The 144,179-nt window shown below is 36.9% G+C and overlaps 1 protein-coding gene across 3 annotated transcripts; it reads left to right on the forward strand.

The window, feature by feature from the left end:
* Positions 1 to 1,806: 1,806 nt before the first annotated feature.
* Positions 1,807 to 85,521, forward strand: fign (fidgetin). 3 transcript variants are annotated; one of them, XM_082174679.1, is made up of 3 exons: positions 1,816 to 1,948; positions 2,635 to 2,746; positions 78,914 to 85,521. In XM_082174679.1, exons 2-3 carry the CDS (start codon positions 2,722 to 2,724, stop codon positions 81,133 to 81,135), a joined length of 2,247 nt encoding a protein of 748 aa, XP_082030805.1. In that variant the 5' UTR covers positions 1,816 to 1,948; positions 2,635 to 2,721; the 3' UTR covers positions 81,136 to 85,521. The 3 variants fall into 3 exon arrangements, with proteins under 3 accessions (XP_082030804.1, XP_082030806.1, XP_082030805.1); XM_082174678.1 differs by having other exon boundaries at positions 1,807 to 2,746; XM_082174680.1 differs by lacking the exon at positions 2,635 to 2,746 and having other exon boundaries at positions 1,813 to 1,948.
* Positions 85,522 to 144,179: the final 58,658 nt, after the last annotated feature.

The following is a 144,179-nucleotide window of genomic DNA, read 5'->3' on the forward strand; positions in this document are numbered from 1 at the left end:
TCTTGCTTTCTTTGTTCTTTCTTGTCTGGTCCAGTTTACCATTTGTGTCTGCAGCATTTAATCGGATGCCCCCCCCCCCCCCCCCCCCCCCCCCTCCCTTAACTGCACGCTTCCTCTACCCTCATCACATACATATTGTTCAGACATAATGAGGGCTGCAAGGTGTGGTGGGACTCAATCAAATCAAAATTTGAGATGCAACAATAGAAAAGAGGGACTCAATCGGTATCCACCGATCAGAGTCTGAAGTAGTACAGTAATTATTACCTTAGATTGCGGCAAGCAGTCGTTTGTTAGGAAAGGCTGAATGGAGTGGTGCTGACTGCCGACGGGCAGACATTCTCCAAAGGCTTTGGGGCCGTACTGGAAATGGCCTGCAAACTCATCGGGGAACGCTCAGGGCCAGATCGATGCATCAACCCAAGGCCCCAGCGCACGAATGCGAGAGGCCATGCTGGGACTGTGGGCTCCACAGTACACATCATGTGTCTAAACTCCAGGTCCTCAGCCAGGTCCCTCTGGGTTGTCAAAAGAGCACTGGGAGACGACAGAGAAGAGGTGTGGAGTGGTTTTGTCATGGTGTGATATACGACAGGATGTCAAACTCAGATACAAGAAGACACATCAAGATTTGCCCTTCATTTTTTTTTTTTTTTTTTTTTAAACCCCAGATAGATATACACCATAAAGGTATGATATCTACAGTTTTGTCCACAAATAAATATAAAATAATAAATAATGTAATTGTTTTAATGGTTTATTTGTAATTAAATCCCGCAATAAATAATAGCACTTAAGCATTAAAACATGCAGAATTGCTTTTATTACACTAATGGAGAATATTGAAATCATCATAATAGCCTATCATTCAATAAAGGGCATTTTTACTTCTTTCTTTTTTTAAAGAAAATGTGACTGGTGCTTGCTCGTGTAAATGCTAGGTTGTTGTGGGTGTAAAGTTAGTTGTGATATTGAAAAATGTATAGCCTTAAGGATGAGGAATAGTAAAACGCCCATTAAATCACTTAATTTCTTAATTTTATGTAGTGCTGTCAAACTGATTAATCATGATTAATTGCATCCAACATAAATGTTTATGTTTATATAATATGTGTGTGTGTGTGTGTGTGTGTATATATATATATTCTATACTTGTGTGTATACAATATACAGTAGCCTACACATACATTTTATGTTAGATGGGATAAATCGATTTGACAGCACTAATATTTAGATATTGAGGTACAAGAAGCTGTGCTATATCCATTTACAATATGACACACTTTTTAAAAACTTTTTAATTAAAACGTAATGTTCATGAATTATAGCCACTGACACAATAGAAATAACGATGGCTACATGGGAATCTTTACCTTTATTTCTATAATTAGCAGCCTACCCCCTGACTGTGTGTTTTATATTAATGTAGTTCTGAATGTTATTTGACTCTGTCAGTTCATTGAAAATAGATTTTTTTTTAAATATCGATCGCTGCGCAGTGATTTAGTGAACGTTTTTCGCTCTTACGACGTGGATTTTACAATATATCAATAATATTAAATATTATACTCACTTATTTTACTTCTTGTGTTATATATATACATCGCGTATAGAGACAAAAAGTCCATATACAGCTCATTGATTAATAATTTCTGTCTGTGTACTGTGACAGGACAGCGAGCGCTACTCCACTGAGAGTGTTTAGGCAAATCTGACCGTTGCTTTGAATTTGGCTCTCGCGCAGCGCGCATGCGCAATCTGCGGCACGCTGTGCTTCTCTAGAGCAGCTGTTTGGGGTTTGAAATTCCAACATGGCAGAGGCAGTGGTCAGTCTTCCCCACACTAACTTGGAATGGTTTCAAGTCGCTTAACCCGCAGAAGCATTCATCAGCGTGCCCGTCGGATCGATGCCGCTCTAACCCGAGAGGTTATCCTGTCATACTAACAGGTAAGAGTTAACCCGGCTATTTCCACCGAAATTAGGAATTAAACTGGACTAGAGGAGAGGAGCGCGAGCGCCTGCCTTTATCGCAACGCATGTCCAGTCCATGCATCACCGGGCTGAAATGAAGCGCTCGCGCTGTCCATATCTAAATACATGGATTGTGTTTTGATACGAGATGTGATCGCGCGTGCAACGGGATGTTAACGCGCAGGCGGATGAAGTTGATCAGTGATAGTTGAATATGATTAATTACATTTTGCATTGGAAAGTGAGAGTGGGTGGGGTTGAAATTCGTAAAAGTAACTTTCTGGTGCACTAGAGCCGCATTATAGCCTACACAATAATAATCTGAAAAAGTTTTTGCATCCTTCCTTTTTTGCGTATCATATAAAATGTGCATTTTTTTATTCTTGACTTTTTTTTTGGGACCGCAAATGTGTTTGTAAAGTAAAAAAGACATACAATGCGTGTTTCCATTAGGATAATATCGTTTCTTTAAACCTGGGGAGGGAAACTGACATGAGCTCGCTGTCGTGGTCATGTTTTTTTTTTCCTCCTTCCCTCTCTCTCTCTCCTCCTCTCTCTCCTCCTCTCACATGTTGTCCAAGAGCTTTTGTTGGTTTTGCCTTCTTAATTATATGCATGTAGGTTAAATGAATACCTGACGAAAAGGCCCCTGGTTTTCACAGTGTAATTCGATAGCTGAGAGGAAAAAGTGGCTGTAAGCAACCTTTGGAATTCACATTTTCCTTTCTCCTGTTTGCGCCTTTGAGAAGATGATCACTAGCTCCAGTGTACATGGTACGTTGATTTATTGTTTATATTTTGGCATACACTATTACATTTGTGCTTGTACTTGCATGGTGTGGTTTGTTTTAGTCATGAAATGCGTGCTAGACTATAAACAGCAGCTATATTCACGTAACCTGTTAGATTGTATGTTAATAATGCATGCATGATTCTATTTCACACGTATAAAGCATTCCTAATGTATATATCTTGATCTAACTTAAGCGTGTTTGTATAAAAGTTGTGCAAATTTGCATATATTGCATATATAATTATAAGAGTCGCGTGCGATGTGTTTACCTCAGTCTGTCAGAACTAAGTTGACACAATGTCAACTTACTGTCAAAATGATGATTAGCGACTTATTTTTGAATTAAACACGAGGTCTTTAAATATGTATTATCTTTCATATCTTTAAAGAAGACATGTGACATTAATATTTACTATAATCTTTGAAAATATACTCTAATGTCCTAACCGAGCCCTTTTTTTTTACAAGCAAAATTACTATTTTTGTTTTACATTTGCCGATTATTTTGTTTTATCTAGGCTTGAATTTGTTCTAAACCCAACTATATTTAGATTATAATAAGTTAGGCAGTTTAAGTTTGAGTTAATTAGCTGTGTATGAAGTTGTAGTTGGTATTTGTTTAATTGTAAATTTGCATAAAACTTCAATCTGGAGTGATATGCATTCACGTTATTCATTATCTCTTTTTTCAGTCTTTTTCAAAACAGCTTAAAAATGTACTATATACATACAAAGTCTTGGTTTATTCAAGCCAATTATATTATTTGAAATACTAAATCGATATCAAAGCACAATGTTTAGTGACTAGGTAGAGATTTGTCCCTGTAAATATTCACTTTTTTAGTATCAAGCACTAAGCGGGCATAGAGAAGTTACCAGAAGGAATTACTGTATGTGGCCGCATACATTTTTCAGCCTTAATATGGGACTTCATCCATCAGTGAGGTTGTATATTACTACATTTTATGTAGTTCTTGAACACATATTTGCATGAATTTTTGATGTGCACCCTTGCATTATGCACATTTAGCTATTTTTCTATGCGTGTCCTTTCTTCTTTGTACTTGTGGATATTTCTTTCCCAATTCTTTAGCTCTGGCTCTTAGTTCTGTGGATGTTGTCAGATTAGAAAGTTGAGGTCAGAAATTGATTTGTTGAAGGTTATGCCACTGTCAATGCAAACTTGTAGTGTTTACTTTATTTTTTTTAAGGCAATTGAATGTCGATTTGTTTTACATTTTCATATTCAAACCTTTGGTTTTCACTCTCAACAAACTAACCAACCAACAAAAACAAAAAAAAAACAAAATTTTTCATTTATAATGTTAGTTATTTTCTGAATACCTCTTGCATTTGCATTTTGTTATTTAAAAACACAATCAAAAATCGCCTGACTAAGACTGAAGTGTGTTTTCCAAGCCTCTTCAGCTCTATCAATAGAAAAATGCACTACATGATGAGTGATTTCATTACAGTAGAGTGTTTTTTGTGATGTGTTTTAATCAAAGTGGACATTGAGCATGTGTTTTTTCTCTTTCCTGTAGGGAGGTCTAATAAGCCATTAGATGTGTAATGCACTGCAGTTAGCAGAGGTATATTAACACAACAGGCATCAGTGACCTAATTTAGCTTTGCAGATATGAGTTTGAGGTGTTTAATGTTATTAATAAGTATACTTTAAGCTTTTAATATGATGCTATTTTGACAAAGTGATGTGCTAGGTTGGTGCTCGGAGGGATTCCTTGTGGGCGCAGCGAGCGGCTGACGTGTGAAAGCGCTGTTATCGTTAACTGGGTCCCGGTTTAACCCCAGGCTGGGCTTTATGAGCATGTTAAACGACACGACAGCTTCACACACTCCTGATTGCGCGGCACGTCAGTTTGCGTGAGCCTGTGTGTGTGCGTGTGAGTCCGCAGGGTTGACATGAAACCTCATGTTGAGTTTTGTGGTGTGCGTGATGACAGATGCTGACCCCTCCCCTTTTCAGCACCCTCTTTGCTTGATGTATCTTGTGTTGACATTCTAGCACAGGGCTACAGGCATCTCGCTACACACAGACCGCTACACACAGACCTATAGAAGACGTTCAGCCCGCGCGGATGATGCGGCAATTAGCAGATGCGTGCAAACCGTTAGATTGGGGCTTGCGTTTTGGCCAATATTTTGACAAGTTTCATACATATATAGAGATAGCGTTGGCTGCAGTGTTCATTAGTTTGTGTTCTTATGACATCTGAATGTACTGTCATTTGTATTTAGCAGTTAAATGTCTTTAACACATTATTTTCGTCAAATTCTTGCACAAATCTATTACAGGGTCAGGCAGTTTAAACATATTTAGAACTAGACCGCTTTTCTATGATAAAAATAAGTATACTGTGCAGTTTCAACAGTGTCATGCAGTGAAAAGAACACAGTTATTTTGCATGCATTTTTAAATCTCTTTATTTGAGAGGGGTTTTTTTTTCCCATCATGTAACCTAGTGACTGTAATGTTCATTAGTTTGTATTCTTATGACGTTTGAATATGTACTGACATTTTGTATTTAGCTGCATCATGCAGTTAATTGGCTCAAACACATTATTTTTGGAAATTTATTTCACAAATCTGTTACATGCAGTATAAACATATTTCGACAGCGTTTCTATTTTAACAAATGTATATATTTTCCCAATTTCTCTGTAATTATTTTACATGGATTTTCGTAATCTCATTATTTGTGAGTTTTTGTACTAGTGAAAGCAAATATTTTGCAGCATTGCATTTAAAATATATCCATCTAAAAACATAAAGGCCTATATAAATGTGTTTATAGCATATATTAATTCACATTCATCAAACTTGCATTCATTTGAAACAAGTTTTTTGTTGACTTGCTTGTTGGTCTGATGTATTAATATTGGCAACAGTGAGGCCAGCAGCATTATCCATCAAGGAAAACGATTGAATTCTCACATGATCAGTCATATCTGGTGTAAATATAATATTTTTCAATATGCAGCTTTCAATTTCCCTCTGTTCTGATGGTTTACAAACCACTCTTTTACATATTCATAGTGGCCATTAACGTTTGGAGGGTTTGTGTGAAATGCACTGTAGTTTTTAAATAGACTCTCATCACACTGTAAAAATGTTTAGACAGAAAACCTAGAACATTTAATCTGGATTTATTCAGGTCAATTACCTTAAATTATTGAACGAGTCTAAATCAAGCTCAGCTTGGTTACACTTAAAAAACAACATGATGCGAGTAAGTTGCATCGCATACAGTGTATGACAGAGTCGTTCTATTGATCTGTGTTTGGCATGTAGAGCTTTTTGAAGCAAATGCATCAGGCTGAGATTGTGAGATATTACTCATCATGGCACAATGTGGGTTTTGTAGTTTTGTGGGGGTTTCTTGTACCTTTTTTATTTATTTTTTAACAGTAGATTGCAACCTTACCAATTGTTTAGTAACAAAGCTCACCACAGAATGTTTCTATAAGGATCCTACACTGTAAAAAAATATTTTTTGGTGAAGTAAATACTACTGAAAAAAAACAATGTAATTTACATGAAAAAGTTAGTTCAGGCAAGAATTTAAAAAAAACTAAGTAAATTTCATATCAGTACTTAATTCAAGCGAGTAGAAATGAAAGCGTAAATATCAACTCAATAAAATTAAGTACAAATTACTCAACTTTTCTGATACGGGGGTTCCCATCATGCACTGGACCTTGAATAATTAATGAGGTTCATTTTTCACTGGTTTCCAGCTGTATTTACACTGTTTTATCATTACTTTTGTTGTCAGGATTAGTAACTTGACATTTTGAGTAAATTTTCTGCTCAAAATGACACATTCAAACACAAAAACGATCCATCTAATGTTACCGTCATTGTGTATTGTCTACCAAGTATTGAGGTGTTTGCATTCACATGATGATTAACATCTGACATGATGTCGTATAAATTATTTAGATAATCTAAGTAAAACACATACTATAAATGATTGGTGTATTTCAATATTATTGTTTGAGTGAAATGTAATGCAAAGGAAATTTCAACTAAATCGATAATAATCAACCTTTTACTAGCCAAGTTAAAATGACTTATTTTCTTTGTTACTTTCACTTAACTAGGTTAAGTAAAGTTGACTTAATATTCAAAGTAAGTTTAACTTAAAGATTTCTAATTAAAGCTACTGATAAATATGTTTCGGTTATTACTTGGCAAATCTTTGTAAATTTACTAGCATTTTCTGAGTGGAAAAAGTTGCCTAGCTTTTTTCAAGTAAATCCTACTCCAAATTTTTTTCCAGAATAGTACAAGAAATATATATTTTTTAATCTGTAGGTGCATCTTTAGCAAGTCAGTTACAGGTTAGTGGTGGGCGAATGGCCAAAAGCGTATATCATGGTACGAGTATTTGAAATCCCAGTAACTGTATCACAATATAGTTATTTTTGTGAGAAATTCTAAAACAAATGGAGTATATAAATAACCATACGGTTGGTGATGCATGTTTTCTGACTAATCTGAAATGATTAGTCTGAAATGATTTCTGAAAATCTCTGAATGAAAGGAAATTTTTCAAATGAAAGTTTATGGACGTCAACTAAGAAATAAATAGATCTGGCATTAGATCAGAAAACGGCTTGAGTTAAGGCCTAATTGATTCTAATTGGACGAGCCACATTCAAATCTGTTCTAATATGCACAAACCTGTGTTTCAATGGTGCATCATGTTGTGTATTTTCCCATTGCAATGTTCGAATCACGTAAGTAACGTACAGTGGTCCACATGTGTGTGTGCCACAGTACAGCAAGCGTCATGCTGTAGGTATACCGGGATTTACGGTTTAGAAGCCCAGCGTTGGCAGAAGACGATGCCGTTGGTGCGTTAGACGTGTAAGTGGCCCGGGCCTCCTGGGATTGTTTGTATAAATGAGAATGACAGGTTTTATCTCAATCTAATGGTGACAATTAAAGGGAACCTTCAGACTAACTCGGCTCGCTGGCGGATGAGCACCTTGGGGGATCTCGGGGGCCGTTTCAAATTGATGAAACACTCATCCGTACAGACGGATACATTTGTCAGTCTGTGTAACAAATCTTATTCGGTACCCCCTGTCTCCGTTTCAGACAAAAGCCCGGCTCAAATGAAATCAGTAGCGGCTTGTCATCTTTAAGCAAATATGTTAAGCGTAGTCTCGCGTGCTTTTCATCCGAACGCCGAGGAAGAACCCCAAGGGAGACGGACGCGTGCAAACGCAACAAATTTCATTTCCACGCAGGGATCTCTCTCTCTCTCTGTCTCTCTCTCTCGTGGCAGCTGGCTGTGTTATCTTCGTATGATTCGGTGTGCGCTGACAATTCTTTCACTGATCTAAGTTAGAGTGCATTTGGAAGTGGTTGCAGCTGTCTGTTGCTATACTGAGAGATGTGTTTGCTCTACTGCAAAGATGAAGGACCATGAATCCTTGACATCCCCCCTCCCGCTCCTCTCTCCACCAGCTCATTTAGACACTTTCTGTCTGTCGGCCTCTCTCTACCTCGCTTTGCTTGTGACTGACAGCGTACAGGGTTGCATGTCTTTTAAAATGCACATATGTCTGTTATCCGTGCTGTAGGCCTGTTTTGCTTTCTCGGCTCTGAAATCATCCTCTAGAGTCGCGGGAGAAGAAAGTATTCGCGCTCGAGGCTGCCGTCGTCTTCTCCCCCTTCCGTGTATATCTTAAACGCATTACGTTTTCCTTTTTTGTTTTGCTTAAGTCAATGTTACTGGAATTTCATTATTAAGCGGTTGTCGTACCCGTAATGATGGTATCGACCGTGGCGTTTAGGATGCTATTGTGCACGGTGGCGTGAAGCACAAAAAAAAAAAATTTCCAGGCGTTCTGCTCCAGTAAATGTTCCTGCCATTGAGATATTGGACAAAAAAAGGCTGTCTGATGATGTAAAAGATGTAGCGGTTCATCGTAAACCTGAACAGAGGTGAAGTGCCCTCATCTCTCACCAGTTTATCGGGCCTCTCCATGGGGCGAATCAACAAATGAGGACTTAAACGCGCCACACGTATTGATTTGCAGAATACTTGATTTGATTCATTTGGCTCGCTGTGGGTTATTTTTAGTCGATAATCGTGTGCAAGAAAAGACACTGAAAGGTGTTTGTCTCGGTGTCTTTTCTCTTTCATTAGGGTCACGCTATGGCTGGCTCCATGTAAATGTGCTGTTTTTAACATTTGTCAGGACGGTTTGATCTGTAGTTAGCCGGCGATGTGATCTGATCAGAGGAGCGTAACCGTGATTGACAGTCAGCGGTGAGGACGCCACTAGACTCCCGTTCATTATGATACGTCGCGCACACACACACACATACACACACACACGCACGGCAGAATAATAACAGTCAAAACAAAGCAAAAATCATGTTCTGTTGACAGTCGGCTCCGTTTTAAAAGCTTTAACTCGCTGAGGATGGATGTGAACACTGAGCATTATAGTACATCGGTGCTTTTGTTGATAACAGCATTTGGTTTGAGGGATGCATGATTGTATGAGTGATTTCTCTGTTAGTATAGTTCAGGTTAGATTGTTATAAAGCTAAAAATCTGAAAATATTGTATTGCCCTTTTGATGATATTTTAATAATATTTATGTATTTTCTCTCAAATTGCTTATAAATGTGATATTTATTTATGTTTATCTTTTTTTAAACGTAATTTCAGCTAGTCATTGTTGTCATATATGTTTAATGTTAGAAGTTCCCTAAATACTGTAAATAATGATTAGTTAATATCAGTCGATATAAATAATCCACACTGTTTTTCTCCTGAACGAACACTGAATAGGAAGGACGGTAGTTAATTATTTTCGTTTATATGCACCAGTATAACTTTGCATGATCGTAAACAGATATTTACTTGCATGTATTTGTACTAAAACATTTTAATGCATGGTGAACGTTTTTAGTAATAGCACAAATGAACTGTTGAATCAGAGTTTTGAATTGATTCACTGAAACGGACAGTTCGAACTGATTCACTGAAATGATCTAAAATGTTAAATGAAGAAGATCTAGTTAAAATAACCACAGCAATTTCCTCGCATATAATTTTACTAAAACAATTTTAATGTGTGAAACACTTCCGTGAACAGTTTTAAGCGACTTTATTGTGAATGAATTGTTGAATCAAAAGTTTGAATCAGTTATGGACAGTTTGAACTGATTCACTGAAATGATCTAAAATGTTAAATGAAGAAGATCTAGTTAAAATAACCACAGCAATTTACTCTCATATATTTTTACTAAAACATTTTAATGCATGGTGAACATTTTTAGTAATGTCACAAATGAACTGTTGAATCAGAGTTTTGAATTGATTCACTGAAACGGACAGTTTGAACTGATTCATTATTTAAAATGTTTAATGTCAGAAATAAAATAAAGATCTAACTGAAGTAATCAAGGTTTTGCACACAGCTATTTACTTGCATATATGTTTACTAAAACATTTTAATGTGTGAAACACTTCTGTGAACATTTTTTGCGATTTTTAGCATTTGAGTTTTGAATTGATTTGTTGACGGACAGTTTGAACTGATTCACTGAAATGATCTAAAATGTTAAATGAAGAAGATCTAGTTAAAATAACCACGGCAATTTCCTCGCATATATTTTTACTAAAACATTTTAATGTGTGAAACACTTCCGTGAACAGTTTCAAGCGACTTTATTGTGAATTAATTGTTGAATCAAAGTTTGAATCAGTTATGGACAGTTTGAACTGATTCACTGAAATGATCTAAAATGTTAAATGAAGAAGATCTAGTTAAAATAACCACGGCAATTTCCTCGCATATATTTTTACTAAAACATTTTAATGTGCGAAACACTACCGTGAACAGCGACTTTATTGTGAATTAATTGTTGAATCAAAAGTTTGAATCAGTTATGGACAGTCCGAACTGATTCACTGAAATGAATCAAACTCGCCAGGTTTAAATCAGAGACAAACCAGTAAAACCATATTAAAATCACTGCAGATATATTATGACATTATACCGCTCAGCCATATTTCAGAGAAATGTAAACCTGCTTCTCTATGTTTTGTTGGTCTGTTTTTTCCGATAGACTCACTAATCCACTACAGCCCTTAAAAAAAAAAAAAAAAAAACCACAAAGACGATAAAGTTAAAGTAGCGCCAGTGTTTCAAACAAACAATCTGAATTATTAGAACGGAACATAAGCGGCGCTTTGGTCCTTTTTCTTTTTTCTGCCATTTCAAACAATGAGTCTGAGCTTTTGTTTTTCTCCGTCCCTGGTCACTAAAGCTGTCTGGCTGCATAAAGCGAAGTGGCAGCGCACTGCCTGCTGGGGATTGGTTTGCGAACACTCAATCCCCTGGTGGGAAAAACCAGTTTTAGCAGCAGAACTGTTAATCTAGGCAGCGCGCAGATTCTCCTGCGTTCCCACATTTGCTTGAGTAATTATCATACCCCCAGTGGCAAGGAGAGAGACATCGCCTTAAATCACTGATGTCTTCATTACTCTGTTTACATTTTAATTAGACATACTAAACTTTTTGATTTTTTTAATGGGCTTTGCAGAACAAGACACGTTCTCTTCTTTAGTTGAAGGGAAATGAAGGAGACGTGCTGAGAGCGAACCTTGCACCTCGCCATGAAAGACAATCTGCACTTTTCTGAATATTTAACGCGTGACAATAATTATTTCTGCTCTGACCTTTGATGCCAAACTATCTGGTTTTGAAGTGTAGCCTACTTCTGATGCATCGCACAGGCATTGTCGAATACCTGCTGCAACGTCCTATTTTGGCATGAATTGACGACTGGTAACAGGATTTTATCGTTTTAGCAATTTAAAGGTTGGCCGTTGCAAAGGCCCTTTTTAACGCTGACTCTTGTGTGTAAAGTTCTTAGATGCATTTTGTGTTTGCTGCGATTGGTCTAAATTGTGAAACTGAATAATTGTTAATCACAAATGCACTGTTGTCACCTAGTTTCACAGGGCTTAGAATAGCAGGGTCACACGATTTGTCAATATACCTTCCTTCCAGCCGAGAAATGTGTCCTTTTATCATTGAACAACCTTGAGAAATGAGACGAGCAATTTCAGTCCCACTTCAAAACGTTCTGTTGTGTGTTGAGAGAGGGGTTTCTATGCCTGCTGAAGTGTCTGGAAGTGCATGAAGATAAGAAACATTAGAGAAATTAATCTAGTAAATAAACTGCTGCTTTTTCTTCTTTCTTTCTGTTTAGCCTCAGATGTTGCATATGCAACAAGTTTGCTATTGACTGGGAAGCTCAAGGCTTTAGCTGACCCACAATGCATCTGAGATGCATGACTTATTTTTTTTTGCATCCCTATGTCTTTTGTTAAAATATAATATCCTTGAATTAGTTTGGACTAGGATTTTGGAGGGATTTAATTGAAAGAGGTTTGTCCCTATTATTACAGCCTTGACGGGAAAAACCGCCCGGTTCATTTTCATAGGCATCACTTTCTTTTATTGTAGGCTGCTGAAATCCCTTTTCTTTAATTCATTATTTGATGTTTCATGACATTTAAATTCATGTGAATTACCCTAAGCCGGGGAAAACATGGCGAGTGGAGATCACAGTCATTTGAAGCTCGACTTGGAGAGGGAATTATATCATCTAATGAGAACATAAAATTGTAATTAATGTCTTGAAATTAGCCTCTGAGAACCCTCCCCCCCTCCCAAAAAAAAAAAAAAAAAAAAAACGTGTCCATTGATATGCATGGCAGAAAACATTCAATGTGAGAGCCAATATTTTGGCTGTTTCTTTTCTTTTTTTCTTCCTTCCCCTGTATTCTGTGCCTGTGAAAGAAAGAATGAAAAAAATCCTTCAGGAATGATGAATTGAGTTATCACGTTCAGCAGCTAATTGTCTCAAATTGATATTTTGATGTACTACTAAAGATCACATAAAAGCAGTCAGATCTTAATTAGGCTGATGATCATGGGGAGACGTGAGCTATCGTGCCGATGCCGCGCGCTAACTTCCCGGCGCTCTATTCGTCCTCGGCGGAGCGCGGCTGGCTGACAGGTTGGCAGTGTGCCAAGGATTGATAGGAGAAACCTTGAGTGTGGCGGCGAGGAGCCGTGTGTGAGGCCTGCCGGCAGGAGCGGACGCAGATGGGACGAGTGCTGTGGAGGCTTGTGGCGTCAGGCCTTAGGAAGGACACTGGTTTGAGCATTGCAGCCGTAACCGAAGCTCGCAGGTTTAGGGTGGGCGGTATGAACAGAATCTATCAGTAATTTAATGTCATAGGTATAGTTTTTACTGGAAATGCAACACAAATGATGTCTATATGAAACCATGTAGTAATGCCAGAGAATAATTCAGAGAATCATATGCTTTAAGTGAAAAATATTTTTATTTTAAACTCAGAGCGATGGTTTAAACTTTTATTTTGACAGCTTTTTACCTCGACGAGAAATATCGTCATGTTTTAATATCACGATATCTCGTGGCACGCGATCTCGTCACACCACTAATAAAAAGAGATATCCCAAATCCCCTTCGTAAAAACTTTAATCTCTAATATGTCAACAAAATCAAACTAATATTTTGAACTTGACTTAATACAAAACAATTATCTTAATACACTGATTAATCAATTGGGGACTATGGTGAATTTGTAAAAAAAAATTAATAAATATATATATGGGGAAGTGGAGAATAAATGCATAATCAATTCTATTTATGCTCCAGTTTCTCAAAGTACTGATGCTTTGATGATATACAAAAAGATACTTAACATAAAAAAGTTACACAAAGAATATAAATGCATAGATAACGTAGGATACATAGTGCCTTTTCCTTAGAAGTCAACATTAAACACTGTGCTCAACCCAATTTGCTTATGTAATCTCATGTATTTCCAAGCGAAACAGGATATTCAAATTTCAGAAGCATCAATTTACAACATTCATATAAAATATAACAGTGTATGTGTGTGTGTGTGTGTGTGTGTGTGTGTGTGTGTGTGTGTATATGTGTGATCTTTTGGATTTAATCTTTTTCTAACATTAACAGATGCAAACCAAAAGATCAGATCATTTATAACAAATGATTAAGGCTGCCATAAGTGCAACTTCTCACTTGATACTTAAAAGTTAAAAAGATAATAATAATGTAATAATTATGTATATGTAATAATAAAATAATAATGTTAACAGCATGAAATGGGTAGTCTCTTTAAATTCTAATTTAGTGCGCTGCGTTGATGCACAAATGTTATTGCACATGAATTGAATTATATATAAATTGATTATAGTTGTGTCTTGAACCCTAAATGACTAAACGTAATGTTTAAATATCTATATAAAAGGTATAGCAAAATCTCTAACAGTTTCTCCCATCTCACATTAAATGCTGTCAAGAAAAGTCTAGAATTCACAATACGACACACCACAGATCATAATCGAATCTTGGAATCTTGCATAAAAAAAGAAAAGATGTGTGTTTGTAGGTTAGAAGTGTGCAGCCATTCGCAAAACAATTCCCTATAAGCTGACTCAAATGAGGTGTTTATTTCTGTGGCATAATCTTGGATCATTTAAACAAACCAGACAGCTGCCCGGAGACTTCCATCGTGACCGTGATGTCCATTAGGAGTTGGTTTCAGGTAGTAAAGCCACCAGAAAGCGAGGCCGGTCATCTCTCGGCAGGCTGTACGAGCGCTGGCTGCTGAGGTGGCAGGCTGGCTGTGCTAATGATGGGTGCTAATGTAATTAGCTCATCCCAGCAGTCTGTAGAGCTGCGCTTTTCAGCTGTCGCGCTCACCAGCTCACGCTGACCCTGACTCACCCCAGCCTTTCACGGCCTACCTCTCTCTCATAGGCATTACCCTGCATTTAGTGCCCTGAAGGGCTGACAGCCTCGCCATTTGTTGATTTTTGGCTCCAAAACCTATGTGCAATTTCTTGTTGGAGTCAATGGGAAAATCAGAATTGACCCTATTTACTTTCTTAATGCACATCCCTGGTCGTGTTGTGCATGATTCAACGGCTCACATTTTTCCTTTTTCTTATATTTCATATGAATGTTGTAAATTGATGCTTCTGAAATTTGAATATCCTGTTTCGCTTGGAAATGCATGAGATTACATAAGCAAATTGGGTTGAGCACAGTGTTTAATGTTGACTTCTAAGGAAAAGGCACTATGTATCCTACGTTATCTATGCATTTATATTCTTTGTGTAACTTTTTTAACGTTAAGTATCTTTTTGTATTTCATCAAAGCATCAGTACTTTGAGAAATTGGAGCATAAATAGACATTTATTCTCCACTTCCCCAAAGTATTGATTCTTATTTAAATCATTTTAGATTCTCTTATACTGGATAACCTGCATATTTCTTAATCAAAGCATCAATGCTTTAGGAAATTAGATATTACATTGATCATGCTATTATTCTCCACTTGCCCAAAGTATTGATGCTTATTGATTATTTCAATAAATGTGTGGTATTACATAGACATTAAACACAAAACATATATAGGTGCATCTGCTTAAACTCCCATAAATTATTAACCTGCAAATTAGCATAAAAGGACATCACTGAATCTGCTGGTCGCATAAATTGTGTGAAGTGCCCTTCATTCATGCCCTTCAACGTGGATAATTATGGAATAGATGTAAATTTCATGAATTTAATTGTAGAAATTGTATTGTATGCTAATGTGTATGTTAATATTGAGTTAAGACACAAGTGATAAGCTGCCCACCCCTCAGACATCCAACTTTTAAAGTTAGCACTCTCTAACATGAGCGTGAAGATTAATTCAAGCATATTATAAGCAGAACAAGATCAAAAATGTAGTTGTTTTTAATTGTATATTCAGTGGTGTAATTGCTACTAAACAAAGACTTCCCTTTTGTGATTTAGTTGATTAATATGTGGAACGTTTAGTGTTTAGAGGCCTAGCAGGAGTGGATTATAATGATCATTCCCTTGGGCTTAGGCTCGGTTTTATTTTTTAGGATGTCTGAACACACACAACCCCCCCCCAATCTTCTGCACCCCCACCCTTCCTTTTCACCCCGTTCAGCAGGCGTTAAGGATGACCCTGTTTCCTCACTCCTAAGTAGAACCAATTTGGTTTGGAATGAGCCTGAAGGTTTCTCTTAATGAGATTCCCATATGAACCGCCACATTTCCACAGAGAGTTTTGCAGATCTTTCTCTATGACGTTTGTTTGTGAATAGCTGATGTTCTTCTCAGCTTCCACTTTCTGAAGAGTTTTATTGGAGGAGGTGTTAGTCTCAAGCTTGGTTTTCGATATTTCTCTTTATTTCACCGATTTGTCTTGTTATATGCTCTCTATCTTATCAGAATGTGTTTGATTGGATGCGAGGGATGCACTGATTGATATACACATTTTGATTGATTACTAATTATTTTTTATTTTGACCACTGTCTAATATGATGCCCATTACTGTGAATCTATTGTCACTTTAAAATTATTCACATGAAAGTCTCCCATCTAAAGTTTAGTTGCTTTAAGTCAAATTGGACGAGTTCAGAAAATATTGTTAAACCCTTTTGTATATTTTGCACATCCCTACTTGAGAATAATGTTGGGTTACACTTTATTTTAAGGTGCAATTGTTACAGTGCAATTATATATTTAAGTACTGAGTAATAATAAGCAACTACATGTACTTACTATAGAGTTAAGGTTTGGTTGAGGGTTAGTTGCATGTAATTATGCATAATTTACTGTTATTACTATGGTAAGTATATGTAACAAGGACAGTGTTACCCAATGTTGCCTTTAGTAAATTTGGTGACATGGTGAAAATCTGTTGTTTAGTTATTTTAAAACAAATCCTGAATTTGTACATTTTGCATGTGCAAATCAATTTGGTCAATCAAATCAAAACATTTACAATTGGTAAGATTGATAACAGTGAAGTATGTTTGTAACTCAGCATAGAAAGATTGTATTTGTTTGCTTACAATATCTGCCAAATCTATTGATATTGCTAGTATTGGCTGATAAAGTCATGTATATCATGCATCAATATTTGCCTGAATCTTTTGCATTTAGTATATTTGGTGAAATGTATTTTGAAAACAAACGTATGACTCCTGCAGAGAAATTAGCGTGTGTGACTCTACAAAGCCATTTAAGCGATTATCACCGTATTAGAAAAAATTATGATTAATTATTCTGAGATGCTATTTTAATATGCACAAAGATGGCACATCTAGGTGCGCTGTCCTCTTTAAGAGATGGATTGCTATGTAAAGCATGTTTAGGATCTGGCCTATTTGACGATCCCTTTAAATGTCCACATGGAATTGCGTTAATTTAAAAGAGAAAGAGCTCATATAGAGTTCAGCATCATCCTTGAGCTTTATGAGGGCTGGCACCTCTTTTGTGTTCATTATCGTGAAATCACCTCAGGGAGGAATGTTGACTTTTCCTCGTCCAGAATAGCTGCTAATGTGCTGTGTAACACTCTCATGTGCGACCGGAGACAGCGGCGCCGCTCTTCTTTACTGGGGAAATAGCAGTGTTTCCAGCACCGGTCACTAGGCGTTTACAAGTACTCGAGTACTTGGAAGTGACAGAGATGATCGATCATGAAATCATTAATTGCATTGCTTTTTTTGTGTGTGTGCGTGTATGTGTATTTTATTATTATTAATTCATGTATTAATGACATTTTGCACCAATTGAGGTCCAATAAAAATGAGGTATCACTTTATTTGAGTGTCCTTGTTACATGTACTTACCATAGTAATAACAGTAAATCATGCATAATTACTTGCAACTAACCCTCAACCAAATCCTAATCCTACCCTAACCCTATAGTAAGTACATGTTGTTGATTAATATTACTTAGTACTTAAATGTATAATTACACTGTAACAATGACACCTTAAAATAAAGAATTATATGGAAACATGCATATTATTTATTTATTTATTTATTTAGTCTCCATTGGATGCATGCAACAACAAACATAACGTGTACTCTGATTAAAAAAACAATGACTGTTACAAGCCTTTTCATTTAAAGTCACCATACAATCATAATTGACAAATCGTAGTTTTTAATGGATTATTACCGTATTTATTATAAATGATGTATCCATGCACACCATTATTTATTAAAGCGCACTCTATAATCTTTAATCACAATATCTTCTCACTCTTGCAGCGACATCTCTTCTCTAATGACGTGTTTACTGGTGCAGGGGCGGGACAACCAACCTGTCAATCACATGAGATCTACCAATAGCAAACACATTTTTACAATCAATTCCCCACGAACAAAATCAAGTCCCGCCCTGTTTTCTTACTTGTTTGAAAAGCCATTTCACTCGGATATACGTCACAATAGGGATGAAAAGACTATCGCAACTTCTCTTTCATGCCGCCCTGTTTCTTTGCTGTATTAATTATTTTTTCATTTAAAAATAGAAAAATAAATGTTAGCCAAATTTTTCAGTTTTGAACCGTTTGTAGTTAAAAACCAGATAGTTGTTGGATACTGGTGCATGCATCGTACGACATTCTCAAGCACAGGGTCTTAGACGTGCGTTAAAGTGTTGTTATTAACATTTGTTATTTTACAGCTATTTTTAACTTGATACACGATGCCAAAGATGTCCGTCTGACCCTCATCTGTAATGCAATTAAAACATGGAGCCAACGGTACTCTGTTGAATTTTCTGTCGAGTACTTGAGTTGTCCCTAGTACAACTAGCTTTGAGCTTTTGAGAAGATGCATTACATCTTTTGCATTTGTTAATGATGCAATATTTATTTCACTCTATATAAGTGATATTTCATGGCAATATCTAGAGGACTGCCTCAAGTTCTGTTTAGCATTTGTTTGACTTTTTCTTTTTCTTTTTTTTCTGTTTTATTCCAGTCTGGCTTTTACAGGCTTTTTTTTTGTTTTTTATTCCATACCCTGACGAAATTTCTTCCACATTTTAATGCTTCCCAAAGCCTTTCGCCTCTTTGTTTCCATTATTCATTCCAAAAAAAAAAAAGTTCTGCATTTGGAGGCCGGGAGGGGGAGGAGGGGGGTTGAAAAATAATTTTGTGTCTGACTAAATTTATGTGGAGCAAAGTCAGCGCTTTATGCAAAATCTATGCTTTATGCAACCGTGGGGTTGTGTAGGAGGCCTCAGTGTGCTCTTGCATGCATCGCGGGATTGTGTGTGTGTGTGTGTGTGTGTTGTGGAGGGAGAGAAACAGAGAACAAATCTGTGTGTGTGTGTGGGCCTGTCATGCTGTCACCAAGGCCTAATGTCTCTCCCGAGGGGTACCTGGAGGAGATTCGTACCCACCCAGTCAGCCTTTAGCTGGGGCGCGCGGTGACACTGCCTTCCCATGGAGACTGGAGGTGTCACTGTATGTATGTAAACCAGTGACAGATGACTGGAGACATGCAGACTGGAGAGACCAGTCACTGAGGAAAAAACACTGCTTCTCTTTTCATCTCCCCTCCACAGCTCAGACACAGATGAATAAAACAAAACAACAGAGCCTTTGCATTGGTGAGACACCCTCATGTTTGTCTATAGTGTGACACCCTAATAAAAGATCTTTTGTTTATGTTGTGGGTTCCTTTAGAGCTAAATGTTGCTAACACTAGAGTTGAGAACCTGTCTATTGTTTAAATACTGTAACCGAAGGATTTTTTTTTTTATGACGTTAGATTTAGTTAGCAGTTCTTGAACATTGACGTTCTTCCACCAACAGAGCCGGAGCAGAGGGCAGTGTTTTAGGTGAGTGGTGAATGTGATGAGAAAATGAACGAACAAAATAATACAAAGTCGGTAAGCAGAAAATCTTTCTATTGAGTTATTCTCACTGTTTGCAAGCAAAAATATACAGTGCAACCAATTTTGTCGATTTGCAAATGATGGACATGGTCAGAATGACTCACGAATTGGTTGAAATCGGTCTAATGAATTGTAAGCCGTGTGTGTATGCTGTGTATGGTAACAGTTGTTATTTATTGTATTATTTATGTATTTTGTATTATTTCTTTAAATATTTACAAGGATATAATTTTAGTCTCACTTTATATTAGGTTGATGTTTGAATTGTAAAACACTTTTGCTGTGATTGAGGTGTGATACAGGTACGGTTAGGGACAGGTGTGCTGGTATGGGCAGGATTAAGGGTGGGGTAAGGGAAGGGTCAACAGAGTTATTACAGAGATTAATTACAGCTGTAATTACATGCAATATAAGTACATTGTAAAAACATGTATGTGTACACAATAAGTGCATTGCATCAAATTATTAGGCTAATTGAAATGTTAGTACATAGTAGTTAAAGACACTTATTATAAAGTGGGACCGTAATTTTAATATAAAAAGAAATGTTTATGGTAAATGAACAGTTTTGCAGTTGTGAAGGACTGGCCGATAAAACGAAAACGATAATTATTGCAAATTCGCAATATAATTTTTCTCAGTAAAATTATAACAAAAGTTTGATATAATGTTTATGCACTATGCAAATAATGCTGTGCATGCTTGTCGCAGACGTTGCACTGATGGCGTCTCTGTTGCGTATGAAAAACATTAAACTGCAAATTATTTGAAAGGGCAAAAGAGCTGCATGTTTGAACCGCGCGCCACACAGACCATTTGTTAGTTTGGCTCAAAACACACCGCAGCGTTATCTTGGATTAAATGCATTTACTCGCTGAACGTCTCAATCACGCGACCATTGAACAACGCTGTGAGATCCAGTGAGAAGCGTTCGAGTTCTGCCAGACAAACCACAAATCAAATGCCTTGTGAAACAGATGAGACGGCGCTGACATTCTCAACAACACTAATGCGGAAAACCGGAGAAACGTTGAGCAACAACGATACTGTTAGAAGGCTTTTCAATCCACAAATCACCTACATTTACAATGGATTTACTATAGTAACGCAAACTGTAACCATGGTATTGTGGCAGAAATGTGGGATATTCATATCGAATTTTATATTATTAATGTAGACATTAAATATGAAAGGAGTAATGGAATATAAGTATTTTTAAAGCATTTGTGTTATCAGGGTGACCGCGGGTCCTTAAAAAGTCTTAAAATGTCTTAAATTCAGATTCGATAGGTCTTAAATATTTCTGGTCACATTACTGCTAAAATTTCTCCAGTCTGACGGACCTAATGTCCGTCAAATAACCAGTGAAGCATCGAAATCGCGAGAATGATTCAGATTTTATTACATAAACAGCTATTGATAATGATAATGTAGGCTTTTTCTGGTAACGCTGTTGAGGCTCGCGCTGCTTGTCTCTGTGATAGATTTTATAGTAAGAAATCAAAACAAATGAGCATAACGGCACACATAAAAAAACTCACAGAAGAAACATACTGAGGTAAAAATTCAAAATGTTGATTTATTTATTTATTTATAACATGTGATATAGTTAAGTAACATAACATGACGGGAGCTATTTTGCTGAATATTCTCACGATTGCAAATGTTACATTGATTTTAGTTCAATAAACAAGTAATTAATATTAAATTATTTCAATTACTTAGGTTAAATATTACATATACGCATGCAATATAATGTGTATTTCCATCACAGGTTTGGTCTTAAATTTAATTCAAAGTGGCATTAAAAAGGTCTTAAAAAGTCTTAAATTTAACTTGTTTATATCTGTAGACACCCTGGTTATACTAAATGTCTTTAGGCTACTATTTTTTGTAACAGATACCATATAACTATATAGTTACTTTTCACCATGGTAGTGAGGTGCAATGTAGGATTTTACCTAGGGCTGAACGATTAATCGCATTTTCCATGTAATCGCACTTAAATCGAGATGGCTTATCGTGATTTAAAAAATCGCAAAGGCTGCTCAGCTAGACATTGATGTACAGCTCTGTAAACGCTGCTCCATCTGAAAGCACTGTGAGTTTGAGTCAATTTAAATAGCATTTGAAAAAACAACACGCGTCAAACATCTTTCCAAAACATGAGAAGCATTTATGAACCTCTTGTCCAACAACAGACAACATTTAATAACATGCATTTACTCCAAACTCACTTCATAAGGACAGCTGAGCTCCTCCTTCTGTGAGATGATGTGCTTCTTACACAGAATAAGGCAGTCGTGTATTTATAAGTCATGTTTACTCAAAGCGTTTCAATCTTCTGTTTCTTCAGCTTCAGCGATAGGGGTTTCCTGGAATGATGCGCATTATTGTACTTCTGCAGCGGGGCATATTTAGCGTGTTTGCGTGAGAGCGCCCTCTGGTGTTCAGATGGGGCAGTATTTACTACCAATCAGCCGAGCTTCACTGACAAGCTGCGCATAAAATAATCACAGCCTTTGCCAAATCGCGTGCGGTTTTATAGCGATTAATCGTTCAGCTCTAATTTTACCAGTGGTTCACATGATCCAAAAACTATGTAAGACCAAATTTCACCCTATCAAATTTCACCCTATAAAAATGACCCAACTCAAGCATTTTAAAGAGACATTTTATCATGATAGGCCTAATTGTTTTGGCCATTTCGCCCAGCCCTACTTTTTATTAATTTTGAAATATTGAAGTAGAAAACCTGAAATGGTATTTTCTTGTAAAACACACTCAAATAATCTTTGTTTTATCAACTTAAAAAAAATCATATTTCATATTTTTTACATTGTAGTACAGAAGCTAGAGCAGAAGAAAAGTAAGAATATATATTTTAGGACGTGATTGTGATTGTGCTAACGGAAAGCAATTTTGGGAGGCGGAGCTATTGTTAATGGAATCATTCAAAAGAACCGGAATCGTTAACTTCCTAATGCTTCCCATCCCTATTCGCGCCGTTGTAGGTTTAGGTATAGTGCACTTGTCAGGAAAGGGCACGGGCGGTAATTGCAAACGAATGAGGATTTGCCGAGCAGGAGCCTTGGGCAGCTTTACTAGGTCAGAGGTCACTCAGGTCAGTGTTACACACTGCAGCCTCACTGCGAACCCGTCTCTATGGAAATAAAACCTGCAACGTCATGCCGGCGTTAAGAGAGAGGTGGATTCCAGCCCGTGAGGTGCGTGTGTAATCTTCGGCTCAAGTCTTTAACCTGAGTGTTTGGGAAAGCCGACAATGCAATCAGCTGTCGTAATTTCACAGATGGTGAAAGAGACTCTTGAGGCGATAGTATTGTACTTGTGCAAAGAGGTGTCTGAAAGAGCCAGCTGTGTTGTGATATCACACTGTATGCTTCATTTTCCTCTTTAACATTCATAAAGGAAGCTCGCGGTCACATCTGCTCATGATGGGGTACGAAACGGAGAGAGATGCGATCCAGCATGTCCACCGCAGCGAACGCTCCGAATAAACCCGGGAATTTTCCTTCTCGTTTAACAGTGTTTTGTAGTAGCACACTGACCCCAAGCATTTTGTTACTCCTAACAACTCGCAGCCAAAAAACACTGTAGCCATATTTTAGATCAGCGCCCACATGCTGGAAGTAGTTTTGAGATGAATCGTTCGTCTTTCGCAGAGTTGTTTATAAAGCATTTTCACATTTCCTCAACAAACGGCTCTTTCTCAGGCAGGGGTGTCTGAAGCTGGCACAGCAACAACAGATTAATAGCAGAAGAGCTGCTTTACTGCGGAGAGGTGCTGTGGAAAAGGAAATGCTGAACGCTGCTCAAGGACAAGCTCTGAAGTAAACACACAATGAGGGACGAAAAGTCCTAAATCTTTAGATAAAAAAAGATTATACAATTTACAGGTTTCTAATTGAACTGAACACAGGGGTTTTGAAATATTTTGATAAAAATATTTTTTTCTAGATAATTTGTCTTTTAACTTTTACAAGTAAAAATGTACGTTTTACACTAACAATAAGGTTTCATTAGTTAACATGAACTAGCAATGAAAAATACTTATACTTCTTAATGTTAATTTCAACATTTTCTAATACATTATAAAAATCTAAAGCGGTATTCTGTTAATATTATTTATTAACTATTTATTAATTATTTATTAACTAATAATATTACACTAATATTATTATTAAATAATCTGTTGGATTATTTAAAGGTTATTCTAACAATGAACAGGTTAACTAACAACTAGCATTAACAGAAATTTATAAATATTGTAACAAATATATTTCAAATTGTTAGATAATATTAGTTAATGCATTTTACTTTTGTGGGACCTTTTATTGTAAAGTGTAAAAAAAAAAAAAAAATTATTTATAAACTACAGATTAGACGATTGCAAACATTAGAGAAAACCTGTTTTTTCTTTAGTTAAAAAATTATTTGTTTATAAATTATTTAAAATTAACTTTATATTGGCATTATAAACTATTAACATTTTTACTGTTCAATTTTACAATTTGATTTCATTTTACAGTACTTTTTTGTTTGTAATAATTTTTTACATTATGCCATAAAAAACAGATTATACTATTCTTTAAAAGCAAACCTACCAAAGTATTTAAGCAAAACTCCCAGAAAATGTAATGTAAATAAAAAATATATAATTTAAATGTACATTTTGCACCAATATCTCTGGTATATTTCTCACGTTCTACTCTTAGAATTATTTATGTGAACAAATATCTCTGTCGCTGCTCAAGAGTGAATCATATTCATGATGTCTTCATGTTCCCGCACTGAGCTTGTTATATGTTCCTTCATGTAAAGCACTTTCTATTTATAGTTTCACATCATGCAAAAAAAAAAAAAAAAAAAAAATCTATTCACATTTGAGCGGTGGCTGACCTCAGGTTGTGTATATTGAAGAGTGGGATTTGTTCTTTAATAGAATTGTATCCAATTAATTAGCTTTTAATTGCAAGAATACAGACCATGCAAATACAGCACATTCAGATGCAGTCGTTACTTAACTCCCTATATAATTGTACATTAATTCACGTTTTAATGGAAGGTGGCGACTCTTAGAGGATTTTTGTCATTTAACTGATGACTGGTAATCAGCTTAAATATGTCAAAAACACATCCACTGCTTTTTGAGGGTGTTATTATTTAGGAATTAAGGGAACTTGTACACTAGAGTTTAGATGTTTAGCTATTGATTTCGATGAGAATGGCACACCACAAGAGAGTAGTGGGAAAATGCAAGGGTTTGCAAAAGTAATGCCATGGCTTGCAACCAAAACTTAACTTAACTTGTGGCTAGTATATCACGTTATCGATAGTATGTTGTAAATCTTGACTGACTGATATCTCAGGAAGCTTTTTGTGTGAAAGACAAGATGCGAAGCAGCATGTCTATAGTTCAGTTATCTACTCTCTCTCTCTCTCTCTCTCTCTCTCTTTTTTTTCAATCCAAATCCCTTTAATTATGCATTTATCATTCATTATTTCTTGTGATAGTCCAATCAGGACAGTACTCAGTACAGTTGGCCGTTTTGACATTATCAGCACAAGAACCACATAATATGCCCATAATATCTGTTTACTGGCACAAGGGCGGGACAACCAACCTGTCAATCACATGAGATTGACCAATAGCAAACCACAACCATCCAATCAATTCCCCATGGACAAAATCAAGTCCTGCCCCACAGTTTTTCTTGTTTTTTTCCCCGTTCACTCGATTTGTCACAATTGGGAAGAAAAGACTATCGCAACTTTAGTTTCATGCCAAATGTGACCCTGGACCACAAAACCAGTCACATGGGTCAGTTTTTTTAAATTGAGATTTATACATCATCTGAAAGCTGAATAAAAAGCTTTCCATTGACGTGTGGTTTGTTAGGATAGGACAATATTTGGCCGAGATACAACTATTGAAAATCTGGAATCTGAGGGTGCAAAAAAATCAAAACATTGAGAAAATCTCCTTTAAAGTTGTTCATTTATGTTCGCGATTGTGTTGCATTCACTCACAGAAATAAATGTTTTATATATTTATGGTAGGAAATTTACAAAATATCTTCATGTAACATGATCTTTACTTAACACAATGTATTGTTGGATATTGCCACAAATATACCAGTGCGACATGTGACTGGTTCTGTGATCCAGGGTCACAAATGAGCAACATGGTTCAGTATGTTTGTTCAGAAAACTGTTGGCACAACAGAAAAGGCAACATTTGGGGAATACTGTTAGTTTATCAAGTGATTTAAAGTGTAGCAACTGGACCCTTAGTGCTTCTTATCCAACATACTTTAGTCAGTTATCTTCTCCTGTCTGATTTTTCTTCTTTTGATTTACTGCCATTTAAAATGACCAGTCATTCGCCTGTTAATCTGCGTGAGCACGGTTATATGTGTTATTTGGATGGAAAGAACAACTGTAACGAGGCTCTCTTTTATTTGCAATCCTTCTCAGACTTGTAAAGGAAAACTGTGGTTGATCAGAGGCATGCTGGAAATGTCAATTCAATACTCTGCCACTTAGATCCTCAGTATTCCTGTCAAACGGCTTTTACAGCTGGCAGCCGTGATCTGAGTGCGGCGCCAAATGCGCACTGACGCTGCCTTTATAGCTCTTAAATAGACTTAAAAGTGGCGTGCAAATGAAAGCTATTAATATTTATTAACACTCTGATGCGTAAGGTTAAAAGCAGTCTCTCGTCGTGTTGCGTTTGGCCGTTTGATTAATCACAATGTTGATGGTCTTCACATCCGCGACATTGAAGGTTACAGGCATCGATTCTTGTCCCTGTCCCGTTGGCCCGTGGAAAACTTGCACAGAATTCTGTTTAATGCACATCTAACTGGTATAGAGAAGTATTTTAGTCAGAACTGGTTTAATTTTTGTGATGATTACCAATAGAAGTGGTAGAAGAAGAAGACCTGATGATCAGCTTATTGCTTTATTTATTTTTTGAGTGTGTTGCATAGTTTCCATTGAGATAAAAAGATTGTACAAATGCACGTTTCCATGCATATACTCTCCGGAAAAAAAAGTACAAAAGCTGTCACTGGGACAGTACCCTTCAAAAGGGTTCTAATATGTACCATTTAGGTACTAATATGTACACTTTTGGTACCAATATGTACCTTTGAGGGACTAAACTGCACTCTTTAGGTACAAAGGTGTACCTTTTGAAAAGGTACCGCCACAGTAGGCGCGTTTTCATCACCCTTCAAATTGCGAATTGAAAATACGCCCAATGGAAACGCGTCAATTTCGCAAAAACTCCCATTTATCGCAAAAAAGTTTTTACGCTCGCATGAGGTTTTGCGCTTTTTCAGGCAATTCGAAAAATAAATATTTCGCAGAACTGCAATGGAAACAGTTTTTGCGCATTTACAGGTCAGCTGACATAGATGACGCGGTGTGTTTGGACAGAATACGAGACAGAGTTTTTTATTAAATTCATAAAAGACAAAAGAATTACAGGAATACTGGATTCTAAACCTCAAAGAAATGCCACAATCAAGACCTCGAAGTAGAAATGAGTGAGAAACACCCAGAAACACCTCATATGAGCCGCTCACAGTATAAGGGTCTTTCCTTGCCATTAATGATTGGATAACACACATACGCCTCTCCTTTGATTAGTAATAATGTCCAGTGCGGTGGCTGAGATATACATAAACCTACCAACGTCCGTCGCCATGATTTTTGGAATGACTTATCACGAGAGGAAGGAATGACGTTGTAGTCGCATAACATCGGTTAATGGAAACGCCGTCATTTCGCAATAGTTTTTTGTCAACATTTAGAAAAAAACGCTAAAGTTTCGTGCAAAATCTGTAATGGAAACGCGCCCCTTTTTTCTTTTAAGAGAGTGTATACATGTATGCCTCTTTTGTTTTGCCTTTTCAGTGGAATGACATTTTATATATAAAATATAAATGTTTATCGTGTTTGTCGGTCGGCAACCCTGCCCATCCCATCTCTTCATCCTCTTTTTTTTTTTTTGCTCAGCTGAGCATTTGTCTTCACAATTGCATTAGCTCTGAGTTATACCTTTTGTCTCTCTTGTCAAATCAATACGTGGATGACAGGAGAACCCCGGCCGTGAGGTATCGCTCTCGCAGAGTGAGACGGATCTATCTGTGTCAGGGCCCCGGCAGAGCGCCGAGGCTGCTGGGAACACACTGCGCGGTGGGAAACTCTACACTGATGGAGACGAGGAGATTTGGTTTTGTTTAACCTGCCAAAAAGTGTACCGAGTGCATCTCCTCTCACTTTGCTCTGTCAGAACTGCTGTCTAGTCCTAGACCTCGCAGGATGAATCAACACTCGGAATCAACATGATATGTGGGCAGAAAAATCCAAACGGCTCACAAGCGTAGTAGACTTCCTTGTCAAAATGTGTTACTCTGATGTTCCTATAAAAGCATGCGCTCCCACTCGGGACGCTCTGGACTGAATTGTTTCTCATGCTGCTGAAAACCGTTTGATCTATTGGCTTTTGCTTAAATGTTTGAAATCCATTTTGATGAACATGATCATCACGCATGCTCCCAAGATGCACCTCGTAAAGTTAAGTTGATTAATGTTCAGAGAGTGAACAGAACAGGAATCATCGAGACAGAGAAGACAAATCACATGTTTTGGTCACTGCATCATTCCCAGACGTCCATTAGTTTACATTATTTTATATTATTTCTTAAATGTGTAAAACAGACTAGTGGTGTTGTACTTTAGATTGATAGTAACATATTTTGAATACTATATATTCTACTATATAAATGAATTCTATACATCTACTATGATATCTATATGTGTATACAAGGACTTTTAACCATATTAAAGGATAATTCTGGTATTTAACACCTTGAGTCTATTTTGTAGTTTGTTATGGATGAACTAGAGTGGTGGACACAGAAATTTTGACGATGGGTCCTGTCTCGACTTTTTGATTCTTCTAGAATCGCCTTTGAGCGCTTCAGAGTGGCTGTCTATGGGCATGCACGAACATGTCCTTAAAACAACCCTTAACGTTCGTTTTCAAAACTGTGCAACTCACCGAGTGGTTAGTGGTGTTCGTTGATGATTAAAAACAAATATATCGGCGCAATGTATGATTTCAATCCGTGTTATTTGCTATAGTGGAACAATTTTTTCAGATACCTCACAACCGCCTATAAACTTCCGCTCGATATTTGAGTCTGAAGCGTCCAGACCACTTGATAGCGACAACCACTTTGCCGTACAAGGACGCTGTGCGGAACTCGGTGTCTAGCGCGTAGAGCACAGTTGCTCTGCTCACGCTAGCCTTCTGAGAGACGGAGAACTGAGCAAAAAGACTACAACCGAATGTAAACACCCCCCTTATCCGTTTCCGGTAGCGAAGTAATATCAACGAGCAATGAGTCCTCCAACAGAAATCAATGGGATTTTACAAAATGCCAAATAAAACACGACAGAAACTGTATTTCGCTACGCTACTTGTTTTTAATCATCAACGAACACCACTAACCACTCGGTGAGTTGCACAGTTTTGAAAACGAACGTTAAGGGTTGTTTTAAGGAAATGTTCGTGCATGTCCACAGACAGCCACTCTGAAGCGGTCAAAGGCGATTCTAGAAGAGTCAAAAAGTCGAGACAGGACCCATCGTCAACATTTATGTGTCCACCACTCTAGTTCATCCAAAACAAACTACAACATAGACTCAAGGTGTTAAATACCGGAATTATCCTTTAAGGCCTTATTGTGTAATATTGAGTTGCATTTTATACCTGTAAAACCATAACAAATAAAATATTACATGTAATCAGTTACTACTCAGCACTGACAGTGGTATATGAACAATTGATTTCCAATTATGGAAAATGAATGCTTTTATTATAGCAGTACAAATGCTCGGATGAATCTGGGCCGTATGGCTAATGTGTAAACGCTAATCAGTGGCGACGGCGCTGTGTTTTATGTCTGGATGACTGAGACACGTCGGAGTGCCAGTGGGCGAGCCAATTTCCCCAACAGGCTCTTTTCATTTGTAAAAGTTTGCTGTACAGCAAGGCTACCTCACTTCAGTAACTTTGTAACAGAGTACAGCCCTGAGATTTCTATTTCATACTGACCAAAGATTGCTTCGGTTGCCTCATTCAACCTTTTGTGCGGTCTGTATTCTGCGGCTGACCTTTCTTAGTGGCTGCAGTCAATAGTGGCTGCGAGTGCTGCGGGCCCTGGACACAACGGTGCAATTTACAGAAGGGGACCGCAACTGTCCAGGCTTTGTTTCTCTCTTTTCACGGCTCTTTTCTTAATTAAATCATTATTGAGATTCTTAATTGCTGTTCATTCGGTCTGCAAATGATAGAGACGCCTTTGATTTTGTGCTTCTCTCTGTCTGTCTTTTCTTTTAACCCACTCTCTTTTTCTTTCTCAAGTCTCGCTCCACTCAGTCTGACCTAGATGAATTCTTTTTTTTTAAAAGATGTCTGCTACTTCAACATCACGTTCGCCTCAGAGCCGGAGACCCTGTGGGTCACTCTCTGGACGTTTGCACCAAACATGCTCTGATTGCTTTTCTACTGTAAGCAGAACTACAGTAAAACAAAAAGATAAAAAAAAAAATCTTGCTCAGCCATTTGCCAGTAATACCTCTGCCAAAAAATAACTATCATTTTTGGATATTATGTGGGTAGGGATGGGCGATATAACATTAGACACGATTAACTAGTAGAAATTTGTCAACCAGTAGAGATTTTGGACTATCGTCTCAATCGCGGATTGCCCACTTGACATTGCTGTGATGCACAGTAGGGTTGGGTACCGAAACGGTACCTATATAATGGCGCTTTTCCACTGCATGGTACGGCTCGGTACGGTTCGACTCGGCGCGGTACGGTTCGGCTCGCTTCGCTTTTCCACTGCGTGGTACGACTCGACTCGGCACGGTTCAGTTCGCTTTAGCTCGGTTGCTTTTCCACTGCAGTTAGTACCGCTTCAAAGTGGGTGGGACTGATCGTTATAGTTGCGCCGCCTCTACTGCCATGACATTATCGTAAACGCGCCACATTTCAAATGCACAACACAGGAACAATGGAGCCTATCTTCTTTTTTCAAACAAGTACTTTTAAAAACAGGTGCTACAGCATTGGCTGTTGTCTACTGGCTATTTAAATCTAGCGGGTTTAGTGTCTCGTGTCACAAATACAATGACGCTGGTAGTGACGATTCTGTCGGACCAGTCAGTGATCTGCAGTGTTTTAACGTCACATTTTAGTATCGGTACGGTACGCTTGGAACCTCAACAGACCAGGTACCATTTAAAGCGAGCCGTACCGTACCATGCAGTGGAAAAGCGCCAAAGCGTGCCGTGCCGTGCCGAGCCGTACCGTACCATGCAGTGGAAAAGCGCCATAAAACCGGTATGTACCGGACCGAATCTGAACGCAGATTTCGGTGCCACTTAGGCCTCGTTTACACTGTCAGTGAAATGTGACCGAATTCCGTGTCATGTGACACAGATCGGATGCGTTCTATGACCGTGTAAACAGGAAAAAAACGCATGCATTTGGATATTTCGAGATCGGTTTCAGACCTCGTTCATATGTGGAAATAAATCAGATATAAATCAGATATGAGCCAATGCGACTCATGTAAACAGGCAGATCGGATTTTCTGAGGCATTATCTACATCTCCGCGGTTTAATGACGAGAGAAACCCCGACGCGCATCTGCGAAGGGACGAAATGTCGTGTCGTCGTAGGAGAGGAATTTGGACAAACTTTGACACAACATATTAAAGGTTGGCTTGCTCATCCTATAATTTCGGACCGACCGTTCCTCGTTAAAGCCAATATTTTAAACACAACGAGTCCTGAGATCTCTCTCGCTCTTAATAACTGAAGCATGAGGACAGGCTGCAATGATGGCTCTTTTACTCCTCCTCCGCCTCAAAATCATGGTGATGTTTGGCGAACTTCGCATCGCAGAGCTAGCATCAAGGATATCTCGCATTCGTCCATCTGTGCAAGAGATTTTAACCCTTTAAGCATGCGTGATGTTTCAGATAGTATGTCAAGTGTAAACACATGAATCGGATATGAGTCTCAATTGAAAGAACGTGTAAACGGACGGATATAGGCAACACATCAGAATTGGGCATCAGGACCTGCAGTGTAAACGAGGCCTTAAATGCCTGAGCTGCGATGGGTCTGTCTTTGAGTGAGTCATTCATTCGTTCATTCAACTAACACGTTCAAAAATGCAGATTCATTCAAGGATAGATGTAATAAAACAAGGTGTTGAAATGATTTTAACTTCGAGCACCACTTTACAAGACTCGGCCGCATGAGCAACGCTGAAACTGATGCTTCACTTCATAGAGATCAATGGCATTGATTGAATGCATTGAACAGCGCTGACACCATTCATGGGAAATACCCTTAAATGATGATACGACAAACATTTCGCTTTCCTTGGACATGGCAAACTATGACTTGACCTGAAGGACAGACGCAGGTAAAACGAGAAGGGCAAAAAAAAAAAAAAAATAGTGCGGTTGCTTGCATTCCTCTTCTAATGCCTGTTATTAGTACTGTAACTGTTATTAAGAGTTACATTTTTGGGTCGGTGGCTTAGGTTTTATTGTGAATTTATGTAAATTTGTTGTGTTTTGTATGTACCTAGATTTATATATCTAAGTAAACTTTAATCTTTTAATATATTGGTCAATTTAAAAAATATATTATTATTATTTTAATTTTTTTTAATGCCATCCACCGTCATTTTGTGGCTCTTTTTTTAAAGTATTGATTCAGATTTAGACATCGGTACCGTTTTTAAAGTATCGATTTGGCACCGGTATCGTAAAAAACCCAAACGATACCCAACCCATCAGGACCCTTTAGTTTCTGTCATTTCGTGTACATCTCATGTGTTGTTTTTAAATTATATACTTTGACATTACTATTAAAAGTTTGGACATGCGTGACTGAATTTGTTTCTTATGATCTAAGAAAAATGATTTAAAAATAATAATAATAATCTAAAATACTGGTTTTCTAGACTAATATACATTGTACTTATTTTTTTTTAATTATTAGGGGTTCAAGCACGAAGTGCTGAAACCCTATTGTAATTGTGCTGATTTTTATTATTATTTTTCTTCTGCCGTAAAACGCATCGTGCAGACCAAACCGTAAGAGCTGGAACCTTGAAACTTTGCCAGATGGTAGTACAAAAATCGAGGAGAGGTTATCAAATTATGACCCCGATTGGCCCATAGGTGGCGCTATAGCAACCAAAAGCGCGAAACTGCTCAGAACTCCTAGACCGTATGTCGTAGACTCAAGTGTCTTATATCATTGGAAAGCTGGACGCCTGGCGAACAAAACGTATATCTCCGATTTCATTTCCGCCATGATAGATTTTCCGCCATTTTGAATTTTGTCAAAAACCTACTTTTGCGAACTAGTCCCTGGTTTTTCGCCCGATCGGAACCAAACCAGTGCAGAAATGTTCTCTAGAAACTGAAGATCAATAATTATCGAAAAAAAGTCGAAATTTCGATTCACGGACGCTAAGGGGCGCCAAAACGTACGTTGTGGGAGGGGCCTATTTTACTAAAATGGCTATAACTCCAGAAGTAAATGAGGTATCTTCACCAAACTCGGTACACATATGTATGAGCTCAATATGAGGTAACAGTAAAAAAATCGCGGCGATTGGCCACATGGTGGCGCTATAATATGAAAAAAACATAAAACAGGCTTTAACCACCTGACCGTTAGTCCAATTGACTTGAAAATTGGTATGCAGTGTCTTGGTCCAAGGTGTCATGTATGTGTACGAGGACATTGGCGTATCTAAAAAAACATGGCCGCCATCGGCCAATGAAGTTTGAGCACCTATTAGACAAGGTTAACGGAGGCCGATCGGAACGAAACTCGGTGGGCATGTTCTACTCATGGCCCTAGAGGTCTGTAAGAATTTTAAAAGAAATCGGCCACTAGTTGGCGCTAACGAGTTTTATGGCTCTGTAATCACGTGGTGTTACACTTATTGTCACAAAATGCATACCATTTGATAGATCTCCTCTTGTTGAACAACTTTGTCTCAAGAACCATTGCTGTCAATCAAACCGTTCATTAAATATTCGTAATTATGTTAAAAACCTACTTTTGCGAACTAGTCCTAGGTTTTTCGCCCGATCGGAACCAAACCAGTCTAGGACAATTCTATGGACTCTCTAGGTCAATAATTATCAAAAAAAAGTTGAACTTTTGCATTTTTCGCATGGCTAACAGGGTCATTTAGAAAATGGGCGTGGTAAAATGCACTCAAAAGCCTATAAATCCTAAACGAAAACTCAGAACTTCACGAAAATTGATGAGCATATGTGTCATAACCTGCTTAAGAAGCATGGAAAATTTTATGGAGAGCGGACCATAGTTGGCGCTATAACTGTTAAAACGCTTTAAAACCATATATTTCCTATGGTAAATTGCCTGTATTTGCTGTAAATGGTGTCTTCTATCATATAATGTTCATATCATAATGTTCAAAACCAGTGCAGCACAATTCTCTGAACTCTCTAGATCAATAATTATCAGAAAAAAAGTTTAACTTCTTCAAAAGGTGATTTTATATGAATATAATGACATATTAAGCCAATAAGTGGTATTTTACTGCCCCCTGCTGTCATTTCATCATACTACTCCCTAATATTGTTATAAAATTCATATTTAGACTTTATAAAATCATTATTTTAACATTTACAATCACATTTTGTCAAAACTCATCTATTGAGTATTACTATTGACAATTGTGTTACACTGAGATATGGAAATGGACGAAAGTAAATGAATGAAATGAAACGAAAGTATAACGGCATTTAAGCCACGCCCCCAAATACTAATTCATTCATAACTCGAAAACGGAAAGTCGTTGCGCGCTCAAATTTTGATGGTGAGGACCTCTCGGGGCTCTTGATCGAAACGTGTCGTCGCGGGCCTCGGGAGCGCGCCCCCCCGCGCATCGCAAGCCCGCGGACCCCCGACTTTGAACGACCGCAACTCCCGACCCAAACCACCCCGAACCTTGTGTGAGAGGTCGTTGGAAAGGGCGCGTCCTTGGCTAGCTTCGATTCAAATGTGGTGTTATTTGCCCTGGGCATTCCAGAGATAATAGCCCGAACAGATATGCCTTATAACAGTCATAACTCCCAGCCCCAATCGCCCAAAAACACCTTGATGGTCTCATTCAACAGGGCTCCTCAAGCACTATCTATGCTCTGAGTTTCAGAATTTTTCGCCTTTTGGTTCCTGAGATATAAGTAAAAAAACAAATTCCCATTCATTCATTCAAACACTTCAACTGTAAAATGTAAGCTATAATACCACTGTTGTCCACTAGAGGGAGCAGCAGGATTACGCATGATCTTTTAATTCGCTTTCAGTATTGGGAAATAAACAAATGCTTTAAGAAGCAATCTTTTTTATTACGATGTTTTTTGTTTTATTATGATATTTGTATATATTTTATTTTTTTATTATGATTATGAACGGTTTGATTGACATTAGTGATTCTTGAGGCAAAGTTGTTCAAGATGAGGAGATGAAGATATTTTCACAATATCACATCATAAAAACATTGAAAACATATTTGTCTTTGTGTGTGTGTGTGTGTGTGTGTGTGTGTGTGTGTGTGTGTGTGTGTGTGTGTGTGTGTGTGTGTGTGGATGTGTTTGTGTTTGTGTGAGTGTCTTGTGTGTGTAAGCATGCTTAATGGAAAGAACATGGAGAAACTGCTTTGTTTTACTGGTGGATAAAAAAGTCTTTCAAATGAAAGTGAGTCAATTAGTGGTCTTCTACTGCCCTCTGCAGGACATTCTACTTAATAAAATATTTTCATCTGTGCTTTTGCATTAGTTTTTGGACTATATAAAATTACTTGCATGAAAATCACCTATTATAACACAGTCATGTTTTGTCAAAGTTTATCACTTCATTTTTACTGAGCTCTCAGTTTGAACAATTCTGCCTCTCAGTGATTAATTTGAAATCTGAAAATGGTGTTATACAGAGGAGATTTGCAATTATCATTTTGTTACCTATCTTTTATTTTAAATATCTACATCTACAAAAAAATGTGTGTGCATGTGTGTGTTCAAGCATGGTTAGTGTATTAAGTATTATTGTTTAAGTATTATTGTTTTCATTTACATTTTAACCACCAGAAGAAGAACACTCATTGGTTCATTCTGCTCACTAAAATATTATTTTTCATTTTTTTTTCCATTTGATATATTGTTTAAACTTAATAAAATCATTCAAATAACATTTCAAATCATATTTTGTCTGTTTATAAATCCCACAGACTCACATTGGCTGCAATACTAATGTTTTTGTAAAACACAGACCTGATAGTCTAATCTGTGTGTATTGTGCATATATTATTGATATTATTACTATTGCAAATCATGTTATTGTAACTCATATCTTAATAGAATATTATTTGTAATTTTAATTCTTTATTTCTTAATTGTTTTTTTATGATTACTACAGATATTATCACCAAAGATATCAACTACACCTTCACTTTTAGTATTGATACGCTGCACACACAGCACAATCACACACTCACTAATGCATTCAAATAAATGTAATCTTACTGTGCTACTTTATCTGTACATGATTAGAATGAACAGAAATCTAAGAATATTTTTCTTCTTTTGTTAAAGCCATTTCAGACTCCAAGTAAGCATTATATTACTAATCATCTATTTTAAAGGTGCCATACAATTGAAAACTGTATTTATCTTGGCATAGTTGAATGATAAGAGTTCTGGACATGGAACTGACATACCGTGAGCCTCAAACACCATTGTTTCCTCCTTCATGTGTAAATCTCCTGTTTGCAAAAGACCGCTGAAAAATGAGTGAATCCCACCATAACACCGACTGTGACGTTGGAGTCAGGATCATTAATATTTATACCCCCCAAATTTGCATTTTCCAGTCCATGTTCTAGGCCAGGCAGTGTTAATGTGGACCTGCACAGCCGAATCATCAGAAGATCTGCAGGTATTGTGAAGAAGCAAGCAAGGACAATAGTGAAAATGGCAGATCATGGATATAAATGTTATGTCTGAGGCTGTGCTGCGGATTTGAGAACTTTTCATTCCCTTCCCACAAAAGAGAACTGTCAACAGGCATGGTTGATGTTTACAACAGGATACCTCACCATTTTAATTCAAAGCTGTTAGTTTGCTCTTAACAGAGGCCGATCAGAACGAAACTAGGTGGGCATGTTCGACTCGTGGCCCTAGAGGTCTGTAAGAATTTTGAAAAATCAGCCACTAGTTGACGCTAACAGGTTTTACGGCTATGTAATCACGTGATGCATATCATTTGATAGATCTCCTCATACTGAACAACTTTGCCTCAAGAACTACTGCTGTCAATCAATTTGTTCATTAAATACTTGCGATTATGTTAAAAAAAACTACTTTTGCGAACTAGTCCTAGGTTTTTCGCCCGATCGGAAATATACCAGTGCAGTAAAATTCTCTGGAAGCTCTAGATTATTAATTATATAAAAAACTTTAACTTTACCCATTGGGTAGCCATAACAGGATCATTTAGAAAATGTGTATGGCAAAAAACACTGAAAAGCCTGTAAATCCTAAACAAAAACTCAGACAACTCACTAAACTGCCTTATGTGCTTAAAGACCCTAAATGCTTGAACCCCGCTAAATGCTGCTTGCAGCTTTAATTATTATTATTATTATTAATAAATTAGTAAATTATTCTTTTGATTTCATGCCTGTGCTATTATCCTAAAATACATTAAAAAAATGATAATCTAAAACCTTGATACTGGTTTTCTAGACTAATATACATTGTACCTGCATGAGTTTTTCTTTTTCTTTTTTTAACTACATATTTTTTTTTTTTTACATTAATAAATTAGTAAATGAATCTTTTGATTTCATGCCTGTGCTATTATCCTAAAATACATAAAGTAATAGTAAAAAGCAGACCTGTACAAACCTCAACTATATGATGTACTACCTTAACATTAGTATTATATCAGTCAGTCATGCTCTCTAGATCAGAAAAAAAAAAAAATACTGGTCAAATTATAAAGCAAAATATGGATGCATATTGATGCCATACAGTGCAAGTTTCATTTATAAATTGTGAGGTGTGTAGTTTGAAACGTAGGAAGGGTTTTAAAAATGAATTTCATCCAAACTGATAGTCTGAGTCTCGTCCTTCTCGCAGGCTGTTTTAAGGGCTATCGATCTCCGCGAGCTAAAGGGCCGCGTGATGTTTTGGAGCTCCGCTGTGGCGCTGAGGCTATTTGAATTCCATTCAGATATCCAATAGCCACTTGGCTGTACATATTTCATAAGCCTGAGACGCTTTAGCCACCACATACTTCAGTTTTTATTAGTCTCTAAGAGCAAGAAACCAAATGTTAAGCAATCAAACAGAAGGGCTGTGGAGAGGCTTTATAGAAATACATATTTATGAATGACAGACTGAAATGACGAGGCACGTCGCAGACAGGACGAGATTCTTTATGGAGCCGATCAGGGTTAATATAGTTTTGAAAATCTCCCTTTTTTTTTCTTTTTTTTTGTTTCTTTTTTTTTTTTTTTTTGCATCTTTGATTTGAGCTAGATTTAGTTTAGTAGTAGTTTGTGTGTAATAATAGCCTAGTTATTAGGTTTTTATCACTGCACCACAACATTTTAATTAAATCAGACTGTCAAATATTGATTTAAAACATACAAAAAAATTATTATCTGCTATCATTTTCATTCGAATTTATTAGAGTATGTTTTACAAGAAAATACAATTTCAGACTTTCTACTTCTTCAAATTGTCACATTTAATTTTAAGTTTAACAAATATCATCTTCGCTACTGCTTTTTGTCTTCATACTAGTTTTTGTTGATAATGATAACATTTGTGCTTCTGATCAGTGTCTGGACATGATGGAGATTGTTCGAAGGAGCCGGTCATCTGGTCTGTTTACCTGTCTTATTAGACTGGCCTTAAGATATACTTCACCGTCCCAGGACACAGGAGAGTGATAGAGAGAAGTGTAGCATTTCAGAAGAAGGTGTTGAGGATCTGATGAGGATGAGAGAGAGAGAGAGAGAGAGGCCGCTAGTGGTGCAACGGATCATCATTGATCCGTGATCCGTTCGGATCAATATCTTCGGTTCGGCGCACATGTGATCCGCGGATTGATTTATGAAAAAAAAAAAAAGTTGTGCGCATGTTCAGTCCACACACAGCGTGGTCATGGCGAGGAACGGAGGAGCTTGAACCGCGTTGAATGCGCGAAAGGATTCAAACTGTTCAAGCATCGAACTAGACGCGAATTTGACGCTCTATTCGCGTATGGTGTGAACGCAGCAAAATGAACAGGCTGCGATGTATGCTGGAATGTGTGTGTGAGGGAGAGAGGGAGGGAGGCACGGGCGCGATCGAACAATCACACACACACACGTGCTGTTTAAAAGCAAAAATTATCTCATCTTTTGGACATTCATCATATTGCATTGGTTTTCATTTCTTGTCCTCAAACAGAGTAATCTGTTTATTTTGAAGTTACACATTCTACATTGATTAAAAAAGAAAATCAAATGTGTTTTTAATGGTAGTATCATTTTATACAGAAATAAATGATTTATAATTCAGATGAGAATAACGTTAAAGTTAATTAAAAGGAAACAAATATATTGATCTGAAATATAGCAAATTAATTTTAAATTCATTCAGGTAGCCTACAATTACCAAACATATCTCAAGGTCTTTTGAATAAAGGGTGGCAGTCTTTCATTATCAACTGTTGTTGTGGATATACTGGAGAAGCATTTGTTCTCCATTTGAGTGAGATGTTTTTATGTGGCTAATTGAGCAAAGTGCTTCCATATATTTTATTAGTAGTATTAGTTCAAGAATAAAATAAAAATAAAAATATCGGATTGATATCGGTATCGGCAAATAGCCAAAGCATCGGTATCGTATCGGAAGTGAAAAAGTGGTATCGGAACACGCTTCATGGAATGAACCCGTCGCGCACCCACTGTTGATTTTATATATTTTAATTTAATATTTTAAAAGTGTTAATAAACAAAAAGACAAAACTTGTGTTTATTTGTCTTGTCTTTTTTTTTTTTTTTTTTTTGGCTGATCCGAAAAATGATCCGATCCGTGACTCTGATCCGAGAAACGATCCGAACCGTGAGTTTTTTGATCCGTTGCACCCCTAGAGGCCGCTGACCACAGATTGAGTTTCACTCCTTTATTTGAGATGATCGTGGCACCTGGAACTCAACTCTGAAAGACACACTACTACTGCATTGGTGATGGTTCTCTCTCTCTCTCTCTCTCTCTCTCTCTCTCTCTCTCTCTCTCTCTCTCTCTCTCTCTCGCGCTCTCTCGCTCTCTCGCTCTCTCGCTCTCTCTCTCTCTCTCGCTCTCTCTCTCTCTCTCTCTCGCTCTCTCTCTCTCTCTCTCTCTCTCTCTCTCTCTCCGTGAAATGTTTCAATCCGCTTTAATGGGTGATGTTTTGTCAGAGAGCCATCTTCTTCTCCCTATGTTTGGTATACTTACTTTTTATATTTTAAAATTATATTTTAGAATTATTATTTTGTTGTTGTTAATTTATAATAATAAAAAACTGTTGTTAAAATGTTGAAAATATTGTTTAATATTTAAATTTTATTTAAATGTTATTGTTTTTAATAATAATAACAACACAATATATTATTTGTATTTATAAGAGTGACAGTACAATTTATTATCAATATTGAGTAATATTGTAAAAAATAATACTTAATGTAATTATAAAAGTAATATTAATGATGGTATTATCACAATATTATGTTTTAAAATATTTTTGAGAGAGAAAGTACAAGGGGATAAGATAATAGAATATATATTGATATTTTTTTCCACTTAAAATTCACAAGTTTTACTGTAGTGATAACTGTAGAGATTTTTATTGTGATGTAAATTATTAACTTATGCAAGGGTAAATTAATTAGGATAATTTTTAAAAATATTTTTATCCAAATTAATTTACCCTTGCATAAGTTAATAATATACATCAAAATCAAAATCTCTACAGTTATAATAACAGTAAAACTTGTGAATTTAGTATTAGCCACCGCAATCATCAAAAACTGTAAATCGACAGATCTTGAAAGCATTTTAAAGTACTTTTTAATAGTATTTTTTGGGGGAAACTGTAGTTTTTATTCCTCCAGATATTAACTTCAGATCTGCTCTGATGGTCTTTTACACAGCGACTATAATGTTTACTTCTGAACGCAGCGACTCACAGCGTATCGCTACTGTAAACAGAACATCATCAGCACAGATGTTTATTAATTCCACCAACGGCGTGTTAACAGCAATCAGATTATTCCGATCAGGTTTTGTTTTTTTTCACAGTGGCTTTTTATTCCTGTGTGTGTAATGAGGGGAGAGTGTGAGGTAATCACAATCCTGCGTCGGACCACTGAACAAGGTAATCTGTTCATTTGCGGCGGGCCGGGCCTGTTGGCTCCTAATTCAAATAATGGCCCACTGCTGCTATTAAATTTGCTGAAGAGAAGCGCTAAGCAGCTAAACAGCGACTGCCACAACCGCTAGCACACACTCGCCGAGATCCGCTCTTCCTTCCTGCCCCACTTCCAGCTTTTTCCGCTAGAAGTTTGTGTGTGTGAACAATCCTCATGGAGATTACGACGAGCTCTGAGGAAGTGTGTGTCGAGGAGGAAGTGGATTTTGGTCAATGAGGCTTCATGTAGCAAGGTCGCAGTCTTGGCAACCTCGTCTTTGAAGTGTGTAAGTAATCTCTGGAGTGGGACAACTGATCCAAACCTCTAAGTCAGTCTATCTGATTTCGATCTTCACTACTGCATCACTATGCTGCAGAACTAAATGAACACGCCAGCGTTTTCTCGTGCCGCTTTTCAGGAGGAAACGAAGGCCTGTTACGTTGCTATTGCGTTTTCTCCATAGATTGCAAACAAAACTTTAATGAAGAAGTTAAAGGAATAGTTCATTATCCCATCATTTACTCACCTTCAAGTCATCCTGTGCTTATGACTTTTTGAATAGTGTCTGAGTTGTTGTCCATCCATCATGAAAGTAAACCATATGACTCCAGTGGGTTAAAGCAACACCAAAGCACCTTTCCTCTTCGGTCCCCCTACAGGTTGGAAGTGGAATTGTCTATTAACGCTTTCGTAAATAATTTAGCCTACCGTCGCACGCACTCTATATGTTTATCCAGCACCGGCTTTGGAAATAACGATGTTCACAGACAAGGTAGAGTATGTTGCATGATTTCATGAAAGTATGATGTATTGCGACATCAGAAACGAAGAAAAACTAAATAATGGCATTGCTTGCTATTTTTTTTTTTTTTTGATTGTGTGAACCGGTAATTTTGAAACGGCCTAGCAATAGTAAGATAGGTTTACGCAAGGATGAAAAATAAAATCGTATTGCCTAACAGTTTAGCATGTAATAGCCATTTGCATTGTGTGTGGAAAATCTTGAGCATTTTATTGGAAGTTGCAGAGACAGGTGACACCGTTTTAGTCCAAATGTTCACTCTAGTTCGAGCTCTTTCTCTATCATGCTCCCGTTTTCTTTTCTTCGCCTCCTCCGACATCATACTCTTCCTTTTATTTGCAGACTCCGTCATGATGACAATTCAAAAGCTACCTAGCTGCTAGGTATCTTCCATATATATGTACCTGTCGAGTACGCGCCACCCAGAGCCTTGCTCCACCTATCGGCTATTGTAATGTTTCCGTAAAGCAAGTCAAATTTGTAGTTTCTTTTGTCTCATTCGAACTACAGATCCGCTACCCGATCTGGCAAACTTGCCTAGTGTGGTTATAGCAGATATAGGGCCGCAAAGCGAATGCAGAAGTGCCGTTCACCCTGTTACGACTTGATGAACCACTGATTCGATTTTGGAAACAGAATCTTTGGTGTTGCTTTGATAAATGGCTTCTGAAGCGAATCAATATTCATATTCAAAACTTAATAAACTCTAATCACTGGCTTCCGGCAACGGCTGTGCGCGTGTTCACGAGAGAGTCGAGTTGTGGAGGAAGGGTGACCTCTGACCTGAAGCATGATGTTGGCATAGCGTAAGCTTAGGTGAGAACTGACGAATGAGGAAAAGCAGAGGATAAAGCAAAACAAAACACTGGGCATGAATTGGAAGTCTAAAACAAGATGTTTTTTGTTTTTTTTAAATGTCAGAAGAGGAGCTACGTCAGGTCAGAGGTCACTCTTCCGCCACTCGACTCTCCAGTAAATGTGTACGGCTGTTGCCAGAAGCCAGTGATTATAGTTTATAAAGTTATAAATATGGCTATGTTGTCGTATGGATTACTTTTGTGATGGATGGACACGCTTTTTAGAGCTTCAGAACCAGGATATTATTTAATATAACTCTGATTGTGTTTGGCTGAAAGAAGACAGTCATACACCTAGGATGGCTTGAGGGTGAGTAAATTATAGGCTAATTCAAATTTTTTGGGTGAATTATTCCTTTAAAACATTTCTCACACTGCGCTTGAGCGTGAGTGAAACCTTAGCGCTAAACACTGAGGGAGGGGCTGTGTTTCTCTTTCAGCCAAAAAACAAAAATGCTATTTTCAGCCAATAATTTGCGGCCAAAAATTAATTGCATTCCTATTTAAGAACTTTTTCTTTTTTTTTTCTTTTTTTAAGAAGAAAATAACAAGCATTGGTGTTAACTGTATTAACCTCTGCCGCCATTTTGCATTGCCTTCAGATTGTTTGGCCTTGTAAACAGTTATTTTGTGCTGAATGCTGCCAAAAAAAATTGTAATCATAAAACTAAAACGTTTATTATTTAAAAAAAGAAGTTTAAAATAATTTATTTGAATAAGGTGTATGACATAATGATATTGTCAAATGTTGTCTTCACTGCAATTGTCTTCACTGCAGATGTAAACAGCTAAACATGACCTTAAGTTCTGTCTCATCTTGAGTTGTTGTGTAACTCTCAGCTCTGTTGTTTCCCATCACTTTCACGTGTAAATAACGCAAAGCAGTCCTTCCGCAATAGCCATGCTGCTATATGTGACCCTGGATCACAAAACCAGTCACGAGTCGCACGGCTATATTTGTGGCAATAGCCAACAATACATTGTATGGGTCAAAATTATCGATTTTTCTTTTACACCAAAAATCATTAGGATATTAAAGGAGCTGTATGTGAGAAATGTATTTCAATTAATCATAAAATGGCCCTGATATGTCACTAGACATTAAGAAATCATGTTCATTTCAAATACTTATATCACTGACAACAGTAGTCCGGCCAGGATATTGTCATTAAAAAGTGAAGTTGCAGCCCTCGACTGATGTTGATGTTGTCATGTTGTGTTTTGGCCTGAAGCGCCACCCTCCACCTATCTACCAATCACGAAGTCAGTAGTGTTTCGGCATCGGGGTTGCCAGCTCTGCTCTAGTTACCACAGCTATAGCAGCCTACGTTCCTGCTGGATCCTGCAGCCTATCTGGCAACCTGGAGTCAGGGGGGAGGGGGAGGGGATACACCGCTCTACAGTAATTTGAAAGTGATTGCAGTACCAGTTTTGGCCACAATCTTACATACGGCTCCTTTAAGTAAAGATCACGTTCCATGAAGATATTTTGTAAATTTCCTAAAATAAATGTATAAAACATTTATTTTTGTGAGTGAATGCAGCACAATCGTGAACATAAATGGACAACTTTAAAGGAGATTTTCTCAATGTTTCAATTTTTTTGCACCCACAGATTCCAGATTTTGTATCTCGGCCCAATTATTGTCATATATACATCAATGGAAACAAGCCATACATCACAAACCATACATCAATGGAAAGCTTATTTATTCAGCTTTCATATGATGTATAAATGTCAATTTAAAAAAATTGACCCATGTGACTGGTTTTGTAGTCCAAGGTCACACATCTACAGTGTTATAAACGGCATAGCAAAATCTTAAAACCTTGTCCTGTATTTTGACCTCGCTACAGTATACATTGTCATACCACCCAGCCATAGCTTATAGATAATTTCTCTCAGTGAGTTCTGGAAGTTTCCACATAGGCCCGCATTGATGTGATGCACTGTTTTGCAGCTGAAGTCTCTCCATTGCGGTGAAACATCTCCGGCCCGCTGCTCGTGTGGTGGTTAGTGTTCTTTAGAGTAAAGTGATGGGCTCAGCTCTTTTGACCTCGGGTGGCGTGTCTTAATGAGCATCGCTTGGACAGAATAGTGACGCCCCACGTATGCGCAGGACCCCGTGAATTATTGCTTTGCATAAGAAAATGCCAAATGTGAAACAGTTGTCTCTTTTCACAGCGAAGCGCTAGTCAGGCAGAACGCCATCATGGGCTATTAGTCCTCGCATATGCGCCGTCAACAGCGCACAACTCATCAGCTATAAAATCATCTGTGATTATGTGGAAAGGTTGGAGCATTTAAATTTGCATTTGAATGATGACGCGCGAGTACGTTTTAAGCATGCCGTGATGAATTTCGCCAGAGATGTGTTGTGGATTGTTTCACTTGCTCACTTAACACCTCGCCTGAGGGTTTTTCTCTCTCTTGGATCTGTTTGCTGTTCATGTTTACTGGACCATTTGAATGTTTTACCTAGTGTGAGCTAATTGTTCAGCTCAGATTTTTGATTAATGGTACATGTGTGTTGGTTTTTATTCAAGATAAATAGAGCTTCTGTGTATAGGCCATTGCACACTGAGTCCGAAATTTTCGTATGCGTTTTTTCGTGTTCGTCAGCCTTAAAATTCGTCACGCACAGAAACCTTGCACACTGAGTCCGATGCGTATTTATTAAACCTTTGCGGAAAAAAACGCAACAAATTCAAATTGGATTCGTCAAGCAGTGAGGATGATTTTGTTGCCCTCTTTCTTCTTAAAAAGAGAAAAAGAAAGAGGAAATATTGGGTCCATCCAATCCTGAGATTGCGCCGAGAGGAAGGAGAGTTTCACCTCCTTATCAAGAAGTTGCGAAATTATCACGAGCGATTCAAAATTTACCTCAGAATGTCAGTGGAACAGTTTGATGCTTTGCTAGCGATACTCCACATATTAAAAAGAAGACCACCAATTTCCGTGAACCAATCGATCCTGAACAGACTGGCAGTAGCCTATGTTTAAGGTATGGACACACGGGGACACACACACACACACACACACACACACGGCTGGCGTGTGACAGACACTTGTCTGCTTGTCAGACGCGTTTATATACTGTCTATGGTCAGACGCCACTCTGGATTTTGTCGTTTGCTTGTATGGTGGCTTTGAATTGTCAAAAAGCCTCTCAAAATACTGGCTGTGGATGCGGAAAACGCAGAAAATCGAACCCGATCCGAATTTTTTTATTACGGACGAAAGTTTCGTAGACAGTGTGCAAGCGTGATTGACATAACGTGAGGTCGAATTTTTTTTTTAACGTGCGAAAATTTCGGATGCGAATTTCGGACTCAGTGTGCAATGGCCTTAAGACTTGCAAGGCTTAAACGCTGCCTGAAATATTATACATTTTACATTTACATTTATGCATTAAGCAGGCGATTTTATCCAAAGTGACTCACAAAAAGAGGAGCCAAAGCAATTCGTCAAAGAGCCAACAATATTCGTTATGTACAACGCCAGGTTTATTAGACACCTAAGATTAGAAAGCAAGCCAGAGAAGAGAAGAACATGCGTAGAATGAATTTTGATTAGCACCGGAGGAAAGACAATGTGTCGAATTGTGAATTTTTTTAATTTTATTTAAATTTTTTCTGATAAAAATTGTGATTTGCAATTTTTAAATAGCATAAAGTGTTGCTGTGCTTGTTTGTAGGGCTGCACAATTTGGTCACAATTTTGTGGTTTATATATCAATATGGCTATATAATAATACAAATGTTATATTAAAAAATAAACATAATTGTAACTAACTATTGTTATATTTAACCCTAAAACTGGCAATGTGATCTGGGTGTAACATAGTTTTTGACGGTTTTTTTGGGGGCGTAAGAATTATTCTTTTTTTTCATCAAATCCTTTTATCATTTATCACAGCCTGGTCTTGTCTTGAGTATGCTGGTCACATGATTTGTTTAAAAAAATTTGTGATAAATTAGTCAGCCTGACCTAAATCCAACATGGCTGCCAGTGGTGCAGGACATTCAGATTTTGAGATAAGTAAATACATATTAAACTTACTTTTCTTTTGAAAAAATAATACTAACACTGCTAACATTAATTATGAACATTGTCTTAAGGTGCTGAAAAGGAAAATGTATAAAAATGTTGTTCATGTTGTTATTTAGCACGTTTTGAAATATATGTTACACCTGAGTCACATTGCCACTTTGGGGTATAAAAAAGGGATTAACCCTAATTTTGACTATCTTTGTATTCTGAGGTATTTTTTTATATACAAAATTATACAATTTACAGGTTAAACTGATACAGCCTGTCTGTCTTGAGTATGCTGGTCACATTTTTAATTTAATTTAATTTAATCAAAATCAATTCTAAATGTTTATTTGTTTTTATTTCTGAGAATCTCTTGTTTATTTGTACCCTTGGAAAATGTTAGTGACAATGATTGACTAAGAACTGCTCATGCATAGTTAAAAATGCAAGAAAAATGGACCAATGACATTTTTTTGCTGCAAAAAAAAAAAAAAAAAAAAAAATTACAAAACTGTCACCCCCTTTTTGGGAATATATTTCAAAACGGTTTTCACAGGCTGAATCTTGAGTTTGTAAGCTTTCCAATGATATATATAATATGTCAACATTATATGAGTTGAAGTATAGGATATAATTGTTTTAAACATGCAATGGCAGTTACAGTTATAGATTTGGTCCTTTTTTTTATACCCTAAAAAGGCAATGTGATCTCGGATCATAAAATCCAAAATACATAAAATTTTTCAAAAATTCTTTTGGATATGATTTACTTAAATCCAGATGATATAAAAAATGACATGAAATTATTTGTTGCTTATCATTTTCTACTCTTGCCTGTTTAAGGGTTAATAATAAATATAAAATTATTATTCTTAAATGCTTAAAGTTACAATATTAATATTTATGGCTGTTTTATTTCAGTTTCACACGTTAAACTTTTATTTTGACTGAAACCCACAGAAAGCTTTAAAGCTTCTCTTTTATTGACAGTTATTTTATCTCTCTTTTATCTCATTACAAGTACGGAAAGATGATTTGAACATGTTGCGGCGGCACATTATGTAAAAGCGACATAATCTTGGAGCTTGAAAAGCCATATCGCGATTTCATTTTTTATTTGGATTAATCGTGCAGCCTATAGTGTTTTCTGTAGAGAAATGCAATGATACGTGCAGTTAAAAAAATAAGCCAAACCATTTTATTATTCTGCACACGAGTCATTTTTCTTCTGTCAGGCAGAAGAAAGCGATTGTTTCTTCTAAAGCATTGTTAAGGTGCCAGCGTTTGGTTTTCACTAGTCAAAGAGGTGTTAAATTGTGTGTGGCGTGTGCGTTTAGTTTTATTATCTCAAGTCTTGTAAGCTTTGTAATCTTTGGCAAGAAAGCATTTGCGAAGACCGTAATTGTAAATGTAATTTTAGTCCAGCACATGGCCTTTTTGTTGGCTGCAGACATCAGTAATCATAGCCCAAATGCAAACATCCCGTGAAAAACAGCCCTCGGGTGTTTCAAGCCTTTGGTTTTTGTTTAACTTGTCTTACATCTGTGTTTGTTTCTGATCTATATTCATCCCTAGTGAGAGTATCATAAAACCGTGTTCAGGTGGGACGTAGATGATGATGATGAGTGTGTCGAAGCGAGTCTATGTATCATAGCTGGACTCAATTGAGTGTGAACATTTAAATCTGGCTTAGAAATTGCTGCAGAGGGTCTCTTGTGACGCGCGGGATGCATTATTCAACGCATGGACTGCTGGGAGAGTTTGAGTCAGGGCCAGCTTACTTCCAGGTTCACCAGCCGAACACAATCTGACTGCTCTGATCTGAGGACAAAATTTGAGGTGGCTTACCGAAACGCCTGGCTAACCATGACCGGTTCGGCTAGCAAGACTTACAAACACGTAGTGCTAATGCACTGGACAAAAAGAATGGTGTAGGCTTTTTCTTTGAAACTGTTTTCTCTTGCACATTGCTTGTAAATTACAAAGAAAAGGAAAGTTAAGTAGAAAAACTGAAACAGTATTTTTTATGTAAAACATACTCCACTAATCTTTGTTTGTAAAAATTATTTACGATTGCTTAAACACTTATTTACAGTGTACTCACTGGTGAACACTAAGGTTGCAACATTTAAATAGTCAATACTAGGGGTGGAACGGTACACAGAAGTCATGGTTCGGTTCATACCTCGGGTCAGACATCACGGTTCGGTACGAGTTCGGTACAATGGAGGGAAAAGCAAAACAAAAATGCAGAAGGCTTGTGCATGTCTCAGGCTGGACCACCAAAGGAAAATGAATAAGTTAAGCCTTGTATTTTTTAAATAAGTTTTATTAATAAAGTAAAGGCATAGAACCAGTTTTTTTGTAGTGCACTGACAATAGTTTTATATAATTAGTTTATTAATTAAATTAATAAAAAGACAAAAAGACCTTGAAATATGTTTGGTAATTGTACCTGAATGAATTGAAAATTAATTTGCTACATTTCAGATTAATATATTTGTTTTAGAGATGCACCGATTACAATTTTCTGGGCCGATTCCGATTTCCAATTTTTCATTAAGTTTGACCTGCCGATACCGATTTTAGCCGATTCCGATTTAATTTTTTCTAACCACTTTACAGCACACACAAATATTTATTTTATATCTTTTCTGTAATAGAACATTTTACAATTTGCATAGTACATATTTTTTTTGAACAGATAAACGCTATAAAATAGAACTATATAAATTACTCCAGGTGTGGGTAATTCACACACATCTAAAGTGCAGTGTTATGGAAGAACCATTTCCTTTTCACATTCAATATCCAATAATTTTTTTATATATGTATTTAGCAAACTAAACGTCTGTATGAAAACAGGGAATTGCAATAAAATAATATATAAATAAAAAATATAAATAAATATAGCCTTGCAGTATAAAGATATTTCTCAAAGCACACACACACAGGCCTATTGCAATCACTTGTACAAAGCAAACTGAATAATAAAACAAGTTTCAAGTTTCTATAAATATTAGTCTTCGTTTTCTTTTCTGACATAGCCTACTCCAGTTCTTGTTAAAACACGCAAATTCTGGGCATTTTGGGCACATTTTTTGTGAAACCCTATTTAGGCTATTTTGTCCATCAAAAGTGTGCTTTCCCTTTAATTGAGCGTGTGAGCAGTGCAGCAAATGGACTCGGCGCCGAAACACGCGCTTCACTGCTTGCGACGCTCCTGCTTGACGCTCACGCGCTGCTCCCGTTGTGAATGCACTCATTGATTAACATGCACGCCGAAAAAAAATACGTGCTTGCGGTCTGAACGGACGTAATTCACGAGGTTTCCTACATGTGCGTTCCGTGTGCACGTGTGATGCTGATGTTAATCATGTGGCGCCCGAGTGCATTTGACCAGCATAAAATCGGCATTTGTCAGACTGACCGGCCGGTCGCCGGTCACGGCCGATCACGTGAAAATCAGCCAATTCCGGTCACCAGCCGATCAATCGGTGCATCTCTAATTTGTTTTCCTTAATTTTAATTAACAGTAACTTAAACACTTTGCAGTTTGAATGATGTCCTGTATAAACAAAATGACGGAGTATGTTTTTATGTTTCCACTGTTCGATCGCGCCCGCGCCTCACACACACACACACACACACACACACACACACACACACACACACACACACACACACACACACACACACACACACACACACACACACACACACACACACACACACACACACACACACACACACACACACACACACACACACACACGTAATCATCATGTATTCCTCCTTTTGATTCTAAACTGAACTCAAATGGCACTGAGAATTGGGTAAGAGACAAACATAAATGACTTAAAGGAACACGCCATGCAGATTAAGACTAGGCTATTTCCTAGGCAGATATTGATTTGGGACTATATTGGGGTGAAGCACAGACGAAGCACTGCTACTTGGGCGCAGAGATATCAGATATCTTGGGCGCAGAGATAGCGGATTTCAGGTGTTGTGTGATATCTCTGCGCCCAAGTAGCAGTGCTTCGTCTGTGCTTCACCCCAATATAGTCCCAAGTCAGTATCTGCCTAGGAAATAGCCTAGTCTTAATCTGCATTGCTATTTGTACTCGCTGTGAATACGCAGGCCACAAGAAGTAATTATTTCTTTTTTGATCACTTTTACTCAGGACATGCTATCCGGAAACAAAGGATTCCATTCATTATGCTAAGCTAAGCTAGCGGCGGCGCTGCCAGACTAAGACAATGCCTGCAATGAGACAAAAATGCGTTTGCCCACCTATCTAAATGTAGGGGAGACGGTGAATAACCCCTATTTCAAAAGACGGTGGCATGTTCCTTTAACTGGGAAACTTGAGAGATGACACATGCTGATGACCTGGTTCTGTGATGGAGTGGTGAGTTTGATGTGTAATAATTAAACTCGAGGTTCTGTGGGATGCGGACTGGATCGACTCCATTCCTAAAGCTTCCCAACAAATGTGTTTTTGGGGTTTGGACTGATGTGGCTGTGAACCCGAGGTTACCCCGTGAGTCCTAGAGCTCCTCCTGTCTGATTTTAGGGGAAAATCGGGTCCATCGGAGACATCCAATAGATTTCTTAGGCACGGCAAAAGAACACCACAGTGTAATCACCATGGGAAAATCTCAGAGTAAAACTGGGAGTTGTAAAAAATATAATACACCGGTGTTTTGTCAGATGAGAAGTTTATATATGTATCATCTTTTTACTCTTTTAATTAATTTTATAACTGTATCATATATCTCTTTTAATTTCTTGTTATTAAAAGATTAATGTTATTAAAATTACCATTAATCTTACCAATTACCAATAAAAAGATGACTTGTTATTAAAATTAACTGTTTTAATTTTCCTTGCTTTTATTTTGTGATTATATTAATTCCTTCCTGTAAAGCACTTTGAATTGCCATAGTGTATGAAATGTGCTATATAATAAATAAACTTTGCATACTTTTCTTCAATGCAAAATTTTATTTTCATTAAAAAGAAGTAAAAAGTCACAAAAAAGAACAAATAAAACAAATCACAAACAACAGCACAAATAAATGCAATTGAATAAAAGGGGATATAAAATAAACACGGCTTTAAGTTTTTCAGGTGGGCCTAACAGTAGGTTAGTATTCAGGTAAGAAATACTATAGAAATTAAAGTAATCAAATGCAAAATAACACTGGATATAGTCTTCATTGTAAAAAAATAAAATACAGATTAATGCTTACAATTAAAGTTACAAAGTTATTCAGTCAAGAGCAAAGAGTGATTTTCTTTGACTAACATGACGACAGCATCAGGAATATTAGACTGCTGTCACTTTAAGAGTTAAAGGGATACTCCACCGAAAAATGAAAATTGTGTCATCATATACTCACCCTCATGTTGTTTCAAACCTGTATGAATTTCTTTCTTTTGCTGAACAGAAAGGAAGATATCTAGAAGAATGTGAGTAACCAGACAGTTTTAGATACCATTGACTTCCATAGTAGGAAAAAAATATACTATGGAAGTCAATGGTATCTAAAACTGTCTGGTTACTCACATTCTTCTAGATATCTTCCTTTCTGTTCAGCAAAAGAAAGAAATTCATACAGGTTTGAAACAACATGAGGGTGAGTATATGATGACAGAATTTTCATTTTTCGGTGGAGTATCCCTTTAAAGCACGGATCCAATATACTGTTACACAAGCTGTCTGAGAGGCGGCTTTATGTGCTCGCCACTTACATAGATCAGTGGTGCACGCTTTTGGTGTGAGTGTGAAACCTGCGGGAATTACCGGCAGTAAAACTATGCGCAATATAAGCACTATTTAACCGTAGCGAATGAGATGAGCGAGAGGTGTGTGTCGCTTTCGCGCCGCAGAGAAGAGAGCGAGGATGCGCCTGTGCCACTGGTCCGGCAATACAAATATGCGTAATATAAGCACTATTTAACCGTAGCGAATGAGATGAGTGAGTGAATGGGTGAATGGCATTTTTGTAATGAGTGTATATAGTTGTCTACGTTGGTGTTGATTGTTTAGCTAAAGAAACTTTGAAAGTAAGTCTTTCCGAGAAGTTCCCAGTGGAAAATGAACTACAGCAAATATGGGTTTTGAATTTTAGGCATGATCCAGTACAAACTGATTTACAGAAGCAATGCTTGATGCTTTTCAGATGTTAAATAAAACCATTATTGCATTATATTACAAAGTACAAGAAACGCTGAACTTGAAATGCACACATGCATTTATTAGCCTATCATCATCTATAACAGTTTCAAAGTATGACCATTGAAGTGTCAATTGACTAATTGATTAGACTAGGCTTCTTCTCATTAAAATATTTTTGTGATGATGCAAACTTGAGTAGTGTGCACAATTTAATATTTTACTACTATTTCTACTTTTCTGCTAAATGCATAACTCTAACCAAGTATTTGAGTTACATTTGTTAAGCAAGTTAAACAGTCTGATGGAAGGAAGTTTTGGACTAGATGAGTCCAGCTCTTCTGTAGTGTGGTGTCGAAGGATGAGTGGCGTAATGCGATGGTAATCTGCATAATGTGGCTGATTTCTGTAATGCGTCAGTGGCTCAGCAGAGCTGTTTTCTACAGAGGTTATTCATGGCTGTCAAACTCTTAACGTAGCGCTCAGAACTAATGCACACACCTACTCTCTGGACCTATACAAACTTGCTGGAAATGCTGAATAGAATTTCACTTCACAGTAGTGTAGTTAAAAATCTCTCTGCTTTTTTTTTTTTCAATGTCCAGAATCTTCTCAGGGTTTGGCCTGAAACTCTCTGGCAGATGCACTGAAATCTATCAATGTTTGAATGACACTTTCTACAGCAGTTGCTCTTATGAAGCTTTTTAAAGCAACACTAAGGAACTTTTCCTCTTCGGTCCCCCTACAGGTTGGAAGTGGAATTGTCAATTACTGCTGTCGTAAATAATTTAGCCTACCGTCACACGCACGCTATTTGTTTATCCAGCAACGGCTTTGAATGAACAATGTTCACAGACAAGGTAGTATGTTGCATGATTTCATGAAAGTATGATGTATTGCGACATCAGAAACGAAGAAAAACTAAATAATGACTATTGTAACGCTTGCCGTAAAGCAAGTCAAATTTGTAGTTTTCTTATGTCTCATTAGAACTACAGAAACGCGACCCGGTTTGGCAAACTTGCATAGTGTGGTTATAGCAGATATAGGGCCGCAAAGCGAATCCAGAAGTGCCTTTCACCCTGTTACGACTTGATGAACCACTGATATGATTTTGGAAACATTATTTTAAGGTAAAAAATTTTACTTGGTGTTGCTTTAAATATTAGATTAGATTAGATTAGATTCAACTTTATTGTCATTACACAAGTACAGGTAAGGCAACGAAATGCAGTTTAGGTCTAACCAGAAGTGCAATAGCAGCAAGTGCAGGATATACAGTGGTTCCATAAGTGCAGAACATGGATATGTACTGAATAAATATAGAGTTGAATACTATTATAAACAAAAATTTACAGATAGATTTGTCCTATGAATATAATATACAGATAACTATTACTGTGAACAGAATTTACAGCTAGATATGTACTGAATATAATATACAGATGGCTATTACTATATCTTAAAATATCTTTTATAGTAAGAGTGCTCTGATTGATCGGGCGCAGATCGTTACCGGCCGATAATAGCTTTATATAGTTTCATCGGTGGTCTCTATGACGGCAGATCAGAAGAGCCAATCAGGTGACGCAAAACTCAAGAGATAATTTTTCTATGCGCAGCTAAAATTCCACCAGGTGTCTGAAAGGGACAATAAATTTGCAACGTCTTGGCAGAGAGTGGAAACATTACAACTCTACAGCAATGAGAGCAAGAAACTATTTTACTGCTTTTCTTTCCTTCACATCAGTACGCTTTCGTTCCTCCATAAAAGCCCAAACTTCACGTCCAAATCAGCTAGATCAGGGGTTGTCATAAAATAGTCTACTGTTGCTAAACTGCAGGACGTGCTCGATTAATAAAAAGAGTTATTAAACTGAATTAGGTCGCAAAAGAGATACTGTTCCCCAAGCGCAGATGGAGTGAACTTTGAACTTCAGGTTCACGCCTCAACGGTGAAATAAACACCGAAATCTGTCAAAATGCCTGGCTTGTTGAGGATTCGCTTAAATACTGTTGGTTATGTCTTAAGTGCCGGTATACGGTAATCGCTATTTTACGATAATGAACATATAAACGATATTGTTATCGTGGGCACTTCAAAGTCATATTAAAAATATCTCAAGAAAAATGAAGGCTAGTATGAACTGTTTCAGAATGATCAGGAGCAGTCTAACATTTGAATGTGCTCATGTCTTTCTGAACACTATGATCATGTCCCACTTGTCGTACTGCACCACTGTTTGGTCCCAGACTATATTTGGGGGATATTTAATTTAATTTTATCAATCAACAAATTCCTCTTGAAACAAACTTTGTTGTATTATTTTAATTGAATACTGTGAAGCTGCTTTGATACAATCTGTATTGTGAAAAGCGCTATACAAATAAACTTGACTTGACTTGACTTGACTTGACAAGCCAAACTACTCTAAAGCCTATTGAGAGGCTTTATAACCATGCCTTAAAAATTTTAGATAAAAAGCCCATTCGATTCCATCATTGTTACATTTTAAGTAAACATAAAATCTTACATTTAGTTAATTTTGTTAATCTTAGACACTTAAAGTTGTTTTTTAAATGTTTGACTGGACTTGCACCTGAGCCACTTTGTAAATTTGTGAATAGGCTGGAAACCTCCAGATCAACAAGAGCGGCTGCATGTGGAGACTGTAAAGTTCCATTTTGTAAAACATCTTTTGCCCAAAATGTTTTTTTTCTGTGAAAGGAGCCAATTTGTGGAACCGGCTTCCTACAAATATAAAGACTTTAACTAAACTGTCCACCTTTAAAAAACTAACAAAAGCCTGGTTCATACAGCAGCAGCAGCAGTGTGATCATGCCATATGAGATGTGTAGCTGGGTGTATGGGAGGTGTGCATCTGTGTGAGTTCGAGTGAATGTGTTTATTTATTATACTTATATTTATTGGTGCTAACTGGTTTCTGGACATTTCATTGTATTTGCTGTAAATTCGTTGTAACCTTATTTTTTATTTCTTCATTAACTTGACTGTTAAAAGCTCTTCTAGGGACAGGTGTTGCGAATTAGCCATGGCTATAAACACTGTGATACATGCATTGGATTGTTCTGTAATAATCTGTTTATTTTGTATCTGTCCCTATTCAAATAAACAACAACAACAACAACTTCAAAATACCATGAATAAGTGTTTATAACGACTTATTCAGAATGCATTTTAAGAATACTTTATACATTTTTTGTCTATTGCTTTATTGTATTTATATGTTCAGAGTTCTTTTTGTTATAAGGAATAAAGTTATTCAACCTATTATAGTATGACAGCGATTTTGGTTGCAACTTATTTCAGTATCGTGATAATGCCGTATACCGTGGTAAAAGCTTTAGCTATTAGTGATCTGTGATTGGCCCAAAAAATCCTGATCGGAGCACCGTTTAGTTTAGTTAATCAAAAAGCGAATGAAACATTATTTAAAGGAATAGTGCACCAAAATTGAAATGTCGTTTTTATTTGACCATACTCTCTTAAAAATAACGATTATTTATTTGCGTCAATGCTTCCGTGAAGAACCTTTAAAATCCACTGAATCTTTCCATTCCACAGAAGGTTCTTTTATAGAGCAAAAAAGATTCTTTAAATTATTTAAATGTTTTTCACACTAACACACACACAAAATTAGGGATGCACGATATATCGGATTCGGCCACCATATCGGTATCGGCAATTTTTAATGTTGCCGTTATTAGCCTGATATGAAAATTTGGCCGATATATTAAAGCCGATAAATAATGGATTGTTTCCTTCAGTTGAGACACTTCAGATGATCACTGGTCGCCATAATGGTTTTAAATTGCTTGAAATTTAATTTAAATCACTTTAAAAAGGAAAATACAGTTAAGTGCAACATGCAAGTGTCATAAAGGCTACATACTATACAATTATGATAACATTATAATTGTGTGCTTGGGACATGGCTTTAAATGGTGAGGCTTGTTTTTGTAATTATAAAATTAAATAAATAAAAAATTCGGATTTAGATTTATCGGCCAAAATATCGGTTATCGGCTTTCAAATATAAGAGTTATCGGTATCGACCACAATTTTCTTATCGGTGCACTCCTACAAAAAATGGTTATTTTAAGAACTGTTTACTCGCATGTTCTTTGGAGAACAAAAAAATGGTTCTTCTATGGCATTGTTGCAAAAAAAAAAAAAAAAAAAAAAAAAGCCAGACATGTTGTATGGGCTACTTTTATGATGCCTTTTTTATTTTGGGATCTTTTCAGATGTGGTCACTATAAACCATCACTGCCTTAATTTCTTCTTTTGTGTTCCATGAATGCAGGTTTGGAATGACATTGGGGTCAATAATAATGACACAAATAATGTGTAAATAATAAAACACAATTGCATTCGTAGAACTGTTTCTTTAAGACAATCATGACCAGTAAATGAGTTAGTTATTGATTTTATTTTTGACATTTAATTTACTTGTTAATCATGCAATGCTAAACTTTTAATGGTTTAGAGATTTATGAAGGATAAATCAACATCTAAAACATCTGGATTACATTTGCATTTCTGAACTAAATAAAAGTATTCCTGATCAATCAGTTATGTTGTCATACAAGGTTTTTTTATGCCATTTTTATTGAAATATTTTCAATTGAATTTGATTCTATCACAATTATTCCACCACTCCAAAATGTCCATGAATTAACGTTTCTCATTTCTCCCTTCTTTGTAACGCCGTTGTGTTGTGTTGTGAAGTGCTAAACTCATTCAGCACTTTCAAATGTTTCATAATACTGAAAAAGAAAGGTTTTTCTAAAGCCATTTAAATAGTTTTTCTTAAGTTACAATAAACAGCTTTGTGGAGAGCAAGGGCATGACGCTCTTCTCAAGACTGTTGGTCTGACCTGTACCATTCAGCAATTTATTTATTTTTTTGTTTTTTTTTGTTTTGTTTTACAAGTTTCTACTTCAGTATGAATTGTAACTAGATGTGCCTTTTTTGTTTAACCATCTTTTATTTATTTATTAATTTTTTTATTATTATTTTACTTTTTATTTTCAATTGATCTGATTATCTAGTGTTTAAGATGACAGCTATCAAGGCCAGACATTAGTTTGCCGTCTCTGCAAGTATGTCGCTCATAGTTTAGTTAATATAGCCATGGCCAAATCAATGCTATTGGATATCATGGTCTTGGAACAGTCAGAATTGCACATGTATATTTATTAAAGCAAAAAAAAAAAAAAAAAAAAAAAATTTCATCCTTTTATGTAATTGATCATTTGATTAATGTAAAAAATAAAATAAAAAAAAAAAATAAAAAAATTGTAAATATCTTAGTTTGTTTTAAAATAATCAATGCATGTTTTCCACTTTTCTCAGAAAAATTGTGAATATGTGACATATTTTGAATCGTCCTTTTCTCTTTTTATTTGTATTTTTATTTCTCTTGTCTATTCCTGCTACATATAGAGCAGTGTTTTAATAACATTATCGTGGCAGTGTATAAAAGATGATATATTTATAAAACGCATATGATGTTCTGTGATCACTGGCGTTTTAGATGTAAAAATAACCTCCCCCAAGGGTTTTATCCGTGTCTTCATTTAACGACCTTTTAAAAAGCGATTTTAGGATTACGTAGGAAAGTCTTTGTCCTAAACATCTGACGGACCACCCTTCACGAAACGAGTCTCTTGAAAATTATTATTGCAAGCAATATAAGATAATGGGTGGTCATTACTCTAGCTGCCGTCACGTCTGTGTATATTGTCTGCTCTTGAAATATGATGCATCCACTGTACTTACAAACCACTTAATATCAGAAAGCGTAGCATGTGTAATGATTTATCTTTCAGCCGATGTAATGTGCATCATGTCTGGGTTATGGGCTAAATAATTAGCTCACTGTAGTTAGACTGATGGATGAGACCGAAGCAAATGAGACGATTCTGTTGCCCTTAATGTCGCCGTAAGAACAGGCAACCGAGCTGAAAATGAGTATATCATGCACTACAGCTGCAGACGACTGGCCAGAAGTGGACGCTTTATAGCTTTGTCAGGGATGTGAATTTTTTTTTTTTTTTTTTTTTTATTTTTTTTATGTATTTATACGGGTTTCCATATTTTCCGACCTGAATAGCATTGGTACAATTACAAAATAAACGGGAAAATGTTAAAGGGTTAGTTCACCCAAAAATGAAAATTCTGTCAGTAATTACTCACCCTCATGTTGTTCCAACCCCGTAAGACCTTCGTTCATCTTCGGAACACAAATTAAGATATTTTTTATTAAATCTGAGAGCTGGATCACTCCTCCATAGGCTTCTGAGAGCTGGCTCACTCCTCCATAGGCTTCTAAGACACTATAACTTGCTGGCCCAGAAAATGCATTAAAGAGATCGTTAATATAGTCCAAGTGACTCCAGTGGCTCAATCTTAAGTTTATAAAGTGACGAGAATATTTTTTGTGCGCAAAAAAACACACAAAAATAACGACTTTATTCCACTATTCATTTCCTTCTCTCTGGGCCTCGAGTGAGTTCACGTAGTGTTTTAGCGCAGCGCTTCTGTGTTGTACGTCACACGTAGGCTCCCTATCGGCCAACGCTGGTCATGTGTGTGATGCGTGTGACGTGCAACACAGACGCGCTACGCAGTTACACTATGTGAAAAAACTCGAGGCCCAGAGAGAAGGAAATGAATAGTGGAATAAAGTCGTTATTTTTGTGTTTTTTTGCGCACAAAAAATATTCTCGTCGCTTTATAAACTTAAGATTGAGCCACTGGAGTCACTTGGACTATATTAACGATGTCTTTAATGCATTTTCTGGGCCAGCAAGTTATAACATCTATAGAAGCCTATGGAGGAGTGAGACAGCTCTCAGATTTAATCAAAAAATATCTTAATTTGTGTTCCGAAGATGAACGAAGGTCTTACGGGGTTGGAACAACATGAGGGTGAGTAATTACTGACAGAATTTTCATTTTTGGGTGAACTAACCCTTTAAGTTTTCAATAGGGCTGCATGATATTGAAGAAAAGTGCGATATGCGATAACTCATTAAATAATGCGATATTCGATACACTAAAAAAAAAATAAGATGTTGATCGAACTTGATTAAATTAAGGAAAACTTTTCCACGAAAATGAATTACATTTTTCCAACAAAATCTAATTTGTTTGAAATGATTTGTTGTAATCCTGTTGTATGAACTTAAATTAATTTAGTCATTCCTGCTAGATAAAGTTTTGTCAGGTTGACTACATTTAATTTTTGCCCTTCCTAAAATCGCCAACATTATAATTTTAGCTAATTTGACTCTACAGTTATTTCCAATGATACTACTAGTGTTCAGTTGAATTAAAACCACTTTTTTACAGAGTAATGTTGAATATTACTTATGCAGGACTGCGAATGAGGTTTAATGCATGTATAGTGTATACTGAGTGCCCACAGCCCTAAACTAAACACAGTCGCCACTCTTCTGCATAATGGGAACCACAAAATTCAAAAACATTACAGAAAGTCCTCTAAGTTTCTAACATAACTGAATATTAAACACTAACATTAACTAACAACATCTTTCCATTTACAGAAAAACACATAAAATAACACTTTAATCCCTAAATTTACCCTCCTAATGCAGTCCCTTGCAAAGCATGCTGGGAACTACAGATCCACTGCCCAGTTAGTTGTCAACAAAAATGATTCATGTAGTTTTCACACAAATTAAGTAAGTAAACTTCAGCTTTAAATATATTAGGTTGATTGGACACAATTAAATTAAGTTGTGATTAAAATATTAAACAATTGTGTTACTTTTGCTTATTTTAATTAAATTTAACAAGAGGCAAAAATTCATTTGAGTGTATGCGATACGATAATGCTTGAAGTGTGTAAAATAAACTTAAATTATCTTTAAAATATCTTTAAAATTATATAACCTACATGCATGTTTCACATTCTTTTTGCATCAGTGTTTTACTGTAGCATAAGAAGTGTTATTTTAACACCAGTGTAAACCACAGGGTTCAGGGTTTCTGGTTATCCTACATTAGGGTTATTAAACAACAGAAACTGAATAATCAAATGTAAAAATAATAATACACTGACTGCTTAGTTTTCACTATATGAATTGTGAGTGATTTTCTCTTTGTCTTTTGTTCATGACCCCAGTTATTGCAAGCCATTGCGATATGCATATCGCGATATATACATTTGCGATATTTCAATAATTTCGATATATTGTGCAGCCCTAGTTTTCAAATAAATGTATTTCCTGATGCACGGATTGCGACGGCATCTGCGGGACACCGGCGTGTTAGCCCAGGTTCAAAGCACCAAATGCAAGTAAAAATCGGCATTGAAAACGGCGTTACTCGCCTGTTGCCGGGCGAGAATTATTTTTTTATTTTATTTTTTTGCATTTTGACAATGCATGGTTGTGAGAATGTAATATGGCTCAGTGTGGATCATCAAATCGCAATGGTTTTGATGTAATTGCATAAATGTTTCGTCTGCCGCGCTGCATGTTTCAGAGTAAAGCACAACACTGTGTTCATTTTCAGTTTCGATTCACAGTAATTGCTTCTCTGCAAATGCTGTGTGTCACTTTGAGCCGCTTATAATTTGCATTTGAGAACGCAACATGCGCCAATCATCTTCCCAGATTCATGATTAGATTTGTTTATAAATCTATAAACAAGATTTATGGGGGGGTGTTCCTTCTGTTTTTGGTCTTTAGCTGATCACATGCATTGTTTGTGAATTTGTAGTGTAAATGCTTCCAGTTTTCAATCAATTCCTTATGGATAAAATCAAGTCCAACCTTAGTTTTTTCCTTAGTCTCATTGAATATCCTGTTTCAGTACGTCACATTACAGAAGTGATTTGAAAGTTTGTATCTCCATATGGTTTTGCTTTTCTCATTTTATTCAAATGCAACTCTTGTGTTTTGGTCTTCTAGTCATTTGAGACTGTAGACTCTGGGAATGAATGCAAGTTTAGAATAAAAACAAAAGCTACAGAGGAACTTTTAGGAGCTTTTACTTTATTTGGATATTTTTGATTTTCTATATTTTATTATTTATTTTATATTTTATATACATTTGCATTTCTGAACTAAATAAAAGTATTCCTGATTAATCAGTTATATTGTCATACAAGGTTTTTATGCCATTTTTATTGAAATATTTTCAATTGAATTTGATTCTATCACAATTATTCCACCACTCCAAAATGTCAAAGTATTAACGTTTCTCATTTCTCCCTTCTTTGTAACGCCGTTGTGTTTTGTTGTGAAGTGCTAAACTCATCCAGCACTTTCAAATGTTTCATAATACTGAAAAAGAAATGTTTTTCTAAAGCCATTTAAATAGTTTTTCTTAAGTTACAATAAACAGCTTTGTGGAGAGCAAGGGCATGACGCTCTTCTCAAGACTGTTGGTCTGACCTGTACCATTCAGCAAATCTTTTTTTGTTCTTGTGGATTTATTTATTTAGTTATTAACAATTTTCACTTCAGTATGAATTGTAACTAGATTTGCCTTTTCTGTTTAACCATCTTTTATTTATTTATTTAATTTTGTATTGTTATTTTACTTTTTATTCTCAATTGATCTGATTATCTAGTGTTTAAGATGACAGCTATCAAGGCCAGACATTAGTTTGCTGTCTCTGCAAGCCTCTATTATGTGCTATATTTATATGCTATATTTGATCAATTTTCTATACAAATTTTGTATATTTTATCTGATTAATTTTTTTTTTAATATATTCAATTTTATTTATTTGATAATTTATTTAAATTTTTTTTTTTAAAGCACTGTTTTCCCTGTAAAATTCGATTTTTTTTATTTATTTATTTTTTGATGATTTTGAGAATACATTGCAGTGTTTGAAGATTTGCATAGAAATGAAGCATTCAACCATAGTTTTTAGTCGCAGTCTGGAGCCCTTGAAAGATAAAATGATTGATTTGACTTTATCTTTGTGGATTCATTTACTAATTCTCACCTATATATTGTAGTAGAAATGTCCCGCATCATGACCGTGGAGCTCGCAGGATTTGATTGAAATTGCGTGCGCCACCTGCGCTGAAACTCAGGCCGCGTGTCTGGTTTCACAGAGCGTGCGAGAGAAGAGGCGAGACTACTGTATCAGTTGAACAGCCAGACGCTTTGAGAGGCATAATCGGTGTTTACCAGATTGAAATGATTACAGCTCTGTCACAGTCCACGCCGTCTCCGCTTCGTCTTCCTTCAGAATTGAATCGTGAATATTACGCTGAGTGGCCTTGTCGCTAGAAATTGACTGCTTGACTGACAGGCCCGACCACATTAAAGATAAGTACACAGTGTACACTTCTCGGCAGGTATGCTCATATTTGGGCCTTTTGTTTCCCAGCAGTCATCTTGCGTGTGTGTATGGGAAGCGAGCGTCAGGCCGTGTTGTTGGGTGTGTGTGTGTGTGTGTGTGAAGGGCTGTTGGCAGTCCACACTGAAAGCCTTCGAGAGCATCAGGCTACAGACGGAAAGTAAAGCTGCTTCATGCTAACGGTGACATTGATACAATAGCAGATGGTACATTAGACAGAAATTATCACATTATCCGCCTCCAGTTTCTTCAGTACAGCTTCGCTTCGCTGCCGCGCATATGCACGACTCGCAAACATATTGACGGATTGACCACTTCAGGTTGTTGGTGTGTTAGTGTGGTCAACCGTCACCAACTGTTCTCTTGTGAAAGACGAGGTTAAATGTGATATTTGGCCATTTTTAGGTTATCGCGTCATTCAATAGTTGCTCATTTGGCAGATTAACACGAGTGTTGCCTAAACGTTTTCAGAAACACTTTACTATAAGGTTTCATTTATTAGCATTAGTTAATGTATTAAGATAATCTAACAATGAGAAATGCATTTGTTACTGTATTTATTAATCTTACAGCTTTTTGTAATCTTAAAATTACAATAAAATCCAGCTGTTGATTGTTTGTTCATGTTAGTTCTCCGTGCATTAACTAATATTAACAAATACAACTTTAGTTTTAATAATGTATTAGGAAATGTTGAAATTAACACATTGATTATTAACGAAATTAACTAAGTATTTTTTTATCATTAGTTCACTAAAATAGTGAACTAATGAAACTTTTTGTAGTGTTACCACAATTTCTGTTTTTAAATATGATTTGCCATCATTTAAAATGTATTTTGTGTGTGTGAGTACGTGTAAATGTGTGTGTGATGACATAATATATTATTTATGTATAAATTGTTTTATTATTCATAATTTTATACCACACACATTCATATATTCCCCAATAGACATGGCCACTTTAAGTGTTAAACAATTTCTGTATTAAAGTAATATTATTTTTAATCTCATTTGCCATCATTTAAATTGAATTTGTGTATACATTATATTATATTATATTATATATTATATTTTAATAAATAATAAAGGCAAGTGACTTGTCTGGTTAAATAAAGGTGTGTGTGTGTATATATATATATATATTATTACAATTTAATATAATGGTTTTCTTTCTTAATATACTTTAAAATATAATTTATTCCAGTGATCAAAGCTGTATTTTCAGCATCATTACTCCAGTCTTCAGTGTCACATGATCCTTCATAAATCATTCTAATATGATGATTTGATACTTTTTATTTATTTACAAGTAAGGAAATTATATATCACATGCACATATTAATATATTAATAGCCATGTCCGCTTTTGTTTTACCTAAACAATTTGTTTTTAAGTTATTTTTCTTGCATAAATAATTACGATAATTAAATTGAGTGTTTCAGTTGTTTGTTTGAGCATTGGCACAACACTCATTCAGACCAATAGCGTGATTTGGGGGGCGGGACTTTCTGTTTGGTCGGCCAATGGCAGAGTGTCTGGACAACCTGTTTTGTTTAGCGATACTTATGGTATAGTAATGCCACCTGTCAGAGGTTTCAATATGTATCGGATGTCAATGTTCAATCTTAAAATGTTCTCGTCACTTGAATGATCAATGATCTTGAGTACAGGTGTTCACACGGACGTCGTTCTCATAAACCTGTCGTTCTGTTGCTGTTTTCAGCGATAGGAGTTTCGCGTCAGATACACAGATCTGCGGAGATCTGCAGAAGAGAGGTCGCTCTGAAAATTTAAACAGACATGCTGGAGAAAGCCTGAAGGTCTGAGTGTCAGTGGGAATGAAAATTTGGCTGCATTGCCGAAAGAAAGAGAGTTTTGTGCTTTAGCTATTCAGTCCCAGCATAGGCTGAGCGTGACAGTGTCCTCTCTAAGACCGCTTGATTGAGGTGAGATGCTTTCAGCCATAACTCACACTAGTTGTGAGAGCCAGGCGTGCATGGACAGGACATGTGATGTGAATCTATCAATGTGTACATCAAAATGCATCAAAGACACGGATACATGTTTTCTGTTATTTAATAAATTCAAGTTAATTTGGATTTAATCTTCAAATGTTTAGATGCAACTGTGTCGATATTGTAATAAAGATGTTGTTTTTTTATATATATATATTATATATGGTATAACCAAAAATGTATGTCATGTGAGAAGACAACCAGAAAACAGTTATTTAGTTTATGCAAAGTTCATGTTTTCATTTTTTCAATTACTCACGAAAACGTAAGTTTTGTAAAAAAAAAAAAAAAAAAAAAAAAAAAGATTTTTTTTTTTTACCTTGAAACATATTTTTGGAAATAATTGTGATTTGTATTGAAGGTCTAAGGAAAATATTTGTAATACTTTTTACTTGATTGATATGCCACTTGACATTTTTAGAGTTATCAAGTCAAATATTTTCGGTGAGAATTGTATAAATGCGTTTTAAATATGCTTGGAATTGACACGAATACAAAGACGTGTCAGATGTGCTCGTAGCTTCCTCGTCTTCATCTTCCTCGTCTTCATCTTCCTCGTCTTCATCTTCCTCGTCTTCATCTTCCTCGTCTTCATCTTCCTCGTCTTCATCTTCCTCGTCTTCATCTTCCTCTCATGGGTTTGTCATCGACCGTTATTTCCCTGTCATGTTTCCGCTCTTACTCCCACAATTAACCGAATCACTGAATGATGGACTTCAGTCTCTGACATGTATTTAAGAGTAATTAATTGATTAATTGTGTTTAGACGGCTTGATTAAATTATAGCGCCCAGAAGACAGTGTGACTCTGCAGGTGTGTTACTTCATTTGATGTTGTTGGTCATTAACTAATTAGAAAAGAGAGAGAGAGAAAGAGTGTGTGTGTATAAAGTAGGACTGGCTGATCTATCTGTGTGTCTTTCTATCTATACACTGTAGTTCTATCTATCATTCTATCTATCTATCTATCTATCTATCTATCTATCTATCTATCTATCTATCTATCGTTCTGTCTATCTCTTGCTCTATCTATCTATCGCTCTATTTATCGTTCTATCTATCACTCTATCGTTCTTTCTATCGCTCTATCGTTCTTTCTATCTATCTATCTATCTATCTATCTATCTATCTGTCTATCTATCTATCTATCGTTCTGTCTATCTCTTGCTCTATCTATCTATCGCTCTATTTATCATTCTATCTATCACTCTATCGTTCTTTCTATCGCTCTATCGTTCTTTCTATCTATCTATCTATCTATCTATCTGTCTGTCTATCTATCGTTCTGTCTATCTATTGTCCCATCTATCTATCGTTCTATCGTTCTGTCTATCTCTTGCTCTATCTATCTATCGCTCTATCATTCTTTCTATCTATCTATCTGTCTATCTATCGTTCTGTCTATCTATTGTCCCATCTATCTATCTATCTATCTATCTATCTATCTATCTATCTATCTATCTATCTATCTATCTATCTATCGCTCTATCGTTCTTTCTATCTATCTGTCTATCTATCGTCCCATCTATCTATCTATCTATCTATCTATCTATCTATCTATCTATCTATCTATCTATCTATCTATCTATCTATCTATCTATCTATCGTTCTATCTATCTATCTATCTATCTATCTATCTATCGTTCTATCGTTCTATCTATCTATTGTCCCATCTATCTATCGTTCTGTCTATCTATCGTTCTGTCTATCTATTGTCCCATCTATCTATCTATCTATCTATCTATCTATCTATCTATCTATCTATCTATCGCTCTATCTATCTATCTATCTATCTATCTATCGTCCCATCTATCTATCTATCTATCTATCTATCTATCTATCTATCGTTCTATCTATCTATCTATCGTTCTATCTATCTATCTATCGTTCTATCTATCTATCTATCTATCTATCTATCTATCTATCTATCTATCATCTATCTATCTATCGTTCTATCTATCTATCTATCTATCTATCTATCTATCTATCTATCTATCTATCTATCTATCTATCTATCTATCGCTCTATCGTTCTTTCTATCTATCTGTCTATCTATCGTCCCATCTATCTATCTATCTATCTATCTATCTATCGTTCTATCTATCTATCTATCGTTCTATCTATCTATCTATCTATCTATCTATCTATCTATCTATCTATCTATCTATCATCTATCTATCTATCGTTCTATCTATATCTATCTATCTATCTATCTATCTATCTATCTATCGCTCTATCGTTCTTTCTATCTATCTGTCTATCTATCGTCCCATCTATCTATCTATCTATCTATCTATCTATCTATCTATCTATCTATCTATCTATCTATCGCTCTATCTATCGCTCTATCGTTCTTTCTATCTATCTGTCTATCTATCGTCCCATCTATCTATCTATCTATCTATCTATCTATCTATCTATCTATCTGTCTGTCTATCTATCGTTCTGTCTATCTATTGTCCCATCTATCTATCGTTCTATCGTTCTGTCTATCTATTGTCCCATCTATCTATCTATCTATCTATCTTTCTATCTATCTATCTATCTGTCTGTCTATCTATCGTTCTGTCTATCTATTGTCCCATCTATCTATCTATCTATCTATCTATCTATCTATCTATCTATCTATCTATCTATCTATCTATCTATCGCTCTATCGTTCTTTCTATCTATCTGTCTATCTATCGTCCCATCTATCTATCTATCTATCTATCTATCTATCTATCTATCTATCTATCTATCTATCTATCGTTCTATCTATATATCTATCGTTCTATCTATCTATCTATCGTTCTATCTATCTATCTATCGTTCTATCTATCTATCTATCGTTCTATCTATCTATCTATCTATCTATCTATCTATCTATCTATCTATCTATCTATCATCTATCGTTCTATCTATCTATCTATCTATCTATCTATCTATCTATCTATCTATCTATCTATCTATCGTCCCATCTATATATAGTTCTGTCTGTCGTTCTATCTATCGTTCAGACTATATCTATCATTCTATCTGTCTCTTTCTGTCATTCTGCCTGTCTATACATCCACCCATCTCTGTCTATCGTTCTATTTATCTATTGCCCCATCTATAGCTCTGTCTATCTATCTCTCTAACTTATCGTTCTATCTATAGGTAGTTTGATTAATAAAAATGTAACTCTAACACAATTTTTACTACTCTCAACACTGCCTAACTTTGTTTAGGCTGCATAAACTTCACAAATATAATGAAAACTCATCATATCGTCCAGCCAAATTGGAAACAGAAAATAAAAATAAAAACCGAGATAAGAGAAAAAACCCGTCGTCCTCCTCCGTCACGGCACAGGTGCGGTCAGGAAAGACGGGACGCTCCACCACAGTTACAGGGCCTCGACTACATTTCTTGAGTAAATTAGGGGCTAAACGATGACCTCTAGTCTCTGCCGGCATTTGAACGAGGACGACATGGATTTTCAAATTACCTTTTAAGTTGAGATGTAAGATGAATTGCTATAATCATTTCTAGTAGCGATTGAATTAGAAGCACATCCCATGCTCGCACTAAAAGAGGGGAAAGAGAAAAGGCGAGCGTGCGAGAGAGAGAGATCTGTGGAGCGTTGAAACAAAAACACGAGCTTGTTTTTATTTATAAATGTAATTAATGTGTGTCCACACTATTTGCACGCTTGTCATATGGAGTCCTCTGTTTGAGGCACATGAAAGCAAGAGGCTCTCATAATTGTGTTTACATCCGCAGATAAAAATCCCTGGGCTGTAATGATCAGTAATTATAAATATTTTCCTGGGTTTTACAGGCCGCATCCATTGTGAAAGCAGGTTGCATGGCTTAATTATGACATTGCGCAAGACTAAATGTAGCAGTCTGTGCGCGGCAGGCTAAACACTTCCACCGGCATAATCACACTCCGAGCTGACTTTAAAGAGCTCATTACTGTTAGCTTTCTAAAGAGCGCTTTATTAAACACAGTTACCTAATAAGCATCTTTGGTGGTGCAAATTGCCCAAAATGGTAATGAGTCTGATTAGGCCACGTTTCAATTATGACAGCTTCCTCCTAGGGCAACCGCATCATCCATCCATCTATCCATCCACCCGCGCAAACAGACGACAACCAGCTAAAACAGGCCTTTTGTGCGACCGAATTCTGCGAGAAATGATTGCATGGATATACCATATATCGAGTCTAAAAATAAAATCCAATTTGAAACAACACAAACTATATTAGTATATCAATGATGCTAAACTAGCACTTCTTGGTACTATAGTGACGTGATAGTGGCATTTATTTATTTAATTTATTATGTCATTTTGAGTGGTACGTTTTGGGACAGCAATAGATAGCTCACATCTGATGGAATCGAGCTGTACGCAGATTTTGAGACTCATTATACATTTTTTTTTTTTTTTTGACTTGACTTGACAGCATCTTAACTCAATGCATATGGTTTGAGACGCTGAAAAAAGCAAGAAGACATTATGAAATCTGATGCATATGTATAAAAAAAAAATAGCACACTGCAAAAATAAAATGTATAACCAGTATTTTTGTGGTCTCTGGCTGATGCATTGCATATCAATCATTTTGTCTTTTTAATTCTCTGCATTTTTGTCTTGTTTTCTACGAGAAATACCTTATACTTTAATATAAGATATACTAAAATATACTAAATTATTTTTTATTTTTTTTACTTGACAGCATCTTAAAGGGATAGTTCACTTTAAAATGAAAATTCTGTCATCATATACTCACCCTCAAGTTGTTTCAAACCTGTATGAATTTCTTTCTTCTGCTGAACAAAAGTAATAAAAATGACTAATTCAAAATTAAGTTTTTTTTTTTCCTACTATGGAAGTCAATGGGACCAGTTAACTGTTTGGTTACTGACATCCTTCAAAATACCTTCCTTTGTGTTCAGCAGAAGAAAGAAATTCATACAGGTTTGAAACAATTTGAGAGTGAGTATATGATGACAGAATTTTCATTTTAAAATGAACTATCCCTGTAACTCAATGCATATGGGTTTGAGACGCTGAAAAAAGCGAGAAGACATCATGAAATCTGATGCATATGTATAAAAAAAATAAAACGTATAATCTGTATTTTTGTGGTCTCTAGCTGATGCATTGCATATCAATCATTTAGCATTTTTAATTATCTGCATTTTTGTCTTGTTTTCTACTAGAAATGCCTTATACTTTAATATAAGGTATACTAAAATATCCTTTAAATATCCTTAAAACAATATATATTTACTTCTAAAACTTCATGTCTTACAAAATTGTCTGTTGTGCAATTGTTTTTTTTTCTTCGTGTTTTTCGTTTTGTTGTTGTCCCTGTTATCACCGTAAAGCTGCTTTGAAATGATCTGTATTGTTTCAAATATAGAAATAAATCTATTTGCTAATTTTGTAAGAAAAATAGAAGTATTCAAAAGCATGTTTGCTGTATTTTCTTTTATTTTTGATTCTAAACTGTTTTAATTATTCTTATTTCTTTTGATTATTTTAATTTCTTCTATGTAAAGCACTTTTGAATCACCATTGTGTATGAAATGTGCTTTATAAATAGCCTTGCCTATTAAAATAGTAGCCTGTGCGAACTTGTTAAAGGGATGTTTAGATCATTTTACTGGAGAGCAAGAAGAAAACTGAATTAAAATGATTAAAAAGGCACAAAGTTCTCTTTTCTGGTGGAAATGTGCACAGATGAACAACTGAAATATAGACAGAACTCCATCCGGTTACTCATCTGATTTATCTATTGAGTGTTTGAGCAGTCAAAATGACCAAACTGCACATCCCTAGTCGATACACACACACACACACACACACATCAGGACACACACCTCTCCGCCACCTCATAGCTTCCTTTCAGCAGCACAGTAATGAATTGAGAATGGTGCGAGCGGCTGTCCAATTTACGCACTGGGAAATTGGACAGACAGAGCGCAAGCTCGCCGCTGTTTGCTTAAAATCGGCCGAGGCTAGCCAGATTAATAGATCCGAAAAAGGTCAGCTTCTCTGTCTCATTGGCCATGATCACAGTGTCTGAAATTACACACTGCAGTGTATCGCCGCACACTCGCTCTCGTTCGCTCCCCCCCTCCATCCCGGCTCGCTGTGTTGATCACTCCGAGAACTAACAGAGCCATTAGACGAGCACAGATGATCAGTAATTACTGTCAGGTTTCGGCTCGTGATAGGTGAGGACGTATGCCGTGTCTTTAATCCTTCAGATGAGTCTGTGCTTGGATGTACGGAAGACAAAGTTGACCATTTATCTTTTTGAAATGTATATAGCTTGTTTTTGACGTTGTGGACGTGTGATAGTGGAGGTTGTACAAAGCATGCGTTCAGGACCCAGTATGTTGAAGTTTTTATCGGATAAAACCAAAACAATTCCTTCAAATCAAATGCTGATATGTTTTGATATTACCATAAACATACCAATTCAAAATCACATAGGCTGAATGGACTAAAAGTCGACTGTGACTTCCAAATGTTTAAGCCTCCAAATGGCCAATAGTTCATTACTCCCAGGATATATTCATCAACACAAACCTTATTTACCCCAGCTGCAAGTGAAACAATATTTAATGTATTCTGAGTCATATTTTCTTTCACTTTGTGGGGTTTTGTTCATGATTTCAAAGCATGTCTATGTTGGCATCTATTTTTGATGAGTTTCTATCAAATGCCAGATGAATTTCCTCAAAAGTCGAGTTTGATGTTGTCTTTTGGCGTCATACTTTTAAACATTTGACTTATTACACTGCGTTTTTATCATATGCATTTAAAACTGCTTTTCCCTGCTGTCTGTGACCCTCAGAAAAGACCCCGCGACCCGAAGACCCACCGACACCACGTCATGTGCAAAGTTCTTTTGGAAAGTAGCACGTTATTATCAGAGAGTCAATGCACCTTCAGAATATCCCGTCTAATGAAGTCCAGCTCGCGATCAATCCGTCTCTCCTGCTTTTGTTTGGCATCTCATCCAAATGAGTGACAATGGTCAGCGTAATCTAAGATTTTCCAGGCGTAAAGTAGACCAGCAGACGGTGGTAAATTAAACAAAAGGGGGTTTTGTGAGAAGTCAATCAGTGAAAATTGAGCTTTGGGGCCTTAGGCTGTCTCCAAACATCCCTGTAATACAAAATACAAGTAATTAGGGCTGGGCAATATGGGCAAAAAAAATGTATCACGATTATTTTTTTTAAATCAGTCGATATCGATAATTATCACGCTAAATGTCAAATCTTTATTTCTTTCAAGTTTAAAGGCAGATTTTTGCTCTTAAGTGAAAGTTGTAGAAACCAGAGCGTTAATTGTGGTTTTAAACTACTCTTTATTGTCAGAACATATCATGACAAACACTTGCCAAACAGGAGAACATTTCACACATCTGAGGTAGAACATTCAAACATTTGTCATTTTTCCTTAACAAAATAAATATCTTAATAGAAAAAATTATTTCTTAGTTTCTGCATGTGCTAATTTTTATTTGGTAAAATGTAATATTCTGACTTTTTGAGTTTTATTAAAATTAACCATGGTCATCCAGTATCATGCATTTAGATCATGATAACAACAGATAAAACCAGACATAGCCTATGGCACCTCACTATCATGGCAAAATGCAACTTTATGGTTTCTATGGTATTTGTATGAAAAACAGTAGCCTAAATACATTATTAAATACTGCAATTATATTCCATTAGTCCTTTAATACATTGTCTACATTAATAATATAATACAATTCAATATGTATATCCCACATTTCATGGTGCAGTTAATATTACTAAGCTAACGTTACAGTAAATCCACGGTAAATGATGGGAATTTGTAGACGGAAAAGCCTTCAGACTGTATCGTTGCGCACAGTGTTGCTCCTGTTTGTCAGCGCTGTTTCATCTGCCTTTAAACTGGTTTAAATCACTGAGACATTTGTGTTCTTCGCTGAACTCAAGCACTTCTCACTGGATCTCGTGACGAGAGCGATCAGAGTAAACGCCTCTGCTCTAGTCAGCTCGCGCCCGCGCTGCCGTTTGGACTTTGAGCCGAGCGGATAAATGGTCCGTGTGTCGCGCGGTTCAAATGAGTTTCGTTCCGCTTTTGGCGCATAAACATTATCGAACATTTATCGAACTCTTGATATCGTTTTATCGAGAAAAATTATATCGCGATAATTATCGTTATCGTTTTATCGCCCAGGCCTACAAGTGATTATATGACGATTCAGATTACACACAGAAGAATTAGTGCTTCTTAGAACTGACATTTGCTCTGTTCCTAATAGTGAGCAGCCTTGGTGTCCAAGCCTACATAGACAGCATCCTAACTGGAGCCGCTTACATAAACTGCTTAAACTTAGACTAGTCTTAGTATTTTTATACTTACTATTATACTAGTTAGTCATCTATTTTTTTCTTTAAAATGTTTCTAAGTCAGTTACATTACGTAATACCGAAGACTGATTACCCCTAACTTATATATTGCAAATGATATGAATAATATTATATATTATTTATATATACATACACACTGCCGTTCAAAATTTTGGGATCGGGACGATTTTTTTATGTTTTTAAACGAAGTCTCTTTTGCTCACCATACTGCATTTTATTTGATTTAAAAAAAAAAAGAAAAAAAAAAAAAAAAAAGTCATATTTTGAAATATTATTACACAATAAATAAAATAAATCAATATTTTTATTCAGCAAGAATGCATTAAATTGATCAAAAGTTACAGTAAAGATATTTATAATGTTACAAAAAATTCTGTTTCAAAAAAATGTATCCTGAAACTGAAAATTTTCAAAATTGATAATAATTTTGAGCATCAAATCCTCATATTAGAATGATTTCTGAAGGATCATGTGACACTGAAGACTGGAGTAAAGATGCTGAAAATTCAGCTTTGATCACAGGAATAAATTCTATTTTTAAATATATTCAAATAGGAAATAGTTATTTTAAATTGTCATAATATTAAACAATATTACAGTTTTTTGTTTTTTTTGAAAAACATAAAAAATCGTACCGATCCCAGACTTTTGAACGGCAATGTGTGTGTACATATTGCGTGTGTGTGTATACATACATACATACATACATACACGCATATATTAGGAACTATGACATAAGATAGTAAACTATGGTATGGCCACAGGAACCTCATTGTTGATCACAGTGCTAGTCGACATGTTAGCAAGCTTACGATGACAGATTAGAGAGGCCTGAATGACATTTTTATAACTCCAGTAGCGATAAGGATGTGATTTGTGTGTTATTTATGTTTCTGTCACAGTGCTAACTGAAATTTGAGCGTTGATTTAGTGGAGTATATAAACTCAAGACTACACCAGGATTCATTTTCTTCTCTCTCTGCCGTTTTCCTCCTCCATAGTTCACACTTGTACGCTCAATTATTTCCCTCAACTCTTTCTCAAGTGGTGCCATCGCACAAAGCTCACAATTTATGTTCAAACAAGCTATAGGGACGACAGGGCTGCGACTGACTGAAGGGTCAAAGTAAGCATATTGAATAAAAATAGAAAAGAAGCAATTTACAAATACTGGCACTGGCACATACATGAGGCGAGGATTGTAATTCAAAGTGTCCAGAGCAACTCTCACTGTTCATCTGTACAATAAATCCCTGATGTCTCATTTTCTTGTTGAGGAAGGTTTTATTTTTGTAATGGCTCGGTAATAGTGACGGGAAGTGAATTTGTTCTTTTGTTCGAGAGTAGTGCATTTCATAAAACCCATCAAACAGCGAGACGAGAGCATTGTTTGAAATCTCTGTGTGCGCAGCCGAGGATTTCAACCTCTTGAAATGTCTTACTTTGTTGTAGAGCAAGTTAACACCCACATTCCTTACAAAGACCTGCCTGTGAGAGGAGCAATATATAAATATATATATATATATATTCGAAAGTGGAACATGAAAGAAGAGTAATAAATGTATTAACAAGTAGATGTACAGAGGCAAAGGAGAAAGCTGAACCTCTGTATTCCCAAGGTTATATTCCCTGGCGCTACAGCCACAGTTAAAAAAAATAAAAAAAATTTAAATGAAAAGCTTATCCTCAGATGATTGCAAATATGCATTCAGTGTTAAAAATCAATATGTACCAGCAGATGTTTGTATTGAAAAATAAAACGTAAGGCTGATTTTAAATTATCATCAAATGTATATTTTATATATGGACGCAGTCAAAGACATACATTTAATATGTGAATAAGGACTTTAGACTTATGAACGCTTAATATTTTCAGTTATCTTGACATTTGTCCTATACATTAGCAATTGCAAACACACTTTTTTTTTTTTATTATTGATTTGGATGCAAAGCAACAGAAAAGCAGCAAATCGCAGTGTGTTAACTGTGTGTAATTTGCCTGCAAAAGTGAGGATCTGTTGAAAAAATTAGTTTTGATTTGGGTGTCAGATGTCACTTGCAACGGCATAATTGCTCCAAATAGTTTTATTTTTTTCATTTGCATGCAGCAATTTTGCACTTATGCTTACACACTGTTAGAGACCTGCTTTTGAAAAAAAAAAAAAATATTAAGGGAGTCTACATAAAAAGTCAGTGTCATACAGTGTGGACTGTGATGATAATTAAATGTATTTATTGCGAGCAAGTCTTAAACATAGGTGTTACATTGCTGATCGCTTGATAATCGTGCTAGAACTGACATCTGCCTAGGTTTGCAGCGCTGGTTTTATCCCTGGGCTTTATTAATGGGCTTGCTGGCATGTCTGCCATGTTCTTGCCAGCTTTCTTTGTCTTCAGCCTTTCTTAGTCATTAACTCGCGGGCCTGACAACCTCGCCAGCCAAAGCAGCGATCCCTTTGACTAAAACCTTGTAAATTAACACAATTAGCTCAGCATCATCCTGCTAATTAGCTCTCTCTCTCTCTCTGTGTGTGTGTGTGTGTGTGTGTGTGTGTGGTGTCTGGCCAGGCTGCTGGGGGATTCAGGCGAGGGAAAACCACATGCCCATCTTCTATTGTGGAAAAAGTACTCCGATATACACACAATACACTGATGGGGGTATCAGAGGGGATTTATTTATAGAGACATAGTGAGTAGACATCATACAGTACATGCCTCAAATACAGCTAGGGCAGGGTGATGTACTGAATATTATGTTGGCAACACAAAATTAAGCGATATTGAGAATATTGCAGTGATTTTGGTGCACTTTTATTTTGTGTGTAATTAGACTTGTTTCACAATCCTTTATTGCCTCGTTCAGAAGAATTTAACTTCAGTAGTGAAAACAGCATTTATGAAATTCCATTTCAATGAATCAAAATTATTAATTTGTGTCATTGCTCAAAAATTTTCATGGATGCATCATCTTTCAGTCACACTTTAGGGTCCAATTTTCACTATTAACTTCGACTTTTGCCTCAATAAACTCCTAATTACTGCTTATTAATAGTAAGGTAGTTGTTAAGTTTAGGTATTAGGAATGAATAAAACATGTAGAATATGGTCATGCAGAATAAGTCATTAATATGTGCTTATCAACTAGTACTAATAAACAGCCAATAATATCCTAGTCATATGCATGCTAATAAGCAACTAGTTTATGGTGAGAATTGGACCCTAAAGTGTTACCCATCTTTCATAACGGTTTATTAAAATATTTTTTTCTTTAATATTGCACTTTTGTTTTTACTAAGTGTTGTTTGTGGTTCAATTATAATTGCTTTTATTATAGTATTTTGCTTCATGCTTTTAAACATTTTTAATTTAATTGCCAAAATCGTGGTTCCTTTAAAAAAAACAAACAAACAAAAAAACTGTTTGGACCAAATATCTAAATATCAAGATATATAAATAGGATATTTTCAGAAGGTGGAAAATGAATACAGTCCCCAAATGCAAACTATATTGTGGTCTTACTGATAAAGGATTAATCTTTTGTGATGCTCATGCTATTATAGGGAGTAACTATCTTTGTTTATTATGTCTTGGCTTTAAGAGGTGTGTAAAGTTTTTAAATGCTCATTGTCTGTTATTTGCAATTGAGTAATAAAAAAGGTTCAGTCTATATGTAATTTGACAGACTTTAAAGATCAAGGTACATGGACTCATGGCTAAAAGCTCGTAAACGGCATCGTTTTCTGTGACATCTTCTTTCCTTTTTGTGGCGTGAATAGTGTTCGTGAGTGCTTAGGCCCAGTAAGCTCAGATAAGCGGGAGGTGTGTGCACAATAACACGCCCGCTGGACACTGCGGCCGAGCGCTGTTGTCATCAGAAGTCTATCTACAGACGCGAGAGTGTGCGCGCGACCACCCCCGTCATCCCGTCGGCTCTTGAGTAAATGTCTCTTTGATAATCCCATGCTGTGTCTAAGATGACAGCGTATGTAACTGCTTGTGTTTGCAGATGGAGTTTGGGATTAAACTTGATGGTGGCTTTTGAGCCCTGGAGCCAATAAAAGACGGAGGCTGTGGAGAGAAAAGACAGTGAGAAAGAGAGAGGCAAAACCCAGAGCGTCAGAGTAAAAGGAAGAGAGAGAAAAGGGAGCATTAGAGCGAATGAGAGGGAGGCAGGCATGTTTTTTCCCCCTTTCCAGTTCTCTGTGCTCCGGGAGGCGGGCGGCAGACAGAAAGCTGTTGTAATTCATGCTGTGCTGCGAGTTTGTGTGATGAAAGCAGTAGAGCGCTGCCTGGGAGATTGCTTTGCTGCACTCCTCCAAGCAGATTTGAAACTGTCTGGGACTGCTTTAGATGAGAGTTGGATTATAGAGTGACCTGCGATGTCTGTGTCACTCGGCTGTGTGCAGGGTGCATTATACTGTGCTAACCAGGTGTTGGAGGCCCAAATCTGCACTGTTCCTGAGATAACTGTCAGCAGTGCCTGCGATATGAAGCCAGGACTCTTGGAGAGCTGGATGGGGGGAAAATGGAAATAATATTTTACGGTTGTTGTTGCGGTTTGTGTGCATTTAATTTCTTTTCAATGGCAGTTGCTTATTGGATCATTGAGTCTGAAACCCTGAAATTCATGAATAGTGGTTGTCCGATGTGTTTTTTAATGGCCAGTACTTTTTTTCGGTGTAATATAATGTACACAACATTTGTAGTTTATGCAGTATTTAATTCCCATATTCAATATTTGAAAACAGATTATATGCATGAAAAAATGTCTATTACATTTAACTATTGAAAAATAGAAAATAAAAAGTGTATATATGTACAACCCATTGACATCAAGCCACGTGACCACTTCCAAAGCAAAAATCTCAAAAACCCAAATATTGGCAGATTAACCAGCATGGCATATCTATCAGTCTCTATTCACGAGGGCTGTTTATCAAGTTTCTAACACCTGTTTGTTTTTGTTTGTTGTTTGCTGATTGTTTAGGCTTAAAGATGCAGTGGACCCCAGAGCATGCGCAGTGGGCCGAGCAACATTTCGACATCTCATCCACCACACGTTCCCCCGCACATAAAGCAGAGGCGTACCGTGGACACCTGCAGCGGACCTACCAGTATGCCTGGGCCAATGACGACATATCAGCTTTGACGGCCTCCAACCTACTGAAAAAGTACGCAGAGAAGTATTCTGGTATCCTGGAGGGTCCCAGCGAGCGGGCGCTCCTCTGCTCGTACTCCGAGAGTGCCCATGGACTCATGAATGGACGCAAGTCGGAGAGCGAAGCATGGCAGGAGGGGATCTACCCAATGAGCTGTGCTGCAGATGTGATTTCTGCTAGTAAGACTGGCATGACGCCCGCCCTGCCTCCTCCAGATGTGACGGCAAGTGTTGGCAGCTCCACGGGAGTGGCTAGTAGCTTGAGTGAGCCCAGCTACTCCAGCAGTAACTGTGGGAATCATGCGTCTACTGCACTCCACTCGGGTATCCCCTCTCAGGAATTCGCTAGCAGTTACAATGGCTCGTACTTGCATTCCACTTACAGCGGTGGGCAAAGCACACCAGCTCTCCCGTCCCCACATCCCTCACCTTTGCACAGCGCTGGGCTCCTTCAGCCTCCACCCCCGCCGCCCCCAACCCTGGTGCCCAGCTACAACGCAAGTTCCCCCAATCTCTCCAGTTACAATTACCCTCCAGCAGGGTATCCCCCACAGACTGCTGTTCCCCCAGGTTACAGCCCAGGAGGAGCACCCCCTCCTTCAGCTTACTTGCCCTCAGGCATTGCTGCCCCCACTCCCCTACCCCCTTCCACCCTTCCCGGTTACTCCTACCAGTCCCACAACCATGGGCCAATTGCACCAACCCCTTTGAATGGCAGCTCGGCTAACACACTGAAAAGAAAAGCATTTTACATGACGGGCCAGGGAGATATGGACTCCAGTTATGGAAATTTCAACTACAGCCAGCAGCGTTCTGCTCAAAGCCCCATGTACAGAATGCCAGACAACAGTCTTGTTGACTCAACCAGAGGGAATGGATTTGACAGGAATGCTGACACATCATCTTTGGCGTTTAAGCCCACAAAGCAGTCAATGCCACCGGATCAGCAGCGAAAGTTTGGCAGTCAGTCCGGCAGGGCACTAACCCCTCCTTCATACGGATCCTCCAAAGGTTCCTTGGGATCCCTGCGGTCAGGCGAGTCATTTGGAAAGTTTGGTTCCCCCGTTTTGAGTGACCATGGTGACGACAACAGACAGCATCTCCCCCATTCCATGGGCACGACAACTTCATCCAGCCACCCTGCTGAGGAGCAGTTAAAAAACAGTGATGCCAGTCTGGTAGAGATGGTCACCACTGAGATTCTGCAACAGACGCCCCCTGTGGACTGGAGTGACATTGCTGGACTGGAGATGGCGAAAGCCACCATCAAAGATGAGGTCCTGTGGCCTATTCTGAGGCCAGACATGTTCAGCGGACTGGCCACATTACCTCGAAGCATCCTTCTCTTTGGACCTCAGGGCACGGGTCGGACTCTTCTTGGTCGGTGTATGGCCAGTCAGCTTGGCGCTGCTTTCCTCCTGCTTAGTGGCTCTGCACTGGTCACAAAGTGGCTGGGAGAGGGCGAGAAGATCGTCCAGGCCTCATTCCTTGTTGCTCGCTGCCGGCAGCCTTCGGTGGTTTTCATCAGCGATGTAGATCTGCTGTTGTCTGCCCAGTTGAGCGAAGAAAGCCCGGTGAACCGAATCAAGAGTGAACTCCTCCTCCAGCTTGATGGAGTTCTAAGCTCACCAGAGGAACAAGTTCTAGTGGTATGTTCCACCAGCAAACCTGAAGAGATTGATGAGTCTCTGCGAAGGTACTTTGTAAAGCGGTTGCTCGTCCCCTTACCGGATGCCACTGCACGACATCAGATAATCAGCCAGCTGATCTCACAGCACAACTACTGCCTCAGCGACAAAGAGGTTGCGCTGCTTGTTCAGCGGACAGACGGCTTTTCCGGGCTGGATGTGGTCCGACTTTGCCAAGAGGCCATGGTCGGTCCTCTCCATGGCTTGTCCGGTACAGACATTTCCGGAATGATGCCGGGTCAGATGAGGCCGGTATCATACCAAGACTTTGAGAATGTGTTTTGCAAAATCCAGCCCAGCATATCACAGAAAGAACTTGATACATACACTGAATGGAATAAGATGTTTGGCTGTAGTCAGTAAAGAGCGAGGGCATAACTAAATTGGTGGGGTGACCTCCCTTACTCTAAAAGGGGATACAATTCAGAATTCTTTGGGTGACACATGCAGTTAAACAGTGTGGTTATTACAAATGTAGATGACCCCTAAAGAAGAACCTGAAGGACGGTCAGATAGATTTGAATGATGCATGACTGTACTTAAGTCAAGGTCTGGCCCTTTGCACATAATCCAGACAGAGAAATACTGTTTTCTGGGCTCAGTACTGCAGACGCAGAGCTCCACTTACCGAGGGGCTCTGTAAGTGAGGACAAACTTCTTTGTGTGTAAATATCATTCTGCTGTTTTTGAGATTCTGTTGCTATGAAGTGCCTGAAGTGGTACTTTATTGATTTGGATTTGGATTTGTTTGCCTCACCATCTCATTGGTGGCATGTGCTAATATAGAGAGCTTTAACATGAAACTAAAACAGATATGTTCTGCTTTTTGTTCTTTTCCTTGTTTTCAACACTTCCTTCAAAAAGAACAACAGTATTCCTCAATCAAGTCTGACCTGTAGACCCCAGGAAGGGCAGGAGAAGGTCCATGTTGTACTTTGAATCTGGATCCTAATTTATGAAATTCATTTGTGTTCGATTTTCTTCAAAAACTCAGGAAAGTGATTTGTGATTTGTACAGTACCTCAAAAAAGATTATGAGATAGCACTACATACTGCTGACAACATTGGGTTTGGTTTCTAATTTCTAACTCTAGGTTTACCTCAACCAATTAAAAAAAATGAAAAGGATATGACTATGAATGTAACCAGAACATTTCTGGGTTGTTTGGAAGAAAAATTTGAGGAGTTTCTTTTTCTTCCGTTATATTCTTATTGTTCTTTCTAAATTACGTTTAAATTCCATTGTGGATATTTCTTCAAGTTTCGAAAGCAGAATTGCGTGCCAGTATTGTCTACAGCACTGGTTCCTCCCTGCATAGCACAGTTCAGACTCTACAACGAATGCTTGAGTCAGAGATGGGCGGTGTCGTCTTGTGTAGATAAGGTTTGTCTGAAACCACGTCCACAACAGAGTATGCAGTAGACGTCAACATTTGCGTGTTTGTCTCCTCTCTGCAGAATAGACAGAAACGTTGGGGTGAACCAAAACTTTACAAAGAGGCTACTAGATTCTTGAAGTGGAAACTTTTTCACGTTCTTCGTAACACGTTTCGTTTTTGTTTTGGACTCTGTCCTGCTGCTGTGTGGTGTTGGTGTAAAGATATCTGAAGGATCATGTGTACCCTGCATTCTGTTCTACCTCAGTTTAGCACTATTTTCTCTGCAACTAGAACAGAAAGATGAGAGCTTGGTGTCTTTAACCTCTTTTAGGTTTGCTCCACTCTGAAGCCTCCATAAAGAACAAGCTGCCTTCCCCCCCTCCCAAAAAAAAAGATACAACAAACGTTTGTCTCACACTACCTTTGCAATTTTCTGCTTAGAGTGCCCAGATGTCTCTAAAAACACCTCCGTGTACACGCACATTATTGATGGGGTCTCTATGGGGCCACTTATTGGGGCCACATTGCCTAAAGCCAGAAACATACTCTACGCAGGTACGCAAGCACTTCTAGCAATGCAAGTTAGAAGACTTCAAGCATTGTTGCATTCCGAAAGGCGTCAGATCGCAATTTATAACGCAATGCAAGGAGGCTAAAGCAGGCATTACTAAAAATTTTGTTTTATACACTGAGTTTTCTTTTTAAGGTCAACTACTATTTTAGCAAAGCAACAGTTTATTTAAGGAATCTTGCTGAGCAAGTTAGTCAGACTGTCTACATTTTTATGTTTGTCCACCCGGTTTACCGGCACAGACATTCGAAAGAAACTCTATCGCCCCCTTGAGTATGGAGGTGAAGACCATGCTCTTGCAATGCTTTGGCTAAGATTTGCCATTTGTGCACTTGCTTACAGTGTGTTTCTGGCTCAGGGTAGCACAGGATGTTGGTAACCATAAGACGAAACCTTGTGTTTGAATGTATTTTTTGTTTGTTTTTTTTGATGTTTACTTTCTCTGATCATTTGAGTCAGCTTTTTTCTTTCGTCTAGCACTAGAGAGTTGGTGAAGCGATGTGTTCCCTCTGTCAATTTTCTCTGCCTTTAAATCATGTGTCTCAAATGTTGGGGAGAATGCACACTCTGTTTTGAATTTTTTTTTTTTTTTTTTTTGGTCCACTGCAGTGTAATTTGACACCATTTAAAGGTGCTTATTTAGCGGTTGGAGGCACCAAACCTCCAATACACGTGTATATATATGACATATCCTTGAAGAAATATCTGTTTGCTTTTTTGACAGACATCCAGATAGTCTTTTCAGTAGCTGTGAGACACCACTTACTTCACAATGTTCGTAAAGTGATATGTACGCCCAAAGGACTACGATTTCTAGCCTTGTTTTGTCGTCTAAAGTGGAAGCCTTTTTTTTTTTTTTGTGGTATTTTCATTCTGCTTTCTTGTTTTTGTTTTGTGTTGTTTTGAAGAAAAGTTACTATTGTGCAATTTGTCAAATGCACTTTTAATGTTTTGTGTTAAAACCGATCATACTTAATTGTCCTCCCTCAAAACCAAAGCGAACAAAACTATTTAAGATCCAAAACTGATCCATAACTCCAAGATCAAATATTCAGATCCATAAGATCTGAATTCATCCACACATTTACACGTTTAGAGAAATTTGTATGGAGCTTCGCATAGGTTAAACCTGTGATATCCACAAAGTATTGCTCTCAGTTTTGTTGAAAATGATCGTACTCTGGATTTCAAAGCCAAATAGCACTGATAAACAAAACCCACATTAACCCTGAAGAGGAATGATCTTATAGTGCTTCTGCTGGTGGTGTTGTCAGGGTTGGAGCTCTACGCTAATGTTTGAAGCCTATATGCCCTTGAACAAAACCGATTTATTTGTAAAAGCTCTTTATAATTGGTTAAAGGAATGTTCCCGACAGCATTGGTATGGCTCGTCACTTGTTTTCTATTTCATTGTTGTTTTTAAACACCAGATCACATTTAAAAGTGCACTTTTATTAGTATTATTATTATAGCCAGAAGACTTTACATGTTACCATAAGTCTAGCATGATTTAAAATAATTTGTATCCAATTTTTCAACTTCAATGAAAATATGCAGTAAAGTAACTTTACTCACAAAAGTTATGATAATCAAGCATTCATCCACTAGAAGTCTTCCCACTTCAGAACGGTCAATTTAAAACAAATTTACAGCCATAATTCATGCAAGTGCTGTAATAAAAAAAAAAAGCTTTTAAACCCTCCAAAAACTCTTGACCTGTTTACTTCCATTGTAAGTGTTACTGTAACTTTTACTGTAATTTTGAAAATTGAGGGATTAGTCCAAATTATATCCTGTGGTAATCAATATTATGCCACAAATGCTGCCGATAGAGCTTAGCTTGTATTGAACCGGAACATTCCTTTTAATTGAATGCAAAATAGAAAGAGGGGGGAAAGAAATGTGGGAACATCCAAAAAGTACAAGTTTTAAAGCACATCTCCTATGTAGATATAAATCAAAATATCACTTGATTTTTGTGTTGTTTTTTCTCGGTTTGTGTTAATTTGCTTCAGCGCTGTTATAGATGTTTCTTTCACCAATGCGTAACTTGTCATCAGTGTTTTTTTTTTTTCAACCATTATTCTTTATGACCATTTCTACCTCATTGCTACATATTGACATGTAGTACCTATGTTCTGTCTTTTTTGAATGTCACACATTTGTATAAAAGAAAATAAAAAAAAGAAAGAAAAACGTATAAACAATTTTAAAAGAACAAAAAAAATAAGTAAATAAAAAAAAAGGCTTGTTCTTTTAACCTGAGCAGTCTACCTCAGAAAGACTGTCTGTCCGTACACTGAGCAGTGGAGTAGCTGCACATACTGAAAAGACACGCATTAGGCAGAGAACGATGCACACTGACCACATGAACTCGGACCATTCGTTACGCCGCCGTGATCGGGGATATTGTGGACTGTATAGGTCTTCTCCAAGGTCTCTACATGCAAGTTTTTCTTTTCATTTTTCAATCGGAGTAAATCACTTTTTTCCCCCCTTTGTGAATTGTAGTGTGCATGTGGATGTGTGTGCACTTATTATGAAGTGTGTAAGTGTGCATTTTTATATATGAAAATTCTATATGAAATGTAGGTACATTTCATATACCATATTTGTACATTAGATACACTTGCACATTTGTGTACTTAATGTACATTTGTTATTAGTATAACATTTTGAAACGCACCACATACATGTTAATATGTGTGTGTATGTACAATATTGCCATAATTACATTCAACGTAAATGTATTTTCATGTATGCATAGGGGCAAAGGACAATAAAAGATCATTCAAATGCTTTTGAAACGTGGTGTTTTATTTTTCTTTTCTGTTGCATTTCCTCATGCATCACAATTTTAGACCTCTCTGTGAACTGTAAATCTGCTTTGAAATGAAATGGTTAATTGACAGATGTATTTGAGAGAGACCTATACACTGCACAATATATCAAACATTAAACTATTTCTTTTGTTCAACGAGAGCTTCTACGATGAAATTACATTTTAACAGGGCACCAGTTTAGACATCCAATCAGATCACATTAATTTGTGCATTTATTTATGGTTTTCTTTCTTTCTTCATTGTGTGGATGTGCAAATTTATAAATGCTAATGGGTTTTTCAGGTGCCAGACTGTCTAATCTAATATCTTTTCAAAACTGTTAACCCCCTTAAATGGTTGCAAATTTTAATATTTCACTCTTAATGAGCTGTAAATACAGCTTGAATTATTTGATCATTTTCAGATTTTAGGATGTTTTTCTGTAACGCTACTTTGAAACACATGCACTGTGAAAAGTGCTGTACAAATAACACGTGCTTTCTATAACAAAGTAAAGCTATGGTAGGCAATGGTTTTCACAAAAACCACTAAGGCATTAATACGTAATTAATTTTAGAAATGGTCTAAATAAATATTTTTCAAAAATTTACACCTTCTGTTGAAGTCTCAAAACCCCCAAAAATGTTCATCCAATCGTTGCATTAAGTCTGATTTCAATGTTTGTGGCTCTGCAGAGGTGTACACACACACACACACACACACACACACACACACACAATGCCTTTTACAGCTCCTCCTGAACCACAACATCGATCTTATGCTGCGTTCACATCATGTCATTCTCTACTCGGAGCGGTTCACGTCCTCAGACTCGAGAGAAACGTAGCTCTGAATCCGAGGAACGGCTCGAATTAGCGTCACGTGTCGTTATCTCTTATTTACGGTAATATGACATTGCGTGAACCATCATCAAAGCTAGCTAGCTATTGCTAGCCTCTCTGAAATTGCCTACCCTAGCTTTAAATCTTTATTTTTCAGCCTGTTTGCAATATTCAGTATGTATATTTAGATTTTTTTTTGGCTTAAAATTATATATGATATACTATGAAAAAAACACAGAAAAAAAATAAAAAAGTGCACTTTTTGGGACAGGGCCTTTGAGTGACTTAAACAAATAGTTAATTAGGTTTTTAATTTAATTGATTTTAAAATATATATATATAAAAAAAAGGTATTTGGAAAATCTCGTTTTCACTACATTGACCTGTAGGCCTACAATGTTGACTTAATCATTGTGATTTGATCGACTCCTCATTGCATCGCCCAGCCCTAGCACTGAAGATGTTATTTGGTGAAGTTTTTACACTGCAACCCATTTAAAAAAAAGGCCGAGTACTTTTGCATTAAACAAAACTAAAGCTTTTAAAGCACAATACCTGGAGTTTAAGCGGCACGTTTCCAGAGTCTACCCAGTAATTACGCTTCTGAAAGATGACCATTAGCATGTGTTTCCAAAACCATTTGCTGCATTTCTTAAATAGTTTCCATTGTTTGTGATATTTCATTATTCTTCATTTCGAATAAGACATTCCATTAATGCCCTGGATTTTTTTTTTTTGATGGTGTAATTATGTAGTTGGATGGTCTATGCGTGGGAAGCTGCAGTACAATTAACATTGGGAAGTTGGTGCATTTGGTGCCCATTGCTGTTTCATCTGTAAAGAGCTGTGTGTCATTTCCATGGCTGTACATGTTTAAATACTCTCTCTTAATGGATGCAATTCAACAGGGTCCTCCACAGAAACACAGGGAACGCGCTCGGGCCAAATCACAACGAGGGGACGATGAGATGTACTTTTTATTGGGGCGTCTCGTGTTCATATTTGTAATTTATGTCTTAAATGGAGAAAGGCGGCGAGCGGACCTCAAACACACAATGCTGGAGTGTGTTTATGACGTGGGAAGATAAATTCACGTGAACGCCTTCAGAATCTGACATTAATGGGAGACACGTTGTAATTTCTTTCTCATTTTGATTGTACATTTTCCTTTTTGTTTCAAAATACCTGGAAGGTTGCCTCAGTGTTCATTAAAATGCAATTAATTCTGCAACTCTGCTGTTGATGTGTGCGAGTCTCCTTTACTTCGATATAGGTCACCGTGTGGCAGCCGATACGGGCTAGTGTTGCTGAGTCATGCATCGACTGATGAAAGCTGATAATCACGAGGCTTTAGCTCCATCAAAACTCTCTGCTCAGTTTTTATTTGACCATATCTCATCATCGTCACGGCTGAGGTGCCGGACATTTGTATTGCTCAGCGCTGTGTGCATTACATTTAGTGCTTTACATTTTATTTATTCAAATGATTTAGGCTAATGAATGTGTAAAATATAAATTCATTAATTAGGCCTATTTAAATAAACTTCAAGGTAATGACTTAAAATCAAACTCAGAATGAATGGCAGAATCCATTTAGATGAGGAAAAACAGTCCATGTGGCTCTACATCTAAATGTATTGGTATGTGTGTATATATTTATATAATTTTTTTTTTTTTTTTTTTTTTTTTGTCTTTTTTGTGGTCCGAAGTCTGGGTATTTTAAAAGTAGCGTACTAAATACATCATACTATTACTATAAACACTTTACAATAAGGTTCCATTAATTAAATTCGCTTAACTCTTTCCCTGCCAGCGGTTAAAAAAATTATTTAATTTTTTTTGATAATTTTCACCAAAATTTTAATGCCCCCTAGTATATTTTGTGTTGAATATCTGAACATGCAATATGTCAAAAGAAAGAAGAGCAACAAAAAAATCTAGCTTCATGCATTCTTTTTTTATATCAACACTTGAATGTTGCTGTTTAATAAAATAAAATAAAAAAGCTACATTTTGAACAAAACACTGAGAAAATTGTGTTTTTGTCAAAGTCTACATCCAGATCAAGATTCAGAATGATGATTAAACACACAGATGGAGTAGATCGAGTCCATCAACACCCTTAAAGCTTCACAGTCCTATATCTCATCTCGAGTCGACGTTTACATGTAATCTACATGTGCGTAAGCAATGCTTCTATGGCTTGTTTCTGCTTCTTTAACTGTATTCTGATCTGGAGGTTCAGTATTCGTTCAGGAGATGTGTAATAGCGCCCCCTACCATTTAACAGTGAAAACACAGAAAGCCGGAAAATTCCGTCAATGGCGGGGAAAGAGTTAATGTATTAGAACGCTAGATTTGTTACAATATTTATTAGTCAATGCTCATAAAAATTAAAAAACTATTCATTGTTAGTTCATGTCAGCTCAGGTACATTAAATAATATTAACACATAGGCCTTTTGATTTTAATAATGTATTAGTAAATGTTGTAAATAACTACGATTAATAAATGTTTTAGAAGTATTTTTGGTAACTACAATAAGGTTTTAATTTGCTAACATTAGTTAATGTATTAACTAACATGAACAATAAATGTGTTACGTTATTTGTTAATCTTTTAAGTTAATAAAAATCCAGCTGTTGATTGATTGTTCATGTTAATTCACATTAATTCTAATGCTAACAAATAAAACTTTTGATTTTTAATAATGTATTAGGAAATGAAATTGACATGACCTAAAATTAATAAATGCTGTAGAAGTGCAGTTAATTATTAGTTCATGTTTACTAATGTTGTTAAATAATGTTAACTATGAAACCTTACTGTAAAGTTACCGCATTTATTAATCTTAGTCAATATCAACATTTACTATTTTTTTTTAAGATCAAAAGTTGAATGTTACCATTAGTTAATGCACTGTGAACTATAGCATGAACATTTTTATTCAAAATAACAGGTTAATAAAAGCTGTAAAAATGTATTGCTAATTTTTAGTTTGCTAAAGCATTAACTAATGATAACAAATAAAGTAAAGTGTTACCACAAATTCCTATAAATACATACTCTATCTGCTCAAATGTCTACAACAGAGCATAACGCAATGCTTGACCTTTCACGTCCATGTGATGAATTAATGGAAACATCAACTGTGATTTCTTTTCTCTTTCTTGACTCATTAAACAGTACCATTTAAGATATTATGAACAAAATTGGATAAAGAATGCAATACTACCGTTTATTTTATAAATGATAAATGAATGTCAACGTAACTAGAACACATTGATTTTTATACAATATAATATAATATAATACAGCGTGCTTTGAGTCCATGAAGCACTAGTGTTTTATTCCCTTTCATAAGGTGCCAATGAAACTGATCTCTTCTTTGTGGTTTAGCGTTCAATAGAGAATATTTTGAGAATGTTTCCTTTCACACAGACGGGCTGTAAAAAACCTGCAGGCCTCGCTTTGCTGTCATCAGTTTTAGTATGATGAATGAGAAATTCACTTTCCTTTGTTTCTCAGTTTCAAACAAACAGAGACTGATATAAAACTCTTCCTTCCGCATATTGATCGCCTGGTGTGTTTTTGTGTAAGTGAGCATGTAGAACTATGTATGTATGTATGTGTGAGATCTTTGTATGTATCTGTGAGTGCACTTAATTAAACTCTCTCTCTCTCTCTCTCTCTCTCTCTCTCTCTATACTGTATATATATATACACAAGAGTTGAGTATAAAAACTACACTGTAGTTATTGGGGTTTGTAAATATAGGGCCATCAAAGATCCACTTGTCCAAGCTTTAGCCAAGTAAAAGTTGCATAAAATTACACAATTATTAGGGCCGGTTTTGTGATCATCAGTAACTGATGACTTCCTGATTATCATGATGAATGTATGGTTGGTAAAGTTGAAACAGAAAAACAAAACTAAAACTAAAATCAGGAAAAAAGGAAGCAAAAATAAATAAAGATGCACTGATGTCAAAGATCCACTTAATACTAACATTAACTTCTTCATTAGCATTTGGATGAGAGTGAACCATAAGGGTGTGTTCACACTTGTAGTTCGGTTTACTTAGTTTATTTGATCCGGATAAAAAATTTTTTTTTTTAATCCTGTTCCCCACTTAGTGCTCACATTAGCATTTTATCACCTAAACCTAAATATACCAAACCTAAAGGATGTGTTCACAACCTGATTGGTCGGCTTTTATGACGTATATTTTGCAACGGAACTTACCGAACATCCAAACAATGCTGTTTGCTGGGCTAAATGCGCTTGTTGTAAGTGTAAACCCTAATGCTCAAAATAATTAATTGGTTTGAGTAGAGCTAACTCAAATTAAACAATTTCTTCAATCAAATGAACTTTTATGAGTATTTAGAACTTTCTTTTCTTCTCGAGTTCACAAAACTGACACATTTTAAGTAATCTGGATTTTTTTTTCCTTTTTTTTGAGTTTTATGAACTTGTTTTTAATTTAGACAAACTTAAATTTAACAGAAGTTGGGCTGGGATTTCTATTTTCCAGCATACTTTGCCATGACACTCAAAAGGAAGAGTAAATGCTAAAATTAATTGATTAATAAAAAAAACTGTGTGCAAGATTAATGTTAAAGGAGAACTTGGTAACTTTTTTAACTTAATAAAACTGTCTAGAAATCATTTGGATGGTTAAACAACCTGTTCTGGTGATATTGGTGACTTTCCCCGCTCCCCCCAGCGTTCCCAGGCGGAAAACCAACCTTGCAACTTGCGCACTGCCGTCCCGGCAAAGTGAAATTGGAAGTCTCGTGAGAAGCGAGAACTAGAACGAGAACGAGCGCGAAACACAAATTGCTTTACGGCAATTCGACATAAACACACACGCATGTATGATGTATTACCAGATTACTCACCTCGGTAGACATAGTTCCACACGATACAGTTGGCTTGCTCCGATCAAAACAAACGCACATGAGCAGCGGTAGAGAGGGGGAGGAGGGGCCGCAAGTGAGTTTTTTACGACTGTGTTGTGAAATATACGCCCCCCCCACAGCTGTAGGGGGAGCTCGTGGGGAAAACATGCGACAACAAAAGGGAAAATCAGCGAAGAAGTGACTAGAGTTCGCTAGAGTTACAGAGTTCTCCTTTAAGGGGGAGATTTAGTAGTGTTTAATGTTTTGCTACGCTAGTTTAGAAGAGTTTGTTATATTTATATTATAATTATAATATACTATATATAATAATGTTTTTTGGGGGTTACCATCGTCACGAGTGGAGCATGAGCTTGAGAACAGACAGTATGTTTAATGTTTGATATTGCTGTACTCATTCGGCAAGTGCTATGCTATGCTAATGCTATCAAAGCATTGTGTTACCAATTAGCAAGGTAGCCTTTATTGAATTAGCTAGTTATAGCCAAATTCCACAACTAAAAATATTTAAGTTGAGATTACATGATAATTTTAACAATGTGTATGAATTAGTTTACTCAAATATTTCAAGTTAAGAGCAATGAAAATGTACGAGTACAAAAAAAACTTAAATCTTATCTTAAAAACTGCTTACTTAAATGTTAAATTTCTTAACTTAAAAAAATTATGTAACTGATTACCTCAAATTTTTTGAGTTTTGCCAACTTATTTGGGTTAACAGTGTACATATGATGGTATTTTGACCAGCTGAGAACTCGTGAAGAGCTTATAAAATGTGAAAAGGAGTCAAAACAGCTTCAGGAATCCCTCCGTCACACACACACACACACACACACACACACACACACACACACACACACACAAACCAAGATCTGCTGTGAGGAGATGCGGGTCTGATGCCTGAACTAAACTGCGACAACATCACGACTATGACGAGAGAAAAAAACGTTATGCTTGAGCATTCTGTCCTGTTTAGAGTCTCATCTTCCTGTTTTTGGTTCGTTTACATCATGTCTTTGGTCCATATTGCGTTCATATTTCAGTCGAACCGCACCAGAGTTGGTTTGGAAGCGGATCGAGACCCATCTTTTCAGCGTCTCGGTCCACTTGTTTGGTTCAGATGGCAACATTCACACTTATTCAAATGAACCGCACTAACAGCGATCGCACCAGGGTTCGTTTTAATCCAACCAAACATGCCACTTGTGAACAAACCCTATAAATACTCTTTATTTCTGCACGAAAACAGCTGACCAAACACACATGCATGCATACACAAACAAAAATATCCTAATAAAAAAATAAAAATATCTATGTACAACATATGACACTCCAGTTATTAGGACCTAAATTTTGTAAACATCAAAGATCCACTAGCGTTAGTGTCCTCATTAGCATTCTGATGAAAGTGGAGTGGAAAGTCTGTGAACTTTATTCTGTTTTATTTCTGGCCACAAAAAAAAAAAAAGAAGAAATGAAATGAAATATAAGTGGTGATAAGACAAGAGGAAAAACTAAAGTTGTGTGAAACAAATTACACTCCAGTTATTAGGGCCTATTTTGTAAATATCAAAGATCCACTTGTCCTAGCGTTAGCTTCCTCATTAGCATTCTGATGAAAGTGGAGTGGAAAGTCTGTGAACTCGGAGGTTATCTGACGCCACAGCGCGCGTCTCTCTCTCTCTCTCGCACACACACACACACACACACACACACCGCTCAAGAGGATGAGGCGCGGACCTCTCTCAAATCACTTCCTTCATAACAATTAAAATATGCAAAGTGATAATTTTCTTTAAGTAGCCTTAAATGTGCAATCGATTTAAATGTGAGGGAAATTGCCTAAAGCTCCGGGTGAGGAGGAGGGGGGGAAAAGAATAAATTATGCAAATCACAGAAAGGACTCTTGAAAGCCTAATTTTTCGGTAATAAGCATACTGTTTCATTTAATATTTTGCCTCTTATTAAAAGTGACAGTTCTTTTGCACCGTCTGATGGCTATATCTGACACAAGCCAGCGGAAATGACTGGCCAACTAAACGCTAAAGCGTTTTCTCTAGCTTTTAGATGATGGTTACATTCACAAAGTAATTATGCGCCGGAGAGTCCAGAAATAAGCTTTAATTACATAGTAATCGCCTCTGATGGACACTGGAAAGTGTGAGAGCTGCCAGACTGCAATCCATCAATGCCAAACCCCTGGCCACTTTTAATTCTCCTTCATTTGCATCATAACCTCGGCACCAAGTTGCACAAACGCTGTTAAATGTTAATAGGACCTGTCTCTCTACTCAGAATGAATGCTTAAGCCGTTTTCATCTCTCTCTCTTTTCTTCCACTATCGCTCTCTCTCTCTCTCTCTCGCGCGCGCGCCGTCAGGAGAGTGTGTTAGTCTGAGACAGCGCATGGTCACTGCTGCACTAATTGGGAGCACTATGCTAAGTTTTATCTCCTCATTTCTAACAAGCCATACACACAATCCCTGACGCCTGTGTGTGTTCCGGGGGAAAAAAGTGAAGGATTTGTTAATGGTTTGTGTGTGTGTGTAAGTGCATGATATAAAAAAAGAGGAGCATGCTTTTTTTTTTAATGTGTACTTTGCCTTACCACATCTGAGCACTAATGCAATTACTTGATAAAATCAGACAATGTGCCTGTAATAGTTCTCTAGCACTCCAACACGTTTGCAAACATGCGCATGTTTTTTTTGTTTTTTTTCTCTGAACAGTTTTATTGGACTCATTCAGAACAATGTCTTAGTTTATTTTTCATATTTTAGCACATTGTGATACAATTTTTTGTTTAAAATGGTATAGAATTGTGTTACTTGAATGTATAATACATTTGGGTGAATATTGCTGAATATCCTCTCAAGAACATGTCCAGGTATAAAAAGGAATGCACACACACACACAAATATATTATATATTCAAGTTCAAATTCTATACAATTTTTAAATATTTTTTATCATCACAGTGTGCTAAAATATGAAATATAAACTTCATGACATTGTTCTGAATGAGTACAGTGAAACTGGTATGAGAAAAAAAAAAGGTATATATTAAAAAAGACTAATATATATATATATACACATACATATACAGTGGGGAGAACAAGTATTTGATACACTGCCGATTTTGCAGGTTTTCCCACTTACAAAGCATGTAAAAGTCTGTCATTTTTATCATAGGTACTCTTCAACTGTGAGTGACGGAATCTAAAACAAAAATCCAGAAAATCACGTTGTATGATTTTTAAGTAATTAATTTGCATTTTATTGCATTTTTATTGCATTTTAATTTGCACTGTGTATATATATATATAAAATCTTTGTTTTAGTGTTTCTTACTGTAATTACATTAAAAAATACTGCATTACAACAAAGAAAATCTCTACTCAGAATGAGAATTATAAAAAATAATAATTTTATAGAAAAAATCTCAGTGCATTATCTTCAAGAAAAATCCCCAAAATGCAGAAGGCCTTTTTAAGATTTTTTTTAATTTATCTTTCTTTCTTTCTTTCTTTCAAATTTTTTTTTTTTTTTTTTTTTTTTGAGGCAGAGGAGAATTTAACCCAGAAATGTTTTTAACAGATTTTGTAATATTCACCCAAATACATTTGTTTCAAGAGCGGAGAGATTTAACAGTCTATTTGCTGTTATGCATGTATATTCAGTGTATATATTAGAGAAACCAAAAAAAAAGTGTCTGCAGACTGCAAAGAGCAGCCGACTACGCTCTCACACTCATGCATTTATAAATGCATTTAAAGAGCCTCCAAAAAATCGATATGGAATAGCTCGGCCCAAACCGGGATGCGGAGACCACTGAGGCTGTCTAGCTGCAGGCAGGACTGAGTGTGTGAGCAAAGGCGTAAGTGCATGCAGAACGCGAGAGCTGCATGTGTGTGTGTGTTTGCAGAGAGAGAGAGAGAGAGAGAGAGAGAGAGCTGTGGCCTCCAGTCAAACCGACAAACTGCCCACCTCCAATTAGCACTTGACTTCGCTGCATAGAGTTAAAAACGCACAACCTTCACTCCTCCATCACGGAGGAGAAGAGGTGTCTGGGTACGGGTCGAAAGGTCAACCTGCTGAATTTTGAGAGAGCCGAGTTCGCAGCGGTTGCGTTGTGTATAGATATGTTTGACGTCAACCTCGCTTAGCCTTGCCGATCGGCGAAAACACCTGCTGGGTGCGTTCAGGGGAGGAGTTTAAAATAGAGTCAAGTCGGATGCTTTCTGCTACCTGTGTCTGCAGGAACAACACCTCATACATGGACGAGAACAGTGTGTTGTTCACGAGTAGACTTGGTGTAAATATATGAGTGCAGGACTCAAACTCGTATTCAAACATGCTATTTTCTAGTCAATTGTCAATTGTATTAGGGCCTTTCTCATTCAACACCACTGATATTTTAGCATAGGTGAGATACTATTATAGATTTTTCATTTTAAACTTTTAGTAATTCAGTTAAGTGTTTTAAAATGTCTGTTTAAATTTGTATGTCTATATAACTTTAAGATATTAATTAAATGACAATTATAAATGTATGAAAGCTTGTTTCCGCCACAGAATAAAAAATAAAAAAGGTGATTGCAATTTATTTCTCTCACAATTTTGACTTTTTTCTTGTAATTGCGAGTTTTGATCTCACAATTCTGAGAAAATAAGTAAGAAATGCGAGATATAAACTCGCAATTGCATCCAATTCTGAGAAAAAAAAAAAACTGACTTTTTATATTTCACAATTCTGACTTTATAACTTGAAGTTGTGAGAAAAAAAATCAGAATTGTGAGATTAAAAAGTCACAATTACCTTTTTTTTTATTATTCTGTGGTGGAAACAAGCTTCCATAGAAATGTTTCCTTCGCAACTAGCTAAAATAAAAAAGTACTTTTTTAATGTATATTTTATTTTATTTATTATTTCAAGTAACTAAAATGTTTTTTTTGATACAGTTACATTTTAGTTAAAGTTTTTGTTAACTATATTTACTCCGTTCACCACACCATTTGATTGGAGAACAATCTGAATCTTTTTCCAACAATCTTTTTTCCAGAAATAGAAAAATTGCACAATAATGTGTAAAACTGCTAAAAGTGAATTTTGTCACTTCTAAACAAATTTCAAATTTAAGGTCATTTGATGAACAAAAGTTTTTGCATTTTCAATTGTTAGTTGAGTTAACAATTTGGCTGTAATTGCCTAATTTTTAGGTCAGTTTGGTTATTTTACTGTTATTCTGTTATATTTCAGTAGTACCTCAATCTAGAACACAATGGCCTGGTTTCACAGACAGGGTTTATATTAAGCCAGGATTAGGCCTTAGTTCAATTAGGACATTTAAGTAGCTTTTATAAACATACCATAAACATAAATCTAATCTAATCTAAAAATTACTGGTGTGCATCTTGAGACAAAACAATGGCACTGACATATTTTAAGATATGCCAGTGCAAGTTGCTTTCAGTTAAAACAGGCATTTTAGTCTGGGATAGACTTAAAGGAGTGGTATAATGCCCTTTTCACAGGATGTAAAATAAGTCTCTGATGTCCCCAGTGTGTGTGTGTGTGTGTGTGTGTGTGTGTGTGTGTGTGTGTGTGTGTGTGTGTGTGTGTGTGTGTGTGTGTGTGTGTGAAGTTTTAGCTCAAAATACCCCACAGATATTTTTATATACTGTGGCATGTTAAAGTTGTCACTTTTTGAGGGTGAGCAAAAAAGCACCGTTTTTGTGTCTGTTCCTTTAAATACAAATGAGCTTCAACATCTTGTGTACTTTTACCTCACACACACATGCACTGAAAATTTCTAAAACTTTTAGGCTTTTATGTTCAAACCGGAGTCAGACAATGATGGAGAGACTCAAGAAGAAGTGACAACATGTAGAAGCAACAGGACATTTCTGAATGGTTAGTTGATGAGTTTATGTAGCTTATGTGTAGTTATCTTCTAGTCATTGATTAGCATATTCTGTCTTGATAATCTATAAATCGTGTTCAGGGGGCGGGGTTTATGTAAATTCTAGGGTTGGTGATGTCACTAACTCGGAAGGAATGTGGTGTAGTCTCTACCAGCCGTTTGTTGTAGTTCTTAAAAAGCAATTTCTTTAAAAGCAAATATCTCCCTTTGCTTTGAACTTTGAGCGTTGTAACTTTGCAGATGTTGTTTATGCTCAAACAGCAACATTACACACTAACTAAAGTTAGAAAAGTGAAATCCTAATCAACCACCCCGTTAAGCCTTGTCTGTGAAACCGGGGGTGAATGTTAAATTCAAATAGATCAGGCCTGTTTGTTGGATAAACATGGCTAAAATGTCTCCTTAATAAGTGTTTCCAACATTCATAATGTCCATGCTTGTGTACTCTTCATATTCTGCCATGGTTATGGTACTAATCACAGTATTCACATCACAGTACTCTACTGTAATCTGCTTTTGTAGTCACCAGCAGGGACTAACTGACCGAACAAACCAGCCAAACCCCAACAACAACTGTTTCTCCCTCATTTTCCCCTGAAAAATGGATCATCCCAATCTCACCCTGATAAGACGCCAGCAATGATATCCATCCAAATACCAATGGCTTGAGGTCAGCTAACTCTCCCTGTCATTTCATACACACAAGGACGACCCCCATCGCATATAGGGTGGAACATGCCAGATAATCACACCATCATCCCTCATTGGCTGCACATTTTCACAAAGTGGCCAAAGTGTCATGTAGTTCCCCTTTAGCGTGCTCAGGAAGAACTTAATGATGTGCTGATAACAGCTGATACCTGTTCCTCTGCCACTGCGCAATAAATATCCTCATTAATGTCAAGAAACCAAAAGAGTGGCCCATTATTTAAAAGTTATGACTTAATAAAGCCTCTTTTTCTTGATCTGTAGAGTGACACAATTTTCTGTTCTAATTCAGTGGCAATTATCTATCTTTTTTTTTTAAGATTCGACTATCCTAGTAACATTTTAATTACAACAATAAATGAAGTTGTTACAGCATTCCCGCTCAAACTCTGATGAAGTGTAGATTCTTATTAATATCTTAATTACTATTTGGAAATCCCTAATTGACTGTAATACTTATAGCACTTCTGTTGATTGTAGGTCATTTCAAATATAGAAATTGGTGTGACAGAGCGCAAGAATCTCTGGTTATTGTTTTCCCGCTGTTTAATTATTCATTTATTCCCTTCTTTTTCTATAAATCACAACAGTAATGTTCCAGATGTCAAAATCCCTTTCATTTTCCGCATAGCGGACCTGATTTTTAGAGATAACGTATAAACCTTTCAAAGCAGACCTACTTTCCTCTGACCATGATTTTAGGTTACATTTACACATTTTATCCAAAGGGACTAACACTGCATTCAAGGTATACAGTGCATTACACACAACCTTGGTGTTGTAGTGCAGGAATATTAAATGCTGATATTTGCTTCTGTAGAAGACACGTGAACATTTATTTTTTTTTATTTTTTTTTTAGTTGTTTAATTGCAAAATTGAAGAGAAATCCTGAAAATGTGAATTTAGCAATCAAGTCTCCCTGCACTCTCAAATTACTCTCTCTATGTTTGAATAATTTGAACAATATTAACAATAATATAGCCTATTCATATTTTAAGAATTGTGTGTGTGTGTGTGTGTGTGTGTGTGTGTGTGTGTGTGTGTGTGTGTGTGTGTGTGTGTGTGTGTGTGTGTGTGTGTGTGTGTGTGTGTGTGTTTGCTTAATGCATTTTTAAACATTTTAAGGAACACTGAATATATGAATGCAATTAATGTCTAATAAAGGTTGGTTTAAAGCACTAAAATGAGAACTAGCCTATTTACTGTTAATAAGTTGTTAACAAAGCATTATCTTACTCTTTACATATGAGCTCATAAAAAAAAAATTGTTAATTACAATGAATGAAGAACTTACTATTTGTATATAGTCTATTAATGTACAGTACTGTACAAAAGTCTTAGGCATGTTAATAACCCCCCCCCCAAAAAAATGGTTTTAAGTCAGTTATTTATATCTTTTGGTGTAGTGTGTCAGTAGGAAATATCAGTTTACATTTCCAAACATTCTTTTTGCCATTAATTGTAATAATCCAGTGAGATTTGTGTATGCACAAGGAGTCTGACAACAGCCGGTATGATCTGATCTCACCATCATCGAGTCCGTCTGTGATTACATGAAGAAACAGAAGACACTGAGACAGACTAAATCCAGAAGAACTGCGGGAACGTCTCCGAGATGCTTGAAGAAACCTTCCTGCAAAGCTACAGTGCTGTGAAGAGTACTGGCACTTGTGTTAAAATGCTGTAAAGTGCGAATGTTTTCAAAAATGTAATCACAAATTGAATTTATTTATGATTTAACTTCTATTAACTAATTCAAATCAATATATGGTGTAACGACCCTTTGCGATTAAAACGGCTTTTGTCCAGGTACACTTGCGCATAGTTTTTCAGGAAGCTTTGCAGGAAGGTTTCTTCAAGCGTCTCGGAGACGTTCCCGCAGTTCTTCTGGATTTAGTCTGTCTCAGTTTCTTCTGTTTCTTCATGTAATCACAGACGGACTCGATGATGGTGAGATCAGATCATACCGGCTGTTGTCAGACTCCTTGTGCATACACAAATCTCACTGGATTATTACAATTAATGGCAAAAAGAATGTTTGGAAATGTAAACTGATATTTCCTACTGACACACTACAGCAAAAGATATAAATAACTGACTTAAAACCATTAAGGGGGGAGGGGGAGGGGGAGGGGGGGGGGCATTAACATGCCTAAGACTTTTGCACAGTACTGTTATTAATAAACTAGTTTGCAAATGATTTGTAAGTACTTTATTACACTATTCTTATTATAAACTGGTACCATTTTTGTTTTAAACGTTACTACTTTTTTCAGAATGTTCAGAGAAATAACATTCCCATAATGATTGCAAAATGATCAAATGGAATGTTCCCTTAATTAATGTTCACATTACCAAGAAACATTTTTAAAAAACATTTTTGTTTTGAACATTCAGAAATAACGTTTTTTTTATTTTATTTTTTACTTGATGGAATGTTCGCAAAATGTTCTTAGAACATATTTTTGTTATCTGGGAAAGCCTCCGTAAAAGTGTCCGGCGACCGTCACGCTTTATCACAGCTTTCAAACACAACAGCCGACATGTTCATCTCTTAGTTCTAACGCATCTTTTCCTGCTAGTCTTAACCTGGAGCAAAGAACAAGAGGAGCTAATAGGGTGCGCTACGCTAGCGCCTCCAATAACCACACACACACACACACACACACAAACACACGGCTCACAGGCCAATCATTTGAAACATATAGCATCAGTCTTTCAATTTGATCCCTCTCCCCTCCGCAAACCTCTCCCGTAACATCATTATTGATGGCGGATCTAAATCCTCCTCTGACAGGGCTGTGTTATCCGGGCTCGGGGGAAATGCAAATTGATTCCAGATCTGAAGTGGCATTTTTTGAGGGCCTGAGCATATTACGCGCTCTGTCATTTCAGGCCCGACTGGAAGAATCACAGGTAAATGTCAGTCTCTATCTCCCGCGGTGAGTGTTTCTCACATCGACTGCAGCGCAAACAGGCGTGTGTGTTTGATATGGGGAAGCGTCTCTCGTTTGCTCACGCTGCTCTGTTTATCACACATGAAAATCAGATATCGCTGCATCAGATGAGTGATTGACTCATACCAAACCTGGGTTAATATAGAAGCACAAACACACTTTACATGACAATTTATAAAGAGAAATATTAAATAACGTCACATTTGGTCCATGCTATGAGATCTGCCTTGCTGTTTAATGGCCTACAAAGTATCCTAACTCAAATAAAACCTATTAACTTAAATTAACTTTAGTCGAATTTGTGATAGTGAAGATAACAACGTGTACGACTCGAAAAGGAATTCGCATTTGACCATTTCTGGTTCCATCGTCCTGAAGCCAATGGTATTTTTTTTAATGGGTTTTTGAGTTTTAATGCCTGAAATAAGGTCTATGATCTTGAACACAAGCTCAAGATATTCTCAACGTTTTAAATCTACAACATAACATACATCAGTACAGTTTAAAATAAATAAATAAAAAGCGGTACAGGTTTTTACGTGTCTTGAAAAAGGCTGTTTTTAACTAGTGTCTAATTATTAAACATCATCACACCGAACCGGTAAACTCATTAACTCACTAGTTCACTTTTACAGTCCCATTGTGTTTATAATCATGCTCTTGCTAACTTTTACAACTCAAACTTTTTAAACTTGTAGACTTTAATTAAAGCTAAAAGCCTAACATAACTTATAGTCTAACTTTAGTCTTTTACTTCTGCCCAGCGTAATTTGTGTACTATAATAGGTTTTGTTAATATTTAGAATTTTATTTTTGTATTTCTGCTTTCATTTTAATTTCAGTTAAAGTTTTAGTAATTTTGTTGTGAATTTTTTTCATTTTTATTAGGTTTTTTTTATTATTTTTTTTATATGTCCATATTGTTTTTATTACGTTTTAGTTTATTACATTTTAGTTTATTTTAGTACTTCAACTTCAACTAAACAAAAAAGAGAAATGTTGTCTTGGCAACTAGCTGAAATAAAATAAGTTTAACTTTTTAAAAATATATATTTTAATATTTTATTTCAGTTCATGTTTTTATGTTTTCCAAGTAATGAAAATGTCGGTGTTTTTTTTTTTTTTTTTTTTTATAATAACCCCGTCAAAGATAATAATAATAATTTCTGGCAAATGCATTTAGGCATTTAGTTACTTTGAAGATTATCTTGAGGAACAAAACGTGCAAGGATTGTACACTTTTGTTGGTCACAGAGCTTATTTTCTGCAATAATTTTTTGTATAAGAAATAAAAACATGATACTATAGTTTAGTGCCAGGTACAAAGGTCTGATTGATCAATGCCGAGAGAGGGGTTGGAGAGGATGTGTCTTAACAATGTGACTTCTGGGTTGGCCTACAAATACACCTTCCCTACAGCACTCTATAAGCACAAATAAATAAAAAGCACAAATAAATAATGGGTAAAATAGTCACTTTCTAATTGCATTGTTGGATCACTCTTGTATTGGAACGCCAATACAAGGCATGTTTGATAGTGCCATTTGCTGCTTATGCAATACCTTTCGCAGTAGCCTTCATGTTGTCCCAAAATGCTGTCAATATGAGCTCATATGGATCCTGTGTGTCGAATGAATCTAAATTCATGGTTTGCCATCAGAAGTCACACCTGTAATGCAAAAAACACAGCTTTAATTCAACAGCAACATAGTCTTAAGTACTCAAGTATATTGTTAAATCAAATAGGTTTTTGTTTGAGTCCAAACAGACACTAGATGCCAGTCACATAAGTCCTGAAATTGAGATGAAGCGATAACCATAACAGCTCTAAACGAGACTCCAACAGTCCAACCCGTTAGTCAAAAAGGACAATAATTGAACCATATTTGAACATGTCTAATGAGTGTTTATGTTCCCATCTACAGGTCTCTAAAAACATGAACATTAACCGTGTACGAGACATGAGAGGTCATGATATAGGTTTACTGACAAGAAAAGGAGGAATTAAAATGGAACGACTGAATGACAGGAAGGGAAATCTGGAGAAAGAGAAAGAGTTGCTGGAACAGTGAAATAAAGGGGAAGCAGATGGGTGAAAATGAAGGTCAAATTGGATTGGGAGGTTTGTCAAAATGTGATGACATAAGCAATCTGTACACTGTTATTGCACTTTGCTGGAGGTGGAGGGAAACATTTTAAAATTACAGAAAAAAAAAAAAAAGAAAAAAAAGGAAAACCGGGAAAGAAAGCATAGAGAGCTGCCAGCTCTCTGCCAGGAATGATCGCCTCAAGTGTTTTCTCTTTGTTCCCTCGCCGATTCACTTTCCTCCATCTCTGGCTCGTTTGTACTTGCTCTATTCCTCCTATAAGACATGAAGAAAAAAAACGTCAATTGAGATCTCTTAAATATCTCAATTGTTTCCCCTAAACCAGTGGTTCTACACCCGATGGGTCGCAGGTGTTCTGAGGGTCGCGGACAGCAGCGAACAGTAAATGCAAAAAACTAAATAATGCTAAATGCAAAAATATAAACACTGGAGAAAAAAAATGGTGTACGAACAACTTTCACCCAGAAATGTGTAGTAAATTTCACAACGAATTATAAAGAAACACATTTTGAGGTAGAAACATACTTATAATTAATGTTTTATTAACAACTTTTAATAAAAAAAGTACAGTTTCCTGCAGGCTGATCGTATATATATATATATTAGGGGTGTAACGATACCCTCATGTCACGATTCGATAGATATCACGATACTGAACTCACGATACGATATTATTGCGATACTCCAAGACATTTGGTAAAAGGTTAACAAAAAATGAACTGTTGATTAAAATGTTATATTTTGGTACTACATTGGGTGTGGAAATCAGTAAGCTTGGACTTGGTGCTGATAACCCAATGCACAGGACAATGGTAACTAAATAAAAATAAATAATAAATAAAATATATTCATGATTCTGAGGCTGAAAATCCAGATTTATTTTAGACGAATATGCTTGCACTGACTGGATATATTTAAAATAATGCAGGCCACTTTTTACAGGTAACATAAGACATTTGGCATTATCAGGACCCACAAATATTTCCCCATTGCATTATACATTATATTCAACATTACATATGCTAGTTTAATGTAGTACTGACACTAAAACTTGAATTTTTTCATGCACAGTAATTTTCATTTTGGGTGAACTACTGTAACTATTTGGGTGATACATATTGTCACTATCCACGATAAATATTGTTGCATTTTTGTATTGCGATATATTGTGACACGATATATTGTGACACCCCTAATATATATATATAGCTAATGTTTTAATCGTGTATAAATATGATAGCAAAACAAATTAATATATTTCAATATTTTTTTTTTTTTTTACTATACTGTACTGTGATGGGTCACCAGTTAAAACCTGGATCCTGACGCAAAACCAATTAAGAACCACTAGATTGGATTGAATGGAGAGAAAATTGAGACTCTATGCCAATACATTTGATTCTGAGACAATGTTGATCCTTCAGCTGAGATCTCCATTAAGTCTCCTGAGCTAAGAAAAAGAGATACCCGCTTATTTCTCTCTCTCTCTCTCTCTCTCTGCCTCCTACCAGCCCTCACACACACACACACACACGCATGGATGGATGCCAGATGAAGAGGAGAGGCATATCTGGATGTAATGTCATTATGAACGCTTCCCTTAAAGCTCAATCATAACTCCGTTATGAGCGATACAGCTCTTTATATGACACAAATGAAGTCGTCCATCTTCCCCTGGATTGAGTCATCAATTTCCCTCGGCGATAAGGCTCGTTTGCGGTACCTAATCATCTGTCTGCTCAGCTCTGTCCTGCAGGCTGATCGGATGGTGCTTTTGAATACTGCTACAAGCATGACAATCGTAGCCGTCCATTAAGATTGAAAGGCCTCCATTATGGTGCCAGTCTGTGGGGGGAACTGAGCTTTTCTTTGTGCGTGAAACACGGGGCCGCGTAAATCACTCCGCTCGACGGTGTGTTTATTGATTACAGCCACTTGTGCGCTGAATTCTGTGCCGAATAAAGGAGGGGATTTATTTTCCTCGCTGTCAGAGTGTCGGCGCGCGGGCAGAGCCGCTCAGGAGAGTTAGAGCTCAAGGTGCGACGGGGCTACGGGTGAGATTTCTATACGAGTGCGCGCGTACGCTCTTGTATACTCTGTGATAGCAACCCCGCTGGGCCATTGATTTCTTTGATGCTCTGTAATGAAGCAATGCTGAGACATAAATTATGTATTAACCAGCAGACAGGCGATGACCTCTGATTCATTCACAACCTGTTATGTTTATACAGTCATACAGCAGGCCGGCTACGCTTTCACTTTCATACTGCCGTTTCGCTGAGCGAGCCACTTCGGGTCACAAATTTTATGGCCGCCGTTTAACACGGCCTCTCTTGTTGAAAGCAAGATTAAAAAGCAGAAAAATTCACGTGGAAACAAAGAACAATTTTTCAGTTGTTCCAACCAACAATTTATAATATGATTTCGCAGGGTGCATTTTTTCACCCATGATTTACTCGAGCCCTCAAGCCAACCTAGGTGTATATGACATTCTTCTTTCAGACGAATACAATATATTTGTAGTTATATTAAAAAACTCTTTTGGCATAAGTCGACTTGTATAGGTCGTCTGCCGGAAGCTGGTTATTTTAAGCGATAAAGTTTTAAATATTTTTTAATTTACACAAATTTACTAAGTTTTTCTTACACAAACGCATCGCTTCACTTCAGAAGGCCTTTATTACCCCCCCCTGAGCTGCGTGGAGGTCTTTTATCATGGATAGATGCACTTTTATCATGGATAGATGCACTTTAATCATGGATAGATGCACTTTTATTATGGATAGATGCACTTTAATCATGGATAGATGCACTTTAATCATGGATAGATGCACTTTAATCATGGATAGATGCACTTTTATCATGGATAGATACACTTTTATCATGGATAGGTGCACTTTTATCATGGATAGATGCACTTTAATCATGGATAGATGCACTTTAATCATGGATAGATGCACTTTTATCATGGATAGATGCACTTTTATCATGGATAGATGCACTTTAATCATGGATAGATGCACTTTTATCATGGATAGATGCACTTTCATCATGGATAGATGCACTTTTATTATGGATAGATGCACTTTAATCATGGATAGATGCACTTTTATTATGGATAGATACACTTTAATCATGGATAGATGCACTTTAATCATGGATAGATGCACTTTTATCATGGATAGATGCACTTGTATCATGGATAGATGCACTTTTATCATGGATAGATGCACTTTAATCATGGATAGATGCACTTTAATCATGGATAGATGCACTTTTATTATGGATAGATGCACTTTAATCATGGATAGATGCACTTTAATCATGGATAGATGCAGTTTTATCATGGATAGATGCACTTTAATCATGGATAGATGCACTTTTATCATGGATAGATGCACTTTTATCATGGATAGGTGCACTTTTATCATGGATAGATGCACTTTAATCATGGATAGATGCACTTTAATCATGGATAGATGCACTTTTCTCATGGATAGATGCACTTTTATCATGGATAGATGCACTTTAATCATGGATAGATGCACTTTAATCATGGATAGATGCACTTTTATTATGGATAGATGCACTTTAATCATGGATAGATGCACTTTAATCATGGATAGATGCACTTTTATTATGGATAGATGCACTTTAATCATGGATAGATGCACTTTTATCATGGATAGATGCACTTTAATCATGGATAGATGCACTTTAATCATGGATAGATGCACTTTTATCATGGATAGATGCACTTTTATCATGGATAGATGCACTTTAATCATGGATAGATGCACTTTAATCATGGATAGATGCACTTTTATTATGGATAGATGCACTTTAATCATGGATAGATGCACTTTAATCATGGATAGATGCACTTTTATTATGGATAGATGCACTTTAATCATGGATAGATGCACTTTTATCATGGATAGATGCACTTTTATCATGGATAGATGCACTTTCATCATGGATAGATGCACTTTCATCATGGATAGATGCACTTTTATTATGGATAGATGCACTTTAATCATGGATAGATGCACTTTTATTATGGATAGATGCACTTTAATCATGGATAGATGCACTTTTATCATGGATAGATGCACTTTTATCATGGATAGATGCACTTTTATCATGGATAGGTGCACTTTTATCATGGATAGATGCACTTTTATCATGGATAGATGCACTTTAATCATGGATAGATGCACTTTTATCATGGATAGATGCACTTTTATCATGGATAGATGCACTTTAATCATGGATAGATGCACTTTAATCATGGATAGATGCACTTTTATCATGGATAGATGCACTTTGATGGACTTCAAAACATAAACGGCCATTCACTGCCATTATAAAGCTTGGAAAAGCCAGGACATTTTTTTATATAACTCAGATTGTATTCGTTTGAAAGAAGAATGTCATAAACACCTAGGATGGCTTGAGGGCTTGAGTAAATCATGGGGTAATTTTCATTTTTGGGTGAACTAACCCTTTAATATGACGCAATAAAATCACAGTGCACTGCGAAATAATGACACGAAACATCCTTCTATAGTATAAGTTGTTCTCACGGGACTCAATGCAACCACCGAGTAGTCAATTAATCAAAACATACATTGCGACCATATTGTCTGATTCCCAAACGGAGGACATTTACGAGCCAGTTATAATGAATCAAAACCTATAGCGTGGGCTGCGTTGTTCAAAAAGCATCAGAAGCTAGATCATAGAAACCACTGAAACCAATGGTCTCCGATATACTTAGGCTTATGCTTTTGGGAAATGTGGCTGTGACCATGTAGTCTGATTCCTAAATAAATTACTCATATGAGCCGGTTCTTTACACTGAATTAAAAACATTGGCGCGATCAGTGTAGACTGATTCCTCAACTAATGACTCTTATGAGCCAGTTCTTTTACTAAATAAAAAAAAAATTAGCACGATCAGTGTAGATTGATTCTCAAAATAATGAGCCAATTCTTTCAATGAATAGTTAAAACGAATTACTAGTTTGTAATCACTGAACTGAATAGAGCAATTACTGAATCAATGTCTGATTCGCTTACTGAATGGCAGGTTATCAGTGTTTTCAGTAAAGCAGGTTTTGTGTCAATATCACTATTGACCGTTTTAATAAGTAGCCTATTGTTAAATATAATTAGTTTAAATGTATTTATTTATTGCATTGAAAGAATGTTCATATTTTGTACTGCCTCTAACATGACCTAATTGTCATGTTTTACTCCATGTGGAAAAAAAGAAAAGAAAGCCCAGTTAATTTTTTTCTGTAAAGGGAAAAAACTTTCTCTTCTAAAAGTCTCCCAGCAGAGCTACAAATTAGACTCACTTCAATTTGAGCGAGCAAAGCTTTTCAACGGCTCTGCGCTCAGAACTCTCAAAGCTGTAAATCTGTGCCGAATCTCCCTGTTTATGGTCAAACCTCCCAGGAGCCCCCGGTGTCCAGAGCTCTGCTGGGAATCTCTCTGGCTGTAAAGTGTTTCCTGAGTAATCATTACTCACAGTTTTGGAGCGGCGCTGGCTGGCTGCGTGTTGATATTTTCTCCATCCTTTTCATTAATTGAGTATTGACGGAGATTGGAGAGTCATTACACCTCATTGATCTGCCTTAGTTCTGCGGCAGCGCGTTGCCAAACTGGCGGACGAACAGCGAGAGCTTCAGGGAATTAGTTTAAAGTATATAACTCAACATCATATCATAACCAGCATCTCAGCGTGAGTGCCTAGAGAGCTAAATGAACCAGCTTCTGCCTCCTTGAGCTTATTTAGGAGGATGCAGGGCTTAATCTGTACAGCTCTGGAATTGGATCCGCCACTTATTTTATTGGATATGCCTCGGATAGAAATTCATGCTTTGACCTCTACGTATGTTGCATAAAAAAAAAAATCAAGTATAATAATAATGCTGACCATATATCAACCTAAAAATGTACATGCTTTTTGTTAATCAGTATGTTTGGAATGGAATACTAGCTTAATAATGAATGAAAATTGCATAATAAATGCCTAAAACATAGGTACAATTTTGAATACGGACATTTGGCATCCTGTCCAAAGCATAAATACTGCTGAAATAGTATCCTATTTCTAACATACTGTAGCCTCGGTCATGCCTTATAATGGCACCAGGAATTCCTCTTAAGAGTAAGTATATTTGACCAATTGCAGGTCATTATCTTTGCTATTTAGAGACATTCTGCAACAGAAAATACACATTTTCTGCAATAAAAGCATTGACAAATGTAAAAAGTCTAGCTGAATTTTCTCCTTCCACAAAAGGAGGGAGGTAACAGCAACTTCTAGCCACATCTGCTAAGAACAAAGGTCACTGACAAAAAAATGTTAGTGCTAGACATTTCAATTGCATGTTAAATGTGCTGCTGTTGTCGATTTATGGCAGTAGCTTCCTTGACATTTTTACAAAGTTTCTGTTTAAATCTTAGGTCAGATTTCAGTGATATACAGGCCCATGAGTTCAGGGGTTTTGAGAGCACTTTCATGGCCTGTTGTGAACTAAGACATATTGTTGATGATAAAAACACTGTATATCCTTGTTCACAACTGAGCGCGTTTTAGGAATAAACCAACTCACTCCAGAGTTGCTTTAAAAAAAAAAAAAAATGCGGCATTTCAATCCATAAATGTAAATACGGTGCTGCTCATCTCTGATGATAATGTACCACTTTTGTGTAGGTTGGTGTTAGCAGAGAGAGACGGAAAAAGAAGATCTTTCTGCTAGTGGGTAAAATCTATTGATTGAGAATTCCTACAGCTCTGGAGTGATAAATATTCATTGCAGAATCTGATTGTGAAATGGTGATCAGCATTTGAACGGATCGCTTTCCATGCCTCAACATCAGCGGACGTAATTGCTTGACCACAGCTGCTACCGCGTGAGCTCACCCACAGCTTTATATTCACACGGGAAGCCTGAAAAAAAAAAACTCAACATGCAAAAGCTTGAATGCTTAAAGGAACAATTCAACCAAAAATGGAAATTCGTTATTTACTCACCCTCTCTCATCCGTATACTGATTTTTTTTTCTGTAGAATACAATTTTTGAAGAATCTTCACATTTGTTTTCCATATATAGCGACAGTTTACGTCGGTCAAGCTCCTAAAATGACAGAGAAATACTGTAAAAGTAGTTTATGCAACACCCATAAGTCTTCTAAGTGGACTAAACCTGGATTGATGCACGATTTCTGTGCTTCGGCAAAGGGGAAGGTTATAAGGCTATCAGGTTATTGACTAAAATTTCAGTCTGTTCTTCACAGCAATTTATCATTTGAGTTCAGAAGACTTGGAATATATAGTCCATTATTTGTATTGCACTTTTAAAGCAGCTTTACTGAAAACTACTGTTATTGAATGTCTATGATGCCTTAAAGCAAGACATTGCATGTGAATAGGGTAAAAAAAAAAAAAAGTTAACAGATATAACTATACTTTCTTCTATCGATTAATCATAGTACATTAAGACAAATTGTTTTGTATTACAAGTTTTCTGAAATGTGATGTTTAAATACGCAAATCAGTCATTGTCTAATTGAATATGCACTAATTTACACCAATTCACAGAACTGAAATCTGAACATTGGATAAAGGCTGATTTGAAATGGTTTTTATTTTGTATAAAGGTTTTATCTAATTTTATCACTCCATAAATTAGAAAATACTGTCAACAGGCAGAAACATTTTTTAGGAATAAAATGAATCAGGTGAATGATATATTAACAAACCCCTCTGCAAAAAAACATTTAGAAAAATTATAGATGGGAATAAAATGGCAAAGTTTGGTGTATGTAAGTGGAGATTTCTGGCTCCACTTTTTCTTGAGAAAATGGCCTTTAAAGATATGTTTTGTGATTGAAATCTACACACGCAAAAAAGTGTAATAAAATGAACACTTAAATGTGTATTTTGGATGTTTTCTTTCCACTAATGTAAAAAAAGACAAGTTATGGAGCAAATAGCCCAAAATCTGGAAATTGATCAATGCCCTAAAAAAAAAAAAAAAAAAAAAAAAAAAAAAAAAAAGATAATTTTGGAAGAACATAAAGGTAAATAAATATAATGTAATTTTTATTTATTTATTTTTTAGGTGGACTATGCCTTTAAAAAAAAATCTAAATCAATACTACTGAACCATTGGGCTATGAAGGAGGGAAAAAGTGCAATAAAGTAAACACTTAAATGTGTATTTTGGATATTTTCTTTCCACTAATCTAAAAGAAGACAAGTTATGGAGCAAATAACCCAAAATCTGAAAATGTATCAATGCCCTAAAAAAAATAAAATTTTTTAAAAAGATAATTTTGGAAGAACATAAAGGTAAGTAAATATAATGTCATGTATTTTTTTTAGGTGGACTATGCCTTTAAAAAAAAAATCTAAATCAATACTACTAAACCATTGGGCTATGAAGGAGGGAAAAAGTGCAATAAAGTAAACACTTAAATGTGTATTTTGGATATTTTCTTTCCACTAGTCTAAAAAAAGACAAGTTATGGAGCAAATAGCTCAAAATCTCAAAATTGACCAATGCCTAAAAAAAAAACCACACCAAAAAACAAATAAAACTATGGTTTTATCTGTATTGTTTTGCCTTACAGCTTTAACATCAGTTTTAGGGCTGGACGTTATGACAATATATGTTGATGATATAAACGAGCCACCATTTGAGATTTAGCTATATTGCATTTATTATTTGAAACTGAAATGACTGACAAAAGAGAGCAATGCAAAGAAGCTTCATAATATATTGCAAGATTCCTATGGACTACTTCTATTTGTCATTTTAGAGCTTGATATTATTTTGTATTAAGGAAAAATCTATAATTTTGGAAGAACATAAAGATAAGTAAATAAATATATTTTTTTTTTTCATTTTTAGGTGGACTATGCACTTTACAACCTCTCGAACTCTGTCTCCAAGACATCTGATGACAGATACTAATAAGATTCGTTTCTCCTTGCGAAGATTCAAAGAGAAAGATTCCCTCGATCCATTCCAGGCACATTCAAAGGCAGGGGACTCTGCCCAAACTCTCTCCTCTTCATTATCATTCTCAGGTTATCCACCGCCAAGCGAATCTGGAGCGCAAATGAATTAGTGAGAATTAAGGAGCCTCTGTGGTGTGAACCCTCTCCAAATCTCTGCTAAGATGAAAGGTACACAGCTCCCGTCTCATGCACCTAAGCTCCGAGGGATCAAGCACCTTCATGAGTCTCCTACTCTTCTCTCGCCCTCTTTCTCTGAAATAGCAACAGCGCAGGCAGTTAATGTAGCCTAACGTCTGCTGACCGTGAGCTGGGCCGCGTGGGAGACGAGCGGGTATCGGAGGACCACACCTCCCATCACTGGCCATTAATTACAGACTGAGAGCCGAGCGGTGACGATCTTCTTTCCACACGCTGGCCTTCCGATCATCTGAGCCCCTCGCAAAAGAATTAAAGCGTTAGTTCACCCAAAAAATGAAAATTCTGTCAGTAATTACTCACCGTCATGTTGTTCCAACCCCGTAAGACCTTTGTTCATCTTCGAAACACAAATTAAGATATTTTTGATGAAATCTGAGAGCTGGCTCACTCCTCCATAGGCTTCTAGGTAATTTCATCTGCCGGCTCAGAAAGTTAGTAAAGACAATGTTTAAAATAGTCCAAGTGACTACAGTGGCTCAACCTTAAGTTTATCAAGCGGCGAGAATACTTTTTGTGTGCAAAAAACAAACAAAAATAACGTCTTCCATGTCATTCTCCTACGCTGTTCACATAGTGTAACAGTGCAGTGATTCTGTGTTGTACATCAGAACGGAGGCTCACTATTGGCCGACGCTGGTCATGTGTGTGATGCGTGTGATGCTGGCCAATAGTGAGCCTCCGTTCTGACGTACAACCCAGAAGCGCTGCACTGTTACACTACGTGAACTCACTCAGAGAAACACTGAAGAAAATTAAGAGTTGAATAAATATGAATATTTTTGTGTTTTTTTGCGCACAAAAAGTATTCTCGTCGCTTGATAAACTTAAGGTTGAGCCACTGTAGTCACTTGGACTATTTTAACAATGTCTTCTTTACTAACTTTTCTGGGATGGCAGATATTATTTCCTAGCAACCTAGAGCTAAGTGAGACAGCTCTCAGATTTTATCAAAAAATATCTTAATTTGTGTTCTTTACGGGTCTTACGGGGTTGGAACAACATGAGGGAGAGTAATTACTGACAGAATTTTCATTTTTGGGTGAACTAACCCTTTAAGGAGTGCTATGATATGGGGCCTCAACAAACTTCCAAAAAAAGCTGATGGTGAAACAGGTCAACTTTGCACTTTCATAAACTAACCTATTGATTACTACAGAAAAAAATAATTGGTTTAGTAGTAATATACTTAGAATAGACATAAATGGACCTTCTAGAGGGTTTAAAAGTATAAATGTGAAGCTTGTACTAAAGAAACTACATGTATGCAAATCAAGACACCCAAAATTCTCCTTTTAAAATGGCATTCTGTAAACGTGCTTGGGTATGATCCATAATGGGTTTCTGCTCTGAAATCGAAAGTTGTAAATAAAACAGATTATTTATGAGAAAATACTATTTCAGGAATTGCTAGTAAATTTCACAATTAATTAAAAAGAAATATATTTTTTTTTAATTAAACATGAAATTTCAGAGTGAAAATTGTTTCTACAGCAATACTACTGACCATAGGGGGCTATGAAAGAAGGGAGGGGGGTGGGTGGACCTATACACATACATTTGAATTAGGTTGAAAATTTCTTATCTTGGTTGCAAAAAATCACTGTTAATCTAATAATTATGCAAAATATTACAGATAATATTTTGGATTATGAATATAATTTTTTTCAAATAATATAAACGGAATATACATATAATACCTATATTCTATAATGGGATCCCTTGCAGTGGGGCCTTTAGCATTAAACAGTCCAAAAGAGTGAATTCACTGGTGTGCGTTGCTGTCAGAATAAAAAAGACCAAAAGTAAATAAATAAAAAAATAAAACAAGCCCAAACATGCAATGAAGTCAGTCTGTGTTTTGCTCTATGCCCCCCATCCATCTCGCCCTCCTGCCAGCCCAGTTTTACAGCAGAACGCCAGATCTGCCTTTCTCTACGCCCCGGCTCTTTCTCCATCACACGCTGCCCTTGTGCCGGACATCAAATGACCACTCAACCCCCCGAGGAGCGCTCAAGTTCCCACCTCCTCGTTTCTCTCCCTCGACTCGCTCCGCACGGGGACGCACGACATCTGCCTGTCTGAGAGAGGGAGGCGTTCGCGGACCCCTCTGCCCGTCTGTCAGCGGATCATATTGGCCTGTCACGCCATCCAGCACTTATTATTCAGTACAGGGAGAGAAAGAAACAAAAGAGTCGGGGGGAAAACGAGAGAGAGAGAGAGAGAGAAGTGCGGAAAACATTTTCATGGATTTCAGATGCTTTATTGTTTGTGCCAGATTGCCCCACAGATACATGTAACCGGTTTTATCCACCAATGTTTACGCTGTAATCATTATCACATAATCTAATTACTGCTGCTTTCCACAAACCCCCAGTCCGTCAATGAGAGGCGCTGCAATCGATAGAGGGAATTTGCATAAAAATCTATTTGGCAGCTTGTGCGAATGGCGCCCAGGATCAAGATGTGAGCTGTGGGGATGAAGACGAACACCTCCACAACAGACAGAGGTGAACAGCAATGTCTTTACAAAGAATTAATCCTGCACTATACATCATTTCTGTTAATGCTTATTAGGGGCTGGACCATGTTGACTCATATCGGCCCTTTTCATGATTTTAATGCACTTTTGTTTTACCATTAAATTTCCTAAAGGCCGCATCATTGAACTAATTTCCCGATTATTTCTCGTCCTGCCATGCGCAAATGCTGATGGGAGTGTTTAAACGAGTGGCAAAACCAGTTCATTTCTGTGAGTCAGTTCAAACAGTCAGTTTCAATCATTTGGATCACTACAACACAGCAACACCGGCTCAACCAATGAGCATGAGTTTGGAGACGGAAGTATCTCGCTGTGTCCGAAAATGCCTATTTCTATACTATATAGTAGGCGAAAAACAGTGTGTGAGCTGAGCAGTGTGTCCGAATTCATAGTATTCATTAAAAAAAGTAGGTAAGTCTGCCTGTCTGTCTGTCTAGAAGTACTGTATATACAGTATGTATGTATTTGCATATGAAAATTGGACTAAATGTATTTCAACAGTAATAGAATTTTAAAAAACAAAAAAAATTATTGTGAAAAAAATAAAAAATAAATCTGAACCAAGATCTAACTCATTTGCATTTTTACATTTGTACAAGACTTTTTTTATTTTATTTATGTTGTAAAGCTTTAGAACAACATTTATGACAATATTCATAGTGGAAAAATTTGAAAAAAAGCTGAAAATTAGGTGTCACGTGCTGTATTTTAAATAAATAATTAAAAAAACATGTTAACTGAAGCATTAGGCAAAATTTTATAGATAATATTTAAATTTTTTGCGGCTTTGGTGACAATATAAAAGCCAATTATTTATTTTTGGAGGCATGCCGTCTTAATTATATCATGCTTTAGTTTTTCTTTCACACAGTATAAATGGGATATATAAATATTTAAATAACGTCATGTCGCCCGGCCCTAACGGTCATTTAGGGACAGCTGGAACAGCACACTTGATTCATTAATATTTATATAATCACAGGAAAAAAAGAATTCAAGCTAATGCTGCTGTGCTGTTCCCTCACAAATGCACATTCTCAGCACAAAGCTATACCGCCCATATCTCGGGCTCTGGTTGGTCTCTGTTCCCGGCTGTGGTAAGTCAAGTGATCTTGCAGGACTGGCTTTTGGCTCAGATCCATGTGTATGTTTCACTGCCTGGGACCTCAGCCTCCTGCTCAGGGTGCAGGGTGAAGGAGAAACTATCACACTCTCCTTGTCAGCTGCAAGGGTAATTACTGCTGGCTGAAATTACTCAACATTTGTTTATTAGTTCCCCAGAGCCCCCTGTAAATAGATTGTCCGTTACAGTCCGATCGCATTAGAGAGCGCGTAGCCCCTCAGAAGCCCCCCAGCCTCCTGTTGGCGGTGCGTCTGTTTCCTCACAGAACGAACCGTGTTCCAGCAGAGCGTTCTCCATTAGCGACGCCGTGCTATGTCTAAAGCGACACTATGCCCGATGTAATTGCTGAATTCTGTCACATAGCCTCAGCTTCATTACCAGCGCCGAGGGGATAAAGCAGAGGAGCAGAGACGTCAAAAACACAACTACATACGCACTTCCCTAAAGAAGTTTTAAGACGTTTTAGGGAAGTTTAGGTTTTGCGCTTTGGTTCTGCGCATCTGCGGATAATAAAAACCAACATCAGAGCCACTTTGCCACATGCTTTTCTAAGCATGCGTCTTGTTTGCTGTCTGCGGCACACAAGAATCAACACGTATTGTAAATGTGGCTACAAATGATTAAATATTTGCAGGGAGGAAAACCAATCACAGTTCAATATGCAAATGTGATGATGTCATTGCTGTTGGTTGCATTTTGAAAGCTGGACATTCTATCATTTTATTTCAGTTGGAAATTTTGAAGAAAAAAAAAACATAAGGCCAAAATTATCGGCAAAACAAAGTTTGAATGATTTCTGTTATTACCATTTCAGCATTATTAATGTGTTCATTTACAGTTCAGCAATATTAATCAATTAATTTTAACAAATAATAACATTTACTGAATAAAGCATAACATGCTAATCTGAACCCTAACCTCAAAATGTGATTTGTTAAGCATTATTTAAATAATTGCATTAATTCCACAGCTACATACTAATATACAGGACCTCAAATTAACACTCGCCAAGCGGCAAATGCGAGTAAAAATCTGTGTTGGCGAGAATATGAAATGGTGTCAAACTCAAAATTGCTGGTAACATTTTTATAAATTCTAACAATGCAAAACTGAGAACGTAAACAGATGTGAACGACCATCGGGACAGTTGACGGGCCTGTGCATCGTCACAAAAAAAGCCTTGCCAATTTAAAAATGTAAGCTCAAGACGACGTGAAAGGGAAATCAATGTGTTACTCGCACTGCATTAGAAGTTTTCTATGTGCAAACATCTGAAGCACGCGCCCAGAAATCCGCGTCTCAGACGGCGTGAATACTGAATCCAGCTCTTTTTCACATCTTCTTGAACAGATTGAACAAATTATGTAAAAATGCCCGTCTTGGCAAGTATCCTTGTAAACATAAGATAGTCAGTTATGTCTTAAGTGAACGTAAACAGCTGAGAAATAAAACGCATGACAGTATATTGGATCTGTGCATTAGCTCTTAAAGTGACAGTAGCCCAATATTCCTGCTGCTGTGTGTTTTTAATGTTAATCAAACAACACGACTCATTGTTCTTGACTGAACAACATTTGTAACATCGACTGGTAAATTTTCTTAAGACACCGGTCTACACTTAAAGCAACACTATGGAGCTTTTCTTCTGCGGTCCCCCTACAGGTTGGAAGTGGAATTATCCATTACCACTGTCGTAAATCATTTAGCCTACCGCAGCCTACCGTCACACGCACACTCGCTGTTTACCCAGCGCCGGCTTTGAAATGAATGATGTCCACAGACAAGGTAGAGTATGATGCATGATTTTATTAAAGTATGATGTATTGCGACATCAGAAACGAAGAAACACAAAATAATGACTATTGTAACGCTTGCCGTAAAGCAAGTCAAATTTGTAGTTTTCTTATGTCTCATTAGAACTACAGAAAAGCAACCCGATCTGGCAATCTTACATAGTGTGGTAATAGCAGATAAAGGACCGCAAAGCGGAAGCCTTTCACCCTGTTACGACTTGATGAACCACTGAAACGATTTTGGAAACATTATTTTAAGGTAAAAAATGTTACATAGTGTTGCTTTAAGTCATATATATACAGTTAGGGCAGCACAATATATCGAAAAATGATCGTTATCACGATAATAGTATATGCGATATCCGTATCGCAGAGAGGTGCGATAAATTGCATTTATTTTATGTACCAAGCATTTGTGTGATGCATGCATGCATAGGTTGTTTATCCAAATTCGACCAATCAAATGTGGCCTCACCATCTTTATTCCCGCCTCCCCAGTAGGTGCTATTATGCTATTGGCTAGATCGGGCCCAAAGGGGAACCTAATGGCTCAGAGCAGAGAGTGGAAAATAAAAACTAATGACGGGAGTAGAGACAAGCGAGGAAAATGGCAACAGCGAAGAACCTGTGCCTAAAGAGAACTGTACGTCTGAATAATGGCAATATTTTGGCTTCAATAGAGAAGACGTGTCATAAATGCAGGTACTGTGAAAGGGGCCATTCACATATCGCGTCTAAAAACGCATGGAAAGCGCGTATCTCCTTCTTTCCACAAGCGCTTGCGTCTGTCGTTGCTATGCAACCATGACCCGCGTGAGCTTGCGGAATTCTGAAAAGTTGAGATGTTCTCATCTCGTCGCGGCGTAGGCCATGTGCTTCCATTTTGAGCGCGCTTACTGCGCCTGCATTTGAAATAACGAATTTGCACGCGCAAAAAACGCGTTATGTGAACATAAGTGACGGTGTCACTAAGTCGTGCCGAAAAATGTTGGCCACGTCGAGAGGAAACTAATCTCCACAGTCATCTGGAACGCAACCTCGGGGAGCTATATGAAGACTTCAAAAAGTGTAAGCCCAAATCTACCAAAACTGCTAACGAAATGCCAAGTAAAAATAACAGAGTCTCACAGACAACCATTAATCAAAGTGTTACATGTGTAACGTTAAAGGGATACTCCACTTTTTTTGGAAATAGGCTCATTTTACACTCCCCCAGAGTTAAACAGTTGAGTTTTACCGTTTTCGAATCCATTCAGCCGATCTCCGGGTCTGGCGGTACCACTTTTAGCATAGCTTAGCATAGATCATTGAATCGGACAGGACCATTAGCATCTCTCTCAAAAAAATGACCAAAGAGTTTCGCTATTTAACTTAAATGATATTACGCAGCACCTGAAAATAGGTCTAATAGGTTAGACAAACTGAGTCCCGGTCACGTTGGAAGTTACCGAGCTGGGGACTATTTTCAGGCGCTGTGTCATATCATTACGCCTGCTGGACTCATGGTACGGCAGCAAAGTTTCTTTATTATTACGCAGGAATGAGAGTATAGTTCCTAGCCATATCAGCCTAGAAAATCGCAACTTTTCTTTTTCCGTCGGTCTTAGTACACGATGTAACTACAGAAGAGTCAAGTTTTAAATAGGAAAAATATCGAAACTCTTTGGTCATTTTTTTGAAAGAGATGCTAATGGTCCTGTCCGATTCAATGATCTATGCTAAGCTATGCTAAAAGTGGTACCGCCAGACCCAGAGATCGGCTGAATGGATTCGAAAACGGTAAAACTCAACTGTTTAACTCTGGGGGAGATGTAAAATGAGCCTATTTCCAAAAAAAGTGGAGTATCCCTTTAACTCCTTATGAAAAAAACTGAGATATTCTTCTGAAGATCAGAAAAATATCTATTAGCCTACCTGTTCATTTTAGTATGATCATTACATATATAAATGCTAAAAAAAACAAAGACTTTATAAAAATAGCATTTCTCTAGGGAAATGTTATATCACAAGAAATATCGTTATCGCAATACTCAACAACAATATCGCATATCGCATATTTTCCCAGTATTGTGCAGCCCTAGTATATATACTGTATATATATGTGTTTAAACTAGTTAACCTCGCTTATTGACTAAGTCAAGACCATGATGACCCATTTTTAATCAATACAGTGCAGTCTTGCAACTACTATTAAAAAAATAAAATCAAAAAAGGTACTTGAAGTCTTGAAGGGACTTTTTCTATAAAAAGGTTCTTCACAATGTTCAGCCTCATTGGCAGTTACACAAAGGCAAGGTTGAAATATGTCAGTCGTTCTCTACATATAAATTCTCCCTTCTTTGTGGTATTTTATTGTGGTTATTTTCTGCATGCTGCCCACCATCGAGTGGACATCTTCGTGGCAGAGGCCTTGTTTTTGTGTATTCTGTGATGGGAGGATGAGGCGAGCCAAGGTCTGTCCCTGTATTCATCGTGTTGGATGGTTCCTGTCAGAGATGACATTCTGAAACACTTGACCCACAAAAATGAATTCTCGGCCAGAGCCCAATGACAGCGATGGGCAATTCATTCTCCTAAAATGTGAGAAGATAAAAAGGAGGAGAATGCAATAGCGCTGTCAAAGGGGGAGAGAGCAAAGCCAGGGAGTAAATCTATGTTTGAGAATGTGAAAACCATACATAAAAAGTGTTTTACAGGGAAATGGCTTTCGTTTAGGAGACTATGCGATATGACTCACGCTTTGATCAAGAAGGAGAAGTGTAGCCAATAAGACTGGCTTATGGAAAAATGCTGCACTCTAAAACTGTGTTTCTCAACTGGTTTTACTTTAGGACCCAGATGGGTACAAAAGTTTTTAAAAAAAGACAAAAGTTAAAATGTTTTACCATATTAATATAACCACTGTTGTATTGGCTGAATAATATGCAAAATTATTATTGCCTGGGTTGGATGTATGGATGGATGTGTGTACGTACATATGGATGGATATAGATAGATAAATATTCATTAATAATAACTATAAATATTGTTTTAAATATTGTTCTAAAGTTCTACAACATACATTTGAAAAAGTCTTGAACATAATGTAAAAATGCTAAGGAATTAGATCTTGGCCTTAGAATTTTTGTTTCACAACATATTTGTCAATTTCTTTTCATTCTATTACTGTTAAAACACATCTAGTCCATTTTTCATATATAAATACATACAGTACATATATACCTCTAGATAGATAGAGATAGATAGATAGATAGATAGATAGATAATAGAGATAGATAGATAGATAGATAGATAGATAGAGAGAGCTAGATAATAGATAGACAGATAGAGATAGATAGATAGATAGATAGATAGATAGATAGATAGATAGATAGATAGATAGATAGATAGATAGATAGATAGATAGATAGAGAGATAGATAATAGATAGATAGATAGATAGATAGATAGATAGATAGATAGATAGATAGATAGATAGATAGATAGATAGATAGATAGATAGATAGATAGATAGATAGATAGATAGACAGATAGAGATAGATAATAGATAGAGAGAAAGAGATAGATAGATAGATAGATAGATAGATAGATAGATAGATAGATAGATAGATAGATAGATAGATAGATAGACAGATAGACAGAGAGAGATAGATAATAGATAGAGAGAGATAGATAGATAGATAGATAATAGAGATAGATAGATAGATAGATAGATAGAGAGAGCTAGATAATAGATAGACAGATAGAGATAGATAGATAGACAGATAGAGATAGATAATAGATAGAGAGAGATAGATAGATAGATAGATAGATAGAGATAGAGAGATAGATAGATAGAGATAGAGAGAGATAGATAGACAGATAGAGATAGATAGATAGATAGATAGATAGATAGATAGAGATAGAGAGAGATAGATAGATAGATAGATAGATAGATAGATAGATAGATAGATAGATAATAGAGATAGATAGATAGATAGATAGATAGATAGATAGATAGATAGATAGATAGATAGATAGATAGATAGATAGATAGATAGATAGATAGATAGATAGATAGATAGATTGATAGATAGATAGATTGATAGATAGATTGATTGATTTCTGTCTAATTTGACTGGATTCCACCCAGTGATGTAAGATGAATTTGCATCATAATACTGTAGTGTTTGATTGTACACACTTAAAAAAACTATGCATAATTATTTCGTCATTTGCACTAGTATTGTTTTTTTCCTCTTTGACGGACCCGTGGCCATTTCTGTGTGGAGAAGCTCTGCTGCTGTTAGTGATGGGTTGAGTCCACCTCTGTGGATGTTACACTAATAAAAAGCCATCTTTCCATTCCTCTGCCTCCAGCGCTGGCCTAATAACAGCCTGTGTGCAAATAAGGCCCTCGAGCCACTGGACATCCATCATGTCCCTCCTGAGTCACATTACAGCACCCTAATGGCCACTCTGTGTGTGCTTATGATATTAATTTTTAGTGTTTTCTGAAGAGCTTTAATCAGTAATGTGACATTGTCTCACCGCTGTGGAGACTCCTCGGCCATATTGTTTTCCTGCAGAGTCCCTATGTCACCTCCGTCTCATCTCTGCTTGTCTTCTATTCTTCACTCATTTCTCTTCTTTTTCCCTCTCCTTGTTTCTCTTTTCTTTTCTCGTTTCATAATTTCACATTTTTTCTCTTCTCCCTTTCACCATGCTCAAAGGTGTCAAGTAACGAAGTACAAATACTTCATTACTTAAGTAGAAAGTTTGGGTCTCTATACTTTACTGGAGTCATTATTTTTTACTTCTACTCCTTACATTTTCACGCAATTATCTGTACTTTCTACTCCTTGCATTTTAAAAATAGCCTCGTTACTCCCATTTCATTTCTCCCTATTTCTCCTATTCTCTCCTATTCTCTCCTCATTTCACTTCTCTTCCCCTCTCCTTATTTATTCCTATACTTTTCTCTTCTTCTTTTGTGCCCTAATTTCTCCCTCATTTCTTCTCCGATTCTCTCCTCATTTATCCTCTTCTCTGCTGTTTTGTCCTCATTTCTCCTCTATAGCCCTTTCCTAACTTCTCTTCTTGTCTTTTCACCTTTTTTCCTAATTTCTCCTATTCTCTCCTCATATCTCTTCTTCTAGGCTCTTTTCTCCACATTTCTATTCTCTTCTCTTTCCCTCTCCCAATTTTTCCTTTTGTCTTTTCTCCTCTTTTTTTCCTAATTTCTTTTCTTCTCAGAATTTCTCTGCTCTCTTTCACCTTGTTGATGCTCTTTTCTTCCTATTCTCTCCTCTTTTTTCTCCTAATTTCCCCTCTCCCTTTTATCTTTCATGCTATTTTCTCCTAATTTCTCCTATTCTCTCCTCATGTCTCTTCTTCTAAGCTCTTTTCTCCACATTTTTCTTCTCTTTCCCTCTCCCAATTTTTCCTTTTGTCTTTTCTCCTCTTTTTTTCCTAATTTCTTTTCTTCTCGGAATTTCTCTGCTCTCTTTCACCTGGTTGATACTCTTTTCTTCCTATTCTCTCCTTTTTTCTCCTCTCCCTTTTATCTCTTTCATGCTATTTTCTCCTCATTTCTCCTATTCTGTCCTCATTTACCCTCTTCTCTGCCGTTTTGTCCTTATTTTTCTTCCATTCCCTTCCTTCTCTTGTCTTTTCACCTCTTTTTTAGCAATTTCTCATTTGTTCTCCTCAAGTCTCTTCTTTCTTTCACCTCTTTGATGCAATTTTCTCCTTATTTCTCCTATTCTCTCCTCATTTATCTTCCTCTCGGCTCTTTTCTCCACATTTATCTTCTCTTTCCCTCTCCCAATTTCTCCTCTTTTTCCCAATTGCACCTTTTTCTTCTTATTTCTCCACTTCCTTTCACCTCTTTGATGCTCTTTTCTCCTTGCTTCTCCTGTTATCCTCTGATTTCTTTTTTCCTCTGCTCATTTCTATTTTCTTCCCCTCTCCTCTTTTTTCCCAATGTTCTTTTTTCCCCTCATTCTTCACTCCCTTTCACCTCTTTGATGCTCCTCAATTCTCCTATTCTGTCCTCATTTCTCTTCTCCTCTCCTCTCCTCTCCTCTCCTCTCCTCTCCTCTCCTCTCCTCTCCTAATTGTCTTCATCTTGTCTCCTCTTTTCTCCGATCCACTCAGACCGTGAGCATGTGTACAGAGGCTCTGCCAGCTCTCGGCTCATGTGACCAGATCAACAGATGGCCGGCTACACTCGGGGTCTGAGGAACACGCTAGCACGCAAACACTAGATGTCATTTTGCATTTTTAAATACACGTCACATCCCCCCCCCCCCCACCTGCAGAATGTCAGAGTTTGATAGCATCAGCCGGAGGCACAGCTCCCTGTAATAGATGTATTTTAAAATGCCTCCCGCAAAGAGCATGTTGGGAAAACAAGATGAATCAGCCAGATATTCTGTAGATAAACCAGGCTTTTAAGTGTTTAAGCTAGTCATCGTCTTGTCTCGATTTCAACATTCAAATATCAATTCGCTTTTTTAGGTCAAACCGTTAAGCTTAAGGAGTGCTTTTTTGATCAGGTTTTGTGGCATGAGAGGATGTTGATGGATCTAATCTTTAACCATGCAGAGGAATATTTCAAACACTTAAAGTTTTGACAGGATTTTTTTTTTTTTTTACGCCAGTCAGTTTTTCACATCACATCATTTCCCACTCCAGTTTGTACGATAACCTTCTTTTTACCAATTGGCCTCTCTCATTTTATCATGTATCTTAAAAAATTTCAAGGAAATTCTGTCGACTCTTTGAATGTCTCACATCTATCTGGTTGTCTTTGCATTTAAACGTACAGGTCGTGTTCACAGCGCACGTTTTGCGAAACCTGCCACAAATCAGGCTGTTTTGACAAGCCTCAGTTGTTTAAGTATTTTGCCGATCATATAGATCACAGGTTTTTTTTTTTTTGCAGCACCTCAAAATCCTCAGTTGAGAAATCATCTCATCCGTGCAGAAACACGGAGAAACGCGAACGGAGGGGGCAGAGATAGAAACAGGAGCGTTTAAAATGCAAGAAAACTCTCCTGTGCTGTTCTCAGGGCTCGAGGATTTGGAGGACGGGTGGGGTGGGGGGGGGGGGGGGGGGGGACAGAGGGCTACGAACGAACAGCCGTCACTCTCCGTGTGCAATTTCATTCATCTAACAAGGCTCTGGAAGCACGCGGGCCGATGATAATTGCCTTTAAAGACTGAGGAAGAGAGAAGAGAGGAGTGCAGATAAAAGATACGCACCAAAGAGCACATTAGGACATGGGAGGGGCTGGCAAGACCGCAGAGGCTTCTGGTATAAATAGTCATGAAATAAGAAGTTTCTGCCAAGGATTGAAGTGAAGAAATTCTCTCGGAGGGGCCAGCAGGCCACACCAAATAATCCTTGACTTAGCGTCCCATTCTGAATCCCATATTAGCTACAGAGATTTAAATGTAAATATGCCATTAGGCTGTCATTACAGTGATCAAACTGTGCACGGCACAGGTCAGGCCCAGCCACTGTTAATTTTGCAGGCAAAAGCTTTTTTTTTTTTTCTCCTCTCTTGAAATGTTAATAACTTTCTATTAGTTAATGTACCGTGACTAAAATTCAAATTAGACATAATTTATTTTAATATCTGTGACTAGCTAGCCTGACCATTTAGCAATGGTCTGCAGAAGAATACACGATTGTAAATCGGACTAATTTGCATTGGACGGTTCTAGTACACCTCGTCTCTGGCTTTTTTCGCCGTTGTGATGAATCATCTCTGATCCTTGAGGTACAACTGTTCTTTAGTGAATATTGCCAACCGTCACATTTAATATACGTCTTTATGAATGCGCCTTCGGGAAGGGGGCGGGGGCGGAACTGGAAAATTACCCCGAGGACACCAGACTATTATGTTAAAATGATATAATTTCATATTTGGACTGGAATACGGTCCTAAATTACAAGATTGAAATGTCACTATTGTTGAAGCAGATCACTCTTTTTTTCGATAATTGTCTTCTGAGCGTTTCCAGTCGCGATTATAAAATTTGGCTGACGAATAATTGTCTGAAAAATAATTGTGATGTTGATCAAGTGTAATTTTTAGGGTTTTGTCAAACATTTTTTTGTGTGCTTCGTTCATTAAATAATTGTTATGAATTTAATCCTTTTTAAGTTATCATCTTGCAGTGTAAGATTACAGTTAACACCTTTAAAATCGACATATTGAAGTAATTTATTAAATTCAGTAAATAAATAAAAAAATCACAACAAACTGGCCAATCACAGAAAAGGCCATAAATGTATCATTTGCATAGAATATACATATAATAAAACAAAGATTATTGGAGTATGTTTTACAAGAAAATACTATTTCAGTCGTCTTCAAAATGTCACGCTTAATTCGGTGTTACTTGCCATTTCTTTGTGAAATTTACAGGCAATTTCTGCGTATATCTATAGCCGCGTTTCCACCGCAGGAACCTTCCCCAGGAACTAGGAACTTTGGGCTGGTACTCGATGTGTTTACACCGCAGGAACCAGGGTCTAAATGAAGTTCCGGGTAAATATTTCCCCCTCCGATAGTCCCTGCTCATGAGGTAGTACTTTTTCAAAGTTCAGGAACTTTCAGGGGTGGGACTTGTGCGCTGCACAAGCTGATTGGTTGTGTTCACGCCGCATTTTGGTTGGATGACTCCACGCAGCATTTATTTATTTTTAACCTCCCTTTTTAAAAAATCTATTGCGGTTCGTGTCGTGGCTTCATGCAGTAAGAGTTGTCTGTCTGCAAATATGGAATTTAATAAAAAAAAAACTGGTGGACTGGCGACGAGTTTCAGGCTTTATTAAGGGTATTTGTGGAAGAGGAAACTTTCTGCGCGTTCGTCCCAGCCATCTCACGGTCAATGTCCGCAATAGCTGATAACATAACGTTATATCTAACGTTAGCATTACGAGCTTACTGAACACGCTTTATCAGTACTCGTCTCTTTTCTGCCACAGCTTTTATTATTAAGTCATTATGTTTACACATTGTCATCTATTGCAAGGCTCCAAACCATGTTACAAATTTACTATAACAGGATTGAAATAGCGCTTTGAGGTTAGTAACAAACAACTATTTACAAGACTGTCACTATTGATGATTGATAGACGGGGTTCAGGCTTTTTTTAAGCGTATTTGCGTATTTTTTGGCGCGTTCGTCCCAGGCTTCTCACAATAACTGATAACATATACATTACGTTGTCTAATTTTATACGCATACGAGCTTTCTGAACACGCTTTAGTATCAGTGCTCATCTATTTTGTTTTGTTAATTACCTCGTTAGTAAACCAATACATAACTGCAGCACAGTTTGAATCTCCTCAATACTTAAATGTGGCGCTCAAAACTGATTACTGTCCTTCGCAGACTGGGAGGAGCAGTTGCGCGCAGTTTACCTTCCCGGTACTTTAGACTCCGGTGTAAACGCAGAAAGCAACCGGTCTGGGGCAAAAAAAGTTCCTGGGAAAAAAGTTCCTGGGACAAATTGTTCTGGGTAATGTCGGTGGAAACGCGGCTTAAGTATATCCTACACCATGAAATATAGTTTAAAAACTGAACGAAATGGACATGAAGCAAAAATTTGTTCATTTGAAAGTGAAGCACCAAAGCAAAATGCAAAAATAAAACCTTACCCTTTCTGCTACTCGTCTGAAAAACCGTTAGTCCCGCCCCCAAATGGACGCCATTGGTTGAGTCACTGTGTTTGGGCTGGTTAGAATGACAACATACAAACAGATCAGTGTTTTCAGAAACAATCAATGAAATAATCAAATATACTAATCAAAAATACCTAAATAAAGTGTCAATATTTTAAAATACATTTGATATTTTAATACCGACGTCCTGGTGCGGATATTGGTATTTGGTGTTGTTGATGCAGCCAAGTTACAACTCCTGTGTTTCGAGAGAGAGAGATAAAGAGAGTGAGAAAATATGGGCCAAGAAGAGGCCAGTTGATTGGAAACAGCTGGGGAAAAAGAGGGAAGCCGCCCACTTTGGAAAATCTGGGTGACCTCCGCTGGCATGTGAAAGCGCATCTCTTCAGCTGCCAAACCCGAAGCATGCAAAGAGGAACCCTTGGGCCATGGCGCTGGATGGTACCAACAGCCCTCCTGTGATACACACTACAGGGATCAGACTCTGTCCGATGCACTTCAAAGACGTCCGGCTTCAGATACCTGAAGGACTGATTTCCACCACCCGAACAGCCAAGTCTCTTGATGCCTAAAAAAATAACATTGTTTAAAAAAAAAAAATTAAGACATAATCATTTTGTTTATGTTTTATTGACTGATACAGTGGTCTTACGCTTGAAAAGCTTTATGTTGCGGATGCAATTGTAGAAATTTGCAGTCATGCATGATTAAAGTCAAAATTGACAATTCTTATTTTTTATGGAATATTGCATTGTGTGTTATAAATGATTTATCCGTTAATTGTTTTATTCATGTGCCTCATAATCTTTAATCAAAATAACTTCCCCTTCCTCTTGCAGCGACATCTCTTCTCTTCTCTGATGACGTGTTTACTGGCGCAAGGGCGGGACAACCAACCTGTCAATCACATGAGATCTACCAATAGCAGACCACAAGCATCCAATCAATTCCCGATGGAGAAAATCAAGTCCCACCCTACATTTTTTCTACAAGAACTTACATTTCATGCCGACTTTAAGACTCTTTTTTTTAAAGGTCTTGCATTAAAAAAAATGAATAACTCATTTCAAGAAAACTTTGAAAAGCAATATTGTTAATGTTATGATGGCAAAAAGTAATGCCTTTTTTCCCTCTACCCCTTAAATGTCTAAATTAACTTCTTCAAATGTTTTAATATGTTCCTCCGACCCAATCAATAACGATTTAATAGATATTACTGAAGCTTTAACCCTCTGTTGTTAACAATTGAACTTGTTTATGATATAGTAACATTGCTCTGTTTGAGTTCAAAAACATTGTAGAAAAATACAATAAATGCAAACTGGCATAAATAATTCAAACAGCATGCCGTCACATTGAAAGTTTGTTAATAATCAGTTCTCATAAGATTAAGAAAAGTCATGGAGTATCAACTAGATCCTTTAATGTAAAATGTGTTTCTGAGATATTAAAAGGGCCTCTGTGTCTGTCGGACCCCCTACAGAACATGAGGGTTAACTCATATTGATTGCTCCAATGTATTCACTTCAGCTGCTCTGACAGTGTGTGTGTGTGTGTGTGTGTGTGTGTGTGTGTGTGTGTGTGTGTGTGTGTGTGTGTGTGTGTGTGTGTGTGTGTGTGTGTGTGTGTTAATGCTTTAACTAAACAGTATCTCTGTTAAATGATTTTAAGATGTTATGATGGGGAAGTTGGCTATATAATGGAGGCAATGAAAGGCCTTTTAAATGTCACCCGACAGCTGCAGAACATGAAACACATTGGATTTTCAATGTTTTATGAGGACATTCCATAGGCAATGATTTATACTGTACAAACTGTGTATTCTATCCCATAAACCTAAACCTACACATCACAGAAAACATTCTGCATTTTTACATTTTCAAAAAACGTCACTGTTTTGCTTATGGGGACCAAAAAATGTCCCCACAAAAACAAGGATTTCGGATATTGCCGTCTTTGTAGGGAATACCAGGATCACAAACACACACACACTTTTGCTTACCATACACATGCAAACACTCATGCACTCTCACAAAACCACAGTAAAGACATCACAAAGATCTCAATAATGTCTCAGTTGTGACCCTGAACGACAAATCCAGTCACATGGGTAAATTTTATGAAATTGAGATTTAGACATCATCTGAAAGCTAAATACATAAGCTTTCCATTGATGTATGGTTTGTTAGGATGGGAAAATACTTGGTCGAGATACAACTATTGGAAAATCTGGAATCTGAGGGTGCAAAAAAATCGAAATATTGAGAAAATCTCCTTTAAAGTTGTCCATTTATTTTGGCGATTGTGCTGCATTCACTCACAAAAATAAATGTTTTATATATTTACGGTAGGAAATTTACAAAATATCTTCATGGAACATGATCTTTACTTAATATCCTAATGATTTTTGGCATAAAAGAAAAATCTATAATTTTGACCCATAAAAAATATGCAATACCCATATATTTGTATTGCCACAAATATACCCATGCGACTTATGACTGGTTTTGTGATCCAGGGTCACAATTGTTTCTCTTACACAGCACATAATGAGAGAAAAAAATAGAGACTCAATTTTTCAGATATTTCTCCTGAGATAAAAACTAGAGATGCCATTCACAGTCTCACTGCTTAATAACAACCGTCTAATTTAATGTCTATTTCTATTTAACACTTCCATTTATGCTTGACACTTTTAAGTGACACATGAACTATTCATACACTTTCTATCTGACAACAATTGTCTCACTTCTGTTTTTATTTCTTCTGTGGAATTTGAGGAGAAACACGTATTTCAAAACACATTTCTGCATTCCACGTTTTACAATTTTATCATTGCATTCAATTATTGCATCAATGCATTTTATCATTGCATCCTCTAGTTAAAACAGTAGAACATGATAGTCATGCTCAACTGTTTAAACTACAGGAATGCACACGTTTGAGACAAATTATATACTTAAATGAAACATAATTGAGCTCCTGCAACAAAATGTTCACACATATTCAAATAAACACACTCAAAGCAGAAAGTGCATTCCCCATTTCTTTCATTATTGTATGTATAATAACCCATGTGTCAGAGAGAGCGAATGCTCTCGGATGCTCAATCTCCTGTGGACGGAGTCAAAGGGTTCCCACACCTCCTTCTGGCTGGCTTGAAACGAGCCGTCGAGGCGTAGCACGCCCTATCTGATCTGCATATGAGTAATATTCATGTGTGCGACGCAGCCAACACGATCGCCCTCCTCTGTTGATTCACATTACGTAAATCACACTTTGCAACAGCAAAGATTACTGCGTTTAGCATTTGGGAGGAAGTTCTTTGTATTCGTGAGTGCAGCCTTTGCCTTAACACAAACCTGCATTGATATTAATATTAATGACTATGCTAATGAGCCCGGCTTGATGGGGGGACACTTATTCATATTAGATTCATTAATGTAATGAATGCATGGCATTATCAGATACTGTGTTCCGGGTGTCCTTGATATGCAATGAGGGTTTAAAGACCAAACGTGCGGGAAGATAGGTGTGTCTAAGCTAAGCTTATATAACGTGGCGGGTGGGCTGAATGTAGATTTTCATAAAACGCGTAATGTTCGACATTAAACAAAACAGGCCGAAACTGAGTTAATTTGCATCGGCCTCCGCCTGTAAGACGAGCTAAACTGCTTACCACCATTGAAAAACGATATCTCTCCGAAAGGGCCCAAATATGAGGGTGAAACCAATTTAACTAGTGGCCACCAAAGTCGTTAGCGGAGTGATCAGCATTGAGATTCGGCCCGTGTAAGCCTCTTATCAACGGCGCCGTAGAACTCTGCCTCAGTTCTGAATTTCAGAGATATAGCAATACAATAAATTTGACATTTTAAAGCTTTGGCTTTACTTGTTAATTAGAAACTCATTTCAAATTGAACTTAGGGAACTTAATAAGTGCGTATTTGGATCGAGGACTGTTTCGAGCAGGAAAAAAGGAGGAGGGGGGGATGGAAAAGATCTGAGCGCCTACTTTCATATGAGATTGACTAAAGGTCTAGAATTCTGGGTCATTTTATTTAACTCCTAATCAAGAGGTATTCCAGGTGGGTTCCTTTTTAAGGTGATTTATGGCTGTCATATTGCAGTTTAATTTCTGTGTGGTATGAATCCATGCTCTTTTCATTTAGCTTAATATAACGGAGCCCGTGCTGCATTATCTCTAACCATTAAACAAAACGTGCACGGAAGTCGGTCTGGTAAATTGACAGAGTCGGGGAGGAAAAAGAAATCACGTTTTTGTAGCTGTCGAAGGCCAACGAGCATGAGGCATTTGGCATGGAGGAGACGCTCGCTGCTTTGCATAATATCCCACTAACAGGCAATTAAATCACTGTCCCTCCTCATCCACAGGTGACTGTGACGTCCCACCTCCAGCAATAAGATGAAAGCCATCTAAACTGCTCCGAACAGACTCGACTATAAATGGCGGTTTTTGAGAATGCAAGATTTTTCCTTGACCTTGGACCACAAAACCAGTCACATGGGTCAATTTTTTTAAATTGAGATTTATACATCACCTGAAAGCTGAATAAATAAGCTTTCCATTGATGTGTGGTTTGTTAGGATATGATAATGTTTGGCAGAGATACAACTATTAGAAAATCTGGAATCTGCGGGTACAAAAAAATCTAAACATTGAGAAAATCTCCTTTAAAGTTGTCCATTTATGTTCACGATTGTGCTGCATTCACTCACAAAAATAAACGTTTTATATATTTACGGTAGGAAACTTACAAAATATCTTCATGGAACATGATCTTTACTTAATATCCTAATGATTTTTGGCATAAAAGAAAAATCGATTATTTTGACCCATACAATGTATTGTTGGCTATTGCCACAAATATACCCGTGCCACTTATGACTGGTTTTGTGATCCAGGGTCACATTTGAAAATAAAAGGGGGCCAATTATGCCCCTTTTTACAAAATGTTGTATTGGTCTTAGGTGATGTGCCCCAGAATGTGTCTGTGAAGTTTCAGCTCAAAATACCTCACAGATCATCTATTATAGCAAGCCCAAAATGCCCCTTTTTGGGTGGAAGCGTGTGTGTATCTTTAAATGCAAATGAGCTGCTGCTCCCCGCCCCCTTTCCAGAAGAGGGCTGTGCCTTTACAGCTCATGCCTCGGATACTCTGCCAATAACAGAACAGGAGAAACAATATGGGCCGTTTCCATAACGCGTTTTTGCATTTCACTACATTATTTTATGTAAACGCGCTAGACGGACCATGCGTTTTTTCACCCATTCAGGGCCATTCACACACAATGCCTAATTTTGAGACACCATTTATGCTCGTGGATAATATAAAAAAAGGAGGTGGTGGATTTTTTGCATTATAGAGAGGTTGTGTTGTGTACACACACACTGCTAACACACATTTAAGTTCAAACACCATGTACCATTCACCAAGTGAATTTTGCATAATAGGTAATGTCTGGCATGTACAGGAAGTATAATAGTACACTGAGTTTCATTAACTTTTATATATTATTTTAAGTATTTGTAATTGCTTGATTGACTTTAATGTACTTCAAGAGTAAAACAGGATATTATAAAAAACTGAGACTTAAATTTATCCATCAGCAATTTACTGATCTGTAAAAAAATGGCCATTACGTACCAGAATAGAGCCTGATGACTGGACGAAGTTGAAAAGCAGGAGAAATTTGTGACGTCAGATGGGAAGCAAGCTGTTTCAGAAATGGAGAAAGTCATTAAAAATTAATCAACTCAATTTTTTTATTAACATGTACGATGAATCGTGCACAATAAAACCAGGAACATGCATTTAAAAAAGTAAATAGGGTCAGTTTTGATTCCATGTTGAACTGTAAAGAAATTTTCTGATTAAATGCTCCAGTAAATTCGGATAATAATATCACAGTCAGGCTGAGCCAAGTGTGCTGAAAAATGCCTAATTAACACAGATCCCTCCTGTAGTTTCTCAAACTGCCATCAGATGTAGAATCGCTGGCCCTGCTACCCCCTCGCAGGGATCATCCCACCCCACAGCGAGGGCCTCGGCATGGGGGGAGCTCCATCATTTTACCTCAGCACCTCCTCACTAATGGCTGCTGGGGCTATCCAATCAATCGTGTCTCTATTACAGTAAGACTTTAAAATCAGCTAGTATTATTATAACACCAGTCAAATTACACAGACACAATCTTTTACCTGTTCGCAGGCCTGTTAATGAGTCAAAATTCAATTGACCAGTCTTTTCATAAGTGTTATTACTTCATTTACACATGCGTCAAGCACAGTTAGTTGATAAAAATCACAGACAGGCTATTTTAAGATAAGATATATGGCTCTTCTTTAAATTAATGAGCTAATGTAACCTAAACAATGTCTAAACTTGTGTAAAGTGTCCTTTTATGGATGATTTATGTATCAGTTACTTTATAAATATGCAATGTTTAATTTGAATAAAGTTTCTTAAAACAATAGCTAAACAAATACAATTATGTATGTTATACTAAACAGCATTTTTTTTTTCTATTCTAACATATCCATCCATTCCAGTAACACTTTACAATATTTATTTATTAAAATTAGTTAACTACATTAGTTAACATGAGCTAAGAATGAGCAATACTTCTACAGCACTTACTACTTCACAATACTTCTTCTTTATTAATCTTAATGTTAATTTAAATTATTCATTATTAAAATCAAAAGTTGTATTTTAACATTAGTTAATGCACTGTGAACTAACATTACCAACCAATGAACAGTTATATTTTTATAAGCTAAGTTAACAAAGATGAATACTTTAACAAATCTGGCTATTGCTCATTGTTAATGTTACGTTAGTCCATACATTAACTAATGATAACAAATGAGACCTTACTGTAAAGTGTTAGTTATTCTTCCCTTTGAAACAACCACAACAAAGTCTTTCCTGTCATTCATACCTGTGCCGTGCTCCTGTTTTGTCTCCTCACAATTTCTATACAAAAAATAATAATCATTATTTATATAGCCTATTACGAGAAGAGGGAAGATGTTCTCCAATTTTACTAAAATAATTGTTCTTTTGTCCGGCCAGAAACTTGTAAAACAGTAAATAGTGTCCATTACGGAGCTCCTCTGTTCAAAATATTACAGTATCTTCCCGCGCATTTATTCTGAGCGCGAAATATATGATGAGGACAGGCTGTTAAAAATGGCGGCCTTCACAGAGAGTGAAAAAGTGACTCCCATTCTTAAAGATGAATGGGCTGTACTTCGAAGCCACTGAGCGCTCTGTTTATTTAAAGCCGTGGGATTGTTCGTGAAGGATAATTCTGGTCAGCAGTTGGTACCCGTTTCGGAGAGAAAGGAAGACCACCGCCAGGCTCCTGACAGTGATGGAGCGCGCAAACACACACGCGCAGATTCATCTTGAGACGCGCGCTGCAAAGTGGAGACGTGCACGCGCGCGGAGAACGGTTTGTGACCGCGCACAAAAACACTGCGTTACAGTAACTTGTAAATTAATATGACTGTGTTTTAATCAAGGATGTACAATGCCGTTCAAAAGTTTGGGGTTGTTTGGAAATGCTCACCAACGCTGCATTTATTTGATAAAAAACACAGTAATACTGTGAATATTACAATTTAAAATAACTTTCCTATTTGCATAATCATGTAATTTATTTTTGTGGTGCAAAGCTGAATTTTCAGCATCATTACTCCAGTCTTCAGTTGTCACATGATTCTAATATGCTGATTTGCTGCTCAAAAACATGCTTATTATTAAGCTATTATAAATGTTGACAACAGTTATGCGCTGATTCATATTTTTGTGGAAACTGTGAAACTTTTATTCAGGATTCTTTGATTAACCAAAAGTTCAAAAGAACAGCATTTATTTGAAATAAAAATATTGTGTAACATAATAAATGTGTTCATGTCACTTTTGATCAATTTAATGCATCTTTGCTGAACAAATGTTTTTTTAGTTTTTTTTTATGATCACAAACTTTTGAACAGTAGTGTAGCTTATGGTCATAAAAGCTCATAAAAAGAAAAGACATCTCACTAAATTGACTATACTTCTAAGCACAAGATCCAAACCCACAAAGCACAACAGAAATGTCTTCTAAATCCCATACATAACTCAAGCTTAAACACTAACAACACATTTTCATCAATTTTCATCTCCAAAACAACATTTAATTTCAATATTTACTCTCCCAGTCCCATATAAAGCATGCTGGGAACTAGAAATCCCCTGGCCAGTTTAATTTAATGCAAACAAAAATGATCCATCCAACTATCCTTTCTTACAAAAAAAGTGCTTGTTTTGCTGCTTGCTCAATTTACTTAAAATGAGCTCATCTTAATTAAGTAAATTGATCAGGCAGCAAAACAAACATTTTTGAGGTATTAGAGAGACACAAACCAACAAGCACCACAGAATTAATCAAATCCTTTACTTATACTCACTCGTGTTTGTGCTGATGTTTTCCCTCCGAAATAATGTCACTTCCTGTAGGATGATGTCAATGGGGAATTGGGCTTTTGTTTTGTTAAAGGGGTTTTAAAAGACTAACAGGATGGAAAGTGTTGTCTATTTAACACATTTAAGTGGATTGCACGCGATAAAAGTTATAAAATTGCTTTAGCCAAGGAACTTTATACAATTTATTATTGTCTCATGATTTATGTAGGCTACTGTATAGCAGGAATGTTTACGTCAATCACTGTGCCTTCATGTAAACGTTGAAGTTTCCGGAGAACAGCAGACATGAACGTGTGTGTGTGTGTGTGTGTGTGTGTGTGTGTGTGTGTGTGTGTGTGTGAAAGTGATAGAAGTATGTATTTGTGTATTCAAGCTGCCCTCTACTGTTGATTGTCTCAATGACAAGACAAAGGTTGATAACAACAGAGCTGAGCAGACCTGTTGTCTCTCATGGAGCTGTGTGTGTGTGTGTGTGTGTGTGTGTGTGTGTGTGTGTGTGTGTGTGTGTGTGTGTGTGTGTGTGTGTGTGTGTGTGTGTGTGTGTGTGTGTGTGTGTGTGTGTGTGTGTGTGTGTGTGTGTGTGTGTGTGTGTGTGTAGACAAACACTCGCAGAGAGACACATCATTACTGACACTTGCGTCTATTCATCTGGTGCCATTCCACTGTGTACAACGTTCATCTTTTTTAGCAAACATAACTCTATAGGGGAGACTGGGGCAAGTTGTCACAAGATCTATTTCAGGGTTGATTAAAAAAGCCAGTTATACAAATAATTGTTTTATTTATTTTTTATTTTATTCATCTAGAATGCATTTGCATGTTGTTTTGCAAATTGTCGAATGTGTTTTAGATGATTTTATACCGTAAATTAGTATCTGTGCAGTGAAAACAATGAATTCAAGTTTTTGTTACATTTGCCATTTTTGCCATTTCATGAATAGCACAACTATTTTTAAACTGTTGCTGAATGCAATGTAAGTCACTCATGAATCAGTTATCAAATGTATTTTACGTGATGTGATTTTATACAATGTATAATACATAAAATATGTCAAGACTTTTTTTTTGATAGTCAAGATTTGCACATACAAAAATATACTTAAATCAACTCTGAGAAATATTCACTATAGTAAAAAAGCATGACAATCAGCCCTAGTCTCTTCTATGACATGTTATATTATATATTTCTTGAGTTTAAGATTCAATGTAAGGACCTCTACTGAACAGAGTTGCTGCAGGCACAGTATTGTACACGATGCCCACAGTTTTACCTAAGACGAAACCAGCATGATCGATGCACTAAACATGTGCGTTGAGGATAAAATGATAAAACGGATTGTGAACAAATGAATAATGCCTTCTGGCCTCTGTGTGTTGCAACATTTTAGATTTTACTGACTGAACTTGTATTTACAGTAATAAAATGTATTGACAATTCTTTTAAGAACTGTTCACTGAAATATATATTTTTTTTTATGGGGGGGGGGGGCATTTTGCATTTCTACTGCAAATGGTTTTCTACTGCATTGCTGCGAAAAACCCCTTTTGGAATCTTTATTTTTTTTTACTTAATCAAATCTTTTTCATTGTTCACAAAAACTGTAAAATGAACAGTAAAAAAAAAAAAAAAAAAAACGGTAAAAATGTTTTTTTTACAGTGTGACTTTGGAATACACGTGTCTGAACCTTTGAGAACAGTGAATGTTGGATGCTTTTTTGTCTTAATAGCTGCAGTACAGCTTTTTTTTTTCTTCCCACAATTACATTAGTATTTCCGTTGCGCCACGGCGCGCATGATGAATTCTAATGGCGGCCCAGGACCGCGAGGACCGGTTCCATATGCTAACTAGGCCAGCTTCGACGATCCGGCCGCCTCTCGGCATTTCCATATCATCAGAATTCAGTTACCTGACATAATAACAGAGATGTGGGGCTCTGATGTGTCAGCTTCATGTATACGTTGGCAGCAAGATCCAGCCACACTCAAAGTCAAGTGGATGTTAATGCCTCCCACACTCAAAGTCAGACTGATTTACCTCCCAAAGCTTTGTGCGCTTTAATATGATGACTCCTCCACACAGAACCCTCTTTAAAGAGGAAATTGTGGTTTTTAACCTTAGAATATTATCTTCTTTCTTCTTCTTCCTCTGTTCCCGCGGGCTGTGGGCAAACGCCCGCGAGGTATTTGGCAAGGCCGGAACAGCCCCGACTCTGATAATCCCGGCTCTTTAAGTGCTGATAAGACAAGCAATTTAATGTAATTATAAACCTGGTGGCACAAATGGAACGGCAGTATTTTCAAATGGCGTAATACGCTAAAGTACACTTCACGATTTGAATCGTGCTCAGAGCCCGCTCCTCCAATTACCTCCTAGATGACAATACAGCCATAAAAGTAATTTTGCTCAAAATTTGACATTATCAACATAATTGGCTCTTACTGAAGGCTTGCGTGACACATTCATCAAATCGCCGGCTATAAATACAACAGCGAAATGCGTTAAGAGGCTGAGCAAACACAGCTCATCTCTCAAATAAACGTTGTTGACTAACACTATCATTACCTCGGCGCTTAATTACTTTTTGCTTTTTTGATTTAATTGCTTCAATAAAAAGAATCTGTAATGCATTTTTAATTACACTGTCCAAGTGACCTATGTAGAGAGAATTTTACAACAGTGGGCCAATAATTAGCCTGTCATAGCTCAGTTAGCGAGTATTGTGAAGATGTCCTCTCGCTGCACTGCCTCCGGCGTGATGGCCACGCGAGGCTCGCGTAGTTTAGCTCTCATTCTTTTTTACAATAGTCTGACAATAAGAGCTGTACCAGAAGATGAGGGTTGTCTAATTTGGGTGGTGTCAGCCATTCAGAGGCTCCGGCGCGGTGGGATCTCTCTGGATCAACGAGGGGAAGGCGCGAGCGAGCGGATTTGAGGCGACCTCCGGTTGAGCCTCGGCCTCTCGCGAACTTTGCAAAAGTGGCCGCTCATCTTGTATTGTTGGGAAAATATCTATTATGAAGTTTGTCATTTGGATCATTTCTCTTTTCTTTTTACAAGAAAGTTGAGGAACAGTTATTAAAATTTTTTATCTTTGCTAAATTCTGATTGCATCAGCACACACCATTGGACGTCTGTCTCCATCTCAGAGAATAAAACATCCTACTGTGAAATAAAGTTTACATTAAGAAAAAAAAAAAGCATGGGAAACAAAGTTGCAATTTGCATAAATAGAATTGCATTTATAATAATAATAATAATAATAATAATACATTTTATTTATTTGGCGCCTTTCTGGACACTCAAGGTCACCTGGACACTCAAGGTCGCCTTTCACTTTGTGAAATTCAAAGTCCCAATTGTGATTTAAAAAAAAAAAATGCAATTATGAGACAATAAGTGTGGAAAGTAAAGAATTAATGCTGAGATAAAGTTATGTAAATAAAAAATAATGCAATTGTAAGATAATCAGGAGGGGAAAAAAAGTCATGACTGTGAGATGCACAGACGTGAAAGTAAGATAAAGTCATCTTATCATTAATAATGAAAAATAAAGTTGCAATTATGAAAAATAATCACAATTGAGAGATATAAAGTCACACTGTGAAAAACACATTAGTCTCCCCTTATCTGTGAAAACATCTGTTTATGAGAATCTTATTTTTTTTACTATGGCTTTTTAAACTTTGTATGTTAAATTTGCTGATTGTATTTTGTATTGTTTTCTTTTATTTTTTGTTTGTTTCCTTTCATTGTTTTATCTTATTTGTACAGCACTATGGTTCAACTGCTGTTGTGTTTATCGGTGCTTAATACAAAAACTGTGAGAGATATAAAATTGCAATTGTGAGATAGTCACAATTCTAAAAATTAAATCACTTTGTGAGATTTAAAGTAAAAATTTAAGTTGCAATTGTGAGTTGATCATGCGATTGATAAAGTTGCACTTCTAGAAAAGTTACATTGTAAGATATAATGTCAGAATTATGAGAAATTATGCAATTATGAGAAATTAAGTTAAGAGATGAACTACATTTGAACTTGCAATTGTAAGAAGAATATTTCTTTTGCAAGAATGAGCATTTGTTTGTACTCTGAGGTGAAAAGGGCTTGCATAAGCAGCTCGTCCCCATAGTAAAAGCACTTTAACGCGCAGACTCAAGTGCCTTTTATTGTTTTATTTCATTATTAGCAACTCACACACATCACACCTGAAGCACTGCTGCTTGTTCTTAAAGATGTTGGAGCGTAAAGTGCAAAACAACGGTGCTCGTGGCTTTCTTTCCACTCACTGGGTTTAATATACTTCTGGCCGATTGCACCGCACGGATATTCATATTCATGCAAAAAAAAGCACAAAAGCGTTTCTCCAGTTCTCCACATTAACCTGCGTCAGTGAACAAACACACAGAGAAAACGCCACACTGGCCTGACCCTCCCATGCTCTTCATTGGCAGGCATTATTTCTGATACAATAAATAAAACAGGAAGGAGACCAGCAGCATCGCCCGGGAAACAATATGTGCTGCTCCTCTGTTCTGACTATTCAACACACTCGAGTCTCAGATCATTGCACACAATCCGCTGTGTGCAGTCGTGTCAGCGTGCGGTCGAGGTAGTGTGCGTGTGACAGTCAGCAGGAAACATGGTGATATTTGTAATATGTCCAGGACAAATGTCTCTTCATTTTATCCCTTGCTGAGAGGATCCTGTTGGCAGGTAGTCTGTCAGGATGCTTCAATAGAGATCAATCAGAGACCCTAATCAGGGCGGTCTCATATGGGAAAACATCGCTGTTGAGACCTTTATCCATGCATCACCTAGATGTCACACCGGTGACGTTTGCTCCTCATTCTCAGGATCCCATAAAGCTTCTTAAGATGATCACGTCTGAATGACGCAAACACACAAGTTCAGAACTTTTCATAATACCATTGCCTATTGTTCAAAAGCCACAATATGACGTATATAAAACAAAATATGCAGATAAATGTACATCCACAGTTGTTTAATCCAAAAAATGAAGCACCATTACAGTAGTCCAGCAAACTCTTGTGAAGCCATGAAAAAGGTTTGTGTGGAAAAAAATGGTATGCATTTAATTGAATGCACACAAACGCACTTTTATCACACTTGGACACAAGACACACAAACCAATGACATTTTACAGCATTGATATCAGTGGCATTTTTTGCCAGTGAGTCATGATAGTCTAGTGGTGTACTTTATCGCCCTGCATTTTCATGCTAGGAAAACTGTGGAACTGACTTCCTGTAAATAATATAAAGTATATTATGGTTATTGAAGCTCTGAGACAGGCAAGAGCAGCTTCCAAATCATCAGTACTCATCTTGCTTGATCTATCTGCTGCTTTTGACGCAGATAACCACCAAATCCTCCTGTCAACCCTCATGACGAAGGGCATCTCAGGAACCGCACTCTCAGGTAGGTCCTTCAGGGTGTTTTGGAGAGGTGAGGTGTCTAATTCACAACATCTGGGGTGCCTCAGGGCTCAGTGCTTGGACCACTTTTCTTCTCCATCTACATGACATCACTAGTATCTGTCATTCAGAAACATGTTTTTTCCTATGCTGATTTTTCACTGCTATGCTGATGACACAACTCTACCTCTCATTCCAGCCAGATTGCCTGATGGTAGCTGCTCACATCTCAGCCTGCCTGACAGACATTTCTTGGTGATTGAGGGACCACCGCCTTCAACTCAACCTTGCAAAGCCAGAGCTGCTTGTGGTCTCAGCCAATAACAACTTCTCCATTCAGCAAGGTTCGTTAACCATAACTCCATCCAGGACAGCCAGGAACCTTGGAGTTGTGACTGATGATCAGTTATACTTCAGAGACCACATTTCTAGAACTGCCTGGTCCTGCAGATTTTCCTTATACAACATTAGTAAGATCAGACCTTTCCTATCGGAGCATGCTACAGAACTCCTTGTCCAAGCTCTTGTTCTATCCAGGCTGGACTATTGTAATGCTCTCTTGGCAGGCCTTCCAGCATGCACTGTCAAACCTCTGCAACTGATCCAGAATGCTGCAGAAAGAGTAGTCTTTAATGAACCAAAGAGAGCACACGTCATAACTCTCCTCATAAAATGGCACTGGCTGCCAATTGCCGCACTAATGTTTGTCTATAGAACAACCATTGGCTCTGCACCCCTATACCAAAATTCATTCATTAATAACCGATGTGCCCTCCTGAAGCTTGCGTTCTGCAAGTGAACAGCACTGTGATGCCATCCCAAAGAGGCATAAAATCACTTTCACGGACATTTACCTAGACTGTTCCAAGCTGGTGGCACGACCTGCCTAACTCAACCCGAGCTTTAGCAATTTTCAAGAAACGGCTGAATCTTTTTCATAAACACTTGACCCATTAATACAAACACTTTCTATTCTATATATCTATTTAAACTTTAAAACTTGCTACATGTAAACTGTGCTAGACTAAATGGGACTAGTCACAGCACTTGCATATTGTTATGCCCTATTGTTGGTTTGATTGCTCTCCTCATTTGTAAAATCACTTTGGATAAAAGCATCCGCTAAATGATTAAATGTAAGTGTAAATATAAAGTCTTGCATCAATTCAGTCTTCCATGTATTTTGTGGCTTACAGAAACGAATGAATTAGTAATGGACACTTCGAGGATAAACTGCACCATAAAAATATTATTTTTTTGTCTTTTAGAATTTGTTTTAGCTTAAAAATCTGAGGGGGCTCAAATCTGTTGCAAAGTTTTGCATGTTTTAATGAATGCAAGTGAGAATTGAGAACTGTAGCAGAGAGAAAGATTTTCAGTAAATAATAAATTAAAATTAAATTAGGGTCTGTTCCTCATTTAAAACGTTTTATGGCTTCAAAAGACTTAAAAGGTAATATAGTGCAAGTTTTATGGACTACTTTTATTTAACATCTATTGCGCTTGTGTCCGGTTTCTTTGTATAGAAGTCATACAAATTCACGGATAATCTTGCCCTCTGCCAAAGCAATGAAATTTCATTTGCATTTAGTTCAGATTCAAAATCAAAAATATCATGTCAAGATGCTACACGCCAGATTTTGACATCATTACACAAATTGGCATAACCAAATGTGGCAAATATTCAGAATATACCTTGCACAAAGCTATTCTACAGCTTCGGAAGACTTGAAATATAGCGCATAAGTCATATGGAGGCCCGTTCACACCATGGACATTACCTATAATGATAACTATAAAGATAGTTTGAAATATCGTTCTAAATGTAAAAGAATAGGAGAATCCATACCACAACTATAACGATAATGACACAGAGAAACAACATCATTGGAATCCCTTTCGTGATAAAAAACCAAAACAAAAAAACATTGCCAGCCAATCTGCTTTAAAGAGTGCAAGGATTTAAAGCGTCAGACAGATAACAAAACAGAACATTACTGTCCGTTGTCGCTAATATAGCTAATATCATTGTAGTTCTCTTCTTTATAAGTATCATTCTTGGTGTGATTGGGACTTAATGGTATGGCTTCTCCTTTTTGGTCTAAGAAGTATGGGGGGGAAATGCAAGAAGATTGAAAATGAGGCAGAGTATAAAATATTTTTGGGTGCACTACTGCTTTAAGACTTACTTTGTTTATTTGTTAGCTTGGTTTGTAACTTAGACTGTGTATTTATCAGGGGAGGTGTCTTTTCTATTAAAGCTGAGACTCAGATATGAATACAAACTGCTTGAGAGCGCTTGTCCTTTGGGCAGCGCACAGAGCCACAGCAGCACTAGTGTGGAGAGCTCTGACCTTCTTATTCTGCTATGGCACTGGCAGGCAGCCATATTGATTGAAGTATTTCTGGACTTCTCTCCTGAATCTCCAGGTGGACTTGGGGGCCTCGGTCCCTAAGAACCTCAAAAGCTCTTCGTTTTAAATCTCTCCATCCAATGAGAGAAGGAGAGGGGGAAAAAGAAAGAAGGACTGGTGCTGCCTTGGGAACGGTGAAGGAAGACGAGGGGGGAGTGTGCGTTTGGCGCTGAGCTGCTCGAGCGCTGCTGAGAGCATGGACAATTAGATGAGTCCCCAGTGTCTCTTTGCTCTCTGGCTGCCTGGTGGGTTGCTCCATGGGCTGTGAGCCGAGGGATTGGCGCCTGGATGGGCCTTAGGCCGAGTGCTGGGGGAAACCCGTAATCCGTTTCCCCCACCTCAGAGAGCCTCGGGAGGGCGGACGAGATAGAGCTCTATTGGACAAAGACTCTCTCTTTCCTCTAAGACTGCAGATTCTGACACTCACACACACTGATTGGTGTCATT

This window comes from Leuciscus leuciscus, assembly GCF_965113295.1.
Source record: "Leuciscus leuciscus genome assembly, chromosome: 7".
Classification (NCBI taxonomy): domain Eukaryota; kingdom Metazoa; phylum Chordata; class Actinopteri; order Cypriniformes; family Leuciscidae; genus Leuciscus; species Leuciscus leuciscus.

What these genes read in the sequence shown, in the direction of transcription:
- fign (XM_082174678.1), top strand. Translation starts at nt 2,722, where the DNA reads ATGATCACTAGCTCCAGTGTACATG. An exon ending in CACTAGCTCCAGTGTACATG is followed by an intron (nt 2,747 to 78,913) that starts GTACGTTGATTT and finishes CTGATTGTTTAG; the next exon opens with GCTTAAAGATGCAGTGGACC.